Below are 144179 nucleotides of genomic sequence, written 5' to 3' on the forward strand. Positions count from 1 at the left end.
ACAATTCTTACAATAATGGCGGACATCCCCTCGCAAATTCGGCTATCAACACAGATTCTTCAGCGGTTCCATAGTTCTATCTGCTCCTTGATGCCCACAAATGTCATGGTGACAATACATCATCTGGCACCACAAATCTACCATTATTAAGCACAATCCCTTTCCGTGCCTGTATCCCTCGATACTCCATATACTGTTCAGAATCCTCTCCTCTTTGTACCTTTGCAAACTGCTGATCCTGTTGCTGTGTCATGATTAACTCTATGTATATATACAGTTCGGTGGTTTCTCTGCCATCCCTACCTCTACATGTGGATTCCAGTTCATCACCCAAATTGTTTCTAGTTTGGCGAACTCACCAGCCTTCCTGCTCCCTTCCGGGGATGTCTGTAACTGAGCCTCACCTGTTTCATCCATCAGTGTTTCCTTTTGCCTTCTCAAATATTTACTTCAACAAGGGAGCTGATGGTAAAGGTTTGTTGTCTATTGAGATGTAACCTCGAGATTCCCATAACGGGAAATATTCAGTCAAATCACATGCGTATGCAGTGAATGAAGGGAAATGGGTCACGTACATTCATCAGAGTTGAGTCTCATTCCGCATCTTGTTCAGCGCAGGAGTCGTGAGTCAAAGGGCTTGTTCCTGTTCTCTGCTGTCCGTTGATCCCAACGTGTCCTTCTGATGTGTTCACATTGTAATGTCAATCTATTCATCATCCTCTGTCCATTCACCTACATTCATCTCTTTCTTCCGCGCTGATGAGTGCAATATAGAACTTGAGCTTCCCTCGCTTTCCTACTTACAAACTCTCTCCGTGCTGCCAGGGACAAGGCAGTCACAATTTCATCAATGAAGAATACATGGCATATTGCAGACCAGACTGAAGCTGTCATAAGAAAATCGAAATGATTATGATATTATTATGAGCGGTACATAACCTGGATAAACTCACGCTCTAGTGCACATGTAAGAATATGTGGGGTTCATTAGTCCGCTACTATCATTTGGTTTGAGTCAATTAATATGGTTTTCTTCCAATGTTTTTCTTAAGTGGGTTTGAATTGACAGATTGATATCTTTTTCGATGGAAGCTTGTATGCTGTATAGCTCCAGGGTTGTGCTCCCAATGTTTTTTGTTTGTCTGTTTGTTTTCAGTTAGTAGGGTTGTTTTTTAGTTAGCAGGGGTCTTATTTTCCTTATTTTTCTTCCAAAAAATATACTTAACACATTATTTTCTCTTATTATTATTGACATACTGCTTATCTTTGTTAATCAGTTACTTGCTAATTTAAGTCTTCATTGTATATAATGACATATTGACTTAATGCATCTTTTTGTTAATCAATAATAATTATTTAAAAGATTTTAAAATTAAAAAATGAAAATATGTTACAGAATCGGCAAACATAAGACTGCAGAGATATACGGTGAAGGTAGCAATTCAGAATTGCTGAGAGAAATGTATTCCTATAAATGCTTCTAGAACTGAAAAGCACTGCCCCGATGGGATTTATTCCGACCAATTATCAATTTAATTAAGTATTTATTTACATTAATTAGAATGATTGTTTTGTTTATTCTCATTTAACTTTTCAGAAGTTGATTTGCCAAGCCACAGGTAGTTGCAGATCAGGGGCTGTTCGATTGGCTCTATGTGGTGGGTAAGGTGTAGCGGGCAGGATGACGCCGGGCTGAATGGGCTGTTAGTCAAATGACTCTATGACGCTGAAAGTACCGCTCAATAAAAATGTCATCATTTATCAGTACATTGTCTCTCTCACAACATTAACGTAAACTGACTGCAGTAGACTCTTGTTCTAAAAATAGCTCAGGGAATACAGAACGTATATTAAGAGTGTTTACTGAAAGAAGATATAGTAAGAGACTTGAAAGTGGGAGGGGAGGGGGAAGATCCGGAATGATAGGAGAAGACAGGAGGGGGAGGGATGAAGCTAAGAGCTGGAAAGTTGATTGGCAAAAGTGATACTCAACTGGAGAGGGAGTTGATCATGGGACGGGAGGCCTAGGGAGAAAGAAACGGGGAGTGGAACACTAGAGTGAGATGGAGAACAGGCATCTAACCCTTTCCATAACCCTAACCCTAATTCTCGTGAATCTGCTTTGAATCCTCTCCGATGTCAGTATATCCTTTACAAGCTAAGGAGCCCAAAACTGCAGAAAATACTCCTAATATGGTTTAACGAGGGCTTTATAGAGCCTCAACATCGCATTCCTGCTCTTATATTCTATACTTGTAGAAATGAATGCCAACATTGCATTCGCCTTCTTCACAACCGACTCAACCTGGAGGTTATCCTTTAGGGTATCCTGCACAAAGGCTCCGAAATCGCATTGCGTCTCTGTATTTCGAATTCTCTACCCATTTAAATAATAGTGTTCCCAATTATTTCTTCCACCGAAGTGCCTGACCATGCATTTTTCGAACATTGTATTTCATTTGCCACTTCCTTTCCCATTCCCCTAAACTATCTAAGTCTGTCTGCAGAATCTCTGTTTTTGCAACACTACCCGCTCCTCCACCGATCTTTGTATTGTCTATTTTACCCTGAAATTCATTAATTCCATCGTCCAAATCATTGACATACATCGTAAAAAGCAGGGGTCCCAACACCGACCCCCGTGGAACTCCACTTGCATCCAGCCAGCCAGAGTAGGATCCCTTTATTCCCATACTTTGTTTTCTGCCGATCAGCCAATGTTCCGCCCACGCTAGTAACTTCCCTGTAATTCCAAGGGCCGTTATCTCCTTTGTCCATCCTGCTTGTAATTTACTCAAATAATTGCAGGTTTGTCAGGCAGGACTTCCGTTCCCGGAAAACATGCAGGCTTTGGCCTACCTTGTCAGGTACCTCCAGGTACTCTGTAAACTCATACATAACAATCGATTCCAACAACTTCGCAAGCATTGATGTCAGCCTAATTGGTCTATAGTTTCCTTTCTGCTGCCTTCCACCCTTGTTAAATAGCGGGGTAACATTGGCAATTTTCCAGACCTCCGTTCATGCCAGAATGTATCAAATCCTGAAAGATCGTTGTTAATGCCTCCGCAATTTTTCCAGTTATCTCCTCCAGAACCCGAGGGTGCATTCCATCAGGACCAGGAGCTTCCACTGTGAAAACTGATGCAAAATACGCATTCAGTTCCTCTGCTTTCTCTGTATATCTCATTACAGTATCCCCAGCATCATTCAGTATTGTTCCTATATCGACCCTCAACTCTCGTTTACACTTTATATACTTAAAAAAAAACTTATAGTATCTTATTTGATATTTGTCTCCCGCTGCCCTTCACAATTCATCTCTTCCTTCCTGATGACCTTCTTAGTTTCCTGCTGCAAGTTTATAAAAGCTTCCCATTCCTCTATTTTCCCACTAGCTTTGGCTTCCTTGTATGTCATCTCTTTTGCTTTTACTTTGGTTCTGGTCTCACTTGTCAGACGCAGTAGTATCCTTCATCCCTTTGAAAGCTTCTACTTATTTGGCATATACCTGTCTTGCTCTTCCCTCATTTTTCGTGGAAACTCCAGCAATTGCTGCTCTGCTGTCCTTCCTGCTAGTGTCCCTGTTCAGTCAACTTTGGGAAGTTCCTCTCTCATGTCATCATAATTTCCTTTATTCCACTTAAATTCCGACACGTTGTAATTTATTTTTCTCCATCTGCACACAACTGCACACAATACACTTAGTTCTCACAAACTCCTTATACACAATGTACCAAAGGCCTTCTACACGGCCCTATCTACCTGTGCCGGCACTTTCGATGGATTCTGGCGCTGTATTTCCAGATCCCCTCGTTATACCACACTCCTCAGTGCGCTAAAGCTGACTGTCTAAGACCTACCCTGGTTGGTCCTCCCAAAGTTCAACAGCTCACACTTGTCTGCATTAAATTTCATCTGCCATTTTGCAGCCCATTTTCCAGCTGACTCAGATCCCACAGTTCCCAACCCTAGATCTGAGATCCTAGGTTCATCTCGGGGAGGACAGCCCCAGCCCCCGCCAGACTTAAGAAATAATGTTTGGCTGGATGCTGCGTGATGTTTCTCCCTGTTACAAATCAGTAGCAGGAAAAAGCAAACAATACACAATATGCAATTAAACGATTGAGCTTTATAATTCTTAATTTGACTGCATGGTTCGGAAAGAAACTAAAAAGGAAAAGGACCCATTCTCAAGAAACAGTCGAATGTGAAAGGTTGGAGCCCATGGTTCCGTCCATTCGTTCCCTGCCGTCCCGCGGACCCTGGCTGTAAGTCCACTCCATACGGAGGTCAACCAACTCTCTCCATTCGCGTCTTCTTTCTTAATCCCTCGCCAAAAAACGTGAATCCTTCTCTCAGCCCCACAAGAAAGAAAAAACATGCCTCTCATTGGATAGCACACATTTCAAAGCCCCCCTTATCTCTAGCTATAACCCAAACCATGCTGCTACAGAGAAACATTAGCAATAAATCTTACATTAGCATTAGTCCGTTACATTAGCAGTGAGACCATGCAGCGCGTTCCATACGCAATCTTACAGAATTGCTCCAGGTGTTTCCAAGAAAGCCGATGAAGACCTGTCAGTGGATCTCGTCGACTTGGACATTAACAGGGCTTTTGAAAAAGCCCACGTGGGAGGTATGCCCAGAAGGTTCAGAACCTTCCATTCAGTGGAAAGCAGCAGACCGCATTCAACATGACTCTGCGGTAGAAGCCAGAGAGTGAAGTTATATGGTCGCCACTCTGAATGGAGGCCTGAAAATAGTGGAGTGCCGCAGTGATCACAGCTGGCTCTGTTGTTAATGCGGACGTGTGGGATGTTGCACACTGGGAGGACTGACCAGCGTGGGACGTACACATGGAATAGTACGGCACTGAGTAGTGCAGTGAACAAAGGGGTCTGTGAATACAGATCCATTACTCATTGATAGTGGCGTCTGAGGGAGATCGGGTCGTAAAGCGGGTTTTGGGCTCATTGGCATTGTAAATCAAACTCTTCACTTCAGAAGTTGGTCCGAATTTGCATTAAACTTTGGTGAGGCTCAATTTGGAGTATTGTGTGGAGCTCCGATCAACTACCTGCACAAAAGCATTGCTGAGATTGACGGAGTACACAGCAAATTTACAACGACATGGTCAAGACTTGAAGATCTGATTCACAGGGAATGTTTGAAGAGGTTAAGACGTTGTTTTTTCTTACCTCGAGCGCTGCAGAATTTGTGGAGATTTCGTAGAGGCGTACTAAATTATGAGGAGCAAATGGAAACAGGCATTTGTCATTCCTTGGGTGACAGTAGAACTATCTGTCATATGTTAGGGGTGAAAAATGAAATATTTAAGAGAAACCCGATGAGGGGCTTTATTCAGGGGATGGGATGAGGGTGCAACTGGCTGCCAGCGAATGGGTTGGACGTAGTTTTAATGTAACATTTAAGACAAATCTGGGTAAGTACATGACTGGAGGGGTATGGAAGTCCAGGCAGAAGTAGACACGAACTGGATGGGTCCTGCTTTCTGTGCTGTACTTCACAATTTCTCTGACCCTCTAAAATACATTTAATAAACATCGAATGAATTGTATGTGATGCCCCGCGAAGAGTTAAGTGTGTGACGCAATGTCACAATGAGTAAAAATAGACCGAAGCAAACACGGATTGTTTGTTCGCTTCCAGTAGCTAATGCAACTAAAGAGGAGGGGGACATTAATTGTCTTAAGGGACATTCCTCCTGGTGTATAAGGGCTTGTTGAACGAGTACATCTAGACAGTTGGCACTTTCCGTACAACTGATCGCCGCTTCTGACAGAAAATGGGATACTCAGCAATTTATTATCTTCTCCGCATTTACTATCCTGTACTGGCCGCCGTTGCTCTTCCAGGTAAGGTCGCTGAAATTTGGAGATGTGAGACATACTGTAGTCCTTAAATTGTGCGTTATAATTCAGGGAGGTCGTGGTTTCCAATCGAAGTCTTTTACATCAATTCACTAAGGAAATATTGAAAATAGAAGCACGTTTCATTGTGATTTAAAAAAAAAAATAATATACGTGAAGAAGCATGTATTTCTGGTATTTTGTTTGTTTTAATGTACTTTATCATAATCTGACAAAATTGTGTTCCGGGTGTAATGAACTCCACGACATTTGGCGCTGGTATTAAATCTGATTTTGGTTCAGAATCTAAAGCTAAGTGAATGTGTTTGATTCATGATGTCCTCTGACAGGAAGAGTTATGGTGGCTCTACTGTGCATTCCGCTTAATGTTGTGTTCTGTCATTGGTGTTGGGACCGAACCTTTTCACGTTATGTGTCAATGATTTGGTTGAAGGAATAGATGGTTTTATGGACATGTTTGCGGAAGTTACGAGGAAAGGTGGTGGGGCAGATAGTGCTGAGGGAGCGGGGTGTATGCAGAAGGAATTTGACTGATTGGGTCAATGGACAGCGAAGTGCCCGGTGAAAGTTAGTGCAGCGAAATGCATAGAAGGAATAAAGGAGCAGATAATGGGGATATGGGGAGGGCATTCAAAACTCAGAGGTCAAAGTGGACCTGGGAGACCTAGTTTAGGATATCCTTTAGGCCAAACTTCAGGATGAGTCGCTATCCAAGAATGTACATGCAACGTTAGCATTCATTCCCTGAGAACAAGAACGCAAGCGCAAGGATGTAACACTGACACATTATAAGGCATTCATCAGAATGCATGGAGTATTATGCGAAGCTTTGAGTCCCTAATCGAAGAGAAGATGCGCCGGTATTGGGGAAAGTCCAGAGGGTGTTTAGGAGAATGTTCCCAGGTATAAAAGGGCTAACATATAAGGAATGCCCGGTAGATCTGGGACTGTACACATTGGGTTTACAAAAATTAGATTGATGTCATTAAAGTATATCGAATATTGAAAGTTCAACAGTGTGTGGATGTGGAGAGGATGTTTCCGATAGTGGGGGAGTCTCAATTGCAGAAGTCACAACTGCAGCATAGAGGACATCCAATTTAAACAAAGATTAGAGGAAAGAAATTCGCCAGTGCCTGGGGAATCTCTAGAGTACCTTGGCACGGGTGACTGTGCAGTCCAAGACTTTGGTTATATTTAGTCTGGAGGATGACAAGTTATTGAGTAATCAGGGCGTCAAAGGTTACCGGGAGAAGGCATAAAAAAGGTGTTGAGGAATAATAGAGACAGTCATGATGGAATGGCGGAGCAGACTCCTGGGTCCGAATGGCCTAATCCTCCTCCTATGGTTTATGCTCTTACATTCTTCTTTTCTGTAATGGGCATACAACCGCAAAGGTGCATTGCTATCTCTTCTTGGAATACATTCAATTCACCTTGCCCCAGTCATTGCCCTTCTGTTGCCTTGCTTGTCTGCTGAAGGTAATCCGACTGAGTTCTGCATCACCTTCCTGCTTCTTTTGCCTCCCTTGTGCTGCTGAACCCATCCACCAGTCAGATTAATCGTAGCATAGCAAACCTCGGGTTATTGCCCCTCTACCGTACAGGTGCAAACTCCCTTTTTGTGCAGATCACTTCCAGAGTAAAGAGATGCCAATGTTGAAAAAAAAAACTGTCTTTGCACTTTCCACATTTTTTAGCCACATATTCATCTGACAACCTTCAATTCTGAACCTCTGGCAAAAGACACTCCTGATAATCCAGACGAATTGAATGATTCCATTACCACTTACGCAGCCTGATATTAATTTCTTTCCTAGCTCATTATTTTCATTCCTAAGTACTTTTTCCCTTTCTCTACCTGAGCCTTTTGTCCAATCGTGTACAACCAGTCCCCACTAAACGTGGAGAAAGAACACGAGAACATTATAACTCAACACCAGAGAGAAGGACAGGGAGCTAGGAGAGTTAATGAAGGATGTTAATGAAATAATGAAATGAGTTCATGAAATATACCCTGTTGTCTGTTCTCTACTTGATGAAACCATCGGTGGTCGAGCCGCTTTCTTTCTTGCCCATTGTAATCACTGCGTGAAACTGGCGAGAGCTCGGTTGCTTGTTGTTGAAGGCGTGTCAGGGTAATCGATCACTAAAACACAGCTCAGTCAGCGCAGGCGCACTCGCACACTGCCGGCCAGTTTGGACAGTGGCGCGATCTGGAGTACCAGCCTTAGCATGCATACAAAGTCACGCTGAGCACTCGACACAAATTAAGCAATGAATCTTTTTCTTTTGTCTCAGTTAATTTAGTTGCGATTGTGATCCTGTCTCGCAGAAATTGTGGGCTCTCCAAATGTATCACTCGCTACCTCGTGGCCATGGCGGCAGCAGATCTGATGGTCGTTCTCTTTGGTGTTGTATTGTATAAAATCAATACTCTCTATTTGTATGCTGTCTTCATGATGAAATCTCGGCTGCGAGCTCTGGGACCTATACTGGGGACTGCAACATTGGATTGTTCCGTTTGGCTGACTGTCGCTTTCACTTTCGATCGTTACGTCGCGATCTGCCTTCCGAAGTTGCGGACCCGCTATTGTACGGAAAGAACAGCGACCGTGGTGATCGTTGCGTTGGTGATAGGTAGCTGTGTTCAGCAATTTACCTTTTACTTTGCAGGAGAGTCAGAGAAACACAAACTCGAGTACTATACATCACCCCTGTGGAGATTTTACGGGATATTTGACACCATCATGACCCCATTATTACCAATTGGTTTAATTCTGCTGTTCAATGTTTTAACCACCAGATCTATTATAGCAGCGAATATGGTTCGCCGTGGACTTCGGAGCAATACCGACAACAAAAGTGATCCAGAAGTTAAGAACCGGAGAAAGTCAATGGTTTTGTTGTTCTCTCTGTCCGCCAATTTCATGTTATTGTGGATAACCAACATTGTACAGTCCATGACCTGGGCAGAAGTAAACGTTTTGTTCACAGACAAATATTACAACACGCCTACATTTATCCTACAAGAGTTTGGGTATATGTTAATATCTCTTAGTTCCTGCACCAACACGTGTATCTATGGACTGACACAGAGGAAATTCAGGGAGGAGCTGAAAAATGGGGCAAAATACCTGTTTACACTAAATGGGAAACTTTGTAAATAAAAAAAAAGTAAATCTAATTATCCCTAATTGTGTTTTGCCTTAAATATGTAGAATATTTACTTTTGTATCGTGTTTCAGTGGAATACTGATGTCACCTTTCAATCTATACTCACTGTGTTTTGCATGGAAAGGTGACCGGAAGGAGACTGCGCCTGTCTGTGAATGGAGTAACAGCAGTTTCTGTGCTGCCTCTAGTTTTGTTTCTTTCCCCCCAGTTTAAACTTCGAATTTAAAAATTTTAGTTGCTGATTCTTGAAGGGGAACAATATGTCTTTGAGGAGTGGGAAGAACTTGTCTGAACCTCATGATAAAGACAACGGAAAAGGAAAGATGCAAAAGGAAATATCTGATTAAATGCCGTCGTGGCCCGAAGATGTGGCTGGGACATTGAATTCAATTAAAGCCCAACTGGAAAAGAACAGAAATGAAATGATGTCATTTCTGATAAAGATCTAGAAACTCAAGTCATTACACATGAAGAGGAATTGAAGATAACTAGGCAAAAATTGCTTGAAACTAGAACTTGTTTGGAAAGATATCGAAATAAGATAATAGACATTGAAACTAGGTCTCGCTGAAGGAATATACGAATTGTTTGGCTGCAGGAAGGGATCAAAAATGGAGACTTAACGGTTTACTTTGGCAAGCTTTTTTATACCTTAATTTCTACTATACTATCCCAGCCGCCTACTATAGAAAGATAAACTATGTTCTGTTTTGGTTTGTTTTCATCACTTTAAGATTAAGGATCAAATAATGCGACAGGCAAGAAAGCAGAGAGTTTTCAGATTTGAGTAATCTGAGCTCCATTTCTATGAAGATTATCCAAAGGAGGTAATAGAGCATAGATCAAAATTTGCTCTGGTAATGAAACGGGCATATGAAAAGCAACAGTTTCCTTCCTTGCGTCACCCAACAAGCATTAATGATTTTCCTCCTGGTTCTCCTCCTTGTACATTTTTTTATCCTAAAGTTGCACTGGCGTTTGTTCAAACGATACCTGCTGTAACTGCCGATTGAATTGCCCGGAAGATTGTTTAGTTATCTACATTAGCATGTCCGAAAGAAGATTTAAGAAGGCTGATTTATGAACATTAGGAGACTTGTTCATTATTACATATCTTCGGTTTGCTTTGGAAAGAAGATTCATAGTTCAAGTATGACTGTTTAAATGGTTATTCGGACATTCGACTGAGAAAAAGAAGATAAGATAACTTATTCCTTTAACCAAATATCTGGTTTGATTTTTTTTTGTTTCTTTCTCAATTAACTAACTGGTACTTTTTCCTACTAATGGGGCTATTTCATATATACACACACATACATACTTAGCGGAGGTTTCAATTATTTATAAAATATTATTAGTTGGTATTTTTGAAAATTTAGTAATGTTAAATATAATATTAAATTTCTTCCTGTCCTTTTTTAGCCTCTTTTTAAAAAGTTGTGCTGATTTGTTATTAAATACTATGCTTGGTTTCTCTAGGTAATATATTTTAGATCTTAATAACTGCTTATTATTTAAATTTCTTTTCAATATATCAGTATGTTTTTATGTAATAGAATACTATAGCGTATTACAACTGAATTTAAAGCGATTTTAGGGGATCAAATGTTAAATTATAGATGGTGCTGTTTTTTCGTTTTAAGAGATAATAATGTTTTGGTTTTCTCTTTGTTTAAAAAGATTACACATAAACATGGGATAGTTTGTAGATGCTGGAATGTAAACACTTATCTCTGTTGAAACGTTGTCGTTTCTCTTACAAGGTCAGTGGATTTCATTTTTTTCAACTAGGGGTCGTGGTAGAGAATTTCTTTAATTTTTTTTGGACGGATAGAGCAGTAATTGGATTCGTTTCATATCAGAGGGTGCCTGCTTTTTGCTGAGCTGTGGAGGGGAGGAGTGGGGTTAGAGTTAGGGGTTTTTCCTCATTTGTCGTTCTGGCCCATGCGTGTTTTCTCTGTGGTTGTATTCTTCAGCTCCACCATTTTTGATCATTTCGTATTGGTATTTGCTCTGCGCATGTGTAAAGTAGAATAAAATTATAGTATGGTATTTAAACGGATTAATGTAATAAATTGGAATGTACGTGGTTGGAATCATCCTATCAAACGAAACAAGACTTTTAAAATCATTAATCGATTCCAGCCTGATTGAATTTTTTTTACCAAGAGACGCATATCAGTGCTGGAGATCAAGATAGATTTTTTTGGATCGTGGAATGGTTTACAATTTCACTCTACTTCTCAAAGTAAAACTAAAGGGGTGTCTATTTTTATAAAATCTAATATTCTGTTCCTTCAAGAGGATAATAAGTCAGGTTTTATTGGCAGATTTTTAATTTTAAAAGGAGTAATTTATAATATAAAAATTATTTTGGTCAATTTGTATGGTCCTAACTTAGATGATCCTTCTTTTTAAATAGTATTTGCTTTACTGCCTGATTTAAATGAATATATGTTGATAATGGGCAGTGATTTTAACTGTTGTTTAAATCCCTTGATTGACAAGAGCTCAACCAATCAGCCACTTCCAAATCACTCTACGTCGCTTATTAATTTATTTTTGACCGATTTTGGATTGATTGAACTATGGAGATATTTACAACCTGATGTCAGAGAATATTCTTTTTTTCACATGTTTATGGAAAATATTTGAGGATCGATTATATTGTAGTCGACCCTCGCCTCTTGCCTAGTGTTAAGAATTCTGAATAGGACGCTGTTGTTATATCTGATCATGCGCCTTTGAGTTTGTCTTTTGAATTCGATGATGTCATCCCTGCCCGCCCACCTTGGAGCCTATCTCAAACATTATTGCAAAATTCTGACTTTGTTAGTTTTATTGAAACCCAGATTTTTTTTTTAAAAATATCTTTTTAGCGATATAGGGGGTATGGCTAAATTAATCATACAGGATGCATTTAAAGCATTTTTACGTGGTCAGATCATTTCTTACTCAGCTAGGCTTTAAAAAAAATAGAGCGAAGTAGATTTCAAAAGAAATTAAAGATTTGGATAATATTTATGCGATTTCCCCTAATATTGATTTATTTAAACAACGGGTGGAACTTCAATGACGATATGATTTATTATTATCTCAACCAATTGAAGGCTACTTGCTTATGCTAAAAAGTCAATTTTATGTATATGGAGATAAAAATAACAAACGACTTGCATCTCAATTAAAAACGGCCAAAGCCAAAAGGCAAATTTTGAAAATCCGTAGGAAAGATGGCACCCTGGCTAGGGAATATGAAGAAATTAATAATTTTTTCAACATTTTTATGCTGAACTTTACAAATCTCAATTTCCAGTGGATTCTTCTTAAATGAAAGGGTTTTTTTTAACGAACGATTGCTTTTCCTCAAATTTCTGTTGAGAATCAAAAAACTCTTGATGTACAAATTATGAAGCCGAAATTCATAAAGCTATTATCTGGTAAGGTCCCTGGACTTGATGTCTAGAACAAAGTCCCAAAATTCCTTATGTATTTATCACTTCTGAATTCTCTTCAGTTAGAAACTTTTCGGCACATTAACCTTTCGTTCCGAAGTGCATCCCTCATACCTCCATACACTGAATTCCACTGCAAGTTGCTCACTCTGTCAAACTCACTGCATGTCGGCGCTACTCCTTCTCTCTGCAGGTAAATCCTGCCCATCCGAACCCTATCCATTAGCCGACTCTCGACTGTTGAAAAGCTGTTCAACCAGTAGTTCCTTGACTCGTATCTTGCTTCCCTTATATAAGGACACAGCATTAGCTGTTTCCCGCACTTTCAATGCATTAGGCTCTGATAAGGATTGGACAAGGATCTCTGCCAAAGACACAACAGTCTCTGCTCCGGTTTCCTATAATATCCCGGGATAAACTTGTCCATGATTTGAGTACAGTCATGAAGAACTGAACACTTCATCCATTTTACTGTTGATGTGCTTCAGATAGCTCGGTCCCCTCCACTGGAAAAAATGCTACGTACGTCTAACGAGTAAATGCAGATGTATTCATTTAATACTTCCATAATTTTCTGTGGCTCAACACATAGATTACCCATGACGCTAATGATGTCTACTCCATACCAAGCTGGAGATAGCTATTTCCACCAAATATACCCTATACATATAGTCAGTGCTGTGCAAAGGTCATAAGCCCATACATGTACCTAGGGTGCCTGAGACCTTCCTACAGTGCTGTATTGTCAATGTAGAGAGGAGAACGAGTTTGCAAATCTTCGCTTCTAGCCGTTCCCTGGGCCTTTCCAGTCCAGGTGAAGGGTTTCTGTCTGAAACGTTCACTGTTTTCTCCCATCAAAAGAAGCTGCCTGACCTGCTCTGCTCACCCAGCTCATTGTGGGTATCATCTTAGATTTCCACCGTCTGCAGTGTGCCTTGTATCCTTGTAGATCTCTCCGGATCAAAGATGTTGGGAATTGGGAGGATGGACCTCCACGGGAGGATTGTGGGATAGGTGGCAGGAATGTAAATCCCTGAAATTCCCGGCAAGGAGAATTGATTCCAAACAATTTCTTTATTGTTTATTACACAATATCTGTCTGGTGCTTCTCGCTCCTTCCCCTCTCCCATCCCCTTTTCCCAATCAGGAATCTGCTCTCACCCTGCCCCCTCCCCACTCCCAGTCTACGATAGAAATCAATGTATGAAACAGGTTTATCATCACACACATATGTCTTTTTAAATCTTTTTATTGATTTTTAGAACATAACATAAGTAAAATATAGTACAAAAAAACATTTGAGAGTACACAATAGATTCATTAATAATCAATTATATATTATCAATGTAAAAAGTCTCCCAAACTTATAATATTAATATGAAGAATTTAAGACAAAAAGCACAAAAAAAAACCCCCAAAAAGAAGAAGAAAAAAAAACAATATATAAAAAAAAAAAACTAACATGGGCAATTGTATAATGTTAAGTACACACAGCAGTGCCAATGACTCCGAACCTCCATTTATACAATTCAGGATGGTAGCAATAAGGTTCAGGATCAGACCATTTAACTCACATGAAAATGTTGAATAAATGGTCTCCAAGTTTCCTCAAATTTAACTGAGGAGTTAAAGACCACACTTCTAATTTTTTCTAAACTCAAACAGGAAATGGTTTGAGAGAGCCACTGAAATACAGTTGGAGGATTAATTTCTTTCCAGTTCAATAAAATAGATCTTCTAGCCAATAGTGTAGCAAATGCAATCATTCGCTGAGAAGAAGCAGATAAACACATATTATCTATCATAGGTAGACCAAAAATTGCAGTAAAAGGATGTGGTTGAAGATTAATATTTAAAACTCTTGAAATGATATTAAAAATATCCTTCCAATAGCTTTGTAAACAAGGACAAGACCAAAACATATGAGTCAATGTAGCAATATCAGAATGACATCTATCACAGGTTGGATTAACATAAGAATAAAATCGAGCAATTTTATTTTTAGACATATGGGCTCTATGTACAACCTTGAATTGTATTAGAGCATGTTTAGCACAAATAGAGGATGAGTTTACCAATAATAAAAATTTTTCCCATTGCTCAGTAGATATAGGGCAATGCAATTCTTCCTGCCATTCCTTCTTAATTTTTTCTGATATATCCGGCTGTATCTTCATAATCATATTGTAAATGATAGCTACTAAACCCTTTTGATAAGGATTAAGAGTTAGAATTCTCTCTGTAATGTCCAGTGGACATTCTTTCGAAAAAGACTTTAATTCATTATATAAAAAATTTCTAATTTGTAAGTATCTAAAAAAATGGGTTTTAGGTAAATTGTATTTGTTAGATAGCTGTTCAAAGGACATAATGTTATCATCCAAATACAGGTCACGAAAACATTTTATACCTTTTGTTTTCCATAGGAAAAAAGCCTGATCTATAAATGATGGCCGAAAGAAATAATTAGATGTTATAGGACTTGACAGTATAAACTTATTCAAGCCAAAAGATTTACGAAATTGAAACCAGATTCGTAATGTATACTTAACTATGGGATTAGTTATCTGTTTATTAATTTTGAGTAACGAAAAAGGAAGTGAAGATCCTAAGATTGAGATCAATGAGAAATCTTGCACAGATTTACATTCCAAATTTACCCATTGTGGGCCAGCTACTGTAGTCAATTCTTGTGTCCAAAATATCAAATACCGTATATTAACTGCCCAGTAGTAAAATCTTAGGTTTGGTAAAGCCAAGCCGCCCTCTTTCTTTGACTTCTGTAAATATTTTTTACCTAATCTAGGATTTTTGTTCTGCCACAAATAGGAAGATATTTTAGAGTCAACCATATCAAAAAAAGATTTAGGAATAAAAATTGGTAATGCTTGAAATAAATATAGAAATTTAGGTAATATCATCATCTTAATGGCGTTAATTCTGCCTACCAAAGACAAAGAAAGTGGGGACCATCTATTAGCAAGTTGCTTAATTTGGTCTATTAAGGGGAAAAAATTAGTTTTAAACAAATCTTTATGTTTTTTAGTAATTTTAATACCTAAATAGGTAAAATAATCTGTAACGATTCTATATGGTACATGATTATAAATTGGAATATACATATTTAATGGAAAAAGTTCACTCTTATTAAAATTCAATTTATAACCAGAAAAATTACTAAATTGAGCAAGTAAAGAAGAAATAGCAGGAATAGATTTTTCAGGATCAGATATATATAATAATAAATCGTCCGCATATAATGATACCTTATACATCGCCTCTCCACGGGTAATGCCTAAAATATTGGGTGATTCACGAATAGCTATAGCCAAAGGTTCTAAAGCAATATCAAATAATAAAGGGCTCAAAGGACAACCTTGTCTTGTACCGCGAAATAATTGAAAGAAAGGGGATTTTTGATTATTGGTAAAAACCGAAGCTAAAGGTTTATGATATATTAACTTAATCCATGATATAAATTTTGATCCAAAATTGAAATGTTGCAATGTATTGAATAAATATGACCATTCGACTCTATCAAATGCTTTTTCGGCATCCAAAGAGATAATACATTCAGGAATTTTAGATGTAGAGGTATAAGCAATATTAATTAATTTTCTAATGTTAAAAGATGAATAGCGATTTTTAATAAATCCGGTCTGATCCTCAGAAATAATCCGAGGTAATATATTTTCTAATCTAATAGCTAAAATTTTACTAAAAATCTTAAAATCCGTATTCAGCAAAGATATAGGACGATAGGATGCACATTCAGTCGGGTCTTTGTCTTTTTTAAGAATTAAAGAAATAGAAGCTTCATAAAAAGATTGTGGTAATTTACCTATACTTAATGCATCTTTAAAAATTTTACAAAGCCAAGGAGAAAGTATAGAAGAAAAGGATTTAAAAAATTCTGCGGAAAAACCATCTGGACCTGAAGCTTTACCCGAGTTCATTGAAAAAATAGCCTTTTCTATTTCAGACTCGGTAATAGGTGTATCCAAAAATACGTTATCTTCAACAGTTACTTTTGGAATATTCAATTTCCCTAAAAATTCATTCATAATAGAAGAGTCCTTAGTACATTCTGATTGATATAAAGAATTATAAAAATCTTGAAAGGCTTTATTTATCTCTTTATGGTCAATCGTCAAAGTACCATCTTGTTTACGAATCCTAGTAATTTGTCGCTTATCTGAAGCAATTTTCAATTGATTAGCTAGTAGTTTACCTGACTTATCTCCATATGTATAAAATTGAGCCTTCGATTTAATTAACTGACTTTCAATCGAGGAGGTTAATAGTAAACTATGTTCCATTTGGAGTTCCACTCTTTCTTTATAAAGTTCTTTACTAGGAGTTGATGAGTAGATCTTATCAATTGCCTTAATTTTATCAACTAATGTTGATATTTTGGAATTAGTTCGTTTCCTAACTCCAGCAGAATATGAAATAATCTGTCCACGAATATATGCCTTAAAAGTATCCCATAAAATTCCACTAGAGATCTCTGCTGTAGAATTTATTGAGAAAAACAAATCAATTTGCTGTTTAATAAAGCTAATAAAGTCAGAGTCCTGCAAAAGAACAGGATTAAGCCTCCAACTTTTCGTACTAATATATGAATCCGTCACCTTAATAGATAACTTCAAAGGTGCATGATCAGATATGGTAATTGAGTCATATTTACAATCCATGACATCTGTAAGTAAATGCTGATCAATGAAAAAGTAATCAATTCTTGAATAACTATGATAAACATGGGAAAAATATGAAAACTCTTTGTCATTAGGGTGTAAAAAACGCCAAATCTCACAAATAGCTGAATCAACCATAAAGGAATTAATAAGAGAAGCCGATTTGTTCGGCAAAATTTGAATGGGCTTGGACCTATCCATCACAGGGTTTAAACAACAATTAAAATCTCCGCCCATTATCAATCTATATTGATTCAAATTGGGAAAGGATGTAAATAAACATTTAAAAAATTCAGGACAATCAGTATTTGGAGCATAAACATTAACTAGAAGAACTTTTTGATTACAAAGTAAACCAGTAATAAGCAAAAATCTACCGTGCGGATCTGAAATTGTTTCATGATGTATAAAAGCAGTAGATGAGTCTATAAAAATAGACACACCTCTCACTTTAGCTTGCACATTTGAGTGGTATTGTTGGCCCTTCCAGAACCTAAACAAGCGCTGACTATCCATCTTCCTTACATGAGTCTCTTGTATAAAGATAACATTAGCATTCATTCTATGGAATACATTGAATACTTTTTTCCGTTTGATCGGATGATTTAAACCATTAGTATTCCAAGAAACGAAATTAATAGTCTTAACCATCATGACAGTATATATTATAGTTAATACATAAGTTCGAAAGAAAAGTGAACTCATGAACCCGGAAGAAGGAAGTAAGTTCAAAAGGAAACCGGAAGTCATAGCACTGCAGCCATTTTTGTAGTTTCATATGCGCCCAAAAAATAAAACTAAGCAAAAAGCAAGCAAAAAACAAAAAAAGAAAGAAAAATCCCCCTCCCACCACCCTTGAAACCCCAAGAAAAAAGCCAAAAAAGGCAAGCGAGCAAGCTAATACTAAAACTACCCCCATGTCTCAAGACGGCAACTCAAACGTAATAGAGTTAAGAAAATACACACAACCCACATTATAAAAAGGGTAATACTACAAAAGTTAAAATATAAAATTTGTGTTATAAATGTATATAAACAAAAAAGTTAAAAGAAAAGAATTAAAACAATAAATAAAAGTTTCAAACTTTCAAATACATCAAAACAGTTATGACGCTCCAAACACTGGAGTCAGTCGGGAAGAAGAAACGCCATTTTTTTTTCTCTCTCTCTCAGTTTTAATATTCAGATGTTAAAAGTATAAAGGAAAGCGTATATCGTTTTTTATTTAAAAAAAAAGAAAAACAAAAGAGAAACCCTAATCGGTCATTTTCAACGCAAATAGATTAATAATATGAAAAACTATAAAATCGGCATAAACCTAGCAGAGAAAAAAAGCTTTAATCGTATATAAAAAGTATATGCAAGCCATATAAAAAAAAAGGACCCATATATCAAACCATAATAGATCCAAATTTATAGGCTAAATTACACTGATCAGCCCAATAGAATGTCATTGATCCAGGAAACCTTGAGCATCCGCAGGCGATTTAAACAGCCGAACAGTTCCATCATCCAGGGCGACTCTCAGATGTGCTGGGAATAACAGCGCTTGCTTGTAGCCTTTCTGGTGGAAATTCGACATAACCGATCTGAAAGCCAGCCTAGCCCGTAATACTTCTGGGCTATAGTCTTCCAAGATACGAAACTTGAAATTTTGATGGATAATCATACCTTTTTTACGAGCCAGACGGATCAAGCGATCTTTGATATGAGGATAGTGAATCCTCAAAATTATGTGCCGCGGTTTCGAAGTTGAACTTGCATAAAATCTTGTTACCCGATGTGCTCGATCGATTATTGGGGAGGGATCCAGGACCTCTTTGCCCAGGACATCCACTAGAAATTTAGAGAAGAAAACGGTAAGATCACCGCTTTCAAATCCTTCCGGGATCCCAATTAACCGGAGATTTTGCCTTCGAGAGCGATTTTCCAAATCCGTAATTTTAACTTTATAACGATCCATCTGTTGAGAAGTCGAGGTTTGCTCTTCTTGTATCTTTTCAATCATACGATCTTTCTTACGAGCGGCTTCTTCAAGAGCCAAAATGCTTGCCTGTTGTTTTTGTGATTCCAGTGAAAGTTCCAAAAACTTTTCTTCGAGTGATTTCAAACGATCGTCATACTTCGAAAGCCTTAGGAATAATTTTTCCTGCATCTCTTCAAATTTAGTTTCCACAATCTTCGCAACTGCTTCTAAAGGTACCAAGTCTTTCGACTGTTTCGATTCTTTTGCTTTAGACATTTCAGCAAGTTGAGAATAATTCAAATAGTTTAGAAAGAAGAATTCAGTATATTTAACCCCTTTAGAATAAGTTTAAGGGGTGTTTATAGGCTAAAAAAACGTAAAAGTTTTGGAGCAAAGCCTAAGTGCGGTTTACTCCATGAGCGCCATCTTGAGAATCCCACACACATATGTCATGATTTATTTTCGGCAGCAGTACAGTGCAATGCATAAAATTGCTACAGTACGGTCCAAAAGTCGGTGGCACCCTACATATCTACTACGTACATATGCTCAAGAATTTCGTACAGTATTTTAAAGGCAGTATTTCACGTTTCTCTTCTATATTTAAAAAAAAAAGGATATTCATGTATCTACTAAAGTGCTGCCATGACCCTTTTACGTCACAAGGACCTGTTTTGATCCAAGCTGCCTGTATCTGGACATACCTGTTTATTTCTTCCTGGCCACACCGTCCATGACCATTGCCAAAAGAACTGCCCTAACTTTGTCTGCACTGCCCTTGATTCGAACACGAACATTCTTCCACTGTTTTCTTAAATGCTTCACACATTTCCGGCGTCATTTGCGATTTCCTTCCCTATGCCACATAAATTACGGTTCGCGCAATTAAGGTCTCAGACTTCAATCTCCGAATATCAGTTCTATCTTTTCTGTCTAAACACCTGTAAACCAGTAGAGTGATAGCCATCGCTCCCAAACAACTTCCATGCTAACACATCAGCCAATTGAACAAACCCATTCTTTAAAAAGTGGTGGAATTCAACCATTTGACTTTTAGTATCATTATTATTTTACATTAGAAAGCACTCCTGGGAGCACTGAACGCACTTCAGCCAATCTAACTTGTTTGCTCTTAGGCAGTCCCAAGAGCAAAATTTGGGAGGATAAATTCACCAAGTGTTTTTCATGTATCTCCCCTTGACTTCCCTATAAATATCCATCTCGACTTCCTGCTATTAGAACATAGAACATAGAATAGTACAGCACATTACAGGCCCTTCGGCCCACAATGCTTTGCAGGCCATCAAACCCTGCCTCCCATATAACCCCCCACCTTAAATTCCTCCATATTTATATTCATTTTATTACTTATATTCCTCCAGAAGTCTCTTAAACTTCACTAGAGTATCTGCCTCTACCACTGACTCAGGCAGTGCATTCCACGCACCAACCACTCTCTAATGATTGGGCGTCCTGTTGCGTTTTTTTTTACCTTAGGACATTACATGTAAAGAAACAGTATGCTCGTTATGTTGAGAATCATAACAATATTCACGAGGAGACGGTTCTCGGGATCCAATTTCACACCGCACTGAAAACAGCTACACATGTTAGTAGGGTAGCAGAGAAGACCTGTGGGTTGATTGCCTTAATCAGTCCATGAATTAACTATTAGGGAATCGACAATTTCAGGCGATTCTTGATTAAAGTATCATTAGACTGCATGTGGAATATTGCATTGAGGTCTGACCTCTGTATTTCAGTCGGGATGTGGAAAGTCTGATAACGGCGCAGGCGATGCTTTCCAGATGATGCCTGCATTACAAAACATGTGCTTTCGAAGATTTTGGACAAAATCGGGTTTCGTTTTCTTTTTTGTATAACCGAGTGGATTTATAGATTTATGACATTCAGAGTCAGGGTTAGACCAGAGGGTCAGTATCAGTCTGACAGGTTTGAAATGACTATCACCAGCGTACATGCTGGAGGAAATTTCACAGATAATTTTTGTCGCTCATTCCTCGGTACCCTCGTCTGTTTTTCGTGGATGTCTACGAAGTGAGAATTTCAGATTGTATGCTGTATACATTCTCTGATATTTAACTGGAACCACTTGAACCATTTTGTTAAATATTCTGGATTGTGTTCTGCATTTACTTATTTATCCTTCCCCGATTGGGATTCTCGTTTCCCAGGACTAGTTCAGAGAACAGCGCCATTAAACTATTGATGCGGAACACTGCGCCAGATATGCTGAAGGGAATGGGAAAAGGAAGCCAATGCAAAACAAGGCTGGAGAACAGTGTGATTCATTAGTGCTGGCACTGTCCTGAGAGGAAAAAAAGAGACCAAACCTTATGACTGAGTGACTAGATGGGCGATGTGGACTCATGATATATAGAGGCAAGGGTACAGTAGCAGTTCGGATGACGGTAGTACAATTCGGGACGTCGTTCAATTCCAGCGTCCTCTGTGAGAAAGATTATATATTCTTTCCTAATCGGCATGGCATCCTCGGGAGTCTCTGATTTCCTCTCACATTAAAAAGACTTACCTCTTATTCGGTTCATTAATAATTCTAAATGGACAAGTGGTTAGGCCAAGGTTGATAGGTTGGTTAATAGGTTGGCCAGGGTTAATAGGTCGGTTGCTGGTGTTACGTACCCTGTAACTGGGTGTCTTACCAGCAAAGATAGAAGTGTCCGTTGGAGTCTGGTACTATTTTCAAAACAGTGTTTATTAGGAAAAATATACAAATCAATATCAACAATGCAAATATACAGATAATACACGTTTGCAATACTAAACCTAAAAGTGTGGGTATAATAATAATCAATAATAAACAAGCTCTATAGATGTCTAGGGGATAATGAATTGTCATATGTGAATATAAAGTTCAGTTCTGTTCATACAGGCTGAGGTAGTTGTTGGTCGATGTGTTGTAATTGTTGGAGAGAGAGAGCGAGAGACAGATCAAACAGTGACAGCCAGTCAAACCTTCCTTTACGTTCTTGATCCGTCGATGTGTTGTTGTGGCCATTCAGGTATAACCCCTCTGTCCTTTAGCTAGACCGTTCTTCTACCGTGGACTCGTCACCCAGGCAAGGGGTGGACACACACACAAGCTCCCACCGGTCTCGCTACAAAACACTGTGAGTTAAAATTTACCGACCCTTCTTTCGGTCTCCGATGTCCCACCCTGTCTCGTGGGTTCCAACACTTAAGCAGTGTTCACTAGTGTGTCTCTTGGTGCGTCTCCTGGTGTGTCTGAGGGGTGTCCTCCCAGACCTCACTGTTATCCCTACTCACCGGGTCTCAGATGTAAATCAGTTTTGAATGGCTTAGCCCATCAAACCAGCCCACTCCGGCTGTCCACTGAGTAATTTTAATGAACAGAATAGTACCAGGTAAACAGCCCTCTCCGGAGCCGTGAGTCTTACAGGAGTCATAATATGGTCGCTCTCCCCCGGTGTTATCTCGCCCTTGTCTGAAGCAAATGTTCCAGTCCCTGTATGTTTTGTTCCATCTCTTTCTCTCTCATTAACAGCCTGGCAACAGTAACGGTTTGTAATTCTCCCAGGAGAGGGGGACATGGGCAACATTGCACCCTTCTGTCCATCAGAGCTGTTCATCCTTCGTAACACCCCCATCCTTCTAGGAATTTTCACCATAGGGCAAAATTAACTAGTACAGAGTTTTACAGGATTACAGACTTTAACAAAAATACAGAAGTGTTCTTTACTATAAAGCAATACAGGTATACCTTCAACTTAGCATCTAGATAACCACTTAGCGATTACATTGTCACTTCCTATAATATGTTGTTTCTGAATATCAAACTCTTGTAGCAGCAGACTCCAATTAAATAACCACCTATTTTATTCATTTTCGTCAACAAAAAAAAAACTAAAGGGTTGTGATCTTAGCTTAAGTGTATAGTACAAAATGTGAACCAATATATGTGTAATTACATTGTAGTACATTACCAAAATTTGTGCAAATACTAATCTCAATTTTACTTTTAAACTTAACATTCAATCTTCCATGGTGTTGTCTTTATTATTTACATGCTTTGTCAAATCCCTCAAAACCAGATCTTATTATTCAGAGTGGCATTTTTCAACCTTTGCCCCTTTTCCATTTAACTCTCACATGGTTAGCTTGCTCACCAGTGTGGAATAGGCTTTCACATACTCCTTTCATAGGAGTTATCTTACCACCAATGTTTTCCAAACTTAGCCCATTTTCTGAACTTCCACACAATTCTTTATTTTTGAGCAAGTCATTAATTTTATCTTCAGGAGCCTTCATTCTATTAGTTTTCAGTTTAACATCTGCAAGTGATCCCTCTTTGTGAAAACAAAACTTTTGATTCTGTCCCTCCAAATCACATCCTTGAATAACATCAGCAGGTTGTTTACCTTTACATTCCAAAAAAAAACTGTAATTGATTCACAGGCACCTTATTAACAAGCCATTGTCCCTTCAACCTGGTTACTACTTCTAAAACCAATTCAGACTTTAAATTTTCTTTATTCAATTTAGGAACAACACTTTTCCCTTCTCCTTCAATAATATTCACATCAGCAGCTTTCATCTCCTCACTAACTTTTAACACACCTTCTAACACAAACAACTGAGAACTCTCACTTTCCACTGGTACCAAGGTTAACCCTTTTTTCACTGAACCAAGTCCATCTGACCCAAAAGGACTGCATTCCTTTTCAACTAAATCAGATACTTCAAACTTTTCCTGAGTTTCAGTACCAGGTTCAGTATCCTGTGCATCCACATCTTGAACACACTCAAACGGGACATCTACCTCTTCCAGGCTTTCCATACCAGTACCTTTTCCAACTTCTAAGTTCCCCTGATCCTTCCAGTTACTCTCTGGGCAACTCCCATCCGGAGTAAACTCAACCCTGCGGGTTAAAACAACTTCATCTGCTAACCCAGCAGACCCCTTCAAGGTAATGACATCCTTTTCATCTAGGACTGCCCTTATATCATTATTGGGACCACATTTAAAAATTTCAACTTCTTCAAACTGCTCTGTCAAGCCAGACAGATCATCCATGTCCAGCCCTGGACCTTCTAACTGCCTTATCTATTTCTCATCTTTACTCTGTGCCTCTATAAATTCCTTCTTGGCTAAGGGTAGGTCTACCTCCTCTCCTTTACTCTCTTCTACCTCCCTATTCTCCGTTTTACCATCCCCTAATCCCTCTTGGTACAGGGTCGGTAAAAACGTCTCAGCCAAATCAACACTGGACTCATTTAAACTGTCCTCATTCTCAGCCGCCTTTCTCGACATGCTCCGAGTGATTGCGCATGCGGGATAGATCTTAGAGTCTATGGGTGGGTCCTCAGCCCTCACAGGCTTGCTTTTCAGTTTCACTGCTGAACACACGTCACCACCTGCTAAATCATTACCAAGAAGGACGTCCACGCCGTCTCTCGGTAATTCTGACCGCACCCCTACTTCGACTGTCCAGATACCAGGTCACATTTTAAAATGATCCCATGCAAAGGCACAGCTTCTGTCCCTTTTCCTATACCTCTTAAAACTACCTCTCCAGTCTCAGGACCAAAATCTAGCACCTTACTTAGGATCAATGACTGATCAGCCCCAGTATCTCTCCAGAGTCTCACTGGAACTGGGGTCTCTCCTTCTTTCACAGCCACCGTCCCTTCTGAAATAAATTTCTCACACCCCTCTCGTACTCTATCTACCTTTGCCTTCCTCGTCGATTTGCTGATCGACTCAATACACCCTGTAGGGACTGCCGCTTTCCCTTTTCCTGTCTCCTTCTTCGGAGCAAAGCACTTAGATGCAATATAACCAACCTTTCCACAATTATAACAGGTCAAGCCAGGAACCTTCCTGCCAGCCTGCATTTCCTCCTGCTCACCTTAACCACGAGCTCCTGGCTTATTCTCTACCTTAGCCGGTGGACTTTCTTTACCGTTCCTACTGCCTTTCTGGTAACTCTTATTTGAGGAAAACTTTGACTTGTGGGTTAGGGCATATTCATCTACGAACCTGGCAAATTCCGATATAGACTTATTCGGCTTCTCGTTCAGATACATCCTGATATTATGCGAAACACAACCTTTAAATTCCTCAATCAGAATTAACTCTCTGAAACGATGGAAATCCTCCTCCACATTTTCTGCAGCGCACCAGCGATCCAAGAGCACACCCTTTTCATAGGCAAACTCTGCATATGTCTGATTCCACAGTTTCTTTAATTCTCTGAACTTTTGTCTATATGCCTCAGGTACCAACTCATAGGCCCGAAGGATAGCCTCTTTTACTTCCTCATAATCCTCAGACTCGTCCAGGGACAATGCCGCATATGCCCGTTGAGCCTTGCTTTTTAATGCACTTTGTAACAACGCCACCCACTGATCTCTGGGCCATTTCTGATTCACTGCCACCTTTTCAAAATGCAAGAAGTAACTATCAACATCTGTCTCCTCGAACGGAGGTACTAACCTAAACTCTCTACTAACATTAAACTTCTCCTCTCTTGAGCCTTCCCCTCGGTCTTTCCCTTGTTGCTTTACCCTCTCTATTTCCAGCTCACGTTGCCTCTCTTTCTCCCTTTCCTTCATCTGGCTTTCAGCTTTCCTTTCTTCCTCCTCTGCTTCCAGCTGTTTTAACCTAAGTCCATGCTCCCTCTGTTTCTCTTTCTCCTTTAGCTGGAGCTCATACTCCCTTTTCTTCTGCTCCGCGTCCAACCTTAATTTTTCCAACTCTAACTGAACCACCCCAACAACTGATTTCTTTTCAGGGATAAGTTCCAATACCCCCGGCGTGAACACATCCTCGGATATATAATACTGGGCTATGGCCCTCTGTATCTCCCAATTTTTCATTGACGACTTCACCTCTGTGAGATTTAAACCTTTCGCAATATTCACCAAGTCCGTCTTTTTGGCATTCTCTAGCGCCTTCAAAGTCGAGTTTTCTATAAATACATCTATATCCATCTTTGCTGGTTTCCCATCTGGTTACCCACGCAACCAGAACAAATAATGGACTTATAGCCCGGTTCACTGGCCCCCCAATTTGGTATCAAATCTCGAGACGAGGCCCCAATTTGTTACGTACCCGTAACTGGGTGTCTTACCAGCAAAGATAGAAGTATCCGTTGGAGTCTGGTACTATTATCAAAACAGTGTTTATTAGTAAAATATACAAATCAATATCAACAATGCAAATATACAGATAATACACGTTAGCAATACTAAACCTAAAAGTGTGGGTATAATAATAATCAATAATAAACAAGCTCTATCGATGTCCGGGGATAATGAATTGTCATATGTGAATATAAAGTTCAGTTCAGTTCATTCGTACTGAGGTAGTTGTTGGTCGATGTGTTGTAATTGTTGGAGAGAGAGAGAGAGAGAGAGAGCGAGCAAGCAGTAACAGCCAGTCAAACCTTTCTTTACAATCTTGATCAGTCGATGTGTTGTTGTGGCCATTCAGGTATGACTCCTCTGTCCTTTAGCTAGACCGTTCTTCTATGGTGGATTCGTCACCCAGGCAAGGGTGGACACACACACAAGGCCCCACCGGCCTCGCTATAAACACTATGAGTTAAAATTGACTGATCCTTCATTCAGTCTCCAATGCCCCACACTTTCTCGTGGGTTCCAACACTTAAGCAGTGCTCACTAGTGTGTCTCTTGGTGCGTCTGAGGGGTGTCTCCCCAGACCTCTCATTTATCCCTACTCACTGGGTCTCAGGTGTCAATCAGTTTTGAATGGCTTAGCCCATCAAACCAGCCCACTCCGGCTGTCCACTGAGGAATTTTAATGAACAGAATAGTACCAAGTAAACAGCCCTCTCCGGAGCCATAAGTTTTACAGGAGTCATAATATGGTGGAACAACAAGTCTCTTCCTCCCTGGGTTATCTCTCCCTTATCTGAAGCAAATATTCCAGTCCAAGTATGTTTTAGTTCCATCTCTTTCTCTCTCATTAGCAGCCTGGCAAGAGTAACGGTTTGTAATTCTCCCAAGGGAGGGGGACATGGGCAACCCTGCACCCTTCTGCCCATCAGAGCTGTTCATCCTTCGTAACAATAGTAACTTAAACAAGATAAACAGAAGTTAACAGTATTATGTGTATATATGTGTGTAAATAAAACTCCCAAACTATTGAGCTCGGGGGAATCAAGGCTTGGAGTCTTGAGATGGTAAAGTATGAAAGTTCAGTTCAACCATGGAATAGGTGATGAGAGAGATATTTGTAATCCAGGGTAAATGTCAAGAGAAGGCAATTATGTCGAATTCCACAGGTTCCATGGTCGTAAAACAAGAGAACAGTCACTGTAGATTTTATCTGTCATCTTTCCAAATTCACATACTAATTATCACCCAAAGTGACTTGTCACAAGGGGTATCGTCTTCAAATGAATTACCACACCACACCCAGGCAAGGGTTGACACATCAGTGGTCTTCACAGGATACCCCAAATCAGATCCACTCCTATAGCTCAAACAAGGTAACAACCACACATTTGATGTATGCTGAATTGATAATTAACCCACCCTTCTAGGCATAGGAGAATTCCAAACAGTGACCCTTGGCCACTAGTTCCCTGGTTTCGATCCTTCCATTTTTCCTCCTTCGTCTACGTCTGACTCTGAGTGTCTGTGTCCTCAGTTAAAACTAAACAAACTGCGAGCGATGTAAACAAGCTGCAAGTCAGACTGATTCACCTTCTTAATCTCTCTCTCTCCCTCTCTCTCGAAATAACAGTCCACAGCAAACAAAACCTAGGGATTCATAACAACGGCCACTCCCCATTGTGAAATGACTGGTATGCCAGTAGTTGAGATGACAGAGTGAATCCTTACCCACATTCTAAGCAGGTGAACAGCTTCTCCCCAGTGTGAACTCGCTGATGTCTCTGTAGTGTGGAAGAGCGAATGTATCTCTTCCCACATTCTGAGCAGAGGAACGGCTTCTTCCCAGTGTGAATTTGTTGATGACTCCGTAGGTCAGATGACCGAGTGTATCCCTTCCCTCATTCTGAGCAGGTGAATGGCCTCTCCCCAGTGTGAACTCGCTGATGACTCTGTAGGTTGGATGGATCAGTGAATCCCTTCCCACAGACTGAGCAGGTGAATGGCTTCTCCCCAGTGTGAACTCGCTGATGACTCTGCAGGTTGGATGGATCAGTGAATCTCTTCCCACAGACTAAGCAGGTGAATGGCTTCTCCCCAGTGTGAACTCGCTGATGACTCTGCAGGTTGGATGGATCAGTGAATCTCTTCCCACATTCTGAACAGGTGAACAGCCTCTCTCCAGTGTGAACTCGCTGATGACTCTGTAGGTCGGATGAATCAGTGAATCTCTTCCCACAGACTGAGCAGGTGAACGGCCTCTCCCCAGTGTGAGCTCGCTGATGACTCTGGAGTTGGGATGACTGAGTGAATCCCTTCCCACATTCTGAGCAGATGAATGGCTTCTCCCCAGTGTGAACTCGCTGATCACTGTAGTTGGGATGACTGAGTGAATCCCTTCTCACATTGTGAGCAGATGAACGGCTACTCCCCAGTGTGAACTCGCTGGTGTCTCTGTAGGGTGGATGAATGAGTGAATCTCTTCCCACAGACTGAGCAGGTGAACGGCATCTCCCCAGTGTGAACTCGCTGATGACTCTGAAGGTTGGATGAGTGAGTGAATCCCTTCCCACAGACTGAGCAGGTGAATAGCTTCTCCCCAGTGTGAACTCGCTGATGTCTCTGTAGGTTGCATGACAGAGTGAATCTCTTCCCACAGACTGAGCAGGTGAATGGCCTCTCCCCAGTGTGAACTCGCTGATGTCTCTGTAGTTGGGATGACTGAGTAAATCTTTTCCCACATTCTGAACAGGTGAACGGCTTCTCCCCAGTGTGAACTCGCTGATGACTCTGTAGGTTGGATGGATCAGTGAATCCCTTCCCACAGACTGAGCAGGTGAATGGCTTCTCCCCAGTGTGAACTCGCTGATGACTTTGTAGTTGGGATGACTGAGTGAATCCCTTCCCACATTCTGAGCAGATGAACGGCTTCTCCCCAGTGTGAACTCGCTGATGTCTCTGTAGGCTGGATAACTGAGTGAATCTGCTCCCACAGTCTGAGCAGGTGAATGGCCTCTCCCCACTGTGAACTCGCAGATGACTCTGTACTTGGGATAACTCAGAGAATCTCTTCCCACAGACTGAGCAGGTGAACGGCTTTTGCCCAGTGTGAACTCGCTGGTGTCTCTGTAGGGTGGATGAATGAGTGAATCTCTTCCCACAGACTGAGCAGGTGAACGGCTTCTCCCCAGTGTGAACTCGCTGATGACTCTGTAGTTGGGATGACTGAGTAAATCTCTTCCCACATTCTGAACAGATGAACGGCTTCTCCCCAGTGTGAACTCGCTGATGACCCTGTAGGTTGGATGGATCAGTGAATCCCTTCCCACAGACTGAGCAGGTGAATGGCTTCTCCCCAGTGTGAACTCGCTGATGACTGTGTAGTTGGGATGACTGAATAAATTCCTTCCCACATTCTGAGCAGATGAACGGCTTCTCCCCAGTGTGAACTCGCTGGTGTCTCTGTAGGGTGGATGAATGAGTGAATCTCTTCCCACAGACTGAGCAGGTGAACGGCCTCTCCCCAGTGTGAACTCGCTGATGACTCTGTAGTTGAGATGACTGAGTAAATCTCTTCCCACATTCTGAACAGGTGAACAGCTTCTCCCCAGTGTGAACTCGCTGATGACTCTGCAGGTTGGATGGATCAGTGAATCCCTTTCCACAGACTGAGCAGGTGAATGGCTTCTCCCCAGTGTGAACTCGCTGATGACTCTGTAGCTGGGATGACTGAGTGAATCCCTTCCCGCATTCTGAGCAGATGAACGGCTTCTCCCCAGTGTGAACTCGCTTATGTCTCTGTAGGCTGGATAACTGAGTGAATCTCTTCCCACAGACCAAGCAGATGAACGGCTGCTCCTTTGTGCGAACTCGCTGGTGATGCATTAGGTCAGATGACTGAGTGAATCCTTTCCCAGAAATTCAACAGATGATCAGCCTCTGCCCAGTGTGGTGTGAACTGACTGGTGTGTCCACAGGTGGGAAGACCAACTGAATCTTTTCTCACACACAGAACAGGTGAATGGCCTTGCCCAGTGTGAACTTGCTGATGTACCTTCAGTTGAGATGACCGAGTGAATTATTTCCCACTGTCTGAGCAGGTGAAAGGCCTTCTTCCTGTGTAAAATGATGGGTTGCCAGTTGGTCAAATGACCGAGTGAATCCCTCCCCACAGTCTGAGCAGGAAGGATGGTCGATAGGATCCCTTGTTCCACTTCTTAAATATCTAGACAGAGACAACAAAACTGGTGTGCCGTGTTTGTGCTTCCTGGAGACAAATTCCTTCTCGTTTTTAACCTGTAAAAAGATTTACAAAATCTATCAATGGGTTTAGGACAACATTTCAGATGAGATTACATGAGTTGCCAAGGTTTTATCTGGTATCACACTGATACAGTGAGGTTCAACACAAGTTGGAAGAGAAATCATCTCCTGACTAGGCAGAGTGCTGGTATCTGGAATGACCATCAATTCCCTGATGCTCTTCCTGTCTCTATCAGAATGGAGCATTTCTGCCATCTCCAATTTGAGCCTTAGTTTGACTCTCTCCATTGGTATTATTCCCTGTTCCTGCTGAGCAGCATGGGTGCCTGGCCCCACATTAACTGAAACAGTCTCACGCAAATAGTCTTTCTTGATGTGCATCTGGGATTTTCTTTTATGTATTATTAATTTAAAGTGCCACAGTTTTAACGCCATATAAAAAACTTCCTGCTGAGATGAATGGTTGGTCCGCACAGCTGTTAAAAGAACTTAGAGTGAATTTTTGTATTATTGTCACAGTCATAGAAAATTACAACACAGAAACAGGCACTTTGGGCCATCTAGTCTGTGCTGAACTATTTAATCTGCCCACTCCCATACCCCTACCATCCAGGTACCTACACAAAATGTTGAAATCGAGCTCGCATGCACCGCTTGTGCTGGCTGCTCATTCCACACCCTGATGACTGTCTGTGTGAAGAAGTTGCCCCTCATGTTACCCTTAACATTTTACCTTTCACCCTTAACCCATGGCCTCTGGTTGTAGTTCCACCCAATCTCAGTGGAGAAAGCCAACTTGCATTTACACTATCTATGCCCCTCTATCACAATCAAATCTCCCCTCAATCTTCTACATTCCAAGGAATAAAGTTCATACCAAAGTGCAACAACTCACACGTGTCTGCATTAAATTCCATTTTCCATTTCCCAAACCATTTTGCCAGCTGGTCCAGATCACACTGCAAGTTTAAATGCTTTTTTGGCATTGACTAGATGGGCCAAAGAGCCTGTTTCTTTACTGAACTTCTCCGTGTTTCTATGGCAGAGAAGCTGGCCAAACTTGTTTGGAACGGAAAGGGTAGGAGTGACAATTGAGCAGCAGTGGCTGGAGTTTCTGGAGCAATTCGGGGCCTGAGTGATTCCACAGAAGTGGAAGCATTAGAAAGACAGGAGGACACAACTGTGGGTAAAATGAGAAGCCAAAGTCAACATAAATGTCAAAGAGAGGGCAAACAAAAGAACAAAAACTATTCTGAAGCTTTGAGAAACCAAAAGAAGACAACAAAAAAAGTCAGATGAGCTCAGTGCATGGAATCATGACTTGTAGTCATTAATGGGTCTCAGTAGCACCCAACAGTCTGAGGCATTTAGATGAACAAAATATACGAGGCTTCAATTTCTCTTCAAAAGCAAGGTTCCCTGGACCAGTTACCTTTCAACTTTCATTTTGGCAGGCACATACAAACTCTGCATCCTCAAAAATTCACATCTGAAGGCCTCCCACTTACAGGTACTCCTTTGCCAGGAATCAACCTGTCCCAAACCACAATGTCAGATCCTTTCTGATACCTTCAAAATTGACCTTTCTCCAATTTAGAATCTGAACCCGTGGTCCAGACCTCTCTTTTTCCATATTTACTTTGAATCTCATGGCATTATGATCACTAATTTCTGTCACCAGCCCTGATCATTTCCTAACAGCTTATTGCTCACTTCTACGTTGGGAAATCTACGTACTGATTAAGGGCACATTTGACAAACTTTACCCCATCTAGTCCTTTTACAGTGTAGGAGTCCCAGTCAATATATGGAAAGTTAAAATCACTTACTGAATCAACCTTTGTTTATTGACATGGTCTACAATCTATCTACAACTTTGTTCCTCTAAATCCCTCAGACTGTTGGGTGTAAACAAGTCCCAATAATGGCTACAATATCATAATTCCCTGTCCTGAGCTCATCTGGCTTTCCTATGATGCTTCGTGCATTGTGATATACACAGCTCAGCACATTCATCGCACCATGCTCAACCATTTGATTGCTGACTCTGTCTGCGGTCTAAACAACATTTGACTGGTGTAAAGAAAACAAACTCTCCCACATTGTCATAAAAACAAAGGAGCTGATTGTGTACTACAAGAGGAATGGAGACACTCTAACCCCTGTTGACATCAAAGGATCTGGGGCTGAGAGGGTGAACAGCTTTAAGATCCTCGGCATAAACATCACCAAGCATCTCACATGGTCTGTACATACCGGCTGTGTTGTGAAAAGAGCACAGCAGCACCTCTTTCACCTCAAATAGTTGAAGAAGTTGGGAATGGGGCCCGAAATCCTGGTGACTTTCTACAGGGGCACAATTGAGAGCATCCTGACTGGCTGCATCACTGCCTGGTACGGGAACTGTACTTCCCTCAATCGCAGGACTCTGCAGAGAGTGGTGCGGACAGCCCAGCACATCTGTAGATGTGAACTTCCCACTATTCAGAACATTTACAGAGACAGGTGTGGAAAAAGGGCCCAAAAGATATTGGGGACCCAATTCACCACAACCACAAACTGCTCCTGCTGCTACCATCCAGGAAACGGTACCACAGCAAAAGGACCAACAGGCTCCAGGACATCATCTTCTACCAGGTCATCAGACTGATTAATTCATGCAGATACAATTGCATATCTATGTTATACTGACTGTTCTATGCACAAACTATTTATTATAAATTACTATAAATTACACATTGCACATTTAGATGGAGATGTAACGTAAAGACTTCTACTCCTCATGTATATGTATGTAAGAAAGTCAATTCAATTCAAATCACCCTCTCCACTATCTGTCCTGTCATTCTGGCTCCCATTCCCCCTACAAATCATTTTAACCACATCAGCACCCCCCCTCCACCACCTTACCACTAGGATATTAGTCCCCTTCCTGTTCTGTTCCCCTAACTAATGAATCCCCTATCACTCCTTTGACTTTCCTCTGCCAGGTAATCCCCCCCAATAATTTCTAAAGTGTTCCACCTGTAGCTGCCGGGGATGGCCACAAGAGTGCTCTGCGATGGGAATGTAACCTCATTCCCCTTCCTGACTCTCACCCAGTTTCCTGTGTCCTGCACCTTTGGTGTAACTCACCTCTCTTCATGTCATATCTATCACCTCCTCCAACTGCTGGATGATCCGGAATTCATCCATTTCCAGTTCCAACTCCTTAAAATGCAGCTGGATACACATCTTGTAGGTGAGGGCATCAACAACACTGGAGGTCTCCCCACCTTCCCACCAATGTCCCCTCTAATTTGTAATGACAAGTGTGCACATAAATCATGTACCATGTATTTTTTTTTTACCCAGTGACAACGTGTGCACAGTGAATTTTATATAGAGAGGTATTCATTTTCACAGCTAGCAAATCACTGTCGATAAAAACTTTGATCTCCTCTGGCTTGTATCGAGTTCATCTGCACTCTCACACAGCCTATGTAGCAGGCCTATAGCGGGTTATGAAGGATTTTCTCGCCAGAGCTTTTGCACACTGTCCATATGTGACTTGTTTGCTAAATGACGCTTTAAAAAGTCAGATTTCCAAATTTCACTCCACTTCTTCCCATTTGCAAATTCTCCAGCAACTTTTGCATCACCACAATACAGACAGGTAACAGCAGTTTCTGTGTTGTACATAAATATTTCCCTTGAACCCTCTCCAGATGACTGACGGTGATGAACTCGATTATGGCAATGCCAATGAATGTGAAGGGAAGGGTAGAAGTCTGTCCCATTGGAGTCTGGCACATTTGTGATGTGAAAGTTACTTGTTGCCAAGGGCAAAGGTTTTTGATATTACCATGTACCCAGAGAGAATGGGACAAAACATGTTCTCACCTGTAGAAAAGTTCAGAACAGGAGGAGGTAGAACAAGCAACACACACACACAAAATACTGGAGGAACTCAGCAGGCCAGGCAGCATCTATGGAAAAGAGTACTAATGCTGAGTTCCGCCGGCATTTTGTGTGTGTTGCTTGGATTTCCAGCATCTGCAGATTTTCTCTTGTTACTGATTGGAGGTAGAACAAAGGTAATTTTCTCTGCTGCTGATGCAAAAGATTTTGTTCCCTTTCTCCGAGTTCCTAATCCTTGCATTTAGACAGCTGGAGCTCAGCTCTGTCTGAGAGATCCATCGGTTCCCATTCCCTCATCAGCCGGAAGCTCCCCGGGGCCCGTGTACGGATCGTGGGTCTGAGAGAGAGGGAAGAGAGCAGGACTGTTCCGGGATTGCTGGCCACGGTGACCGGATTTCACAGGAATCGTCCTGAAGTCGGTGTTTAATATAAAATCGGAGAGAATCGATCTTACCTGCGCCCGACATTTTCAAGGCCTGCAGGGTACTGCGCGCATGCGTGATACTCGGGGACGTTATCAGCCTGACGCCTGCGCATTTCATCGGTGCTTTCGGGCCGGCGAAATTTTTAACGCACCGCATTATGGGTAATTAGGGTGCCATTAAACATTTCTGCAAGCACCGGTTCATTGTCCATACCTCATTTTTTTTCGTGTGTATAGAAAAATCAGCAGCTGTTTTAACGCAAAAAGCGGCTCCCATAAACAATATACTCAATACCAACGTGTATCTAATGCCAAAGTAAAATGCAGTTAAAAAACACAGGAGATTCTGCAGTTGTTGGAAATACAGAGACGCACACACACAAAATGCTGGAGGAACTCTGCAGTTCAGGCAGCAACTAAGCAGAGGAGTACACAGTCGAGACATGCTGAAGGGGCTCGGCCTAAACATTTCCTATTTATTCCTCTTCACATTTTCTGCCTCATCTGTTGATTTCCACTGGTATTTTGCAGAAATTAACCACCTTTTTTTCCGGTCAACCAGTTTCCAAATGTTTCTGATGTTTCTTTTGTAGTCATATCCTGCTGGTCTGATTCCTCCTCCTCCTCGTAAACTCTAGACCCCATCTCTCTCTGGAGCCCCTGACTCAGCTGGCAACTCTTCGGTTTCTGACTCTGCACCATCGAAGATTCACTCGCTAGTCTGCTGTCAGACTTTAGAGGCGCAACGTGTTACGAGACCGCAGGTTCTTTTACTGTGAGTGTCGCTTTAAGTGGCTGAGTGAGGCGGGGCTGTGACGTCAGACACAAGCTGCGGCAGCCTGAGGGAGCGGGAGAGGGAGAGGGAGACAAGCTGTTGGAACTTCAGCGTGTGACTGCTATAGGCTGCAACTCTTCCATGCCCAAAAGGTTGGGTTGATCTGATCATCGGCACGCAGTGCACAACGGATGTGTGACTGTCACTTCGTATCATCCATATGTGTGGATTTGCTGGAGTATCCCGCGGTATCACTTTTGTTGGCCCTTACCTGGAATCGGGGTGTTCTGTGGTAACCAGTTGAAGACGATATTCCTGTGACTGTCACCTGGTGATATTTCTAAGAGGATTTCGGAACTAATCGACGGATAAGATCTTCAGCGACTGTTGTTTCGTTTACCCAGCGCGGAATGTGTGTGGAATTCTTCGTAATTGCCTTCTCTCTACATGTTCGTGTGGATTTACAAATCTCTCCTCTCACTCACTTTTTCCGTGGATTACTGAACTTTTCTATTTTACCATCTTAAGACTTTAAGCATTGTTTCCCAAGCTTGATAGTTTGGGAGCTATATATACGCATTACACTGTTAAATTCTGTTTATTTCGTTTAATCTTTTATATTTGGAGCAGATACTAATGAAGATAGTGGTTTCAACATCGAAACCAGACTCCGTTAGTGATCTATTGCTGCTGTTACGTAACAAATCCAACAACCCAGCTGTCTGAGGCACAGTCCTTTAAAATTGGTGAAAATGACCCAACACGTTGAAAAGAGCAGGGAAGAAGGAGTTTAACCAACTTCGTCCAGAGCCCTGAAGAACGTCACAACCACAGTGAGCTCATCGTCTTATTCAGCCCGGAGAAAATCATGCAGGGAATTCATGCAGGTGTATAAGATGATGAGAGGCATTGGTCGTGTGGATAGCCAGAGGCTTTTCCCAGGGCAGAAACGGCTAACACGAGGGGGAATAGGTTTAAGCTGCTTGGAAGTAGGTACAGAGGAGATATCAGAGCTAAGATTTTTTAGAGCAAAGAGTGGTATTTGTGTGGAATGCACCGCCAGCGACGGTGGTAGAGGCGGATACAATAGGGTCTTTTAAGAGACTCTTAGATAGGTACATGGAGCTTAGGAAAATAGGTGGCTATGCAGTAGGCATTTTCTAAGCATTTTCTAGAGTAGGTTACATGGTGGGCAACCTGTCATCTCAGGGAGAGTGAGAGGGGAACGGCAAGGGTAGATTTTGATATTCTGATATGGGACAGAAATATGGGTAGGGACCAGATGGGCCGAGTGGCCTCCCTAGTTTGCTTCGTGAGTGTGGTAGAGACAATAAGTACCTGAGACACGGGACTTGATACAGAGCTGATTTATCTTTCACAGATCCACAATATTAAACACCAGTCTAGTTTAAGGCTAACATCAGCAGAACAGACTCCTCCAATGCTCAGTGACCAGGGTTCAGTCCTGGGTGCGATGAGCAGCCGCAAGAACTGCAGAATCTGACAGTAACAGTCCCTCATGAACCTGCAGCTGCCTTCAGTCACCGTGATGGTTAAACATTTAACACAGGACTCCGCCTCCCGCTCACGGACATGTAAAACACAGTCGATTTCTGTCTGCCATTAATCTCTCCCTTTTCAGACTTAAACTTTGAAATTTCAACTTTATTCAGTGGGATCTGTAGAGCAACAGTTATAATTATTACCCCGAGAGAAACAGAGGATTCAGGCGCTGTGTTATTTCCATTGGTTCGAAGCGATGTCAATTACTCGTTACACCCAATAGTACAGGCAAAACAGCCCAGAGATCGTCTCCCCCGCTTCCTCGGCGGGATAAACCTCAAAGTAAATGTCCCGCTTTTTGATTTCTTTCCATTTCCCTCCGAGCGAAGTTGGGGGCGCTTCTGAAGCGTCCCCTGCGGCCGGAGTCTGAAGTATCGCCGAGAGGTGGGAGGAGAACACTTGGCGGATCGGCTTGTTGCCGACTCCCCGGGGACGGAGGGAATGAACCCAGCAGGGGAAGGAAAGGGGGTGCATTTTATTGGAAAGATGGAGTGCTGGCGAGCAGAGGGATTCACCACATTGGGGGTCAAACCGGCAGTCTGTTGACCTACAAGTGGGGCCAATGGTCCGAGCAAAGTGGGGGGTGAATGGACCAGGCCAAGGACATTGAATGACAGGACGGTTTGGAGGGGCCGAGTGGCCTTCGTCTGTTCCGTTAGTCGGTCTGTTTAAAGACCCTTCCTGGGCCTGTAAGATGTCCCAGTGGGTGTTGTAGGGACCAATGCTTGGAACCCAGTTGTTCCCAAACTGTGTCCACTATTTGGCTAAGAGACCAAATACAACATTTCCAAATCAGTTATTGACACAAAATGCATCTTCATAGAAACCGTACAGCACAATTCAGGCACTTCAGCCCACAATGCTGTGCCGAACAGGTCCTTAACTTAGAAATTACCTAGGGTTACCCATAGCCCTCTAGTTTTCTAAGCTCCATGTACCTGTCCAGGAGTCACTTAAAACACCCTATCGGTTCAGCCTCCAACACCGCCCCCGGCAGCTCATTCCACACACTCACCACTCTCTGTGTAAAAAAAACTTTCCCTCTCATGTTAGCCATTTCACCCCTGGGAAAAGCCTCTGACTATCCACACGATCAATTCCTCTCATCACCTTATACACCTCTATCAGGTCACCTCTCGTCCTCCATCGCTCCAAAGAGAAAAGGCCGAATTCACTCAACCTATTCTAATAACGCACACTCCCCAATCCAGGCAACATTCTTGTAAATCTCCTCTGCACCCTTTCAATGGTTTCCACATTCTTCCTGTATTGAGGCGACCAGAACTGAGCACAGTACTCCAAGTGGACTCTGACCAGGGTCCTATATAGCTGCAACATTACCTCTTGGCTCTTAAACTCAATCGCACGGTTGATGAAAGCCAATGCACCTTATGCCTTTTTAACTACACAGTCAACCTGCGTAACAGCTTTGAGTGTCCTATGGTCTCGGTCCCCAAGATCCCTCTGATCCTCCACACTGCCAAGAGTCTTACCATTAATACTATATTCTGCCATCATATTTGACCTAACAAAATGAATCACCTCACACTTATCAGTGTTGAACTCCATTTGCCACTTCTCAGTCCAGCTGTAATCCCTGACAGCCCTCCACACTATCAACAACACCCCCCCCCCCAAACTTTGTGTCATCAGCAAACTTACTATCCCATCTCTCCACTTCCTTATCCAGGTCACTTATAAAAATCAGGAGGAGTAGAGGTCCCAGAACAGATCCCTGAGGCACACCAGACATACAGACAGATATCCTTTATTGATCCCGAGGGAAATTGGGTTTTGTCACACCAACCAATAATAGTGTAGAAATATAGCAATATAAAACCATAATTAAATAATAATAAGTAAATTATTCCAAGTGGAATAACAGTCCGAGGGAGGAGTTGTAAAGTTTGATGGCCACAGGCAGGAATGACTTCCTTTGACGCTCAGTGTTGCATCTCGGTGCAATGAGTCTCTGACTGAATGTACTTCTGTGCCTAACCAGTACTTTATGGAGTGGATGGGAGTCATCCACTAGTCCACTAGTAATAGACCACTAGTCACCGACCTCCATGCAGAATATGACCCGACTGCAGCTACTCTTTGTCCTCTGTGGCAAGCCAATTCTGGACCCACAAAGCAATGTCCTCTTGGATCCATTGTCTCCTTACTTTCACAATCGGCCTTGCATGGGGTACCTTGTTAAAGCTCATCTGAAAATCCAAGCAAGCAACATCCACTGCCTCTGCTTTATCTATCTTGCCTGTTATTTCCTCAAATTATTGCAAGTGATTTGTCACACACGATTCCCTGCGAAGGAATTCTGCTGACTTTGTCCTACTTCATCATGCCTCCCCAATTACAGTACCCAAAAAACTCACCCTTAATACACCCGAACATATTCCTGACCACTGAGGTCAGACTAACTGTCCTATAATTTCACTGGACAACAATTTTTTTTTCAATTGTTGCTTCCTCAGAATTGTTTTGTTTACGATAAATTGCTTGAAGATGAACACGAATATAATTTAAGACTACTTGTATCACGCAGGAATTTGGAAAAACGACAAATTAACTTTTATTGAACATATTGTCTTTAATTGCATAATGGTGCTGCTGCTTTGCAATAGTGCAACCAAGTAAAACATATTTGGTTAATGATTTTCATTCCCTGGTATCTTTTCTCCGTGACCGCAATGTCCTGGTGAAAACTTTCACCATGCTCGTCACTAACAGCACCAAGATTTGCAGGGAAGAACTCAAAATGTGAATGCAGAAAATGAATCTTTAGTGACACGTTGCATTTCATGGTTTTATATGCTTGAAGCATAGTTTCAACCGGCTGCATGAAGCTTGGTGCTCTGTTGATGCCGAGAAAATTTTCAACAACTTCCTTGAATGCCTTCCATGTCGTTTTCTCCAGTCCCACTAGAAATTCTTCAAATTGCCTGTCATTGATGACCTGTTTGATTTGTAGACCAATAACAATGCTTTCCTTAACCTTGGCATCAGTTATTCTGGGAAAAATCCTTCATAGATTTTTTTTCCTCTGCCTGGTAATAGCAAATTCCATCCTTACAGTCCTGAACCCAATAATTATTACTGAAACCTGTCCTGCCATGCAGCAGCCGCGCCGGCTAAGTATGCCCAAGCATGCCTGAACAAGATAGGAAACTTTCCAGCTTACATTGCAGGCAACATTTTAATTGACCTGAATTATGAATTGAAATAATAAACATAAGTGATTTCAAAAAATGGTGCGTGATAAGGAAATTCCATGGTGATTTTCATGATCAGTAGCCCAAAGTTCATAAGATACACCTAAAGGTTTTCAGGAAGCAAAATCTTTGTTGTCCATTGTTTTTTTTCTTCTGCCTCCTTCTCTTCTTAAAGAGTGGAGTGACATTGGCAAGTTTCTAGTCCGCCAGAACCATTCCAACATCTAGTGATTTGTGATAGATCATTACTCATCACTTGAAGAGAAAACTAAGGGGGAACTTATTCGTTCAGAGGCGGGGAGAGTCCGCACCGAGCTGCCAGAGCAAGTGGCGGGGACGATTTCAATCTTTAAGAGAAGTTTGCTTAGGTCCATGGATGAGAAGGATATGGAGGGCTATGGTCCAGTTGGAAGTTGTTGGAACTCGGCAGATTAATGTTTTGGCACGGACTAGTTTGGCTGAAAGGGGTTTGCCTGGGTTGTATTGTTCTTTGACTCTAATGCCTTCACAGTCTCTTCAGCTACCTCTTTCTGAACCCTGGGGTGTACACCTTCTGGTCCAGGAATCTTATCTACCTTCAGGCCTTTCAGCTTCAAAAACACCTTCTCTCCTTGGTAAAAACATGCATCCTCACTTCTGTCCCAGATACTGCTGAATGTTTGGCATTTATGCAATAAATTTAATGACACAATTGTAGTGGGTGACTTCAATCTGCAGGAGAATGGGGAAAGTCAGATTTGTGTCTGATCGCAAGAGATGGAATGTGTACAAAATGGCTTTTTAGAGCAGCTGATGGTTGAGAATATGCGGGGAACTGCTATCTTAGTTTTTGTGTTTTTTAATAACCCAGATCTTGTTAGGGAGGATAATGTAAAGGAACCATTAGAAGGCAGTGATCTTAATTTGATTGAATTCCGACTGCAACTTGTGAGGGAGAAGCATAGGTCACATGCGGAGTATGGCAATGGAATAAAGTGTATTACAGAGGCATAAGAGAGGTGATTCCCCAGGTGGCTGACGTCTCTGAAAATAGTTCATAACGTACAGGATAGATATGTCCGGCAGAAGTAGTTCTCAAACAGCGGGGCTAGACTACCACGGCTGACAAAGGATGTTAAGGACTGTATAAAAGCCAAGGAAAGTGCATATAATCTAGCAAAAGTGAGTAGGAAGTTGGATAATTGGGTATCTTTTAAAATCCAGCAACAGGCAACTGAAAAAAAAGCAGATTATAGTCCAGTTAGCCGAACCTCAGTGGCTGGGAAAGCGTTTGAGTCTAATATAACAGTTGAGGTTTTGAGGTACGAGGAGACTAATGATAAAATAAGTCAAAGCCAGCATAGGTTCTGTACAGGGAAACCTTGCCTGACAAGTCTGTTACAGATCTTCGAGGAAGTCATAAGGAGGATGGACAAACGAGAGGCAGTGGATATCATTTAATTGGATTTTCAGAAGGCATCTGATAAGGTGTCACACATGAGACTGCTTAACAGGATAAAAATCAGAGGAAATACTAGCATGGACAGAGGAATGGCGTACAGCCAAGAGGCAGCGAGTGGGAATGAAAGGGGCCCATTCTGGTTGGCTAGCAGTGACTAGTGGTCTACAGGGGTCAGTATCCGGACTGCTACTTTTCAAATAGTTTGTCAATGATTTGGATAATGGAACTGATGGCTTTGTGGCAAGGTTTGCGGATGATACAAAGATTGGTGGAGGCGTTGGTAGTGCTGAGGAAGTAATCCCATTGCAGCAGGACATGGAAAAATTTCAAGAACTGGCAAAAAAGTGGCAGATGGAATACAATACTGGGAAATGTACGATAATGCATTTTGGCAAAAGGAACAATAGTGAACTATTATCTGATTGGGGAAAAGGTTCAAACAACAGAAGTACTGAAGGAAATATGAATCCTCGGGCAAGACTCCCAGAAGGTTAATTTACAGGTTGAGCCTATGGTAAAGAAGGCAAATGCAATGCTGGCATTTATTTAAAGTGAAGTAGAATCTATGAGCAAGGAGATGATGCTAATACTTTATAAGATACTACTTAGGCCGCACTGAGAGTATTTGGGATGCATATCTCAGAAAAGGTGTGTTGTTGTTGGAGAGAGTCCAGAGGGTGTTCAAGAAGATGATTCCGGTAATAAAGGGGTTAAGATATGAGAAGCGTTTTCCAGCTTTGGGCCTGTACTCCTGCACTGACCTATGTTTAATAAATGTGGGCCGGGGGTGTAAAATCTCACTGAATCCTACCGAATGTGGAAAGGTCCAGATAGTGTGGATGAGGAGAGGACTTTTCGTATGGTGGGGGTAGCCATAACGGAGGGCACAGCCTCCAAACTGAGGAGTGACCTTTCAGAGTAGTTAAGCAGGATTTTATTTAGTCAGAGAACGGTGAATCTGTGGAATTCTCTGACACAGACGGCGGTGGGGGACAAGTCTGTGGGTATATTTTGGGCAGAAGCTAATAGTTTGCTGATCAGTCAGGGCACTACAGGATATGCCGAGGAGGCAGGTGAGTGAGAACCAGGATCAGCCATGATAGAACGGCGGAGCAGACTTGATGGGGCTGAATGGCCTAATTCTGCTCCTATGTCTGATAGTCTTATACTGCGAGTGTCTGACACAGTGAAGATTGACACAAAATACTTATTACATTCGGCCGCGATTTCTTTGCTCTGTTACTAACTCGTCAGCATCATCTTCCAGCGGTACAATATCAACTCTTGCCTCTCCTTTACTCTTTATGTATGTGAACAACTTTTGATACTTGATATTATTGGCTCACTTACCTTAATTTTTCATCTTTTCTCTCCAGTGTTTTTTTTTTAGTTGTCTCCTGTTGGTTATGTAAATACTTTCCAATCCTCTCACTTCCCACTGTTTTCTTGCTATATTATATGACCCGGCTTTTGCTCTTATCAAAAACAGGAGAGAATCTGTGGATGCTGGAAGTCCAAGCAACACATACACAAAATGCTGGAGGAACCTAGAAGGCCATTAATAATATTACAGGATAAACAAGCAGAAACAACTCCCTGAATAGATAAAACCATTCCCAACACACACGTTCCTCGACCAGTGGCGCACCTCACCACAGGTATTGTTGTGTCATCAGTCAGACGAACAAAAGATTTTCTCCATCAATCAGCTTCCAAATGTTGCTACTCTGTCATTCATTGCCACGCCCCGCTGCTGTACCAGAGACAGAGTTTAAAATAGAACTGATTTATTTGTCTCAGATCCAGAATATTAAACTCCAGTTCCATTAAAGGTGAATGTGCAGCAGATGAAACTCCTCCCATGCCCAGTGACCAGGGTGCAGAACTGGGTGTGGTGAGCAGCAGCAATAATTGCAGAGTTCAGCACCGACAGTCACTCTCGAAATTGCATTCAGCAACGGTGATGGACAAATATCCAGCATGCAGCTCATTGAGACTTCCTCCCCAGTGTGAACCCGGTAGTGTGTCAGAAGGTTTGATTACTGAGTGAATCCTTCCCCACATTCACAGCAGGTGAACAGTCACTCCCCGTGTGAACTCAATGACAGACATTTGGTGGAGATCGCTGAGAGAATCTCTTCTCAAAGTCTGAGCAAGTGAATGGCCTCTACCCAGTGTGAACTCGCTGGTGTCTCTGTAGATGAGATAACTGTGTGAATCCCTTCCCACATTCACCGCAGGTGAACGGCCTCTCCCCAGTGTGAACTGACTGATGTGCCAGTAGTTTGGATGACTGAGTGAATCCTTTCCCACATTCACTGCAGGTGAACGGCCTCTCCCCAGTGTGAAGTGACTGGTGTGCCAATAGGGTGGATGACCGTGTGAATCCCTTTCCACAGACTGAGCAGGTGAATGGCCTCTCCCCAGTGTGAACTGACTGGTGTCTCTGTAGGGTGGATGACTGACTGAATCTCTTCCCACAGTTTGAGCAAGTGAACGGCCTCTCCCCAGTGTGAAATCGCTGGTGTGCCAGCATATCAGATGACTGAGTGAATCCCTTCCCACAGATTGAGCAGGTGAACGGCCTCTCCCCAGTGTGAACTCTCTGGTGTCTTTGTAGTGTGGCTGACTGACTGAAACCCTTCCCACAGTCTGAGCAGATGAACGGCTTCTCCCCAGTGTGAACTCGTTGGTGACTCTGTAGGTTGGATAACTGAGTGAATCCCTTCCCACAGACTGAGCAGGTGAACAGCCTCTCCCCACTGTGAACTCGCTGGTGTTTTTGAAGATCAGATGACCAAGAGAATCCCTTCCCACAGTCTGAGCAGGTGAATGGCTTCTCCCCGGTGTGAACTCGCTGGTGTGCCAGTAGGTGAGATGACCGAGTGAATCCCTTCCCACATTCACGGCAGGTAAACGGCCTCTCCCCAGTGTGAACAGACTGGTGTGCCAGTAGTTCGGATGACTGAGTGAACCCTTTCCCACATTCTGAGCAGGTGAACAGTCGCTCCCCGGTGTGAACTGACTGGTGTCTCATTAGGTGAGATGACAACATGAATCCCTTCCCACAGTCTGAGCACGTGAACGGCCTCTCCCCAGTGTGAACTCGCTGATGTACCTTCAGTTGGGATGACTGAGTGAATCCCTTCCCACAGTCTGAGCAGGTGAACGGCCCGCTCCCCGGTGTGAACTCGCTGGTGAGCCATTAGGTCAGATGACCGAGTGAATCCTTCTCCACAAATTCAGCAGATGACCTGCCAGAGTGATCTGACTGGTGTGTCCACAGGTGGGATGACCGACTGAATCCCTTCTCACACACAGAACAGGTGAATGGCCTTGCCCAGTGTGATCTTGCTGATGTACCTTCAGTTGAGATGACCGAGTGAATCCATTCCCACTGTCTGAGCAGGTGAACGGCCTCTCCCCTGTGAAAAATGACGGACGTGCCAGTTGGTCAGATGACCGAGTGAATCCCTCCCTACAGTCCGAGCAGGAAGGATGGTTGATTGAATCCCTTGCTCCTTAAATATCTAGACAGAGACAGCACAACTGGTGTGGTGTGTTTGAATTCCCATAGACAAATTCCTTGTCGTTTTCAACCTGTAAAAAGATTTAAAAATCCATCAGTGGGTGTAGGACACCATTTCAGATGAGATCACTGAGTTGTCAAGCTGTGAACTGACATCACACTGTCACAGTGAACTTCAACACAAGTTGGAGAGAGAAATCACCTTCTAACTGGGCACAGTGCTGGTATCTGGAATGATACGTTGGTTCATGAAGGCCAATATGTCAAAATCTTTCTTTCTGTCCCTATCGAACTGTGACACCACTTTCAGTGAATTATTGACCTGTATTCCCAGATTCCTTTCTTCTACAGCACTCCTCAGTGCCCGACCAGTCACTGTTTAAGACCTAGTTCCTACCAAAATGCAACACCCCACACTTGTCTGCATTAAATTCCATTTTGCATTTCTTAACCCATTTTTCCAGGTGATCCAGATCGCACTGCAAGCCATGACAGTTCTCCTCGCTGTTCATTACACCCCAATTTTGGTGTCATCCAAAAATTTGCTGATCCAGCTAACCATGATATCATCCAGATTACTGATATAGATGACAAACAACAACAGATCCAGCACTGATCCCTGTGGCAACCACTAGACACAGGCCTCCAGTCAGAGAGGCAACCATCTGCTACCACACTCTGGTTTCTCCAAAGACAGTGTCTCATCTGATTTACTGTCTAATCTTGAATGCTGAATGACTTAACCAAACTCCCATATGAGACTTTGTCAACTGCCTTGATAACGTCCATGTAGACAACACCTGCTGCCTTGCCTTCATCAACTTTCCTGATAACTTCCTCGAGAGACTCTATAAGATTGGTTAGACATGACCTACCATGCACAAAGCCATGCTGTCTATACTTAATCAGTCCACATCGATCCAAATCCTTATATATCCGGTTCCTGCTCATACGTTCCAATAACTTTCCCACTACTGATGTCAAGCTCACCAACATATAATTTCCTAGTTTATTTTTTGAGCCTTTCTTACACAGCGGAACAACACTGGCTGTCCTCCAGTCCGTCACCTGTCACTAAGGGTGATTTCAATATCTGTGCTTGGGCCCCGAAAATTTCTGCACCTGTCCTCCGCAGGGTCCAAACCCGTCAGGCCCTGGGGATTTATCCACGCTAATTTGCCTTAAGACAGCAAACACCTCCACCTCTGTAATCTCACATTCTATAGGGGCTGTATTGAGAGCATCGGGAGCAGCTGTATAACTGCCTGGTTCGGAAATTGCACCATGTCGGATCGCAAGACCCTGCAGCGGATAGTGGGGTCAGATGAGAAGATCATCAGGGTCTCTCTTCCCGCCATCACGGATATTTACTCTACACGCTGCATCCGAAAAGGAAACAGCATTATGAAGGACCCCATGCACCCGTCATAAAATCTCTTCTCCCTCCTGCCATCTGGGAAAAGGCTCCGAAGCATTCGGGCTCTCATGACCAGACAATGTAACTGTTTCTTCCCCCAAGCTATCCGACTCCTCAATACCCAGAGCCTGGACTGACACCTTGCCCTGCAGTCCTGTTTATTACTTATTGTAATGCCGGTACAGTTTTGTGCATTTTGTGCAGTCCAGTGTAAGTCTGTAGTCTAGTGTAGCTTTCTCTGTGTTTTTTATATTACGTAGTTCAGTCTAGTTTTATGTACTGTGTTCTGAAAAACGTTGTCTCATTTTTACTGTGCACTGTACCCAGCAGTTATGGTCAAAATGACAATAAAAGTTGACTTGACTTGACTTTAATAATAATAATAATAAAAATAATCTCCCCATCTATTTTGTCTCCTCATATGGATTACCATTCTGATCTTGCAGAGGATTAATTTTTTCCCATGTAATCTTTTTGCTCTTAACATATCTGCAGAATCCCTGAGGATTCTCCTTCCACCTTGTCTGCTGGGGCAACCTCATGCCTTCTTTCATCAGTGTTCACTTGAATTTCCTGTATCTCATAAGTACCCCATTTGTTCCTATCTGCCTGTACCTGGTATGCACCTCCTTTTTATTGATCTGGGAGAGGAAAGCCAAAGGGGTGATAGATCTGCATGGTGGGAGGTGGGGGTAGAGGGGTTAATCGAAAGTTGCAGGGGGAATGGGAGCCTGAATAACAGAATAGATAGTGGAGGGATTGTGGAGACAGATGTTGTTCAGGCCTCAGACAAAGTCAGGAATGAAAAAGTTGAACATGGTGCAGTGAATATGCTGAGCCCTGTATATTTCAATACAAGGAGCAGCGTAGGAAAGGTGGATGTGTTCAGGGCATGGATCAACACCTGGAATCAACACTAGGATCTGGCAACTGTGGATTGGGACAGGCTGCTTTATGGCAAAGGTGTGCTTGGTAAATGGGAGGCCTTCAAAGCAAAATTTTGAAAGTACAAAGTGGGTATGTGTGTGTCAGAATAAAAGGTAAAGACAGAAACTGTAGGGAACCTTGGATTTCTAGAGATAGTTTAAGAGCGAAATGATTGCAAGGCACAAAGTTGGTCCTCTGGAAGACCGGAATGGCAATCCACGTGTGGAGCGAAAGCAGATGGTGGATATCTTAAATATTTTTCCATCTCTATTTACTCAGGAGATGGACAAAGGGTCTATGGGAGTGTGGAAAAGTGGCATTTAAATCGTGGACCCTGTACAGATTAAAGAGGAGAAGTTACTTCACTGTTCAAAATAGAAGATAGAAATCTACAGCATATTCCAGGCCATTCAGACTAAAATGTTGTGCCAACCATGTAACCTACTCTAGTAACAGCCTAGAATTTCCCTAGCACACACCCTCTGTTTTTCTAAGCTCCATGTACCTATCTAAGAGGCTGTTAAAAGACCCCATTGTATCTGTTGGACCACCACAGCTGGCAGTGCATTCCACGCACGCACCACTCTCTGTGTAAAAATCTTACCCCTGACATCCCTCAGTATCTATTTCCAAGCACCTTAAAACTATGCCCACTTCGTGTTAACCATTTCAACCCTGGGAAAAAACCGCTGGCCACCCACACGCTCAATACCCCTCATCATTTTATACACCTAAAAATGTCTCTAAATATAAACAAGGAAATTATACATTGCACGATTCAGTACATTTACACAGACAGGTGTGTAAAAAGGGCCCAAAGAATATCGGGGACAAATAGGCCCAATTCACCAGAACCACAAACTGTTCCTGCTGCTACCATCCAGGAAAGGGTACCACAGCAAAAGGAGCAACAGACTCCAGGACATCATCTTCTACCAGGCCATCAGACTGATTAATTCATGCTGATACAATTGCATTTCAATGTTATATTGACTGTCCTATGTGCAAACTATCTATATAAATTACACATTGCACATTCAGATGGAGATGTAACGTAAATATTTCTACTCCTCATGTTTATGAAGTATGTATCTAATAAAGTCAATTCAATTCACCCTTTCCACTATCTGTTCTGTCATTCTGGCTCCCATTCCCCCTACAAATTATTTTAACCACATCACCCCCTCCCCTGTTCACAACCACTAGCAAGCCTTACCACTAAGATATTCGTCCCCTCTTGTTCTGTTCCTCTAACTAACGAATCCCCTATCAGCCTTTTGACTTTCCTCTGCCAGGTAATTCCCCCCAACAGCTTCTAAAGTGGTCCACCTGTTGTTGTGGGGGATGGCCACTAGAGTACTCTGCAATGCCTACTTAACCTCATTCCCGTTCCTGATTCTCACCCAGTTTCATGTGTCCTGCACCTTGGGAGTAACTCACCTCTCTTCATGTCATATCTATCACCCCCTCCAACTGCTGGATGATCTGGAATTCACCCATTTCAAGCAGCTCATTGAAGTGCAGGGTTACAAGCTGCAGGTAGATGCACATCTTGTAGGTGAGGGCATCAGGGATACTGGAGGTCTCCCCTCCTTCCCTCCAATACCTCTCTAATTTGTAATAATCTCCCCTCTAATTTATCATAATCAGTGTGAAGATAAATCTTGTACTGTGTATTTTTTACCCAGTGACAAGATGTGCACAGTGAATTTTATATAGAGAGGTATTCATTTTCACAGCTAGCAAATCACTGTCAATAGGAACTTTGATCTCCTCTGGGTTTGATCGAGTTCATCTGCACACTCACACAACCTATGTAGCAGGCCTGTAACAGGAAATGGAGGATTTTCTCACCAAAGCTTTTGCACATTGTCCATATGTGGTTTCCTTGCTAAATTACACTTTAAAAAGTCAGATTTCCAAATATCACTCCACTTCTTCCCACTTGCAAATTCTCCAGCAACTCTTGCATCACCAAAATGCAAACAGGCATCCCCAGTTTCTGTACTCTACATAAATATTTCCTCTGAACCCTCCCCCAATGACTGACGGTGGTGAACTCAGTGAATGAAATCCTAATGAATATGAAGGGAAGTGCAGTAGTCTGTCTCACTGGAGTCTGGCACATTTGTGATGTGAAAGCTGCTTGTTGTCCAGGGCAAAGGAGTTTGATATCATTACGTACCCAGAGAGAATGGGTCAAAACATGTTCTCACCGGTAGAAAAGTCCAGAGCAAGAGGAGGTAGAGGAAGCAACACACACAAAATACTGGAGGAGCTTAGCAGGCTAGGCAGCATCTACGGAAAAGAGTACTAATGCCGATTTTCTCAACTGCTGATGTAAAAGATTTTGTTCCCTTTCTCCGAGTTCCTAATCCTTGCATTTAGATAGCTGGAGCTCAGCTCTGTCTGAGAGATCCATCGGTTCCCATTCCCTCATCAGCCGGAAGCTCCCCGGGGCCCGTGCACGGATCGTGGGGCTGAGAGAGAGGGAAGAGAGCAGGACTGTCCCGGGTTTGCTGGCCACGGTGACCGGAGTCGGTGTTTAAGATAAAAACACAGAGAAACGCTCTTACCAGCAGCCGACATTTTCAAGGCCTTCAGTGTACTGCGCGCATGCGTGAAACTCAGGGACGTCCTCAGACTGACGCCTGCGCATTTCATCGGCGCTTCAGCGACGGCGAAATTCATAACGCATGGCCCTATGGGTAATCACGGTGCCATTAAACATTTCTGCAAGCACCGGTTCAATGTCCATACCTCATTTTTTTAATCGTGTGTTTAGAAAAATCTGCAGCTGTTTTAACGCAGAAAGCGGCTCCCATAAGAAATATACTCAATATCAACGTGTATCTAATGCCAAAGTAAAATGCAGAGCTAAAACACAGGAGATTCTGCAGTTGCTGGAAATACAGAGACGCACACACACAAAACGCTGGAGGAACTCTGCAATTTAGAGAGCAACTAAGCAGCGGAGTACACAGGCTAAGCATGCTGAAGGCGTTCTGCCTAAACGTTTTCTATTTATTCCTCTCCAAAATTTCTGCCTGATCTGTTTATTTCCACCTGTGTTTTGCAGAAAGTAACCACCTTTTTTTTGGATCAACCAGTTTCCAAATGCTTCTAATCTTTCACTTTTGACCACATCCTGCTGGTCTTATTCGTCCTCCTCCTCTGGACCCCATCTCTCTCTGGAGCCCCTGACTCAGGCTGGCAAATCTTCGGTTTCTGACTCTGCACCATCGAAGATTCACTCGCTAGTCTGCTGTCAGACTTTAGAGGTGCATTGTGTTACGAGACCGCAGATTCGTTCAATGTGAGTGTCGCTTTAAGTGCCTGAGTGAGGCGGCGCTGTGACGTCAGACACAAGCTGCGGCAGCCTGAGGGAGCGGGAGCGGGATCGGGAGAGGGAGACAAGCTGTTGGAACTTCAGCGTGTGACTGCTATAGGCTGCAACTCTTCCATGCCCAAAAGGTTGGGTTGATCTGATCATCGGCACGCAGTGCACAACGGATGTGTGACTATCACTTCGTATCATCCATATGTGTGGATTTGCTGGAGTATGCTGTGGTATCACTTTTGTTGGCCCTTACGTGGAATCGGGGTGTTCTGTGGTAACCACTTGAAGACGATATTCCTGTGACTGTCACCTGGTGATATTTCTAAGTGGATTTCGGAACTAATCGACGGATAAGATCTTCGGCGACTGTTATTTCGTTTACCCAGCGTGGAATGTGAGTGGAATTCTTCGTAATTGCCTTCTCTCTACACTTTCGTGTGGATTTACAAATCTCTCTTCTCACTCACTTATTCCGTGGATTACTGAACTTTTCCACTTTACCATCTGAAGACTTTAAGCATTGTTTTCCCAAGCCAGATAGTTTGGGAGCTGTATATACGCAGTACACTGTTAACTTCTGTTTATTTCCTTTAACCTTTTATATTTGGAGTAGATACTGTTACGTACCCCGTGACGGGTCAAAGAACCAGCAGAAATAGAAAACACCGTGGGGTCTGGTATTGCTATAAACTAATGCTATTTATTAGTCACTACGCGATACAGCAATATAAATGCAGATATATCAAACAGGTTAGCAATGATCGTGTGTGGTGTGTGTGTGTGTTGTGTGTGTGTGTGTGTGTGTGTGTGTGTGTGTGTGTGTGTGTGTGTGTGTGTGTGTGTGTCTGTGTCTGTGTAGAAATAGGAAAGCCAAGCTTCTTCACGCCTCGGGGTGAATGGATACCGTCTTACGGTGATGAGTGAAGTTCAGTTCAGTTCGTGGGATTGAGTCGAGTAGTGATGGAGAGAGAGAGAGGGAGAGTTTTGAGTCTTCAGGTAAGCTGACACCGTCGATAGTCCCATCGTCCTCCGAAATCCTTTGGAAGTCACCGACTGTGACACTACAAACGGGACCGTTCTTCTGTGGTGGAGTTATTAACCCAGGCGAGGGATGGGCACACGAATAAATCCCCACCGGTCACAGCCTTTTCACACTGCGAGAGCCACTGATCGATGCTCCTGATCGATCTTCCAAAACCCATCTTTTTCTGTGGACACAACAAAGCTCATTCAGTGTCCAAAACCATGTGTCTGGAGGTCTATCAGCGGACCTCCTACTTATCTCACCGCGCTGAGCCCCAGCTGTCCATCAAACAGTTCCTCCCTTCTCTCTCTGTAAGAACACAGAAGCTGACAGTGTCCTTGTAAAAGTGTAAACAAGCTTGCAGAGAAACCATAACTCTCTCTCTCTCTCTCTCATCTCTCTCTCTCTCTCTCTCTCTCTCTCTCTCTCTCTCTCTCTCTCTCTCTCTCTCTCTCTCTCTCTCTCTCTCTCTCTCTCTCTCTCTCTCTCTCTCTCTCTCTCTCTCTCTCTCTCTCTCTCTCCCTCCCTCCCTCCCTCCCCCTCCCTCTCTCCAACAAGGTGTTCGGTGTTGAACAACAACTCCCTCTCTCTTTTCAAAAACACAGTTCATAGGGGTAATTCAGGACCCCGTTACAATACTAATGAAGAGAGTGGTTTTAACTTCGAAACCAGACTCCGTTAGTGATCTATTGCTGCTGGTACGTAACAATTGCAACAACCCAGCTGTCTGAGGCACAGTCCTTTAAAATTGGTGAAAATGACCCAAAACGTTGAAAAGAGCAGGGAAGAAGGAGTTTAACCAACTTCATCCAGAGCCCTGAAGAACGTCACAACCACAGTGACCTCATCGTCTTATTCAGTCTGGAGAAAATCATGCAGGAAATTCATGCAGGTGTATAAGATGATGAGAGGCATTGGTCGTGTGGATAGCCAGAGGCTTTTTCCCAGGGCTGAAATGGCTAACACGAGGGGGAATAGGTTTAAGCTGCTTGGAAGTAAGCACAGAGGAGATGTCAGAGCTAAGATTTTATAAGCAAAAGAGTGGTGTGTGTGTGGAATGCACCGCCAGCGACGGTGGTAGAGGCGGATACAATAGGGTCTTTTTAAGAGACTCTTAGATAGGTACATGGAGCTTAGGAAAATAGGTGGGTATGCGGTAGGGTAATTCTAAGCAGTTTCTAGAGTAAGTTACATGGTCGATACAACATTGTGGGCCAAAGCATCGGTAATATGTTGTAGATTTCTGTGATTCTATGAAATTCAAGAGAAATCTCCTATCCGACGGAGTGCTGACTAGTTGCAACCTGTCATCTCAGGGAGGGGGAGAGGGGAACGGCAGGGGTAGATTTTCATATACTGATATGGAACAGAAACATGGGCAGGGACCAATGGGCCGAGTGGCCTCTCAAGCGAGACACGGGATTTGATACAAACTGATTTACCTTTCACAGATCCACAATATTAAACGCCAGTCTAGTTTAAGGCTATCATCAGCAGAACAGACTCCTCCAATGCTCAGTGACCAGGGTTCAGTCCTGGGTGCGATGAGCAGCCGCAAGAACTGCAGAATCTGACAGTAACAGTCCCTCATGAACCTGCAGCTGCCTTCAGTCACCGTGATGGTGAAACATTTAACACGGAGCTGATTTGAACTTCCTCCCTGATGTGAAGTTGCTGGTGTTGCAGCAGCTGGGATGATTGAGTAAAACTCTTTGCTCACTCCGGACAGAAATGTGGCCTCTATTTATTGTGAACTCACCGGGGCATCACAAGGTGGGTTAACTGAATGAGTCTCTTCGCGCACACGGAGCAGGTGAACGGCCGCTTCCCAGAGCGAAGCTGTTGGTGTATCTGCGATGGCTGACTGAATCCCTTCCAAAATGAGAGCCAGTGAATGACATCACACTGCTATAACGTCATGGTGATGTATCCAATCAGGTCACGGACATGGACACGTGTTCGGGCTCTCCTTGTAGCAAGAGGGAGCGTTGTCTTCTCCAGCATCTCCGCCTCCACGTTTGAGGATCGGCGGCATTCAAGCGCTGGTGAACTGACAGATACAGCGGAACTAACGTGTTGTTGTGTTTGTGATTCCCATACACAAATCCTTTGAATTTTCTACACTGTTGAAAGTTTACAAAACACTTCAGTGGGTAAAGGACAATAGGTCAGCTGAGATAATTTTAATCTTCATGGTGCCTTCTGATAAAAACACAGTCACAACTCAAAACAACTTAGAGGAACAAGATTTCATCTTCTAACTGGCCACAGTTCCGGAATCAGGCACAATATCAAACTCTCTGCTTCCCTCTCTGTATCAAAATGGATCATTCCTCCCTTCATCAGTCTGTAACTTGGCTCAGTTTGTCTGTCTCCTTCGCAATCTGAGCATGCGCCACACACCTACTGAGATCACATTGTATTTACACGGCTGTGACTAGAGACTTTCTGATTATTATGTTCCTCCTGGCATTTGACGGTGGTAAACTCAGAGTCAGCAATGGTATTGAACATCGGGAGTAGGTGACTAGGCTTTTTCGTTGGAGATCGATAAACTGCCGGTAGTGTGTGGCTGGATGAGTGGGTCGTTTTCAGACTGGAAGGAGGTAGCGTTTGGAGTACCCCAGAGATCAGTCCCTGACCACAGTTGTTCACAGTTTAATGTCCTGGCGGAGGCAGCGAGATGTGAGATGTCCCAGTCTGCTGGTGACGCAGAAAGAGTGGAGTTGGGAGGGGAGGCTATTCACATGCAATTTCGTAGCTTTGCAATCAGTACATAGTGCACTGTGGGGCTGCAGTGGCGGGTTCCAATCTGCTAATTAAGTTTGCTGACTACACTACATTGATCGGCCGAATCCCAAATAATAACGAGGCAGCCGACAGAGAAGTCATCACCCGACACAGCGGTGTCAAGAAAACAACCTCTCCCTCATTCCGTCAAAAACAAAGGAGCTGGTTGTGGATTACAGGAGGAATGGAGACAGGGACCAAATTCAACATTTCCAAGACTGTTATTGACACAAAATGCACATTTTAATATTGATCATGACACAATGTATTTTTCATACCGTTAATGACATAAAACATATTTACAGATTGTGACTGACAGAGAATCGTATAATTTGTGTTCCGTGTGCTATCTGAATGTACTTGCCTGTGATGCTGCCACAAGTCAGTGTTTCTCTGTACCTGTACCTTCCCGTACTTGTGCACTTGGCAATAAATTCAACAGGCCCTGAGAAATCTCAGTGAGATTTGATTAGTGATGATTATCTTGGCAACTCGGTAGGTCGAATGCACGAGACAGTACACTGTTAAATGCAAAACCCTGAACAGTGTTGATGATCAGAGGGATCGGAGACTCCAAGTTCATCGCTCCCTGAAAGAGACTGCACAGATTGATCGGGTGCAATGGCAAATGGCATGGTTGTCTTTATTAGTTGAAGCATTGAGTTCAAAAGTCGGGAAGTTGTGTTGCAGCTGTTACGAGCCTGCGGTCGTACTGTGACTGTTTCTCTAAGAGCGCCGGCGTGAGGAGGCGGGACTATGACGTCAGTCACAGGCTGACAGCGCTGACTGTGGACTGAACCATAAGAGAGAGAGAGAGAGAGCGATCTGCAGACAGGCAGTCGGCCAATCTAAAGAGAGAGAGAGAGACTGGAAAAGCTGATAGCTTCAGTTAGTCACAGCTGAGGCTTGGAACTCTCCTCTGCCCACAAGAGTGGGTTGATCATCGGTACACGGAACCACAACGAATGTGTGTGGCTGTCACTTCGTATAATCCATAGGAGTGGATTTTGGAATATCTTGTGTTAACCCTTGCCTGGGTATGTTGTGTGATAACCCCTGGAAGACGGTATTCCTGTGACAGGTCACTTTCGCTGATAACTCGTATGTGGACGGATTCAACGGATAAGAACTTCGTCGACGGTTATTTTGAAGTAACGGCCTTTTCTCTACGTTTCACCCTGGATTACAAATATCTCTTTCCCATCATTTATTCCGTGGACTACTGAACTTTCCTACTTTACCATCTCAAGACTCTGAGCTTTGTTCCCTCACGTTCGACAGTCTGGGAATTATATTTACACATATATACACTTAACACTGGTAACTTTCCTTTATTTCGTTGTTACTATATTATAAGTCGATACTACTAAAGAGAATGGCTTTAACATCAAAACCAGACTCCAGTGTGAACTCTATTGCTGCTGGTTCGTTTCTAAAACGTCACACTTCGTAACAACAATTTTATAAAACTAGTTAGACCACATCTGGAGTGTTTCATACTGTTCTGGTCGCCCCCATCCTCGGAAGGATATCAGGATATCGGAGAGGGCGCAGAAGAGGTTTACCAGGACACTGCCTGGATTAGAGGGCATGAGCTATAACGAGAGGCTGGACAAACTTGTGTTGTTTTCTCCAGAGCGGCGCAGGCTGGGGTGAGACTGGATGGACGTTTGTAAGATAACGAGAGGAATAGATAGAGTGGACAGACGATATATTTTTCCTGGGGGTTGAAATGACTAATACATTTAAGGTGAGAGGATATGTGAGCGGCAAGTTTACGGTCAATTATGGAAAACTCTGAACAACCTCTACATAGCACCATCCAGAGACAGAGAAGCAGTTTCAGCGAAAGGTTACTATCGATGCAATGCTCCTCAGACAGGATGAAGAGGTCAATACTCCCCGATGCCATTAGGCTTTACAATTCAACCGCCAGGACTTAAGGACTCTTTAAAAGCTATTATTAATGCTTTTTGAGATAGTGATTTAGATGCATATCATATTTTTTTACTGAGTTAAGTATTGTATGTAATTAGTTTTGCTACAACAAGTGTATGGGACATTGGAAAAAAAGTTGAATTTCCCCATTGGGATGAATAAAGTATCTATCTATCTATCTATCTACTTCTTTCCACAGAGTAGTGGATAGCTGGTTCTCAGTCTGGGGGGTGGGAGACCAAAGCCGTCACGTGATTCCTTTGCCCCTCCCATTTAACCGTAGATGGGCAGCATCTGTGCATCTGTTTCCGAGGCCCCGCCCTCCGGACACTGAAACGATCGCTTCGCGCATGCCCAGCTTCTCCGGGTGTACGGTGTTTTCCTCTCTGCTCATTGCTGAAGTGGGTCGGCTGTGTGAACGGGGAAGGCTTTTCGTCTCCACGGTCAGCATCCCTGTCTGCTGACCGAAGATATCACTTTCCTATCGGTGAGTATTGAGACCGATCCCGAGCGGGAAGATCCGATGTTGGCCGTGAGCCCCGAACTGAGGGCCAGTTACTCATTTATTTTCCAGTTATCTGGGCTCGTCAGAAATGTGTCCCCTTCACATAATCTGCATTGAACGATCCAAACCAGGAGTACAGGGTGTCTATTTCCTCAGAATTGAAATGGAAGTCCCGCCAACAGGTCACGTGAGGCTGTGTGCCGCAGATTCGCCCCGCCCTCCGCTTTGTGACGCAAGATCACGTGGTGTGATTTTGGCCGCTGAGTCTCATTAACTTCCCCGAACTCGCCTCGTTTCCTGAGGCTCCTCACATTTGTCCTGGAGCTTTATGGCTGTTGTGTCTTCTCCCGGACTGGGGTGGGTGAGAAAGGAGAATGTCCCAGGTTGTGGGGATCTTTGATTTCACTGCCTGCTTTACCGAGGGACTGGGAAGTCTAGTGGGGAGGATGGTTTCTGTGATGTGCTGATCTGGATCCAAAGGTCTCTGCCGTTCCTCACAGTCACGGGCGGAGCAGTTACCATGCAAAGCGTGAAGTGTCCGGATGGGAAACTTTCTATGGGGTGTTGATAAAAATTTGGTGAGGGTCAAAGTATATATGGCAAAGTTCTTGTTGTTTCTTCTAACTCTGTCATTTTCGAATCTTTTATACAGTAGTATGTATCATTAATTCAGTAGCTGTGGTGTGTTCTGACATCTCCGGACCGGCTTTTCCATGTTTACAACAGTAGGACTAGACCCGTGAGTCTGGCGTTCAAACTGTGTTTGGAAATTCCCCCACCCCTCACTGTCACCAGTCTGTCATTCGGTGGAAATCAGGCAGAATCTCAAGTTGCTGGAGATCTGCACTAAAAACTAAATGTTTGCAGTCATTCTGACGAAACGTCATTAACCTGAATTGTAAAGTTTGTTCCCCTCCCCGCAGCTGTTCCTTACCTGCTGAGCAGTTCTGGTAATTCCACCTTCTTTTTATTACATTTAACCTGGAAATTGAAATGATTCGATCTGTGATAGTAGAACAGTAAAGAAAGCACAACTTTTCCCTGTCAATTATCCTGGAACCAGCTTGTCTGTTATTGCTGGAAATATTTTCAGTACAGTTGTTGCTAACGAGGTACACATGAATAATCTCAGGAGTGATCGGCTTTATGTGTGAGGAGCATTTGATGGGTCTGGGCCTGTGCTCAATGGAGTTCAGAGGGGTGGTGGGGGGATGTATGGTTAAGTAAACCTACCGAATGCTGAAAAGCCTGGATACAGTGGACATGGAGAGGATGTTTCCATTAGACAGAGAGCCTGTGATCTGACAGCACGGTCTCAGAATAAAGATGCTTCCCGTTAAAATTCAGTTGAGATTTTTTTTTTTGCATTAGGTGTCCGAAGTGTGGAATTTGTTGCCACAGAGGTTGGTTGAGGCTGCGATTTAGGTATATTTATGACAGAGATTAATATATTCAAGATTGCTAAATAGCTTCAGGGTTACAGGAGGAAGGCAGGAATATGGTGTTGGAATAAAAACCAGCCATGTTTAAATGGTGGAGCAGATCAGATGGATCAAATCACCTAATTCTGTTCCTTATGTCTTACCATGACTGAATGATGGCTCCTTCTTATCCCATATTCTTTTGTGTCATGTGAGGGACAATAAAAGATTGTTCACTGAGATCATTATATCTGCCTTCAACGTTTAAATTTCAGTGAGTTTTGTTCTTACTAACATTAAGCAGAAATGTTTGGTTCTGCTTTTTATTGTTAATGTGCTTCATTATCTTTCATGTTAACGTTAGACCTGCAGTGAGAGATTTATTGGAAGAAAAACCACAACTGAAGATGAGGGAACAGCAACAAGTGAACCAGCCCGAGGACTGAGAGCATCAACTGGAGAGAACCCATCTGAATCGGAGATTCCAGTGATTAAGTCAGGAGAAAGTTTGGTGAGTCTCATTTACTCAAACACTGGTCCTTTAGACATTACATACCTGTACAAAGGAAGGTAGGAAATAGTTGGAGTGAGACTGAATGTGCCCTGAAGAACCAGTTATGCCTCTGTCAGACCCAGTTGCAATCACTCCAGGTCTGGTAATGTGCTTCCAGCAGCCCAGCCCTTTAAAACCACTCCCATTCTGTGGAAATCGAATCCGGAGAGAGTCACTCATAGACTGTATAAGTACAAACTCTTTATTCCAAGTATCTGGGGCTTACTCAGTTAGTCGCTCAAACAGGAACAGTCAATGACTGTTCCCGCCCAATCCACTGACTAACAATTCCCCTTCACCACAGATATATCCGTCCAGATACTCCCCACACAAGACATGCTGGAGCCAAAGTTATTTACTACATGACAGGCTGGAGCCCCTAAAGACAAATTACAAAACAGTCATAATGGCTTACACACACAGAACAGACTAAAGCTGCCCTATCTCTGCGCATGAACACACAAGGCGATGAGCATCCTGAAACCCTAGATAGCCTGAAACCCTAGATAGCTACCCTCAAGAAGAAATATGGCTCAGCATGGCTTAGTACATCTACTGATCATCAGCAGTTTCTTTCAGAAAAACAGGCTGCTATTTTTTAACGAAGTGTTAAACCATATTTCATCATTCCCTGCTTTTTGATCGTTACATGAGCAATAAAACAGTAATTTTTTTACAGAGAAAGCAACCGAGTACAGCTTTGACTTCTCAGTGGGTAAAAATGGCATACAACAGTAACTATAACAATGATATGTACAACTATTAGGACATAATGCAATATCATGCCCCACATATTACCAAACAGGCCTTCGAAGATCACCATTTTTACCCTTCAGTGAACCCGTGTAAATCCTGCCCTACTTTCTTGATGCTGTCAATCTCCTAGGCAGTGTGCTCGGAGAGGGATGTAATGTTATTAGACTCATCAGGGATATAGGTGCAGCATTCTGTGTCAATAATAGCACAGGTTCCCCCTTCTCAGCTAGGATAAAATCTGAAGCCGTACGATTCTATATGACTGTTTGCCGCATTGCAATCATTTCAGTGGATATTTCTGTTACTTGGGCCTGTGTTTCTGTCAGGGCCCCTGCAGTATTGTGGCCAGCTCCTCAAGTGCTTGTAGCCAAACTGATTATCTCTCGTGAATTCCTGGCTACTCCATAGGAGAGAAAAGCGATCATCAAAGATCGCTCAGTCTCAGTTATTCCTCTCCGTTGCTGGGCGCCTGCAAGTATGGCTACGATGCATGTTTCCCAGCGTAGGAATTTCCGTTTGGTGGGGGCCTGAGATACATCTGTCGAAACACTGTGTCTGTCAAGGCCCCTAGTTCTACCCATTTGGCATAAGTGTGACAGAGACAGAAAGATCGTAACTGGATGCTGGGGTGAGCCCTCTCAAAGACATAAACACAAACGCCACTGTTACGCACTCGTAACGGTTTAAATGAACCAGCAGCAATAGACCACACCTGGAGTCTGGTTTTGATGTTAAAAGCACTGTCTTTATTAGTATCTACTTGTATAACAACTTAAGCAAAATAATCTAAAGTTAAAGGTGTTAGGAGTACACATATGTGTAAATATAACTCCCAAACCACTGAGCGCAGGGAATACCAAGCTTAAAGTCTTGAGATGGCAATCTGTGAAATTCAGTTCATCCACGGAATCAATGACGAGAGAGAGATATTTGTAATCCAAGGTGAATGTCGAGAGAAGGCAATTACGTTGAATTCTGCAAATTCCACAGTGGTAAAACAGGATAACAGTCGCTGCAGGTCTTATCCGTCGTTGTTCTAAATCCACATACAAATTATCACCAGAAGCAGCTTATCAGAGGAGTACTGTCTTCAGAAGGATCTACCACCCAAGCAAGGGTTAACACACAGGTAGATTCCGCAAGGTACTCCCAATCCAGATCCAACACACAAAGTATTACCGACAGTGATTTCCACAGAATATCCACTCTCACAAGTGGTTACCACATAACACACCCGAATCCAGCTAAGGGTTAACAAAAGTGGTAGCCATGAGATACTCCAACAAAATCCCCAGATGGATTATACGAATTATCACCAACAGTGATTGGTCACAGGGGTACCTCTTCAAGTGAATTACCACCCCTAGGCAAGGGTTAGCACAAGTGGTCCTCACAGGATACTCCCAAACTAAAAGATTCACTCCAGTGGATCAAACAAAGTGACAATCACACATTCAGTATACAATGGATCAATAATTAACCCACCCTTGTGGGCATAGGAGAATCCAAACAGTGACTTTTGGCCACTAGGTCCTTTGTTTCGAACCTTACATCTTCTTTCTTTCTCTCTGGCTGACTGTGTGTCCTTGCTTAAACAAAACAAACTTTGAGCTATGTAAACACAAGCTGCCAGCAAGTGTAAACACGCTGCATGGTCAAATAGTTCCAGCCCTCTCTCTCTCTCTTTGTAAGATTCAAACAGGAGCCGAGAAAGCTGGCGGCTGACGTCACTCAGGCACTATCTCTCAAAATGACAGTCCAAGGCAAGAAACCGAGAGGTTCATCACTCTCTACTATCAACCAATACAATTTCCTTTATACCGAGAGAGTCCTTCTACTCAGTAACACGTTTGTAGTCTGTTCGATGTATCCACCGAGATTGCCCCTTCAGTTTCACAGCTGTCGGAGTGGTCAGTAACACTTGATATGGTCCTCTCCACTGAGGTCTGAGTTTCCCTCAATCCCAGTTCCTGATCAGGATAAATTCCCAGGTTCTATGGTGGGATAGTCACTCCTCTCTGCAGGGTAGTTCTCTTCCTTGTAAGCCTGTCATACCTATGAATGTAACGCTTGGAAAATTTTGGTTAGTTGGCATATTTATTTCCCCATCTCTTCCAATATCTAATTTTGCTGGTAGGCTTTCTGGGAGCAATGGTGCACAAGGTCTTGGTCCCCAGGATATTCTCATGGGCCATGCATAAATGTTTTAAACTGGTGACAACCCCGCTTTCCCCTATGGGGTAACCCTCGTGGAATAGGGCTAACGGTAGGACCTTCAACCAAGTGAGTCCAGTCTCCGCTGCTGGTCTGGCCAGTTTACTCTTCAGAGTGCCATTGGCTCTTTCCACTCTGCCAGTGGCCTGTGGGTGGTGTACACAGTGGAATTGTTGCTGGATAGCTAGTTCGTTACATACCCCTTCGTTTACTTTCACCACAAAGTGTGGGCCATTGTCAGAGCTCAGCATCTCTGGCAGGCCGTACCTGGGAATTATATCCCATAACAATACCTTCACAACAGTCATAGCGGTATTAATGGTAGTTGGAATAGCTTCAATCCATCTACTAAACACATCTATAATAACTAAGCAGTATCTATAGCAATGTACTCTAGGCAATTCAAAAAAATCAACTTGTAGACACAGAAAAGGATCCACCTGTCAAGGGAGTCGCACCTGGTGTGCAGGGTACAGGTTATCAACCATTCCCTCCTTTCCCAGGTGTGTACAATTATGTATATAATTAACCAATATTGGTAAAAACTGTGTAGGAACACAAACCTGTCCCACTGGGGTGATCCAAAAACCTAGATCGGGGTCTTTCTGGCACCCCATCGGGGACCACAGTTTGTGCTCCTCCTCAGTTTGTGCGTCCCCCTGAAAATTACGTACCTCCCACATGTCCGGCAAACCCGTTCTGCTTTAGTCATGGAGGGTTGCTTGACGGGAACCCGAGGAGGCTACAACTACTGAGGATTGTGCTGCACTTTTCACTGTCTGATCTGCTAGAGCATTGTGTTTAGTGACACAGTCGGACATGCGTGTGTGGGCTGCACATTCAATAACAGCCAAAACTCGAGGTAGCTGTAGAGCGGTGAGTAAGTTGTTTACAAAGGTGGCATTACTAATGGGGTGGCCAGAGGAAGTCAGGAATCCCCATGTTCCCAGAGAGCTCCGTAGTCATGTACAATTCCAAATGCATAACGGGAGTCTGTGTAAACGTTCCCACTTTAGTCTGTTGCTGGGATACAGGCACGAGTCAGAGCAAACAGCTCAGCCTTCTGGGCGGAGACAGCTGCTTCAAAAGAGGCCTGCTCAATTACTTCACTGTCCGTCACTATCGCATCGTTTCCCTGCTGGATCCACAAAAGAGCTTCCATCCTCATAAAATTGCTTCGGGCTAGAGGGGGATATTGCAGAATGGATGGGAGAGTCTGTCCTTCCTTCACGGTGATCCGGACAGGGGGATAGTTGGTGCGACCGACTTCATGGCCTGAATTTGCTCAGAGATGGGGTACAGCGTCTTGGGATCGGTCAATATTAAAAGTGTGTCTCACCAAATGTCCCGCCTTCACCTCAGACTCCTTCCAGTATCGGAGTTGGACCGCAGCCAAGTCTTGCCAGTCTCCCTCGGTGCTGGAGGCTTGTTTCAGCAAGGTGTAGGCAATGAACTCTGGGCTCTTTGGCTTGAACCCAGGGCAAACACTAACAGTGGATTGGGGATCTCTCCAATCATCATGACTGGGAACTTCTGTCCCTCGAGGGGTGCATAATATTGACTTTCCTTAGCTGAGCACCCCGTAATGTCACAGCACAGAGTCACATGGGGGTCGACCACTGGCAGAAGGGGTTCAGACGCAGTGGAGTCCAGATTAAATGCCCACCACTGGGAGGTCGGAAATTGGGGAAGCTATCAGTTGTTCACCTGTCACAGGGTGACACCATTGCCTGTGCAGAGAATCTCGACTTCCAACAGACAGAGCAAGTCTCTCCCTGCTGGATTACACCCCCGACTGTTATGTGAATACGTACGTTCCGTGCCTTCAAACCCAGACAGAGTGAATGTTGCGTCTGATAACTGCAATCCCTTTTCCGATACTATTTCCCGATTTAGAGTGGTTGTAGTTGTCCCCATATCAATCATAAACGGAACTGGAATAGCAGCAACTGTCAATATTACATTGGGCTCTTCCTGAGGGCTGGTACTCATGGTAGGAAGCATCTTTGCTTGTCAATTTCTAAACGGGTTGCTGTCCCCACCTGTCCCTTGGTAGGTTGTTGTTCCCATTTCTGATCCGCAGATATAGCCCGCTCGCATCCTCCTTCCCACTGAACATATTCACCTTTAATATTCTTTTCATATCTTTTTATTATTATTATTATTCAAAAATAGCACAAGTGCATCGAAGTGACAACACTTACAATGCCTCATAAAAGAGGAAATTATCTTGAGGATTGAAAATTTTGTGAATTAAACTAAAAAGAAAAGTGAGGGGAAAAAAGAAGAAACCCATTGGAGGAACAACCCCAGAGCCAAGCGTCATACAAAAAGCTTCTAAAAATAAACATCAAACCACCAAAAAGAAAGAAAAGATATATCAAAAAAATTTACATTTAGATCGTGGAGGAAATCTATCAGTTAACTGAAATGATAATAATGAGCAGATGATCCCCATCTTTTCTCAAAATCAAATAAAGGTACAAAGGTTCGACTTCTAATTTTCTCCAAGACACAGCATCACCTGAGAGAGCCATTGTGACAAAGTAGGAGCTGATATATCCTTCCATTTCAACAAGGTGGCCCTCCTAGCTATCAATGTAACAAACATGTTGGTCAGACACAGAAATACCATGGATATTTTGAGGAATTATTCCAAAAAGCATAGTCAATTTATTAGGTTGTAAATTGATTCTGTGTGCTTTAGAAATTGTCGAAAAGACTGACTTTCAAAACTGTTTTAATATAGACATGACCAGAACATATGTGTCAGTGTGGCTATCTCATTTTTACATCTATCACAATACTTGTCAACATTGGGAAATATTTTTGGAAGTCTCTCCTTCGTCAAATGGTAATAATGTACAATTTTAAATTGAATCAGTGAATGACTAGCACAGATCGAAGAAGAGTTAACCAGCTTCAGAATCCATGTCCAATCCTCCCATATAAAAGGGAAATTGAGTTCCTTCTCCCAATCCTGTTTAATCTTAAGTAAAGGACGCTTATCCCTTTGTAATAATAAATGATAAATTCTTCCAATAGAACCTTTCAACAAGGGGTTCATATTCATAATAGTATCTGACAAATCAGCCTCCAATATGTAAGGAAAATTACTTAAATATTTTTGTAAAAAATGTCTAACTTGAAGATATTGTAAAAAATTTGAATATAAGAGAGAATACTTATCGACAAATTGTTCAAAAGACATCAATCTTCCTTCTTTAAATAAATCCAAAAAAGAATTAATACCTTTATTTTCCCAAAGTAAAAAAAATTGGAGCACTCCAAGAAGGTTTAAAAAGTAATTATGGTAAATTATACTACAAAGTTTAACTTTTTTACGATTAAAAAAAATTGCGGAACTGGTTCCAAATTTGTAAAGAGTGCTTAACCACAGGATATAGGTTTAAATTAGCAACTTTAGCTAATTGTATAGGTAGAGTAACTCCTAATAACGAAGTTAAATAAAACTGTTTCACAGCTCTCAGTTCCTGGTCTACCCAGATTGGCTGTTCATTCCTATCAACCCAATATAACCAGAAGGACATACCAGAAGTTAACAGCCCAATAATACATTCATAGATTAGGCAAAGTGAGACCACCATCCTTTTTCAACTTTTGCAAATGACATTTACCAATTCTTGGTCTTTTATTATCCCAAATAAAAGATAGAATAATAGAATCAATCCAATCAAATAACTTCTTAGTAAACAAAAACAGGAATATTCTGAAATAAATATAAAAGTTTGGTTGGGCGGAAGCAGACACTTTGCTTGCTTCCTCTGGAATAATCCCAAAAATTGCTGTAAGTGGATTAGGTTGAACATCCACATCTATAACTTTAGATAATATTCCAAACACATCCCTCCAAAAATTGTTTAAACTTACACATGACCAGAACATATGAGTTAGAGTAGCCACTTCTGCATTACATCTGTCACAAATAGGGCTAATATTAGAAAAAATATGCACCAATTTATCTTTGGACATATGGGCCCTGTGTACTATCTTAATCTGAATTTAGATATGGCGTGTGCAGATAGGTGAATTATTGACTAAATAATAAATTTTACTCCACTGATTATCTGAAAGTGAATGTTGAAGTTGTACTTCCCAGGTGCGTTGAACCCTATCATTAGGCGACATGCGAGCATTCATTAACTGTTTATAAAGGATTGCTATGAATTGTTTTTGAAAAGGTTTAAACTGAAAAATAGCATAAGCCAAATTTAAAGAGCAGGCTGAGGGGTAAATTGGTAAAAAATCACGTAAAAAATTCCCAACCTGTAAATATTTGAAAAATGTGTATTAGAGATATCATATTTGTCCATTAACTGTGAAAAAGACATTAAACACTCTTGTAAAAACAAATCTTAAAAAGTCCACTAAAGGAGGAAAATTGGCTTTATAAAGATCCTGATATTTTTTAGTAATTATAACACCTAAATATCTAAAAGAATCCATAACTTTAAAAGGAATATTATCATATATAGAGACAGATTCATTTAAAGGAAGTAATTCACTTTTACTAAAATTTATTTTATATCCTGAAAGGTCTCCAAATTTGTCATATAATTTTAGCAAAGCAGGAATAGATTATTCAGGCTTGGATATATATATCAATAAATCATCAGTGTAAAGAGAGATCTTGTGCATGGTCTCATTCACAAAAATCCCATGAATATTTTCGGCTTCACAAAGAGCAATAGCAAGGGGCTCTAATCTTAAGTTACATAACAAAGGACTTAATGGGCAACCTTGGCTTGTCCCCGTGATAGCTGAAAAAAGGAGACCTACAGTTATTAGTGACAACAGTAGCAATAGGAGCTTTATATATCATTTTAATCCAATTATTAAAATTAATACAAAAACAAAATTTTTCTAAAGTATTAAATAAATATTTCCATTCGATTCAATCAAATGCTTTTTCAGCATCCAAAGATATAAGGCATTGTGGAGTTTTAGAAGAAGGTGAATGTATAATGTTAAATAATCTCCGAACATTTGAGAAAGAAAAATGACCCTTTATAAAGCCTGTTTGATCTTTAAAAATGACTTTACCCAAAATACTCTCCAATGGATTGGCCATCATCTTTAAGTGAATCTTAGCTTCAACATTCAATAATGAAATAGGTCTGTATGAGGCAAAATCAAAAGGATCTTTATCCTTTTTGAGAATTAAAGAAATAGAAGCTTCATAAAAAGTAGAGGGTAAATCACTTTTCACAAAAGATTCTTTAAACATCTCCAACATATATGGAGAAAGCAATTTTCCAATTTTTTTGTAAAATTCTACAGGATAACCAGCAAGTCCTGGGGCCTTACCAGATTGCATTGAGAAAATAGCTTTATGAATTTTGGATTCAGTAATTTAGGCATCCAGAATTTTTTGATCCTCAACAGAAATTTTAGGAAAAGCAATCGTTCGTAAAAAAAACAACAACAACAACAACAACAACAACAACAGTCATTTGAGAAGAGTCCACTGGACATTGAGATTTATAAAGTTCAGTATAAAAGTCTTGAAAAATCTTATTAATTTCTTCATAATCCCGAGCCAGGGTGCCATCTTTTCTACGAATTTTCAAAATTTGCATCTTGGCTCCAGCTGATTTTAATTGAGATGCAAGTAGTTTATTATTTTTATCTCCAAACATATAAAATTGGGTCTTTATCTTAAGTAGATAACCTTCAATTGAATGAGTTAATAATAGGTTATATTATGATTGAAGTTCCACCCTTTTTTAAAATGTCAATATTAGGGGAAGTCACATAGATATTATCTAAATCTTTAATTTGTTTTGAAATTTTATCTAATTTTGCTTTAGTCTGTTTTTTAAGTTTAGTTGAATAAGAAATAATCTGACCACATAAAAATGCTTTGAATGTATCCAATATAATTAATTTAGACATACCTCCTATATCATTAAAAAGTAAAAAATTATTTTATCTGGCTTTCGATAAAACTAATAAAGTCAGAGCTTTGCAATAAAGTCTGAGACATGTGCCATGGTGGACGGCCAAAAATGTCATCGTCAAATTCAAAGGACAAACTCAAAGGCGCATGATCAGGTATAGCAATAGCGTCATATTCACAGTTTTTAACAATAGGCAAAAGACGGGGATCAACTATAATATAATCAATCCTTGAATATATTTTATAAACATGGAAAAAAAAAGAATATTCTCTGTTATCAGGGTGTAAATGCCTCCATAATTCGATCAACCCAAAATTGGTCAAAAAAGAGTTAATAGATAGATACTTTATTCATCCCCATGGGGAAATTCAACTTTTTTTCCAATGTCCCATACACTTGTTGTAGCAAAACTAATAACATACAATACTTAACTCAGTAAAAAAAAATATGATATGCATCTAAATCACTATCTCAAAAAGCATTAATAATAGCTTTTAAAAAGTTCTTAAGTCCTGGCGGTTGAATTGTAAAGCCTAATGGCATTGGGGAGTATTGACCTCTTCATCCTGTCTGAGGAGCATTGCATCGATAGTAACCTGTCGCTGAAACTGCTTCTCTGTCTCTGGATGGTGCTATGTAGAGGATGTTCAGAGTTTTCCATAATTGACCGTAGCCTACTCAGTGCCCTTCGCTCAGCTACCGATGTTAAACTCTCCAGTACTTTGCCCACAACAGAGCCCGCCTTCCTTACCAGCTTATTAAGACGTGAGGCGTCCCTCTTCTTAATGCTTCCTCCCCAACACGCCACCACAAAGAAGAGGGCGCTCTCCACAACTGACCTATAGAACATCTTCAGCATCTCACTACAGACATTGAATGACGCCAACCTTCTAAGGAAGTACAGTCGACTCTGTGCCTTCCTGCACAAGGCATCTGTGTTGGCAGTCCAGTCTAGCTTCTCGTCTAACTGTACTCCCAGATACTTGTAGGTCTTAACCTGCTCCACACATTCTCCATTAATGATCACTGGCTCCATATGAGGCCATATAACTGACGCAAAATGATTTGGAAGTCGTTGATTAGTTGAGCTCTTATCAATCATAGGATTTAAGCAACAGTTAAAATCCCCACCCATTAACAACATATACTCTTTTAAATCTGGCAGTAAAGCAAATTTTTTTTTTAAAAAAAGCAGGATCATCGAAATTAGGACCATACAAATTAACCAGAACAACCTTTCTATTACAAATCACTCCTTTAACAATTAAAAATCTACCATTAGAATCTGACTCAATATCCTCTTGAGTAAATATATTAGATTTAATAAAGATAGACTCACCCTTAGTTTTGCTCTGAGAAGTAGCATGGAGTTGTTTTCCATTCCGCCAGCGAAAAAAATCTATTTTGATCTCCTGTCTTGATATGCGTCTCCTGAGCAAAAATTATATCAAATTGGAATCGATTAATAATTTTAAGTCTTTTTTGTTTCATAGGATAATTCCAACCACGTATATTCCAAATTATTACATTAATCCATTTAACTGCCATACTATAATTTTATTCTTATTTACTTTATACATCCGCAGAACACATACCAATACGGAATTATCAAAGATGGCAGTGATGAAGAATAAAGCCATATAGAAAACACACATGCTCCAGAACCACCCAATGGGAAAAAACTCCTAACTCTAAACCCACCCACCCTCCCAAAAGCCTAAAAAAAAGGCAAGTGACCTAAGATAGATGCGAAGACATGGGCCAGTCTGCCTCTCGTCTCTACCTCCCCCGAGCCAGAACATAAAATAAATAAAATGACCTTGCAAGAAAGACAGTAAAGTCTCAACAAAGGAGTGTTTACGTTCTATCATGTGTTAAACAGAAAAAGAACCAAAATAATATATTCTCTTAGAGAGAAAAACCAGCCCCATCTTAAGTTTAGCTTTAAATCCCTAAGAAAACTTTAAATTCAGTTACAGGGCACTATAATAAAACAGAATAAAAAAAGTTAATAGTATACTTAACTGAACTAAATTGATGGAAATATTAATTAGTAAAATCATAGTAACTTAACCCTCTCAGATAAATATATAAAAAGAAACCCTGTTGGTAGAAAAAAAAACTACCAGTTAGTAATTTAAGAAACAACAAAAAAAATCAAACCAAATATTAGATAAAAGGAACAAATCCTTTTATCCTCTTTTCTCAGTCAAATATGTAATTATCCATTTAAATAGTCAAACTTGATCCGTAAATCTTCTTTCCAAAAAAAAATCCAATAGGATGTAATGATGAGCAGGTTTTCTTTTCTTCTTTTATTAATTTGTCAATGAAATATCCAAATAGCCTTCATATATCTTCTTTTCGTAGTGTGAGTAATATACAGATAATCAAACAGCTTTTCAGTTAGTTCATTCAGTAGTAACATCAGTGGCAGTGACAGGTATAGCCTGGACAAAATCCAGCTCAACTTTTGGGTCAAAGAAAGTACATGGGGAAGAATTAGGAGGAAAAACTTTCATTCTTGTCGGGTAACTCAAAGAGGGAAATTGTTTCTTATCATATGCTTGTTTCATTACCAAAGCAAATCTTGCTCTTTGTTCCATTTCTTCTTTTGGATAATCTTCACAAAAACGGAGCTCAGACTCATTGAATCTGAAAACTCTGTTTTTTTGCCTGTCGCATTATTTGATCTTTAATTTTAAAGTGATGAAAACAAGCCAAAATAAATCTTGGTCTGGCTGAGTCTTTAAATTTCGAAGTAGACAGCCTGTGTGCTGTTTCAATAGCAGGTAGATTCATGCAGATTCTTCCCACTTCTCATAGACATAGACATATCACTCTCCTTCAAGAATCAGCAATTAAAAATTTAAAATTCAACATTTAAGCTGTGGGCGGGAGAGAAAACTAAGAGCAGCACAGAATTAGTGCTACTCCATCGACAGACAGAGGGAGTCTCCATTCACCTGTACTATTAGTTCCCTTCGGGGTTGATTGGCATTCGAAAGCCCTGTTCCAATGATATGTCAAAGCTCGTTGCATTCGATTTTGGTCATTGTCAGGCCAATCCATATTATTTGTTAATGATGTTGGCTAACTTAGTTGGTAAGCATTGGAGCAGTAAGACAATAAATTGGGGGGACAGATTCCCATCATTAAAGGCTTGGTCTCCTGCGAAAGTGCTGTAGCAGGCCACAAAACTCATACAGGGTCGATATGCCAGACACGGGTTTGGGATCCCATGTTTCCCTATCAGTTCTAACTTTAGACACACATTCCTGCCCTTCTCTCCTATGTAGACCGGCCTTGGTTTGCTTACGTTGTTTTTCCTGCTGTCGTTTTCGGCGCCCATCCATCCATTCATGCTCTGTTTTTAACGTCTCCCAACCTTTGGTGTTCCTTCTGCAGTACTTACCTCTATCCTAGTGGTCGCCAACCTGTCGATTGCGATCGACTAGTCTATCTTTGAGACTTTTCCAGTAGATCCCAAAAACTAAGAAAAATAAATACACAAATACTGTTGAAAGATTGTTTCTGGATTGTGGGGTTTTAGTTCCATTCTTTCTACATGCGTGTAACTACACAGTGTCCCCAACCACTGGGCCACGAGGAAACAACATGAGTCAGCTGCACCTTTCCTCATTCCCTGTCAGCCCACTGTTGAACTTGAGTGCACGCGAGGTCATCAGTCGCCTAACCGCAGTGACACCCTCATGCCAGAGATCGCCAGTTGGCCTCGGGCGGCCGGTGGGAAGTGCCGTCACTACTGGCCTGGAGTGCTGCCTCTAAACCTGTTTAGCACACTGAATGTTTGTGGGGAATCCGGTGCTAAAATATTCGCAGACGACCTAATTCGGGCTCAGTGTTTCATAGGTATCAGAGCAGCTACCGTGCTATGATCTACTGAAACAAACTTTTGTCGGCTGATAGGTCCTACAAGGGGGGGCGGGCTCGTGCCCTGTCACACTCCTTGCTCGGTCGGTCACTCTCTCCGGACTGTGACTGCCGCGGCCCCGGCACAGGGACCTCCGGCCCTGACGTTGTCCTCTCACCCGACCCACGACCAACCAAACCAAGCCAAGGCATCTAGCGGTGGGCAGGCAGGAGGCTGTCCAGTGAGGCAATGAAGCCCTCAAAACTGCTTCGGTACCCCTAGTCCAAGCACCCTGCACTCAAATGCAAATGTGTTGAGTTTTTTCAGCGGAGAAAACATGAGCAGCGCGGGACAGAAGCTAAGTGCCGAGAGCCACATAAACTAAATTACAGAATAGACTGGACATAAGGAACCTGCTTCCCGTATCACTGTATTCCTATCGTGTTTAACAACCCCACCCACCCCATCCCCTGTCGGCCGGTCCGCAAGAATATTGTCAATATTAAACTGGTCTGCGGTGCAAAAAAGGGGCGGGTGCCCCAGTGTTTATACATTATTTCTACTTCCAGGTTGTGGGGTTTTACTTCCGGTCTTTTCTGCCCTGGTGCGCATGCATGTAACTAATTGATCTGGGTCGATCTTGCATTTTACAAAGGCCAAGGTAGGGGAAACTTGTGCTTAAAATGGTTGGTGACCGCTACTCTATCCCTTTATCACATGCATTATTCCTCCAACTTGCTGATAATATACTGATCCACTTTAAAGGTAGGTCACATCCAGAATTTTTTCCAGTTAGCCGTGGATTTCCTTCCACGCTGCTGTGTGGTGTTGGGAAATCATGTACAAGGCAAGTTACAGCAGTAGTTTGCCATTGCCTTCTGCTGGTTTTGTTCACCAGCTCTAACCCAGCACAGATGAAAGTGTGCAAGGGAGTCGGCTGGATTCGAACTCGGGACCTCTCACCTCGAAGTCCAACGCTGAAGCCACTATGCCACCAGTGGCATAGCCAGCAAAGTTCCGCTTTACATCTGCCTTTCCCTTCCATTCCCTTTTCAACAATTTCCACTTCTTTCCTCAGTTCTTTTTCCAAATCAAATTTACTGCTTGTTCTCATGAGGTAATAACCCAGGCTCCTGCACCCTCTCCCATCCGTGGCCACATTTTGTTCCCCAATTTCTTATTCAGCACTGCACTCAACATTCACAAATATTTTTCCTTGTCTGGAGAACTCTCACACAAATTGTGTCGGGCTGCTGCTGGCCCACTTGTATCAATCGACTGCAATTGACCGATGGTCTCTAAGTAATTTATTGGGCTCAAAGCCTCCTGCTCAATTAACAATGAGATAAATTTACCCGGCTGGCACCTCCTGCTTAAATGATGAATTTACCTGGCATGTCTGCCTCCTGGCCACTTAGTAAAATTTTGCCTACCTTATACAAATCTCCCAACAATTTCTTTCCCAATCCTGTCAAGGTATGTGATCAGCCTTGGGTGAGGCACCGTATGTCCAAAGGAACTAACGGTGAGTGACAAATTTAAAATACCCATTGGGCTTCCGTTCGGTCTCCGCAGTCCCCAGAGTGGTCCAGCTGCTTACTCAGCCCGTCTGCTTGGCACTCCCTATATTGGGACCCTGTTCGTGATGCCAAATGTTAAAGTTGAATCTGAATAAAACTCAGGAGACCAGCTTCTTATCGACACCATGGTTTATTGTGCATTCAAATGCCTGCAGGAGTTTGAGTCCCAGTTGTCAAAGGGAAGGCACGTAAGCACTGCCACCTTCTGACAAGTCGAATGACTTGGGTTACAGCCGTATATTTATACATAGTACATCCCATACATTAATATTGCAAGTTGTTATTTGAACTGGCACGCCCACTAAGTGTGTTGGTGCAAAACTTAATTACTTAGATAACAGAGTTTGCTAAATGGTTTTAATTATAGATGGATGTACTGTCCAGTCCTTATCAGTTATTCCCTTTGCAAGGCCCTGACTTAATTACAAACAGATGTTTATTCCTGTCCTTATCAGTGAGTCCTCCTCCCTTTACTCAAACGAGGATACAATGTATAATATTATCAGCTCTCAATGTGTCTCTCTGCAAGCCACAGAGAACTGGTAATGAGTCTGTCTTAGCTAAACGCTGAAGTCTGAGTTCACTTCAGTTCAAAATTCCTATTCACTCCCAATTATTCTTTTAGCCAGAGGTTACACAGGTTCAAAATGAATTTTTTTATATACCCTCAATTCGTCAGGAGGGTTCAGGGGAAATATTTATGCCCAATATAGAACCTGGTGTTACCTGTGTGTATTCTGGCAATGCAAGAGGTGCTGGAGAATTTGTAAGTGGGAAGAAGTGGAGTAATATTTGCAAATCTGACTTTTTAAAGCATAGTTTAGCAAGCAAACCACATATGGACAATATGCAAAAGCTTTGGTGAGAAAATCCTTCATTATCCGTTACAGGCCCGCTACATAGGTTGTGTGAGAGTGCAGATGAACTCGATCAAACCCAGGGGAGATCAAAGTACTTATCAACAGTGATTTGCTAGCCGTGAAAACGATTACCTCTCTGTATAAAATTCACTGTGCACATGTCACTGAGTTAAAAAAAAATGCACAGTACATGATTTATGTGCACACTGGTCATTACAAATTACAGGGAACATTGGTGGGAAGATGGTAAGACCTCCAGTGTCCCTGATGCCCTCACCTACAAGATGTGCACCCTGCACGTTAAGGAGTTGGAACCTGAAATGGATGAATTCCAGATCATCCGGGAGTTGGAGGGGGTGATAGATATGACATGAAGAGAGGTGAGTTACACCCAAGGTGCCGTACACAGGAAACCGGGAGAGAGTCAGGAAGGGGAATGAGGTTAAATAGCCATTGCAGAGTACTCTTGTGCCCATCAAACACAACAAAAGGTAGACCACTTTAGAAACTGGTGGTGAAGGGGATTACCTGACAGAGAAAAGTCAAAGGGGTGATAGGGGATTCATTAGTTAGGGGAACAGAACAAGAGGGGACTGATATCCAAGTGGTAAGGCATGCTAGTGCTAGTAGGGGTGGAGCGGGTGATGTGGTTAAAATAAGCTGTAAGGGGAATGGGAGCCAGAATGACCAAACAGATAATGGAGAGGGTGAATTGAATTGAATTGACTTTATTAGATACCTACTTCATAAACATGAGGAGTAGAAAACTTTGTTATCTCTCCATCTAAATGTGCAATGTGTAATTTATGGTAATTTATAACAGATCGTTTGTACATAGGACAGTCAATATAACATCGAAATGCAATTGTATCAGCATGAATTAATCAGTCTGATGGCCTGGTGGAAGATGATGTCCCAGAGCCTGTTGCTCCTTTTGCTGTGGTACCATTTCCTGGATGGTAGCAGCAGGAACAGTTTGTGGTTGTGGTGAATTTGGTCCCTGATATCCTTTGGGCCCTTTTTATACACCTGTCTGTGTAAATGTACTGAATAGTGGAAAGTTCACCACTACGGATGTGCTGGGCTGTCCGCAACACTCTCTGCAGTTTCCTGCAATTAAGGGAAGTACAATTCCCATACCAGGCAGTGATGCAGCCTGTCAGCATGCTCTCAAATGTGTCCCTGTAGAAAGTCCTCAGGATTTTGGTCCCCATCCCCAACTTTTTCAACTGTCTGAAGTGACAGAGGTGCTGTTGTGCTCTTTTCACAACACAGCCGGTATGTACAGACAATGTAAGGTGCTTGGTGATGTTTATGCCGAGGAACTTAAAGCTGTTCACCTTCTTAACCCCAGATCCAGTGATGTCAATAGGGGTTATCCTGTCTCCATTCCTCCTGTCGTCCACAATCAGCTCCTTTGTTTTTGTGAAAATGATGGAGGGTTTGTTTCCTTGACACCAGTCAGATGTTCAGATCATAGATAGATTCAGCAGTTAGATGGTTGAGCCTGGTGCAATGAATGTGCTGAGCTGTGTATATCACAATGCAAGAAGTATCGTAGGAAAGCCTGATGAGCTCAGGACAGGCCAATATTGGGACTTGTTTACACCCAACAGTCTGAAGGATTTAGAGGAACAAATTTGTAGAGAGATTGAAGACCATGCCAATAAACAAAAAGGTTGATTCAGTAAGTGATTTTAACTTTCCATATATTGACGAAGACTCCCATACTATAAAAGGACTAGTTAGGGTAGAGTTTGTCAAATGTGCCCTTAATCAATAAGTAGAATTCCCAATGTAGAAGTGTGCAATAAGCTGTTAGGAAATGATCAGGGCTGGTGACAGAAATTAGTGATCATAATGCCATGAGATTCAAAGTAAATATGGAAAAAGAGAGGTCTGGACCACGGGTTGAGATTCTAAATTAGAGAAAGGTCATTTTTGATGGTATCAGAAAGGATTTGACAAGTGTGGTTTGGGACAGGTTGTCTCCTGGCAAAGGAGTACCTGTAAGTGGGAGGCGTTCAGATGTGAATTTTTGAGGATGCAGAGTTTGTATTTGCCTGCCAAAATGAAAGTTGGAAGGTAACTGATCCAGGGAACCTTGCTTTTGAAAAGAAATTGAAGCCTCGTATATTTTGTTCCTCTAAATGCCTCAGACTGTTGGGTGCTACCAAGACCCATTAATGACTACAAATCATGATTCCACGCACTGAGTTCATCTGAATTTTTTTGTTGTCTTCTTTTGGTTTCTCAAAGCTTCCGAATAGTTTTTGTTCTTTTGTTTGCCCTCTCTTTGACATTTACGTTGGCTTTGGCTTCTCATTTTAGCCACAGTTGTGTCCTCCTGTCTTTCTAATGCTTCCACTTCTGTGGAATCACTCAGCTCCCGAATTGCTCCAGAAACTCCAGCCACTGCTGCTCAATTGTCACTCCTACCCTTTCCCTTCCAAACAAGTTTGGCCAGCTTCTCTGCCATAGAAACATGGAGAAGCTCAGTAAAGAAACAGGCTCTTTGGCCCATCTAGTCAATGTCAAAAAAGCATTTCAACTTGCAGTGCGACCTGGACCAGCTGGCAAAATGGTTTGAGAAAAGGAAAAAGGAATTTAATGCAGACAAGTGTGAGTTGTTGCACTTTGGTCTGACCTACCAAGGGAGGTCTTTCACAGTGACTGGTTGGGCACGGAGGAGTGTTGTAGAAGAAAGGGACCTGTTGTAGAAGAAAGTCCTTAATTCACTGAAAGTGGTATCACAGTTAGATAGAGACAGAAGGGAAGATTTTAGCCCAATGGCCTTCATGAACAAAGGTACTGACAACAATAGATGGATGTTATGTTGACTTGTAGAAGACATTGGTGAGGCCTAATTTGGAGTACTGGGTGCAGTTTTGGTCACCAACCTACAGGAAAGCTGTAAGGACTTTGAAGGAGTTCAGAGAAAATTCACAAGTATGTTGCCAGGTCTGGAGTACTTGGGTTATAAGGAAAGATTGAACAGGTCAAGACTTTATTCCTTGGACTGTAGGAGTTTGAGGGGAGATTTGATTGTGATAGAGGGGCATAGATAGTGTAAATGCAAGCTGGCTTTTACCACTGAGATGGGGTGGGAGTACAACCAGAGGCCATGGGTTAAGGGTGAAAGGTGAAATGTTAAGGGGAACATGAAGGGAAACTCATTCACACAGACAGTCATCCGGGTGTGGAATGAGCAGCCAGCTCAAGTGGTGCATGCAAGCTCGATTTCAACATTTCAGAGGTTCATGTAGGTACCTGCATGGTAGGGGTATGGGAGTGGGAAGATTAAATAGTTCAGCACAGACTAGATGGCCCAAAGGGCATGTTTCTGTGTTGTAATTTTCTACAAGAATGTGAAATATTACAAAAATTCACTCTGTCTTTTTAACAGCTGTGTGGACCAACCATTCACCTCAACAGGAATTTTTTATATGGCATTAAAACTGTGGCACTTTAAGTTAGTAATACATAAAAGAAAATCCCAGATGCACATCAAGAAAGACTAATTGCGTGAGACTGTTTCAGTTACTGTGGGGCCAGGCACCCATGCAGCTCAGCAGGAACAGGGAATAATACCAATGGAGAGATTCCAACTCAGCCAAGGTAGAAATTGGAGATGGCAGAAATGCCCCATTCTTATAGAAACAGGAACAGCATCAGGGAATTGATGGTCGTTCCAGATACCAGCACTCTGCCCAGTCAGGAGATGATTTCTGTGTCCAACTTGGGTAGAATCTCACTGTAACAGTGTGATACCAGATCAAACCTTGGTAACTCAAGTAATCTCATCTGAAATGTTGTCCTACACCCATTGATGGATTTTGTAAATCTTTTTACAGGTTAAAAACAAGAAGGAGTTTGTCTCCAGGAAGTTCAAACACGGCACACCAGTTTGGTTGTCTCTGTCCAGATATTTAAGAAGTGGAGCAAGGGGTTCAATCGACCATCCTTGCTGCTCAAACTGTGGGGAGGGATTCACTCGGTCATTTGACCAACTGGCAACCCGTCATTTCACACAGGAGAAAGGCCATTCACCTGCTCAGACAGTGGGAATGGATTCACTCGGTCCTCTCAACTGAAGGTACATCAGCAAGTTCACACTGGGCAAGGCCATTCACCTGTTCTGTGTGCGAGAAAGGATTCAGTCAGTCTTCCCACCTGCGGACACACCTGTCAGTTCACTGTGGGCAAAGGCTGGTGATCTGCTGAATTTCTGGGAAAGGATTCACTCAGTCATCTGACCTAATGGCACACCAGCGTGTTCACACTGGGGAGAGGCCGTTCAGCTGCTCAGTCTGTGGGAAGAGATTCACTCAGTCATCCCACCTGCAAAGTCATCAGCGAGTTCACACTGGGGAGAAGCCGTTCATCTGCTCAGTCTGTGGGAAGAGATTCACTCGGTCATCCACCCTACTGGTACATCAGCGAGTTCACACTGGGGAGAAACCGTTCACCTGTTCAGAATGTGGGAAGAGATTCACTGATTCTTCCACCCTACAGAAGCATCAGCGAGTTCACACTGGGGAGAAGCCGTTCACCTGCTCAGAATGTGGGAAGGGATTCACTCAGTCATCCCACCTACTGGAACACCAGTCAGTTCACACTGGGGAGAAGCCATTCACCTGCACAGAATGTGGGAAGAGATTCAATCAGTCATCCAATCTACAGAGACATCATCGAATTCACACTGGAGAGCGGCCATTCACCTGCTCAGTCTGTGGGAAGAGATTCACTAATCCATCCACCCTTCTGAGTCATCAGCGAGTTCACACTGGAGAGAAGCCATTCACCTGCTCAGAGTGTGGGATGGGATTCACTGACTCTTCCACCCTACAGAGACATCAGCGAGTTCACACTGGGGAGAAGCTGTTCATCTGCTCAGAGTGTGGGAAGGGATTCACTCAGTCATCCAATCTACAGAGACATCATCGAGTTCACACTGGTGAGAGGCCATTCACCTGCTCAGAGTGTGGGAAAGGATTCACTGACTCTTCCACCCTACAGAGTCACCAGCGAGTTCACACTGGGGAGAAGCTTTTCATCTGCTCAGTCTGTGGGAAGGGATTCACTCGGTCATCCACCCTACTGGTACATCAGCGAGTTCACACTGGAGAGAAACCGTTCACCTGCTCAGAATGTGGGAAGAGATTCACTGATTCATCCACCCTACAGAAGCATCAGCGAGTTCACACTGGGGAGAAGCCATTCACCTGCTCAGAATGTGGGAAGGGATTCACTCAGTCATCCCACCTACTGGAACACCAGTCAGTTCACACTGGGGAGAAGCCGTTCACCTGCTCAGAATGTGGGAAGAGATTCGCTCACTCATCCAACCTACATAGTCATCAGCGAATTCACACTGGAGAGAGGCCATTCACCTGCTCAGAGTGTGGGAAGGGATTCACTCGGTCATCTCAACTACTGGCACACCAGCAAGTTCACACTGGGAAGTGGCCTTTCACCTGCTCAGAATGTGGGAAAGGATTCACTGAGTCATCCACCTTACTGGTACATCAGCGAGTTCACACTGGGGAGAAGCCGTTCACCTGCTCCGTCTGTGGGAAGAGATTCACTCGGTCAGCCAACCTACAGAGACATCAGCAAGTTCACACTAGGGAGAAGCCGTTCACCTGCTCAGTCGGTGGGAAAGGATTCACTCAGTCATCCCAAATACTGGAACACAAGTCAGTTCATAGTGGGGAGTGACCATTGTTATGAATCCCTAGGTTTTGTTTGATATGGACTGTCAGTCTGACTTGCAGCTTGTTTACATTGCTCGCAGCTTGTTTAGTTTTAACTGAGGACACAGACACTCAGAGTCAGGTGGAGACGGATGAAAAATGGAAGAATCGAAACCAGGGAACTAGTGGCCAAGGGTCACTGTTTGGAACTTTCCTTTGCCCACAAGGGTGGGCTAATTATCGATTCACCATACATCGAATGTGTGGCTGTCACCTCATTTAACACATAGGAGTGGATCTGATTTGGGATATCCTATGGAGACCACTTATGTGTTAACCCTTGCCTGGGTGTGATGTGGTCATTCATTTGAAGATGATACCCCTCATGACAAGTCACTTTCGGTGAAAATTCGTATGTAGATTTGTAAAGATGACGGATAAAATCTACAGCAACTGTTCTCTCATTTTAACACTGTGGAACCTGTAGAACAGACAGACGGACAGACGTACTTTATTTATCCTGAGGGAAATTGAGTTTCGTTACAGCCGCACCAACCAAAAATAGTGTAGAAATATAGCAATATAAAACCATCAATAATTAAATAATAATAAGTTTATCTTTGCAAGTGTAAATAAGTCCAGGACCAGCCTATTGGCTCAGGGTGTCTGACACTCCGAGGGAAGATTAGAAGAGTTTGATGGCCACAGGCAGGAATGACTTCCTGTGATGCTCAGTGTTACATCTCGGTGAAATGAGTCTCTGGCTGAATGTACTCCTGTGCCTAACCAGTACATTATGGAGCGGATGGGAGTCATTGTCCAAGATGGCATGCAACTTGGACAGCATCCTCTTTTCAGACACCACCGCCAGAGAGTGCAGTTACACCCCCAGAACATCACTGGCATAACAAATGAGTTTGTTGATTCTGTTGGTGTCTGCTACCCTCAGCCTGCTGCCCCAGCACACAACAGCAAACATGATAGCACTAGTCACCACAGCCTCGTAGAACATCCTCAGCATCGTCTGGTAGATGTCAAAGGACCTCAGTATCCTCAGGAAATAGAGACGGCTCTGACCCTTCTTGTAAACAGCCTGAGTGTTCTTTGACCAGTCCAGTTTATTGTCAATTTGTATGCCCAGGTATTTGTAATCTTCCACCATGTCCACACTGACCCCTTGGATGGAAACAGGGGTCACCGGTGCCTTAGCCTTCCTCAGGTCCACCACCAGCTCCTTAGTCTTTTTCACATTAAGCTGCAGATGATTCTGCTCGTACCATGTGACAAAGATTTCCACCATAGCTCTGTACTCGGCCTTATCTCCCTTGCTGTTTGACATAACAGTCTTCTCTCGACATTTACCCTGAATTACAAATATCTCTCTCATCACCTATTTTGTGGATGAACTGAACTTTCATACTTTACCATCTGAAGACTCCAAGTCTTGTTTCCCCCGAGCTCAATAGTTTGGGAGTTATATTTACACACATACATACACATAACACTGTTAATTGTTGTTTAACTTGCCTAAGTTACTATATTATAAGTGGATATAATTAGCATTGTGGTTTTCACATCAAAAACAGACTCCAGTAGTAGTCTATTGCTGCTGGTTCGTTTCTGAAGCATTACGGTTCATAACAAAATGGGGCCTGCATCTGGGATATGATCAAATTTGAGGATTGATTAATTATCGATTTCATTGGGGAAATCTCTTTTGATTTATTTCTGTGCAGAAAATTTGTTGATCGATGTCAGGAAGCGCCAACCTCTGAGGTATTAGAGGACGCCAGAAGGGTTGAGTTGTTGAGTATTGCTGAAAGGTTACATCTTGCTAAGGTGAAATTGACAATGAGGAGGGCACAGATGCAGAGGATAATAGCTGTACATTATGTTTCTGAGAGTGTGTTTAAAGTGGAGGAGTTGGAGGTGTTTCCTGAAAGTAAACAAGTGAGCTTGAGCTCCAGTACAAGTGAGAAAAATTAAAGATGGAGGCTGCGGAAAGGCAGAGGCAGTTTGAGGCTAGAGAGGCAGAAAAACAGACAGAAAATTGTCTCATAAAGTATAACAAAGGGGAAGGCTCAGCAAGCCTATTCTGCTTTGACAGTTGATGAAGCAGCTGATTATTTATACTGCACCAATCAGCACCACTGGGCTATAAACGTGCAGGAGCAGTGTGTGGTTCACTGCTTTGCTCAAAGACACTCACGCTGCCTTGGCTGAGGCTCGAAATCATGACCTTCAGATCGCTAGTTCAACACCTTAACCAGCTGGTCATGCACCACACATTATGACCTAGTGAAACAGGCTGTGCTCAGAGCTTATGAGTTGGTCCCAGAAGCATACAGGCAAAAGTTTAGACATTTGTAGAAATCTGTGAACCAGACGTATATGGAATTTGCTTATGAGAAATTTGTGTGTATTTCCTGCTGGTGCACATATAAAAATGTAAATGATGATTTTAACAGCTTGAAAGAGTTGGTTTTAATTGAAGAATTCAAAAAGTGCGTGCCTGATGACATAAAGATGTATTTAGATGGAAATGATGCTGCCACTATGCAGGAGTCTGCTAGATTAGCAGAACAGTTTGCTTTAACTCATAAGGTTATGTTTACCCTGAATAAGAGTTTCGAAAAGAGTAGCAGGGATAACCAGGGTAAACCAGAAATTAATGCTGGGATTTGTCAAACTTGTCAAGTTGTGGCTAAACCTAATCAGGTCATCCCAGTGGCCCCACTGCTAACTATTATGTGTACTGCATTCAGATTCCCAGAGGCAATGCCTCTCAGAAATATTAAAGCTAAAAATGTGTCGAAGGCTCTTACCGAGTTTTTTTTAACTTTATTCGATTTGCCTCAAGAAATCCAGTCTGATCGAGGAAGTAATTTTACATCTGGGTTATTCCAGCAGGTAGTTTATGAACTGGGAGCAAAACAAATTACATCATCTACATACCATCCGGAATCACAAGGGGCTTTAGAAAAATTTCACTCTACGCTCAAGACATGAAATGATCAAGACATACTGTGTTGAAAATGGAAACGACTAGGATGAAGGAATACATTTGCTTTTGTTCGCAGTAAGAGAGTCGGTTCAGGAATCATTGGGCTTTACTCCATTTGAACTCGTATTTGGTCGCAGAGTGAGGTGACCTTTGACCTTGTAAAAGGAGCGGTGGATTGCTGGGGATGTACATGTTAACTTGTTAGACTATGTTTTAAAGTTCAAAAATAAACTACACCAATTCTGTAGTCTAGCGAAACAAAACTTAAAGACTTCTCAAAACAAAATGAAGTGTTGATTTGATAAGCAAGGTTGCGAAAGAAAATACCAGGTGGGGGGATAAGGTGCTTGCCTTATGTTGACGAATCCACTTCAGGTGAAATTCAATAGACCGTATGAAATAGTCTCTCAATTTAATGATGTGAATTATGTTATTACAACACACGACCGACATAAACTAACACAGCTGGTACACATAAATATGATAAAGCCTTATTTTGACAATCAGGCACCATCTGTGAGTGTTGTTGTCAAAATATATGAATCTGGCAACCCTGAGAATGAAACAATTGACTCGTCTGAGACTTTTCACAAGCCAAACATGGTCCCAGTTAGACTAATGAACTCCGATGTTCCAGAAAACATTGATAACAAGTTGTCTCATCTGCAGCCAAAGCAACAACAACAGCTGAAGGAATTAATTCTGAAGTTTAAAGATTTATTTCCCGATGTTCCCAGGCTAATCACGGTCTCAGTACATGATGCAGATATTGGTCAAGCCAAACCGATTAAACAACACCCATATCGCATGAACGTAGAAAATGTAAATTGGCTGAGCAATTGTTGTAAGTGTGGAAACAGATTCAGTAGGTCTCAGAGGCACTGATTATGGGAAGGTAAATGCAGTAACAAAAACAGATGCCTATCCTATCCCTAGGGCGGATGATTGCATCGATAAGGTTGGAATAGCTAATTTCTTACAAAGATTGATCTGTTGACAGGGTATTGGTGTGTTCCATTGACGGACAGAGGTAGAGAAAGTTCTGCATTTGTGACACCATCTGGGTTGTATGAATACAATGTTTTGCCTTTTGGAAAGAAAAATGCTCCAGGAACATTCCAGATAATGATTGATTTTGAAATTCGAGGGTTGGAACACACAGATGCCGATATTGATGACTTAGTCACAGGGAGTGACACTTGGGAAGAGCATATCTCTGCAGTAGAAAAGCTGTTTGACAGGCTTCGCAGGCCAGCCTTACAGTTAACTTGGCTAAGAGTGAATATGGCCATGCCTCTGTGACCTGTCTTGGCTATGTTGTAGGTCAAGGCAAGTTGGCTCCTGTTCAGGCAAAAGTCCAGGCAATTTCTCAAGTTCCTATTCTGACTGCTACGAAGGCTCTTAGAAGATTTCTGGGAATGGATGGATATTATCGTAAGTTCTGTAAGAACTTTGCTGCTATTGCTCTTCCTCTGATTAATCTCCTGAAGAAGGGTGAAAAGTTTGTTTGGACTGAACCTTGTCAGGAGGCATTTGATCGATTGTTATCAGTATTTGAGATTAGGCCAATCAATGTAGTATTCTGAGCAAATTTAATTAGCAGATTGGAGCTGTGGGTGGCGACATAAGTCATGGGTGCACAGAAAGTAAATGACAGGGCAAAAGAGACAACCCTGTGGGTTATGTGTCCTGAGGGTCAGCGAGACAGAGGAGATGGAGCCCACTCTTACCACCTGCCGGCGATCTGACAGGAAGTCCAGGATCCAGCTACACAAGGCAGGGTGAAGGCCGAGGTCTCTGAGCTCCTTGTCGATACTTCATGCCTTTGTATGGCTACTGCTCTGCCCATGACTGCAAGGAACTGCAGAGAACTTTGGAGAGCAGAGAACATCAGAGAAACAAGCCTCCACTCCATGGACTCTCCCTACACTTCCCCTCCCTCGGAAAAGCAGGCTATGTACTCAAAGATCCTCACAACCTGGACATTCTTGCTGCAAACCCGCTGCCACATTGGCAGAGAGATACAAAAGCCTTAAAGGTGTACCTGGTGTACAACCAGGCTGAAGGATGGCTTCCTGTCTGCAGTTATAAGCCAAATGAAAGATAAAATAGACTCGGCCTCACAATGCAACGCGACGTGACCCTGCACCATATGTCTATCTGCACTGCACTTTCTCTGCAGCCATAATGCTTTGTTACAGTTATTTTTTTGTTGTATATGAGCTCAATAAACTGTGTAATGTATCGATCTGTGTGGATGGTACATCAGGCAAGATTTTCACTGTAGCTCAGTACGTTATGAGAATAAACAAATTCCCCACTTTAATTGTGTGGAAATATTAGACAGACAGAGCTTCTGCTCCGGAACCACAGAAGGAAACTGACCTGTTGTCATTTCTGTGGAAAGCAAATATATGGAAGATGCTTCAATCTCACATTACGATCTGCAGTAAATGGAATCAGGTGACCGGTGGTGGGTCTCCCATATTAATATCAGAATCAAGTTTAATAGCACCGGAATATGCCATGAAATTCGTTGTCTCTGCGGTAGCAGTAGAACCTAATTCTTAACAAAAGATTTTAACAATTGTGATTTAAAATAAGTATATATATATAGTACAAAAATAGAAAAAAAATGTAATAAACTATTCTAATTGTGTGGAACTATTTGATCCGGATCTCACTGCGTTGTCTGAAGGGGACAAAGGTGAAGCTACACGGACACGTAGAGCAGTGACCCGCAAATGCTGCAGATCTGCAGAAAAACGTGAACAGGAAACGGGATCAGGTGACGGGTGGAGGGACTCCGACCTGAACCGATGACTCTGCTCCTCTCCCCTCACACACTGCCCGACCCATCCGCCGCATTCCCCACATTATTCCATATTTACACCAGATACATGTCTACTTTTCCACACCATATCTACCCCGATCCCTTTCCCTCCACCCCCAGGTCACAGAGTCACGGGCTCGATTCCCATTCCCTTTTTCAGAGACTGGGATCCCTGATTCAACCGGTAAAGATGCTTTGCATTTCGATGTGTTCACCTCTCAGTCCTCGACTCTCTAAATGACATTTAGAGTTATCACATTTGATCTTTCTTCAGGTTATGACCCCACCGCTCCAGGGATCAGTCAGGTGAATCTTCATTGCACTCTCTATAACAAATACTCTCTAACCTCTTTGTTCATCCTCTATGGAATTAATTTCCATCTTCTGCAGCCCCGTGTTGCCCCCACCACTCACCTCCCACCCTTGTCACTATTTTCACCTTCCACCTCCCCCCTCACCTGGATCCACCTCTCACTCCCAAGCTCTTGCCCCATCCCCACCCCTCACCTCTTTTCTCTGACTATTTCCCGTCCACTCTCAGTCCAGAGGGAGGGTCTCGGCGCGAAATGTTGACGGTCCATTTCCCTCCACAGATGCTGTCCGACCCACTGAGTTCCTCCGGCAGTTTGTTCTTTGGTCTGTATAACCCGTGTTAATATGGGGAGCGGGATTTTACACCATATTGCAGGGCTAGGGTTAATGGACTTTTCGGTGAGACAAAAACATTAATCACGGAATCCAGTGTTGTGAGATGTAAAGTCCCCTGTTATGTGTCCGGCTGTGCCGTGTTAGTGGAATGGGCAGCGTGGTGTTTGTCTCGATTCGGGTCACAACACCAGAATTGCCAGCGGGGTCCACACACATTGTATTAGTCAACAGAAAACCTCTCGTCCCTGCAGTCTTTGTCTCCTGGTAAACTCAACACCCTGACAGTATGGACCATAGATACCCCTTCCTCTCAGAGTCAGGGAATCACTCAGACAGCTGATCGCTGAGAGGAATTATATTTATTGGTCATTAAAGTTCGCCCAGATTCGTTTGGACGGATTTGATGTGGAGTTCGGGGTGTCACAGTGAAAGGGCCGGACGGCCGAACTCTCTCCGTTGTCCAAACATCCTTCCAGGTGAGGCGACACTTCACCTGTGAATCTTCCGGGGTCGCCCATTGTGTCCGCTGCTCCCGATGCGGTCGCCTCTACACTGGTGACACCGGCTCCTCCGCAGTTGTGTCGGGTAGGAATGTTTTATAACGGGTGTCGATATTTTTCTACCCTTTTGTGCGGGATTGGTGGGTTTTGGGGGTTGATGATCGGGATGCCGTCCTTTTTGATGCGGGGGGTGTGGAGGGAGTTTCATTTTTTTTCTCTCTGAACGACTTTCATGCTTTCTTTGTTTCGTGCTTCTCTGGAGAAGAAAAAAACTCAGCGTTATTTATGAATACCTGCTTTGGTAATAAATTAACCTTTGAACTATCCACTCCGAGCGGGACTTCCCGATGTCCAAACATTTCAATTCCGATTCCCATTCCCGTTCTGACGTGTCATCCCATCCCTTGCCAAGTTGAGGCCACCCTCAGGGTGCAGGATCAGCAACTTATATTCCGTCTGGGTGCCCCCATCAACCTGATGGCATGAATATCGATTTCCCCCTCCGGTGAACAAATTTACCTCACACCCCTCCCTCCCACTCCCTCTCATCCTCTCTGTCTTTGTACGTCCTCTCACCTGCTTATCACTTCATTCTGGGTCCACTGCTCCATCCCTTTCTCAATATATTGAAGTGTACCTGTGAGTGTCGATACTCAAAATATCCTCACACGTCAGGTGTTACATGGTTCGAACTTTGTACATCCTGTTCAGTGTTTAAATATATAAAAAGTTAAAGAAGCTTGAATCTTTACATAAATTATTATCGCAATATACGAATAGAAAATATTGTATTGTGGAAGTGGCAAATGTTAATGGGAGGAGGTCAACCATTTGGGAGGTTTGGAAATGCATTTCATCTCGTTCATTGCCTCACTAAATTACTCTTTTTCCTGTCAACACAAAGAGAAAAAGAGCCTCTTTTCAATCAACTACAGTTGGTGGAGCGAGGCCAAGGAGTTAATCAGCTACTAATGATATGAAATGACGTAAAACTAGCTTGTAGCCTAGAATTTTTTTTTTTCCATTTGGCTTCCAAAACAAAACTAAATTTATCCAGGTGTAGAAGAGGATTTTGGATGATTACCTTGAATATTTCATCAAAATCAGGCCGAAGATGAGCGAGCAGTGAATTTTTGTTTCATTATTTTCGACTCTTAAACATAGGTTTCGATGCTCATTCCGTGCTTAATATAGCTCCTTCCTGGTATCCAATGGTACAAATTGGAAAGAGCGGAAAAATGCTCGCATTTGTGTACAGGTATTCCCCAGCTTCCTTGGATAACGGGTCGAGTGAGAAGGAATTTCACAAGTACCTAAATTAAAAACAGTCACAGCTCCAGGATTTCACCAAAAACGATCAAATATCCTAATGTTATTAGTGGTATTTTTCCCCACCAGCCAACAACCCCGCTTCCGTAAAATTCCCTCTATTTAATATCCGGGGTTGTTAAATTCCGTGCTTGTTTATTTTGACTTTTTTACAGAGGTGTCGGCGCGGCGCTCCGGTGAGCTTTGCTAGCACTGCACCCCTGAATGTATGAGACAGTACAGTGTTAAATGCAAAATCCTGAACAGTGTCGATGATCAGAGGGATCTTAGACTCCAAGTTCATCGCTCCCTGAAAGAGACTGCACAGATTGATCGGGTGGTTAAGAAGACAAATGGCACAGTTGTCTTTATTAGTTGAAGCACTGAGTTCAAAAGTCATGAAGTTGTGTTGCAGCTTTGTAAAACTAGATAGACCACATCTGGAGTGTTTCATACAGTTCTGGTCGCTCCCATTCTCGGAAGGATGTCGGGGCTTTGGAGAGGGCGCAGAAGAGGTTTACCAGGACACTGCCTGGATTAGAGAGCATGAGCTATAACGGGAGGCTGGACAAACTTGTGTTGTTTTCTCCAGAGCGGCGCAGGCTGGGGTGAGACTTGGTGGACGTTTATAAGATTACGAGAGGAATAGATAGAGTGGACAGAGGGTATGTTTTTTCCTGGGGGTTTGAAATGTCTGACACATTTAAGGTGAGAGGAGATGTGAGGCGCATCTGTTTATTTCCACAGAATGCTGGGAAGCTGGAGTCTATGCCTGGGGTGTTATACCCCACCGGTCACGTGATCCCATTTGCCCCTCCCATTTAACCGCAGATGTAACAATCTCTTTGTGCATGTTCACAATCTCCAGGTGGGTGGTCACGCATCCTCCATGTTGTGTTGGGAAATCTGATGTTGGCCACTGAGTCCCGTTAACTTCCCCCGAACTCGCCTCGCTTCCTGAGGCTCCTCATATTTGTCCTGGAGCTTTATGGCGGTTGTGTCTTCTCCCGGACTGGGGTGGGTGAGAAAGGAGAACGTCCCAGATTGTGGGGATCTTTGATTTCACTGACTGCTTTACCGAGGGACTGGGAAGTCTCGGGGGGAAGATGGTTTCTGTGATGTGCTGATCTGGATCCAAAGGTCTTACCAGTTCCTCGCAGTCACGGGCAGAGTAGTTACCATGCAAAGCATGAAGTGTCCGGATGCGAAACTTTCTACGGTGTGTTGATAAAAATTTTGGTGAGGGTCAAAGTATATCTGGCAAAGTTCTTGTTATTTTTGCTAATTCTGTCATTTTAGAATCTTTTATACAATAGTATGTACTATTCATTCAGTACCTATGTGTTGCTGGAGGACCATCAGTGATTGTCCTTGATCCCTTCTCCCACCTGGTTCCATCTGCTCATCTTGTTCAACCTCTGTCCAGTCTCCTCACACCACCCAACCCCGCTTCAGTGATATACATCAACCATCTGGGTCATCCTCAGTCCACCTTGTATCCCACCTCCTCAATGTTATATATCAGCAAACTTTCTTCCAACCCTTGTCTTCATTGTGAAGTGTTCTTTTGTACCTTTGGCCTCGCTGAGTCATTTCCAGAATCGGTTATTGTTAGCTGGAATGCCAGAGGGTCATCAGGTCCCAGTTGTGTTGTGCATTGGTGTGGAGGTGCTAGTTTATGAACAGTGACGGGCTGACACACTGCAGCATTTTACTGGCAGCAAAGAGTACTGGGAGAGTTGGTGCTTGGGCTCTAATCCTGTGATTGGCATTCCAGGCAAATGAAACTGCTGGTGTTTTGGCTTTGACTTTGGTTTGAGCTTCTACAGAAGGGGCTGGGTGCTCGTCCTGCAATGAAGCAGAAATTTCGAGCAGCTGGACATTGTTTGTGGTGAAATCCTAGATTGCACTACCCAGTGTAAGATGTGGGGACGATGTGTCAGACTCTCGGGGTCGGTGAGTGGCAGGTTCAGCTGTGTGAGTCTGTGAGGTTGGGTCCTGGGAGATCACGGTTTTTGATCCAGGTAAAGTGGACCCGGGATTGAGCTGCTTGGGCTTGTGAGGTGTTGATCGAGTATTTCTGGTCTGGGATCAGATGTTTGTTTCTGGAGTTCCTTTGGAAGCAATGACTCCCTATCTGAGGAGAGCATGAGTTCCCATTCCATCCCTCACAGGGAGAGGCTGTGAGTAAATGGGCTGTTCCGTGTTTACAACAGTAGAAATAGACCCTGAGTTTGGTGTTCAAACTGTGTTTGGAAATCCCCCCCCCCCCCTCACTGTCACACAGTGGAAATCAGGCAGCTGTGCTAAAGATCTGCACTAAAAACTGAAAATATTTGAAGTCATTCTGATGAAATGTTATTAATTGAATTGTATTGTAAGCTGTTCCTTACTTGCTGAGTGTTTCTGGTAATTCCAGTTTCTTTTTATTTCTTGGTTTATATTTCATGAAATGGACCTGTCTTAACCTGGAAATGAAATTGGCTGTGATAGTTTGTAGGCCTCCGTTAGAGTCTCTGCAAGGCTCCCCTCTCCACGCCACCGATGTTGTCCAAGGGAATGCCATTAGGACCCATACAGCTTGGCACCGGTGTCGTCACTCAAGGACACACAGGCAACCTCTGCCAAGGCTCGAACTAGCAACCTTCAGATCTCTAGACAAAAGCCTTAACCACTTGGCCACGTGCCAACACATGTGATAGTAGAACAGTAAAGAAAGCACAACGTTTCCCTTTAAATTATCCTGGTACCAATTTGTCCGTTATTCCTGGAAATGTGTTCAGTAGAGTTGTTGCTAACAAGCTTTACATAAATAATCTCAGGAATGATCGGTGTTATGCATGAGGAGCATTTGATGGTTCTGGACCTGTGCTCGATGGAGTTCAGAGGGACGGTGGGGGTGGTGGAGGATGTATGGTTAAGTAAACCTACCAAATGCAGAAAAGCCTGGATACAGTCGACATGGAGAGGATGTTTCCATTAGACTGAGAGTCTGTGATCTGACAGAGTCTCAGAATAAAGATGCTTCCCCTTAAAACTCAGATGAAAAAAAAAATTTGGCCAAAAGATGTCTGATCTGTGGAATTTGTTGCCACAGAGGTTGGCTGAGGCTGCGATTTGGGTATATTTATGACAGAGATTAATATATTCATGATTGCTAAGTAGCTTCAGGGTTACAGGAGGAAGACAGGAATATGGTGTTGGAATAAAAATCAGCCGTGGTTGAGTGGTGGGTTGAGTAGATCGAATCATCTAATTCTGTTCCTGTGTCTTATGTCTTACCGTGACTGAATGATGGCTCCTTCTTATCCCATATCATTCTGTGACATGTGAGGGACAATAAAAGATTGTTCACTGAGATCATTAAATCTGCCTTCAACGTTTAAATTTCAGTGAGTTTTGTTCTTAGTAACATTAAGCAGAAATGTTTAGTTCTCCTTTTCATTATTAATGTGCTTCATTGTCTCTCTGGTTAAAGTTAGACCTGTGGTGAGAGATTTATTTGAAGAAATACCCCAACTGGAGGCAAACCACGACTGAAGACGAGGGAACAGCAACAAGTGAACCAGCACGAGGACTGAGAGCTTCAACTGGAGAGAACCCATCTGACTCAGAGATTCCAGTGATTCAGTCGGGAGAAAGTTTGGTGAGTCTCATTTACTCAAACACTGGTCCTTTAGACATTACATACCTGTACAAAGGAAGGTAGGAAATAGTTGGAGTGAGACCGAATGTGCCCAGAAGTACCAGTTATGCCTCTGTCAGACCCAGTTGCAATCACTCCAGGTCTGGTAATGTGCTTCCAGCAGCCCAGCCCTTTGAAACCACTCCCATTCCCTCACAGTGGTTACTCAGTTCAAGATCTTGCATCCTCTGATGTAGCTTTTGGTCAGTTCTGAGTGGGGAGAGGGAAAGAGAGGGGAGTATTTATGCTGACTGTCTTTCAAAAACAGTATTTGTTTGAACTTGCTGCAAACTCTCTACCCATACCCTGTACTTTCTCAAGTACATAGATGACAAGTAGCAATGGGCGTAACCCCAGAAAACGTCATTAAGCACGGGACTTGAGTCCAAGAAACAGCCTCTCACCATCACCCTGTGCCTCCTACCACCCAGCCATTCCCAGACTCTGGGACTCTGTAACAAACTCAATGTTAACAGGAAGATTAGTCAGTGATTAAGATGAAGAGAGACTTGTGGCCTCCTGAAAGGACACGTGAGCTGAACTGTCTGATCCTGTGGACCACATCCACCCTCTTTGACAACGTAATTTACCCCTTGCCCATCCACCCAGGTCATGTTGCATCTGATAACCCACAGTACCCCAACCACCCTCCGTCCTGCCAGTGCCCACACACCCTTCTAACCATTCACCCTACACCAACACATAGAAGGCTCCCTTCACCCATGTCCACCCTCCCAGCTTGGGGAACCAGAGCAAACTGATCACGCGATCCTGACTCAGTGCAAAACTAAAACCAGGGATGAAAGACTGGAGAGCCCAGAGCCTCCAGCTGTCCGGCTCGGTCCCGGCCCTTTCCCACTGTAACCGGCCCTTGATTTACACAAACCCGAGATCAACACCCTCCTCACCGCCATCTGAACAGGAGAAACACCCGTATCAGCTGGGGTGACCTGCAGTTTGTCCCCGTATGTGTAAAAACTCCCCGCTGTCAGATATGGAGACCAGAATCGTATGCGGTAAAACCATATAACAATTACAGCATGGAAACGGGCCATCTTGGCCCTTCTAGCCGGTGCTGAACGCTTACTCTCACCTAATCCCACTTACCTGCACTCTGCCCATAACCCTCCATTCCTTTCCTGTACATATACCTATCCAATTTTTTTTAAATGACAAAATCGAACCTGTCTCTACCACTTCCACTGGAAGCTCGTTCCACACAGTTACCACTCTCTGAGTAAAGAAGTTACCCCTCGTGTTACCCCCTAAACTTTTGCCCCTTAACTCTCAACACATGTCCTCTTGTTTGAATCTCCCCTACTCTCAATGGAAAAAGCCTATCCATGTCAACTCTGTCTATCCCGTCATAATTTTAAATACCTCTATCAAGTCCTCCCTGAACCTTCTACAGTCCAAATAATGAAGACCTAACTTGTTCAACCTTTCTCTGTAACTTGGGTGCTGAAACCCAGGTAACATTCTGGTAAATCTCCTCTGTACTCTATTGACATCTTTCCTATAATTCAGTAACCAGAACTGTATACAATACTCCAAATCTGGCCTCGCTAATGTCTTCTACAATTTTAACATCACATCCCAACTCCAATACTCAATGCTCTGATTTATAAAGGCCAGCATACCAAAAGCTTTCTTCACCACATGAGATTCCACCTTCAGGGAAATATGCACCATTATTCCTAGATTTCCTCACACTGTCTACAAGCTTTCTCTATTTGTGAACTAACCTCTTCTCTCCTAGTCTCTTCAATTTGATTCCCACCCCCACAACCATTCTAGTTTAAAGTCTCCCCAGTAGCCTTCACAGATCTCCCCATCAGGATATTGGTCCCCTTGGGTTTCAAGTGCAACCCGTCCTTTTTGTACAGGTCACTCCTGCCCCAAAAGAGGTCCCAATGATCCAGAAACTTGAATCCCTGCCCCTGCTCCAATCCCTCAGCCACACACTTATCCTCCACCTCATTCCATTACTACTGTCACTGCCGCGTGGCACAGGCAGTAATCCCCAGATTACTACCTTTGCGGACCTTCTTCTCAACTCCCTTCCGAACTCCCCATATTCTCCTTTCAGGACCTCTTCCCTTTTCCTACCTATGTCATTGGTACCTATATGTACCACGACCTCTAGCTCCTCAGCCTCCCACTTCAGGATATCATGGACGTGATCAGAAACATCCATGGCACCAGGGAGGCAAACTACCATCCGGGTCTCCTGACTGCGTACACAGAATCGCCTATCTGACTCCTTAACTATTGAGACCCCTATTGCTACTGCCTTCTTCTTCCTTTCCCTACCCTTCTGAGCCACAGGGCCGGACTCTGTGCCGGAGGCACGGCCGCTGTTGTTTCCCCCAGGTAGGCTGTCTCCCCCCCCAACAGTACTCAAACAGGAGTACTTATTGTCAAGGGGTACAGCCACTGGGGTACTCTCTAGTACCTGACTCTTCCCCTTCCCCCTCCTAACCATGACCCATCTGTCTGCCTCCCATGGCCCTGGTGTGACCACCTGCCTGTAACTCCTCTCCATCAACTCCTCGCTCTCCCTGACCAGACGAAGGTCATCGAGCTGCATCTCCAGTTCCCTGGCTCAGTCCCTCAGGAGCTGCAGCTCGGCGCACCTGGTGCAGATGTGAACATCCGGGAGGCTAGGAGACTCCGGGACCTCCCACATCCGACACCGAGAACAGCAAGCTGCCCTCACACTCATAATTCCCAGCATGGAACCGTAAACCCACGGTGGATTTGTCCGATGACTTGTGAACATATGTGATTAATGACCCTGCAACTGGGGACTGAATAATTAGTTCATCTAACAATTCAAATCATATACACCAATCTCCTTGCCTTTCTCACTCACCCCTAGCTACTTACCCCATTTCCCTCACCACACCCTCCTCACAGTTCCTCTTCCTCATAGGGCCTTCTACTTCAGCCCTCCCTTCTTGCTCCCTCTCAATCATCCTTGCTTCGTCCCCACCTCTCCCCTCCCCCTTCCCTCTTCTCTATCCACCTGTTACACTGCTACTCAACCAGTCTCCCACTCTCTTTCACCCCTTTCCTCACGCTCTGCTTCTCTATCACCACTCTCTCTACTCTATTAACAAATCGTACTCCCCTCTCGTCTCTCTTCATCTCTTCACTCTCTCATGCCTCTCTTCATTTCTCTCACACTCTCTCCCGTTCTCCCCTTCTATCCCCTCTGTTTCTCTTACTCTTCCATTCTCTCTTCCATCCCTCAATCGCTGTCCCTACCCCTATCACCCACCATCTCACTCGCCATCTCAGTCACCCTCTACCTTCCCATCTCGTCCTCTCTCACGCACCTTCTCACCTCACTCAATCTCATCTCTCTCAATCACTCACCTCCACCACTCTGCAACCTCCTCCATTTCCAGCTCTCTCCCTCTCTATCTATCTCTCTCCCTACATCCCACAAATCCTCTCTCAAACACTCTCCCTGCTGGCTCCCGTATCCCACATTGTCTTCCCCTCTTTTCTCTCCCCCTAAATCTACCACTCACCCCTCGCGTTCTCCCTCTTCGCTCCCTGTCAGTCCCACTCCTCCTCCCTGTCACACCCTGCGCTCTCCACCCCATCCCATACAGTGGTATGCAAATGGCTGGGCACCACTGGTCAAACTTCCTGTTACTGTGAATAGTTAAGTGAGTAGAAGGTGAACTGGTCTCCAAAAGTCATAAAATTAAAGACAAAACATTCTTTTCAACATTTTAAGCAAGATTAGTGTATTATTAAAAACACAAAATGCTGGCAGAACACAGATGCCAGACAGCATCTATGGGAGGAGGTAGTGACAATGTTTCGGGCTGAAACCCTTCATCAGGAGTTTAGTGTATTATTTCTGTTTTGTACAATTTTAGAGTGGGGAAAAAAAGGAAAGGAGCACCAAGGAAAAGTCTGGGCACCCCAAGAGATTTGAGCTCTCAGTTAAATTTTACCAAGGTCTCAGACCTGAATTAGCTTGTTAGGACAATGGCTTGTTCACAGTCATCGTTAGGACAGGCCAGGTTATGCAAATCGCAAAGCTTTATAAATACCCTGACTCCACAAACCTTGTCCCAACAATCAGCAGCCATGGGCTACTCTAAGCGGCTGCCTAGCACTCTGAAAGTTAAAGTAATGGATGCCCACAAAGCAGGAGAAGGCTATAAGAAGATAGCAAAGCGTTTTCAGATAGCCGGTTCCTCAGTTCGTAATGTAATTAAGAAATGGCAGTTAACTGGAACGGTGGAGGTCAAGTTGATGTCTGGAAGGCCAAGAAAACTTTCCAAGAGAACTGATCGTAGGATTGCTAGAAAGGCAAACCAAAACCCCCATTTGACTGTAAAAAGACCTTCAGGAAGATTTAGCAGCCTCTGGAGTGGTGGTGCACTGTTCTACTGTGCAGCAACACCTGCACAAACATGACCTTCATGTAAGAGTCATCAGAAGAAAACCTTTCCTGCGTCCTCACCACAAAATTCAGCATCAGAGGTTTTTCTGACATTGAGGGAGAGGTTGTTTTCTTGACACCAGACAGATGTTGTTCAGAGCTCAGACAGAGTCAGCACCAAATGCTTGAGCATGGTGCGATGAATGTGTTGAGCTGTGGAAATCACGATGCAAGAAGCATCATAGGAAAGCCAGATGAGCCCAGGGCATGGAATTGTGATATCGTAGGCATTACTGGGAATTGGTTGCACCCAACAGTCTGAGGGATGTAGAGGAACAAATTTGTAGAGAGTTCACAGACTACACCAAGAACCAATAGTTGATATAGTAAGTGATTTTAACTTTCCATATATTGACTGGGACTCTCATACTGTAAAAGGACTAGATGAGGTCGAGTTTGTCAAATGAGCCTTAATCAGTACGTAAAACATCCGGCGTAGAAGTGTGCAATAAGCTGTTGGGAAACGATCCAGGGCTGGTGACAGAAATTAGTGTATGGGAACACTTTGTGTCTAGTGATCATAATGCCATGAGATTCCAAGAAAATATGGAAAAACAGAGGCCTGGACCTCTCTTGAGATTTTAAATTGGAGAAATATCAATTTTATGGTATTTGCAAGGATTTGACAGGTGTGGACTGGGACAGGCTGTTTTCTGGCAAAGGAGTACTTGGTGAGTGGGAGTTCTTCAGAAGTGAAATTTTGAGGGTGTAGAGTTTGTATGTGCCTACCAAAATAAAAGGTGAAAGGTAACTGGTGCAGGGAACCTTTGTTTTCAAGAGATATCGAGGCCCTGGATATTTTGTTCCTCTAAATTCTTCAGGCTGTTGGGTGCTACCAAGACACATTAATGACTACAATATTATATTTCCACACCCTGAGCTCATCTGACTTTCTTTAGTTGTCCTCTCCTGGTTTCTAAAAGCTTATTTGTCCTCTCTTTGGCTTTTTTGTTGGTTTTGGGTTCTCATTTCAGCCACGGTTGAGTCCTCCTGCCTTTCCAATGCTTCCACTTCGTTGGGATGTAGTGATCACTCAGGTCCCGAGTTGCTCCCAGAAACTCCATCCATTGCTGCTCCATCGTCACTCCTACCAGATTCCCCTTCCAGTCAGGTTTGGCCAGCTTCTCTGTCACAGAAATGTGGAGAAGGTCAGAACAGAAACATGCCCACTCTGGACAAACAGAATGGTGACCTATACGGGACTCAAAATAGATGGGGGAGGTTTTAAATAGTTGTTTTGCATCCGTATTTGCTCAGGAGATGGACACAGAGTCGATAGAAGTGAGACAAATCAGCATCAACTTCATGGACCCTGTACAGATTACAGAGGTGGAGGTGTTTGCTGTCTTAAGGCAAATTATCATGGATCAATCCCCAGGGCCTGACAAGTTGTTCCCCAGGACCCTGCGGAAGACAAGTGCAGAAATTGTGGGGGCCCAAGCACAGATATTTAAATCATCCTTAGTGACAGGTGAGATACTGGAGGATTGGAGGACAGCCAAGGTTGTTCTGCTGTTCAAGAAAGGCTCTAAGGATAAATGAGAAAACTTTATGTTAGTGAGCTTGACATCAGTAGTGGGAAAGTTATTAGAACATATGTGCAGGAACCGGATATGTAAATATTTGGATAGATGTGGACAGATTAAGGATAGACAGCATGGTTTTGTGCATGGTAGGTCATGTCTAGCCAATCTTATAGAGTCTCTGGAGAAAGCTATCAGGAAAGTGGATGAAGGCAAGGCAGCTGATGTTTTCTACATGGGCCCACACTTGACAAAGTCACATATGGGAGGTTGGTTCAGTCACTCAGCATTCAAGATGAGACAGTCAATTGGATGAGGCAATGGTTTTGGGAAAGGTACACTGCAACCGGAGTTTCTCCGGTTAGCGGACGATTTCCCTCCGTGCCTCTCTGGCGTCGTGGGGGTACGCTGCAACCGGAGTTTCTCCGGTTAGCGGACGATTTCCCTCCGTGCCTCTCTGGCGTCGTGGGGGTACGCTGCAACCGGAGTTTCTCCGGTTAGCGGACGATTTCCCTCCGTGCCTCTCTGGCGTCGTGGGGGTACGCTGCAACCGGAGTTTCTCCGGTTAGCGGACGATTTCCCTCCGTGCCTCTCTGGCGTCGTGGGGGTACGCTGCAACCGGAGTTTCTCCGGTTAGCGGACGATTTCCCTCCGTGCCTCTCTGGCGTCGTGGGGGTACGCTGCAACCGGAGTTTCTCCGGTTAGCGGACGATTTCCCTCCGTGCCTCTCTGGCGTCGTGGGGGTACGCTGCAACCGGAGTTTCTCCGGTTAGCGGACGATTTCCCTCCGTGCCTCTCTGGCGTCGTGGGGGTACGCTGCAACCGGAGTTTCTCCGGTTAGCGGACGATTTCCCTCCGTGCCTCTCTGGCGTCGTGGGGGTACGCTGCAACCGGAGTTTCTCCGGTTAGCGGACGATTTCCCTCCGTGCCTCTCTGGCGTCGTGGGGGTACGCTGCAACCGGAGTTTCTCCGGTTAGCGGACGATTTCCCTCCGTGCCTCTCTGGCGTCGTGGGGGTACGCTGCAACCGGAGTTTCTCCGGTTAGCGGACGATTTCCCTCCGTGCCTCTCTGGCGTCGTGGGGGTACGCTGCAACCGGAGTTTCTCCGGTTAGCGGACGATTTCCCTCCAAGCCTCTCTGGCGTCGTGGGCAACCGCGTACGAGGCAAGTTACAGCAGAGGTTCCAAAGAAATCAGCAGCCCGTAACCCGGCATGGATGGAAAGTGTGCAGGGGAGCCGGCTGGATTCAAATTCAGGTTCATCCTGAAGTCCGGCACTGTTACAACCAGCCAGATCCGGAGATTTTTTTCCAATATTTTTATTGATTGTGTGTATATATATAAACTATCAAAAATGATAAAATGGTACCAAATACCGTATATTAGAAACACACTTATAATCATGAATACCCTATATTCATGTAAATTGACTTAAATCATAATATTGAAATCTTCTAATTTTATCATTATACAAAAAAAATCTAATCCGCTACCAACAAAAAGCTGCTTGGTAAAAAAAAGAAAAAAAAAGAAAAACGTCCTTATCATTATAAAGAAATAGATGATAATATGAGCCAACAGCCGTACGTAACAACAAATCAAATGCTTTGAAAATAATTCAAAAATGGTCCCCATTATGTTTGAAAGTCTTTGATTCAGAAATTGAACACCAAATCTTTTCGAAATTTAAGCATGACGTAACATCACGTAGCCACTGATCAGGTATGTCCAAAATCATATCTTGCCCTCCAACAATACCAAATAAGGCAGTCAAAGGATTAGGCTTAAAATTAACTTTAAAAAGTGCAGAAAAGCTTTGAAATACTTCCTTTCAGTACTTTTGAAGACTCGGCCATATCCGAAACATAAGAATCAATGAAGCTAATCCATAGTTGCATCTGTCACAATAGGGAGACATATCCAAATAAAAATGAGAGAGCTTATCCTTAGTCATATGGGCCCTATGGACTACTTTAAATTGTGGGAGGGAATGGCAGGCATATAACGATGAAGTATTAACCAATTTATAAATTTCATTCCAGGTTCCTCAGAGATTGAAGTCTGCAAATCTTGTTCCCAGAGATTTTTAATTTTGTCTAAAGGAACATTTCTCATTCTCAACAGCATGCCATAAATATTGGATATTGAACCATTCTGAAAAGGTTTCAGATTAAAAATTACATCTAATAAATTCTTATCTGGACTTTTTGGAAATGTATGCAATTGAGACTGCAGAAATTCCCTAATTTGCAGTTAAAAAAAAAAGTTTTTTGGTAAGCTATATTTAGCTGACAATTGCTCAAGCGAAAAGATTTCCTCCAACTAACAAATCCTGGAAGCATTTAATACCCAGTCTATCCCATTCTTTAAAAACTACATCGATCAAAAAGGTTTAAAAAATAGCTAGAAAAAATAGGACTTGATAGAGAATGTCTCATTAAAACAAAATATTTTCTAAATTGTATCCAAATCCTCAAAGTATGTTTAACTACCAAACTGTCAGTTAGTTTACTTAAAGATAAAGGAAGTGAAGATCCAAGAAGAGAAATAATAGAGAATTTATGAACAGAATTAGCTATAGAAACCCAAGCAGGACAGTCCTCATGATTAATATAGTATGACCAAAATGTGAGGTTTCCATATATTGCCTGCCCAGTAATAAAACATAAAATTTGGTAAAGCTAAACCTCCATTCTTTCTTGCTTTTTGAAAATGAAATTTATTTAGTCGAGAAAGTTTATGTTTCCATATATAGGAAGATAGGGTAGAGTCAAGAGAATCAAATAAGGATTGAGGAATAAAGACGGGTAAGGCCTGAAAAAGGTATATAAATTTAGGTAAGATTCATTTTAATAGAATTGATTTGGCCAATCAACGATAATGAAAGAGGCAATCATTTTGAAAGTGTCCGTTTAATGTAACCCGATAGAGTGAAAAAACTTCCTTTAAATAGTAGCTTATAAATCTTAGTAATTATTACACCAAAATAGGTTAATTGATTTCTTACAGTTTTAAAAGGAAGGTTAGTATGAATGGGTACCAAATTATTCAAAGGAAGAAGTTCAGTCTTATGTAAATTTAGATTATATCCTAAAAATTGGCTGAAACAAGAAAGTAAAGAAAGCACAGAGGTTTCGACCTTAGAAATATAAAGTAGTAGGTCATCGGCATAGAACAAAACTTTGTGAATAATACCTCTCCTTAATATCCCAGCGATACAGTGAGATTCTCTAAAGGCAATAGCTAAGTGTTCTAAGGCCAGATCAAAGATCAAAGGACTCAAAGGACAACCTCAAAGGACCAGACTGGATTTATTAAAGATCAATATTCTCATTTCACTATTTGTTGTTTATTAAATGTCATTTATTCTCCTTCTAAAGAGACATTGGAATGTGTGACATCCTTAGGTGCTGAGAAGGCCTTTGATTGGGTTGAATGGAATTATCTATTTAAAACATCAGAAAATTTAATTTTGGGCCTGATTTTATTCAATGGTTTAAATTCCTTTATTTATATCCTTCTGCTCGGGTTTTAACTAATCTCAGAATTACAAACCATTTATCTCCAATGTGGAACTAAACAAGGTTAGGAGATATTTACATGGCATTAAGTCTATGGCACTTTAAATTAATAGTACTTAAAAGAAAATCCCAGCTGTATGTCAACAAAAAAGCTACTTGCGTGAGAGTGTTTCAGTTACTGTGGGGCTAGGCACCCATGCCGCTCAGGGGGAACGGGGAATATTACCAATGGAGAGAGTCAAACTGAGCCAAGTAACAGACTGGAGATGGCAGAAATGCCCCATACTTATAGCGCATCAGAGAGTTTGATGGTCATTCCAGATACCAACACTTTGCCCAGTTAGAAGGTGATTTCTCTCTCCAACTTGGGTTGAACCACACTGTAACAGTGTGATATCAGATCACTCGTTGGCAACTCAAGTGAGCTCATCTGAAATGTTGTCCTTCACCCACTGATGAATTTTTAAATCTTTTCAGGTTAAAAATGACAAGGAATTTGTCAATGGAAATTCAAACACAGCACACCAGTTTTGCTGTCTCGCTCTAGATATTTAAGAAGTGGAGCGAGGGATTCACTCGATCATCCTTCCTGCTCAGACTGTGGAGAGGGATTCACTCGGTCATCTGACCAACTGGCACGCCCATCATTTTACACAAGGGAGAGGCCATTCACCTGCTCAGACAGTGGGAGTGCATTCACTCGGTCATCTCATCTGAAGGTATATCAGCAAGTTCACACTGGGCAAGGCCATTCACCTGTTCTGTGAGTGAGAAGGGGTTCAGTCGGTCTTCCCACCTGTGGACACACCAGTCAGATCACACTGGGCAAAGGTTGCTCATCTGCTGAATTTGTGGGAAAGTATTCACTCGGTCATCTGATCTAATGGCTCACCTGCGAGTTCACACTGGGGAGAAGCCGTTCACCTGCTCGGACTGTGGGAAGAGATTCACTCGGTCATCCCATCTGAAGGTACATCAGTTAGTTCACACTGGGGAGAGGCCATTCACCTGCTCAGACTGTGGGAAAGGATTCACTCGGTCATCTGATCTAATGGCTCACCAGCGAGTTCACACTGGGGAGAGGCCATTCACCTGCTCAGACTGTGGGAAAGGATTCACTCGGTCATCTGATCTAATGGCTCACCAGCGAGTTCACACTGGAGAGAGGCCATTCACCTGCTCAGACTGTGGGAAGGGATTCACTCGGTCATCCCATCTGAAGGTACATCAGTTAGTTCACACTGGGGAGAGGCCATTCACCTGCTCAGACTGTGGGAAAGGATTCACTCGGTCATCCCAACTGAAGGTACATCAGTTAGTTCACACTGGGGAGAAGCCATTCACCTGCTCAGTCTGTGGGAAGGGATTCACTGATCCATCCAAACTACAGAGACATCAGCGAGTTCACACTGGGGAGAAGCCGTTCACCTGCTCAGACTGTGGGAAGGGATTCACTCGGTCATGTAAACTGAAGTTACATCAGCGAGTTCACGCTGGGGAGAGGCCATTCAGCTGCTCAGTCTGTGGGAAGGGATTCACTCAGTCATCTGACCTACTGGTACATCAGCGAGTTCACACTGGAGAGAGGCCATTCACCTGCTACGAATGTGGGAAGGGATTCACTCGGTCATTTGAACTGAAGGTACATCAGAGAGTTCACACTGGAGAGAGGCCATTCACCTGCTCAGACTGTGGGAAGAGATTCACTCTGTCATCTACCCTACTGGTACACCAGCGAGTTCACACTGGGGAGAAGCCATTCACCTGCTCAGAATGTGGGAAGGGATTCACTCGGTCGTTTGAACTGAAGGTACATCAGAGAGTTCACACTGGAGAGAGGCCATTCACCTGCTCAGACTGTGGGAAGGGATTCACTCGGTCATCCCATCTGAAGGTACATCAGTTAGTTCACACTGGGCAGAAGCCATTCACCTGCTCAGACTGTGGGAAGGGATTCACTCGGTCATGTAAACTGAAGTTACATCAGCGAGTTCACGCTGGGGAGAGGCCATTCAGCTGCTCAGAATGTGGGAAGGGATTCACTCGGTCATTTGAACTGAAGGTACATCAGAGAGTTCACACTGGAGAGAGGCCATTCACCTGCTCAGAATGTGGGAAGGGATTCACTCGGTCATTTGAACTGAAGGTACATCAGAGAGTTCACACTGGAGAGAGGCCATTCACCTGCTCAGAATGTGGGAAGGGATTCACTCGGTCATCTGACCTACTGGTACATCAGCGAGTTCACACTGGGGAGAGGCCATTCACCTGCTCAGAATGTGGGAAGGGATTCACTCGGTCATCTGACCTACTGGTACATCAGCGAGTTCACACTGGGGAGAGGCCATTCACCTGCTCAGAATGTGGGAAAGGATTCACTCTGTCATCTACCCTACTGGTACATCAGCGAGTTCACACAAGGGAGTGGCCATTCACCTGCTCAGAATGTGGGAAGGGATTCATTCGGTCATCTGACCTACTGGGACACCAGTCAGTTCACACTGGGTAGAGGCTGATCACCTACTTAGACTCTGGGAGGAGATTCTCTCAGTCATCTCAACTTTATGTGCATCATTGAGTTCACACTGGGGAGGGGCCGTTCACCTGCTGTGAATGTGGGGAAGGATTCACTCAGTAATCTAACCTTGTGACACAGTACTGGATTCACACTGGGGAGAAACTTTAAATAAGCTGCATGCTGGATATTTGTCCATCACCATTGCTGAATGCAATTTCAAGAGTGACTCATAAATTATTGCTGCTGATCACCACACCCAGTTCTGCACCCTGGTCACTGGGCATGGGAGGAGTTTCTTCTGCTGCACATTCACATTTAATGGGACTGGAGTTTAATATTCTGGATCTGAGAGAAGTAAGTCAGTTCTATTTTAAACTCTGTCTCCAGTACTTGGTGAATTTATAACACACCTAGCGTACAGTAGAGTGTCAACTCAGGCCGGCTGGATCCTGCCAGTGGTTCTGTTCCAGGACAGTCCTTTTCATTTTTTCAATTTTATTATTGATTTCCAGTAAAAAAATACAAATCAGTGGAGAGGTTTAGCAAACAGATAATACAAAAGACATAAACAGCAATAAAGAAAAGTATATATTGTCAAAGTCAGATAGGTTTAATGTTATGCTGTTATATATACAGTGTAATCAAAAAAACACAACTCTTAACAAATCGTTAAAAAAATTGGAAAATGTTATTTATATGCAGAAAAAAAACAGTAAACTAAATAAGAAAAGAGATTGGGCAGTCCAATTGAGGATAGAATTAGAAGAAAAACAAACTGTAAAGGCACCCTTCCAGTCACCTCCAAACCTTCACAGATGAGGATTTTCCCTAAAGAGAATAAAGAAAAAATAAATTAAATGATATGAAAATATTGAATAAAGGGTCACCAGACTTGCTCAAAATTAAAAGATGTATCAAACGTCCAGCTTCTAATTTTCTCCAAGCTTAGATATGACATAATGGAGGTGAGCCAATAGAAAACAGTAGAGGATTAGATTCTTTCCAATATAACAAGATAGTACTCCTAGTCAGTAAAGTTGAAAAGGCAGAATTTGCCTTTTCATGTTGAGCAGAAGCAGATACTCTCCCTATTTCCTCTGGAATAATCCCAAAAATTGCCGTAAGAGAAATTGGGTTGAACATCCACATCTATAACTTTAGATAATATTCTAAACACATCTCTTAGAGCAGCTACTTCTACGTTATATCTGTCACAAATAGTGCTTATATTAGGAAATATATGCGCCAATTTATCTTTAGACATATTGGCCCTAAGTACTATCTTAAACTGAATAGAGAGTCAACTCAGGCCTGCTGGACCCTGCCAGTGATTCTGTCCCACGACAGTCCTTTTAAATCCTCCCCTGTTGTTCACCTCTTGTTCCCCCTGTGGGACGGGTTCCAAACAGTCACCACTCTGTGGGTGAAAAGGTTCCCCTTGAATTTTCTCCAGACTGAAGAAGTTGTGCTGACTGCAGTTCTGTCTGAGATGTTCTTTGCCCCTGAAATCTCTGAGCTGAGGAAGAATGACATTTGGATTTACTCTCCTTATTCATGGCTCATTTCCACATTATGGGTCATTTTCCCTGCTTCTAAAGGGTTGTTAGAAAACACCACTGTCCTCTAAAGACTGAAAGCAGAATGCGAAAACATTGGTTGGATGTTCAAAGGAGCAGGGTCAGAAACCAGAGGTGAGTCTGCACAGGGCAGAGTTTGGGGCTCTGGACGATGGTCGAGGTAAGAACGTATGATGAGGAGAAGGAAATCAGCAGCGGGGTGTGGCAATGAATGACAGAGTAGCAACATTTGGAAGCTGATTTACAGAGAAAATCATTTGTTTGTCTGACTAATGACACAAACAATACCTGTGGTGAGGTGCTCCACTGGTCAGGGAACGTGTGTGTTCAGAATTGTTATATCTATCGAGGGATTTGCTTGTTTATCCTGTAATATTATATCCGGATGGTTATTATGGATTGTCCTATCTGTAATAATGTATCAATTATCATATAAATTGTGAGATTTTGACTAAGTGGATCAGGCTGGAATTTATTGTACCTTAATTAGGTTAACATGGTCATTCATCCGTTTGTATTTTAAAGCAAGATTTTGGTGAATGATATTTGCCACTTGATTGCAGCTGTATAATTAATCAGATTGAGTTCAACTGTCGCAGGATCCTGGAATGTGTTGGATTGTGTCTGGTATCTCTTAGCATTTTCTGCATTGATTGCCTTGTTTGTATTGTATGTATTTGTGATTTTCTTCCCCTTTTGCTAACCACCTTGTCCTGTATTTCTGCAAGGAACCCCTCTGTTTCTGGGAAGAGGTCTCCAACTCTCAGTCCAGGTGCTCGGTGCTTCCTTGTCAACATCTATTCTGCTCAGATCATTGGGATGTCTCCCATGGAAGGTCATTCTCATTCCACTGGTTAATGTTTTCTTCCACAGTGATGATTTGTTTTTCTGAGGTAGCATCTCATTTAAGTTTTCTGGTCTGTATTTCTTTTCACAATTGCATGTACACATATGGAGTGCTGAATCGTGTTCAAATTCAACTGTAATCCAAGATGGCGGCGCGACGGAGCTTGCAGCGGCCATTCCGGAGCTGATTATCTGTTATTTGTGAAGCGGGGTGCCGTGCGCAATCAGAATCGGATGAAAAACGGACGTGGGAGCACGGAGGAACATCTGGAAATCTCCAGGAAGACCTTCTTCGTTACTGCTGCTGCTGTGAGATCCGGGACTCAGCTGGGAAGAACAGGCCCCCATTCCTCTGGGTCGCGTTGGCGGGGCCGTCTTAATACGCTCGGCAGAGGATGGTGCTCGGAGAAGCTGTGCCGGAGGGGATGGTCGGAGGCGCGGAGGTTCGCCGGACATGGAGTCCGCTGCGGTCAGGTCGCTTTCACTGTGTGTTGTGTCTGCGAGGCTGAGTCGGGCGGCGCCGTGGAAGTCCATAGCGGGAGTATTCCCTTCTGCTGCCTGCGTGGGATGACGAGTCTATCGGGACCCTGAGAACTTGTGGAAACTGTGTGGTGGTTTCTTTTGAACTTATAGTCTTTTAACATCTTTGGACTATTTTTACTGTGCCCATGGTCTGTTTTTTTTTAATGAATTATGCTATTGTTTGCACTGCTGTAACTACGTGGTTTCGTGCAGGTTTTGTAGCTTTAGTTTTTGGTCTTGTTTTGTCTGGTAGGTTTGGAGCTCCTTTCGGGGTAACGTGCTAAGACAGTAGTGCAATATTAATACGCAGCATTCTCTCCGGACCCTGGATTGGGGATTGCCAAACGTTATGTGGATTTTCTGGTGTAGTCTGTTTTGTCATGTGCTTTTGTGATATCATTCTGGAGGAACGTTGTCTCATTTTTTTTAACTGCATTGCATTTGTGGTTTCTAAATGACAAATAAACTGAATCTGAATATAATAACGTGTTTTGATTTACTTTGTTTATCTGTGCGTGGCTCATCGGAGGATGCTGTCCTTTCTTTCATAAGTAGTTGTGTGTTCTGTGTGTTGTTTGTGCTGCTGTTCTTTACAACCCGGCTCGGAGAAACCTTGTCTAGTTTGTCGGTGTGCATGTGTGTTATTAAATGACAGTAAACTCGACTGGAGGTAGCTAGGCCACACCAACCTCCGAGAAAAACATAGACTGACTGTCCAAACCATGTCCAAACAAAAGAAAGGTGAGGAATCTCAGAGTCTATATCCTCACCTAGACAGCCTGTGCCCAGGCAGGAATCGGGTCTGGACAAAGTTTTCCCGTCTTTGTGACTCCTTTCCTTGACGCCACTCCTTCTAACAGGCATTCACGCTCTCCCTCCCTCCGAACATTATTCACCACCATCACCCTCGCTCTGTCTCTCTGACATCCAACCGCCATCCCTGTGGATGAAATTTCTGAATATAAGGTTTACAGGGCTGTATGTTGCTTAAGCTTTGTGAGATTGTGGACTTCTGCGTTTTCCACGAAATAATATCGTGCCTGTCACTGCTGTTCCTCAGAACCATAATACAGCTGCGCAAATGACATGAGTTTAACAATAAATCATGAAAATAAACATTGTGAACTAACTCCATTGTTCTGCTAAGATTTCACACACCTCTCTGCTACTAGATATAAAGAGAAGCATTATACTTGTACCTTAGAGTTCCACGCATGTGGACTCTCCGTGATAGCATGTTAAATAAAAGATTTGCCAACTGAACTTGATTCTTTAACATCTCTGACAATTTGCCTTAGTTAAGCAGGATGCCAACAAAATGGTTTCAAGCGATGGAGTAACTGTGGGTGGGAATGGCAACTTCGAGTTAGCTACCCGTTGGGTGATCCGCTTTGAGCCTCCTGGCCCATGACCGGGTAGAAAGGACGGCATCGGCAAGATCAAGTAGGAAAGACCGCAGTATTATGTGAAGTATTGTTGGAAGTAAGGACGTGAGGATCCGGATCCTAGTCCCACCCAAGATGTTTTCCGATTAGTAAACAATAAATAAGTCTGCAAGAGGCGAACGGAACGAAATGTCGTTCACGCTTGTGCTTGTGACTGATTGTCTTTCCCTTGCGGGACCAGGTAAGTAGATTGAAGGCGGATGGGAAGCAGTGACAGTAAAGTTGATCAGGAATGCGGGGGAGAGAGTTTCCTGTAAAGATAATGATGAAAACCAGGTAAGTAGATTGAAGGAAGATGGTAAGTAATGATAGTAAAGATTGCTGACAGAAATGCGAGGTGAGTTTTCTCTGTAAAGGTAAAGAAAAAAAATGAGAAAGTTGCGCCGGCAGATTGAACGAGTAGCGAAATCCCGGGGAGAGCCGCTGGTGCCGCCAATCTCCACTGCTGATGATGGCTAGTTGGAAAGTGGATATACTAGACATGTGATTTCTTTTACCAGTGACTTGTGTGGTTGGACACAAGGACGGAGGCTCTATGGGAGTCTTTTGAGATAAAGAAAATTAAATATTTTAAACAAGATACTGTTAGAGGAGACGGAGACTCTACGCGGGATTTAATAAAGTGTTTTGATTTATGCAATTGACTTTGTTATTTTGAGCCTGGTCAACGGAGGATGTTGTCTTTGTTTTTCTAAGTATCTGTGGGTTGTGAGTGCCCTGGGTCGGGGAAACGAAACGTTGTTTCGCTAAATGACAATAACCTTGACTTGACTTGAGAAAAGGCTGGAGGTAGCTCAGCGACATCAGTCTCCGAAACCAATAAATAGACCGACTCTGCAGAAGACGTCCGAACAGAAGAACCGGGAGGTGTCTCAAGGCTTATATCCTCACCTAGAGAGTCTGAGAGAGCCCGAGCCCGCCCCGGATTCAGATCTGATCGAAGTTTCAATGTTCGCAGAAGCTGTACGACAGAATCAAACACCCCGACCCGCCTTATAACGCCCAGGCAACCGAAGCCGACGAGCAGAAGGGGGATAAACTGCAAGACAAAGAACTATCCAAGGATAGATGAGCCCATTTTCAGGGTCGCTTGTCCACTGGCGGAAAGGACTAAAAATCAAACTAGACACGAATATAATTTGCGTATTTAACCAGGAAACGGGAAGCGAATCAGAATAGATCCTGTTTCACACTATCCAAAACAAAATGATTGCCCCGTCACGGTAATCCGGCCGCTGGCCCTGTCCGAGATTCAGGCTATGGGACAAATTGTAAGATTTATAACTCCTTGCCTGGAAATGGTCAGATGTTATTGAAAGTGGTGCGTGGGACCGACTTGGACTGCAGTGCAAGGACATTTTGAAGTCGGCAGAGGAATAAAGTGAGAAACAATAATGATGGAGATAACGTTACTAATGGAAAGTGGTTACAGGGCACCGTGTAAGGTTGCCATTATGGGGAAGCCATAGTGATTTTGAAGAGGTTGTCAGGTGCAGACAAAAAACAGGAGAAAATATGACTGACTGTGCTTCTCGTTTCCTTGACACATGGGAATCATCTGCTGGAATAGACTTGCAGGACAACTCTGCGCTACCGTGCAGATAGTCCAGACATTCTTAAACTGCCGAACGACGCTTATTATCTACGGCAGTGTATTCCGACATGCCGACCTCTGATTCATTTCCATCGCACCGTCCGATACACTGAAACATCTCAGCCGAGCGATCACCAGAAGCTCCTTTCCGTGACTAACAGAGCAGAAACTCTTTCTTTAACAGGACGCAACTATTATGGTCCAGAAGACACAGTGGCAGAACTGTTTATGAGTGAAGAACAGAATGAGCGGTTTAAATTGCCAAACGTAACCCCTCATGTCACCACAGCCATCAAACTCTCTGCAACTCCTGAACTACTCGGACCCGCGCTTCAGACTTTACAGGGTTAAACCTCACACAGTCTACATCACTGCCTAATTCTAACGCTACTCTACAACTTCATTCGGGATATTTAATCTTCGCCCTTTTCAGCGTGAAAACAAAGTTTTACCTGCTTGCTCCCCCTCCTTCGCCCGAGCGTGTCGTACACCTTTTGCTTTCGCAGTCTCCTCCCTCCCTGTGGTCGATACACAAGAACCATGTGGGATTGTACATTCCGCCCCACCACAGGAAGACCAATGCTGTTCCACCCTCTATACAGAAATATAATTTGTCACCGGAGGGGTCACTTCCCTCCCTGTGGTCGATACACAAGGACCATGTGGGATTGTACATTCCGCCCCACCACAGGAAGACCAATGCTGTTCCACCCTCTATACGGAAATATAATTTGTCACCGGAGGGGTCACCTCCCTCCCTGTGGTCGGTACACAAGGACCATGTGGGATTGTACATTCCGCCCCACCACAGGAAGACCAATGCTGTTCCACCCTCTATACGGAAATATAATTTGTCACCGGAGGGGTCACCTCCCTCCCTGTGGTCGATACACAAGAGCCATGTGGGATTGTACATTCCGCCCCACCACAGGAAGACCAATGCTGTTCCACCCTCTATACGGAAATATAATTTGTCACCGGAGGGGTCACCTCCCTCCCTGTGGTCGATACACAAGAACCATGTGGGATTGTACATTCCGCCCCACCACAGGAAGACCAATGCTGTTCCACCCTCTATCCGGAAATATAATTTGTCACCGGAGGGGTCACCTCCCTCCCTGTGGTCGATACACAAGGACCATGTGGGATTGTACATTCCGCCCCACCACAGGAAGACCAATGCTGTTCCACCCTCTATACGGAAATATAATTTGTCACCGGAGGGGTCACCTCCCTCCCTGTGGTCGATACACAAGAACCATGTGGGATTGTACATTCCGCCCCACCACAGGAAGACCAATGCTGTTCCACCCTCTATCCGGAAATATAATTTGTCACCGGAGGGGTCACCTCCCACCCTGTGGTCGGTACACAAGAACCATGTGGGATTGTACATTCCGCCCCACCACAGGAAGAACAATGCTGTTCCACCCTCTATCCGGAAATATAATTTGTCACCGGAGGGGTCACCTCCCACCCTGTGGTCGGTACACAAGAACCATGTGGGATTGTACATTCCGCCCCACCACAGGAAGAACAATGCTGTTCCACCCTCTATCCGGAAATATAATTTGTCACCGGAGGGGTCACCTCCCACCCTGTGGTCGGTACACAAGAACCATGTGGGATTGTACATTCCGCCCCACCACAGGAAGAACAATGCTGTTCCACCCTCTATCCGGAAATATAATTTGTCACCGGAGGGGTCACCTCCCACCCTGTGGTCGGTACACAAGAACCATGTGGGATTGTACATTCCGCCCCACCACAGGAAGAACAATGCTGTTCCACCCTCTATCCGGAAATATAATTTGTCACCGGAGGGGTCACTTCCCTCCCTGTGGTCAATACACAAGAACCATATGGGATTGTACATTCCGCCCCACCACAGGAAGACCAATGCTGTTCCACCCTCGATACGGAAATATAATTTGTCACCGGAGGGGTCACCTCCCTCTCTGTGGTCGATACACAAGAACCATGTGCGATTGTACATTCCGCCCCACCACAGGAAGACCAATGCTGTTCCACCCTCTATACGGAAATATAATTTGTCACCGGAGGGGTCACCTCCCTCCCTGGGGTCGATACACAAGAACCATGTGGGATTGTACATACCGCCCCACCACCGGAAGACCAATGCTGTTCCACCCTCTATACAGAAATATAATTTGTCACCGGAGGGGTCACCTCCCTCCCTGGGGTCGATACACAAGAACCATGTGGGATTGTACATACCGCCCCACCACCGGAAGACCAATGCTGTTCCACCCTCTATACGGAAATATAATTTGTCACCGGAGGGGTCACCTCCCTCCCTGTGGTCGATACACAAGAACCATGTGGGATTGTACATTCCGCCCCACCACAGGAAGACCAATGCTGTTCCACCCTCTATACGGAAATATAATTTGTCACCGGAGGCAGTGAAAGGTATGAAGCCTGGCATAGAAGCGCTGTTGGATCAGGAAGTGCTGCTCCCAACCTGTAGTCCCTGTAATTCCCCTGTTTCACCAATTCCAAACGCAAGTCGTGATAATGAGTGATTTTTTTTTACCAGACTTAAGGGAAATTAACAAGATAGTTGTACCTCTTGGTCACGTCGTGCCCGATGCTAACGTCATTCTCTCCATATTCCTACCGCATCTGTTGTTTTTCTGTTATAGACTCTGTTCTGCCTTTTTCTCCACCCCATTACACAAGGACAGTCAGTATTTGTTTGCTTTCACTTACAGTGCTGGACAGTGAACTCGGACCAGGGTGCATCATGGGTAAACTGGGAGCCCCTCGGTTTATGCCGCAGCAGTCACACGGGATTTAAGCGCCCAGCGGTTGCCAGGGGAAAGTAGAAATTTACAATCTGCCGATTATCACTCTCGGCCGAGCTAATTGCGAAAAAATGACATTGCGGTTTTATTGACAACCCTGGCTGAAAAGAGACAAAAGGTTTCCCTCAATAAACATCCCTCAATAAATGTCAGCCCACTCTACAGGATTTGGGAGACATGGTTTCTCAAGGAACGGAGCAAATTGCAAAGAACGAATTGCAGCTTTTATTAATGCGCCACCTCCCCGCACCCGAACTCAAATGCTTCCCGTTTTGTGAATGGTCAACTACTGTAGGCATTGGATTCCTGAATATCGAATGACGGAGACTCCTGGTCGACATTACCGAGCATGTCTGCCGAAATACAGTGGACTCAGGAAATGAACACAGCCTTTAATGCTCTTAACACCGTTTTGTCAACCGTCCCTGCTTTGGGCATATCTGACTATCCAGCTCCTTTCCAATTATTTGCAAATAAACACCAAGGGTTTGGTAGTGGCAATTTAGCACAACGACATCGGGGTCTATTATTCATTACAATTACCTCTATTTGTAAGAGGCATGCCTGTTTGTCTAAAATCTGTCGCCGACCCTGCAGTTGTGGTAGAAATGTCTAATCCTATTGTATTGGATCACCCTGATGAAGGGTCTGGGCCCGAAACGTCACTGTTTGCTCTTTTACACAGAGGCTGCCTGACCTGCTGAGTTCCTCCAGGATTTTTTGTCCATTACTTTGATTTCCAGCATCTGCAGATTTTCTCTTGTTTGTGATTGGACTCAGGCAACAGTCAACAACAGAAGGACATGTAGTGCATTGACACAACAAAGTTAACCCCGGGTCATTACCATCTCCGGATGCAATGGTCTTGTCATTTAATCTTGCCAGGCAGTTGTGTTGTAGTCAGTAAACCTCTCAAACTGATTGGGAGTTAAATTGACCAAGACTAGAATGCAGTCCCTTCCGATTCAAACTGTGATTGTGTTCACGGGGTGGGCGGAGATGGGACATAATCGTTACGTATCACTGGAACAGTCATGTATAATAAAGTGTTGAGTTACTAATGACTGGCGCGAGGCGCATAAATCTATTCTGCGCTCGAAAAGTTACCTGTCGGGTCAACTCTCACTTCCGTCAAACCCCGCAAGTGTAGAATCACCGAAGTTGTACAACGCTGATCGGTTGCAGGATAGACATCAGTGCGACGGAACTGGAAAAGCAACAGAGTGTTTACTGTTCGATCAGAGAGCGGCACTACATCGTTTAAAGTAATTCTGCGATAGTTCTCTGTGTGGCTTTCCGCATCAGATAACCACTGTAAAAGATACAGAGTCCGAATCCACAGACACGAGGTATTTGACATTTTTAACATGGTGATGAACGATAAGCACAGATGACTGAAATTGTAATGAACATTTAACCGACCGTACCTCACAAGCTGAGCGTTTCCATTAATTTGTGTCTGAATTCGGATTTCCAGTATCATTCTTTATTTTTCCCAAAAATCGATTACACTTGCAGATGGAGATCAGTTCGTTCAGAAAGAGAAAGAGAGAGAAAAAAGGGAGTTGATCCCTCCTGACTGAACAAACCCGGGGAAACACACGGAGGGCATCACCAGAACGAAGAATGAGATGTCACAGAGAGAATGAAAATAAAACGGGCGGGACCTGACTGGACCGTCCCGGACAGTTCCCGAGTTCTACAGAGCGGCCACCGGGTGAATTACCGCTGAGGCGCGTCTCACATATTTGGCAGGAATCCAATGAAGGACAATTTTCATATTTACGGGGTAGACAGCGAGTGAAATGTATCACCATTAAACGCATGCGTATTTCAGAGCGCTCAGTTGTTAGCCGTGGTTCTACATATCGGCAAGTGGACAGCTTATGGAGGAAAATGGCGATTGATTTAATTCTACTGCAGAAACCAGCTGGTCGCTCTACAATTTAACGAATTCAGTTAACAGTTTCAGCGGGTATTTCACCGCGTTCTTCAGCTCCTCTCTGAACTTGCTCTGAGTCACGGCGTAAATACATGTGTTGGTGCAGGAGCTGAGGATCTGCAGCATAGTCGCCGTGGAGTCTGCGATATAAATCGGAACCGCGACCGCGTAACGAGGGATGTTTGCAATCCGTATGTAAATATCAAATACTACCCGTGTTAACCACAGAAATATGAAACTACCGGTTATACTGAATAGTAAAACGACCGATTTCCTTCGGTTCTCCATCTCCGGGTCCTTGTCATTCTTTCCGTTGCTGCGGCCCCGGAGCCCCATCCGGACTTTATTAGCGGACAAAATTCGTCTGACCGTCAGAATATTGAACAATAAAATCAGAACAAACGGGAGACAAGGCATGAAAATGCGATGTATCATCTCAAGTGCGGCCCACGAGGGGGACGTAGAGAAACTCTCTTTGGTCACACTGCCATAGAAAACTCCATTAATTATCATCAAAGGCTCCAATGTAAAGTAGAAAGGGACACTTTCTAAACAGCCCAGAACACTCACTGTCCCGATAACCACAGCCGCCGTTCTTTCGGTGCAATATTTTGCTTTCAGCTTTTCACAACAAATGGCCACAAATCTGTCACAGGTGAACGCGACTGTCAGCCAGACAGAGACCCCGGTATTTGCTATGAGCAGGCAACGAACAACCCTGCAAACGGGAGTCCAATAGAGGAAGGAAGACCTAAAGTATATGAAAACAGTCCAGTTCAACAGAGGGTCCGAGATAACGACCAGGAGATCGGCCGCTGCCATTCCCAGCAGGTAGCGAGTGATGCATTTGGAGAGACCGCACTTTCCTCGGGACAGGATAACAATCGCCACCAGGTTAACTGCAAGAGAGAGGGAAGGAGGCAGAGACATTACTGACTACTCAGGAAAATCGAGCAGCAGTGTGACAGAATCAGATTAGTTCTTGTGTTTTGTTATCTGCCTCAGAGGGTAGAAACCGGACCAAGGACATATGGAGCGACTGAGAGTGTGCATTATCGGGGTGACAGAGACTTCCTGCGAGTTCTGTTAAATCTGGGTGAATTACCAAAACTGACGAGAGATGAGCTGCTTAAATGCCACCTCGGCCGCAGTAAGGGATGGGCATTAATTACCGGCATCACTGCCTCTGAGCCGCACAGGAATGAAATGAAATCCATATCGGCCGTTTCCGCTGCTCACATTTCTAAAATAAATGAACCACTTGCGTCGTTCAGTCACCCAGTCAGGCGATTCATAGGGACCTAAAAGAAGGACGGCTGTTTCCCACGGATGCAGTGTAGCCCTGTGTCCTCGTTTTCAGACATTTCAATTCATGATTATTCATCCACATCAAGGCAGCGAGAGGATCTCAGTCAAAGGCAGCATTTCGGATCCAATATGGAGTGCTGTCCGCTACGAAACCAATGGGATTAATATTGTCAGCGCCTTCCGCCCATGACTGAAATGCGGGGTCTGGACAGGTGGCTGTGGAAACAAGTAGCGAGAAAAACACTTCGGAACATAGGAGTTAACTATCAGTTTCTGCCGTTTGCAGGAGTAACAGCGGCTTACCGGGAATTCTAACGGCTGAAATAACCGGGTAGTAAATGTCTTCTATCCGCAAGGTTACTGGATATCCCATTTGAGTGACGCAGTGACCGCTATTGCTCTGAATTCCACAGCTCGGCAAGGCACTCTGGGCTGACGTACTGCAACAGGCTCTGATTTATACAAGTGATCGATCTCCAGTGACAAGGTCCCACCTCTGACTATTGTTATTGAACAAACAAATTACATCACCGGCAGTGTCTCAGGTGCAAATGTTGTGGGCATGTAACACAAACGCAATAATACCATTGGCATTCCCTCAATCAGATCCCTCTGCGATCTCTCTGCAATCTGACTGAGGTAATGCCAATAGTATTAATGGTTACATTATGTTACATGCAATTCGACCAAAATGTGTAATGAGACCAGTAAGTGAGCAATAATCGGCTCTGTTTACAAGTTTCCACAATAGTGTTGGCAGCGGTCCCGGCTGATCCTATTTTCCTACATGAAACTTTCACTTCGGTTCTCTTTCCACGAGCAATCGGGAATCGGTGTGTCCGGCATTTTTGACATTTTTCACTGTCACACCTACTGTTTCATCTACAAATAGACCTGTTTTCCTCTCAGTGTGCTGTGGATCCAGGGACACTCTCAGTCTCCCTCTGCAGACTTTCAGTTAATGTCATTCACTTTGTTTTTTTTTATTCAGCAGCTCCACTTCGGCCACTCAGGCAACAAACCCACCCCACCCCATCCACTTATGTGCTCCCGGATATAACACATCCCCGTTGTGTACACAGACACTCTGTCCAGTTCTCCAGCAGCCCTGGGCGATATCGATGTTTACATCATTTTGATCAGCCACCCCCGTGTAATGTTTATCTCCGACACCTTCTCTAAGTCTAGAGGTGTCGACGGTTCAGTCCATCTGTTAACTTATATTTTCCACATATGTAGTTCCTGTGTGTGTGTGTGTGTGTGTGTGTGTGTGTGTGTGTGTGTGTGTGTGTGTGTGTGTGTGTGTGTGTGTGTGTGTGTGGTGTGTGTGTGTGAGTGTGTGTGTGTGTGTGTATGTTTGTGTGTGTGTGTGTGGTACTGTGTGTGTGGTACTGTCTGTGTGTGTGCGTGTGTGTATGCTGTAATACCTCTTATACATCTTATAATGTATGTGAATAAAATTACCTGCTCGTGCTGTGCTGTTGAATCCATATTCCACAGTTGTGTTGGCAGCGGTCACGGCTGATCCTATTTTCCGACATAAAACTTTCACTTCGGTTCTCTTTCGACGAGCAATCGGGAATCGGTGTGTCCGGCATTTTTGGCAATCTTCACTGTCACTCCTATTGTTTCATTTACAAATAGACTTGTTTTCCTCTCAGTGTGCTCTGGATCCAGGGACACTCTCAGTCTCCTTCTGCAGAATTTCAGTTAATGTCATTCACTTTGTACTTTTTTTATTCAGCAGCTCCACTTCGGCCACTCAGGCAACAAACCCACCCCACCCCATCCACTTATGTGCTCCCGGATATAACACATCCCCGTTGTGTACACAGACACTCTGTCCAGTTCTCCATCAGCCCTGGGCGATATCGATGTTTACATCATTTTGATCAGCCACCCCCGTGTAATGTTTACCTCCGACACCTTCTCTAAGTCTAGACGTGTCGACGGTTCAGTCCATCTGGTAAACTATGTTTTCCACATACGTAGTTTCTCTGTGTGTGTGTGTGTGTGTGTGTGTGTGTGTGTGTGTGTGTGTGTGTGTGTGTGTGTGTGTGTGTGTGTGTGTGTGTGTGTGTGTGTGTGTGTGTGTGTGTTTCATTCTGTATCTGTCAGTCACTGCAACAGTGTGAGAGTGTGAGTTTCATTCTGTATCTGTCAGTCTCTGTTACAGTGTGAGAGTGTGGGTTTCATTCTGTATCTCTCAGTCTCTGCTACAGTGTGAGAGTGTGGGTTTCAATCTGTATCTGTCAGTCACTGCAAAGGTGTGAGAGTTTGAGTTTCATTCTGTATCTGTCAGTCTCTGTTACAGTGTGAGAGCGTGGGTTTCATTCTGTATCTGACAGTCTCTGTTACAGTGTGAGAGTGTGGGTTTCATTCTGTATCTGGCAGTCTCTGTTACAGAGTGAGAGTGTGGGTTTCATTCTGTATCTGTCAGTCTCTGTTACAGTGTGGGAGTGTGGGTTTCATTCTGTATATGTCAGTCTGTGTTACAGTGTGAGAGCGTGGGTTTCATTCTGTATCTGTCAGTCTCTGTTACAATGTGAGAGTGTGGGTTTCATTCTGCATCTGTCAGTCTCTGCTACAGTGTGAGAGTACGGGTTTCATTCTGTATCTCTCAGTCTCTGTTACAGTGTGAGAGTGTGGGTTTCATTCTGTATCTGGCAGTCTCTGTTACAGTGTGAGAGCGTGGGTTTCATTCTGTATCTGACAGTCTCTGCTACAGTGTCAGAGTGTGGGTTTCATTCTGTATCTGTCAGTCGCTGTTACAGTGTGAGAGTGTGGGTTTCATTCTGTATCTGACAGTCTCTGTTACAGTGTGAGAGTGTGGGTTTCATTCTGTATCTGGCAGTCTCTGTTACAGAGTGAGAGTGTGGGTTTCATTCTGTATCTGTCAGTCTCTGTTACAGTGTGGGAGTGTGGGTTTCATTCTGTATATGTCAGTCTCTGTTACAGTGTGGGAGTGTGGGTTTCATTCTGTATATGTCAGTCTCTGTTACAATGTGAGTGTGTGGGTTTCATTCTGCATCTGTCAGTCTCTGCTACAGTGTGAGAGTACGGGTTTCATTCTGTATCTCTCAGTCTCTGTTACAGTGTGAGAGTGTGGGTTTCATTCTGTATCTGGCAGTCTCTGTTACAGTGTGAGAGCGTGGGTTTCATTCTGTATCTGACAGTCTCTGCTACAGTGTCAGAGTGTGGGTTTCATTCTGTATCTGTCAGTCGCTGTTACAGTGTGAGAGTGTGGGTTTCATTCTGTATCTGTCAGTCTCTGTTACAGTGTGAGAGTGTGGGTTTCATTCTGTATCTGACAGTCTCTGCTACAGTGTCAGAGTGTGGGTTTCATTCTATATCAGTCAATCTCTGCTCCAGTGTGAGAGTGTGTGTTTCATTCTGTATCTGTCAGTCTCTGCTACAGTGTGAGAGTGTGGGTTTCATTCTGCATCTGTCAGTCTCTGCTACAGTGTCAGAGTGTGGGTTTCATTCTGTATCTGTCAGTCTCTGTTACAGTGTAAGAGTGTGGGTTTCATTCTGTATCTCTCAGTCTGTGTTACAGTGTGAGAGTGTGGGTTTCATTCTGTATCTGTCAGTCTCTTTTACAGTGTAAGAGTGTGGGTTTCATTCTGTATCTCTCTGTCTGTGTTACTGTGTGAGAGTGTGGGTTTCATTCTGTATCTGTCAGTCACTGCAACAGTGTGAGTGTGTGGGTTTCATTCTGTATCTGTCAGTATCAGTTACAGTGTGGGAGTGTGGGTTTCATTCTGTATATGTCAGTCTGTGTTACAGTGTGAGAGTGTGGGTTTTATTCTGTATCTGTCAGTCTCTGTTACAGTGTGAGAGTGTAGGTTTCATTCTGTATCTGTCGGTCTCTGCTACAGTGTCAGAGTGTGGGTTTCATTCTGTATCTGTCAGTCTCTGCTACAGTGTGAGAGTGTGGGTTTCATTCTCTATCTGTCAGTCTCTGCTACAGTGTGAGAGTGTGGATTTCATTCTGTATCTGTCAGTCACTGTTACAGTGTGAGAGTGTGGGTTTCATTCTCTATCTGCCAGTCTCTGCTCGAGCGTTAAGTGTGTCCTCTCAGTCCTGTACCCGGAAGCCACTGATTCAGTGTGTATTTCTTCTCTTGCTTTCTCAAATCTAGTAACTACACTTAAAATAGTCGCTGTCTTCCCTGACCTATATTTGGAACAAGAGTCTACTACAGTTGTTTTTTTTTTATAATTGTGAGATAGAGCGATCATCATTGAATAGTGTCTGTTGCTCGAATCAGTGCATTCCGGATAATAGAGTCATGGGGCAAACAGACCATACGTCACGGCATCATTCTGCATGCTAGTTCTTTACTCAACCAGAACAGCACCTGGTCTGTAATTTTCTATGGCTTGGCAAAACAACTACTTCAATGTTGAATGAAAATAAACACTTTAGATAAGTGCATAATTTAGGTATATAACTTTTATCCGTTCCTCAATGTGCACATCAGTGTGAGTTTATTCCAGTGATGTCCCACTCGAAGATGATTCAGTTTGATTTTTTATGTGAGCTTCAGACTGGTGTGTATCATCCATCAATGTTTTATTGATAATCTAGTGACAGCCTTGTTCTGTGTGGCTCTGTGAGAGTTTGAGAGTAGGAATGTGAGGGGAGGTCAGGTTTCACATTTGGAATAATCCAATGTTGCACATTGCAGCATGCGGCTGACTGATGAACGACTGAGAACTGGCGTCTCCGCTCAGGCAACAAACCCACCCCACCCCGCCCCACTATGTGCCACCAGATATTATACATACCCGCTTTTGTACGAGACACTCTGTCCAGTTCCCCATCAGCCCTGGACGGCATCAATGTTTACCACCCTCATTTTGACCAGCCTCTCCTGTATAATATTTATTTGCGATACCTTGAAGTCCAGAGTTGTCCACAGTTCCCTTTATCTCTTAAACTATCTTCTGCATATCTGTAGTATCTGTGTGTATATATTTGTGCGTGGTTATGTGTATTTGTGTGTGTGTGTGTGTGTGTGTGTGTGTGTGTGCGTGTGTGTGTGTGTGTGTGTGTGTGTGTGTGTGTGTGTGTATATGTTGTGTGTGTGTGTGCGTGTGTGTGTGTGTGAGTGTGTGTGTGTGTGTGTGTGTGTGTGTGTGTGTGTTGTGTGTGTGTGTGCGTGTTGTGTGTGTGTGTGCGTGGTTGTGTGTAAGTGTGTGTGTGTGTGTGTTTATTTGTTTGTTCGAGTGTGCATGTGTGTGTATGTGGGAATGTGTATGTATATATGCGCGCGTGTATGCTGAAATACCTCTTGTACCTCTTGTAATTTATATGAATAAAATTCCCTGCCCGTGCTGTGGATTTTGAAACGTTAAGGTAAACATTGAAACCGCTGTTGAATCCACCTGAGGAGCAGTTAGATACTGAAATACTGTGGCGTTCAATTAGCTGTAGGAATGTAATGGGCTGATAAGACCATTCACTGTCCTGTGGGTTACGAGCACAAGCATCAATACATTTGTCTCTGGTGTAAATAACGCAATGATATTTTCTGTCATTTATAGATTCAACTCCGTAAACAGTTGTCTTCATCTCCTGCTTTAACGTAAAATACCCGTGTATTTGGGAATACCTCCGCAGTGCCCTGGTAGAAATAAACGCAGGATCGCCAAATAAGGTCACACATTAAGAAAATTCAGTTTAGAAACCATTATCACTACCTTGTATAACTGCACCATTACCTCTCGCTCTTAAACTCAGTCTCACGATTGATGAAGGCCAATGCACCTTATGCCCTCTTAACCACAGAGACAACCTGCGTAGCAGCTGTGAGTGTCCTATGGATTCGGACCCCAAGATCCCTCTGATCCTCCACACTGCCAAGAGTCTTACCATTAATACTATATTCTGCTATCTTATTCGAAAATGCATCCTATCAGTGTCCCGTTGTAAACGCTGTCAGCCCACCACACTATCCACAACATCCTCAAACACGGGGCAACAGCAAATTTACTAACCCATCCCTCCATATCCTTATCCAGGTCATTTATAAAAAAACCCTCAAAGAATAGGGGTCCCAGAACAGATCCCTGAGGCGCACCACTGGTCACCGACCTCCATGCAGAATATGACCCGTCTACAACCACTCTTTGCCTTCTGTGGCAAGCCAGTTCTGGATCCACAAAGCAACGTCCCCTTGGATCCCATGCCTGTTTATTTTCTCAATAAGCCTTGCATGGGTTAGCTTATTAAATGTCTTGCTGAAATCCATATACACTACATCTACTGTCCTTCCTTCATCAGTGTTTTCAGTCACATCCTCAAGAAATTCAATGAGGCTCGTAATGCACGACCTGCCCTTGATAAAGCCATGTTGACTATTCCTAATCATATTATGGCTCTACAAATGTTCATAAATTCTGCCTCTCAGGAGCTTCTCCATTAACTTACCAACCACTGAAGTAAGACTCACGGGCCTATTTTTTCCTAGGCTATCCCTACTCCCTTTCTTGAATAAGAGAACACCATCCGTAACCCTCCAATCCTCCAGAACCTCTCCCGTCCTCATTGATGATGCAAAGATCATTGCCAGAGGCTCAGCAATCTCCTCCCTCTCTTCCCACAGTAGCCTGGGGTACATCTCATTTCATCCCGGAGACTTATCCAACTTGATGCTTTCTAAAAGCTCCAGCACATCCTCTTTCTTAATATCCACATTCTCAAGCTTTTCAGTCCACTGCAAGTCATCCCTACGATCGCCAAGATCCTTTTCCGAAGTGAACACTGAAGTAAAGTATTCTTTGAGAATCTCGGCTATTTCCTCGGGTTCCATATACACTTTTCCATTCTCATACTTGATTGGTCCTATTCTCTCAGATCTTATCCTCTTGCTCTTCACATACATGTAGAATGCCTTGGAGTTTTCCTTAATCCTGAATTCTCTGTGTTCTTGCTTTATTTAAGCGGCTACCTGCAACAAGACGAAACTCAAGGCTGTCTACTGTATACATACTTTGATGGTAAATGTGCTCTGAACTGTGAACAAGTCGGGAGCAATGTTAGGAAGGCGCGCTGGCCTTCATTTGACTGGAATCGAGCTCAAACATGGTGAGAAAATTTTGCAGATCTGTAACGCACAGGGTAGACCACACTTGAAATGTTGAGCTTAGGGAGACGGTGGAAACGTTAAAGGCGGTGAAGAGCAGATCTACCAGGATACCACCTGGGCTACACACGCGGTGTTGTACAAAAAATAAGTGGTTGTGATTGGAAGGCACTGCATGCTCCTGTGGTAGAGATGGGGTCACCAGGTGTCTTCAAAGGTAACTGCACACACAGATGACGGGCGATTCATGTGTACATATCGAAACGATACAGGAAGCAAAGTTAACGAGAAGGCTCATATAATAATCAGCGCAAAGCAGATAAGGCCATAAGGACATTAAGAATAGGAGCAGAATTAGTCAAGTTGGGCTATCGAGTCTGCTCCGCCATTTAATCATGGCTGATCCAATTTTTCTTTCAGTCCCAATGACTTGTTTTATTTTTTTCTTTCCATGACCTGCAGAATGAAGATTCTATCACTTTCCGTCTTAAATATACATAAAGACTTGGACTCTGCAGTTGCCCGTGGCAAGGAATTACAGGATGCAGCCCTCTCTGGCTGACGAAATTAGTTCTGTTCGCCGTTCTACAAGGACGCTCCTCTATTCTGAGGCAGCGTCCTCTGGTCCTAGACTCTCTCACCATAAAACATTATCCATCCCACATCTATTCTGTCAAGATCTTTCACCATTCGATATTTCCAATGACGTCACACCTCATTTATCTGTTTTCCGGTGAATTCCGGGCCAGAGCCAACAAACCCTCTTCATACGACAAGTCCTTAAATGCGGAAATCATTTTCGTAAACCAGGACTGAGCACTCTCTAGTTTCAGAACATCCTTCCTAATCGGAGAGTCTCAAATCTGCTCACAACACTCAAAGTGCAGCCCTAACAGTGATTTATAAAGTCTCAACGGTATATTGGATCGGGCAAGTGACAACCTTCTATAGCGCTCTCTGGGTTATTTCCGTGGTGGTCAGGGATACTGATTTTCCAAAGAATGTCCCCTCCCTCTTTCTCTCCTTTCCCCATTTGGTATCAGATGATTCTCGCCCTTATCGCTCTGCTAAACCTGACTTGTGCTGATGCAATCAACGTTGACTTTTCCTGCCGAGGGGAAACTGCAGAATGACGTGCGAAGCATCACGGGTTCAAAATGCCGAAAGGCATCCTCCCGAGGATTCACAGATACAGGATCCCGAGGGAGCAGTGTGCGGTCAGTTAGATGACAAACAGTGGGTCAGGATGCCGAAAAGCATCCTCCCGAGGATTCACAGATACTGGATCCCGAGGGAGCAGTGTGCGGTCAGTTAGATGATGAGTATAGGTCCAAATGCCAAAAGCCATCCTCCCGAGGATTCACAGATACTGGATCCCGAGGGAGCAGTGTGCGGTCAGTTAGATGATTGGGGGTGCGTGTGTACTCCGGGTTGCTGTTCGTGTGGATGTTTTTGGTGGGTGGTGGGGTTCTGTGGTGGTTGAGCAATGGGCGTCTGCTGAGCGTGAGGAGTCAGATGGTTGCTGTGGGAGTGGCTGATGTGCAGTTATGGGCCCATAGAATCAATATTAGATACACGGATCTTGTTTTGCTGGTCAAGCCGGTGCGGGAGCGGAGATTTAGTCGCGGTGCTTGTGGGGGAGGTGGTGTATGAGGACGGCTTCAGGGTCTGACAGCTGAGATATGGGCTGGGTGTGTGTTCAAAAGAGGACTGTGGTCAGTGTCAAATGCCTGTGAGCCGTGGAGTCTGCTGGGGAGGAATAGTCGTAGTGTGAGTTGATGGGGAGGAGTGGAGTCAGCGAGAATATGGGCAGTATGTGGCCATTGGAAAATGAGGAGGTAGGACTCAGTGGAAACCTATGTAGTGACGGCTATGACCATTGGGGCCGTGAAGCGATGTGAGGTCAGTGGGAACTGCTGGACGGGTCAGCTGTTCTTTGGAGCGTGGAGAAAGTATGCTGTCAGAGATAATCTACCGGGAGGGGTGTAACCAGTCGAGGTTGTTGGAGCGGTGTGAAGTCATTGGGAACTTCGGGAATGAGTGGGGTCAGTGGGTAATCGCAGGTAGGAACAGAGACTGTGTTCTGGTGCGGAGGTAATGGGCTCAAAGGAGCTGTTGCTAATGCGCTCGGTCAGAGGAAGCTGGTGCGGAGGTGAGGGCTATGGAGGCTGGCTGAGAGTTAGAGACCGTGGAGGCTGGTGTTGTGGTGGAGGCCGTGGTGACTGGTGGGGAGGTGGAGTCCGTGAATGCTGCTGAAAGCCTTGAAGGCCGTGGAAGCTGGTGTAGGGTTCGAGTCAGTGAGGATGGTTGGACCGCGTGAGGATTAAAGGGAAATCGATCGGAATGTGTGTGCGCGGTTAGTGGAGACGTTGCTCGAGAGTTGCTCAACGTAGGGACTGTTGAGAGATTGCGGAGTCAGAGATTAATATGGCGGCGTGGCCACAGGGGTGCATCTTGTTGGGATCTGATGAGACCACTGGGAAAAGCTGATGGGAAGGATCAAAGTCATTGCCATGTGTCGATCGTGAAAGGGTGGGTTCAGAAGGAGGGCTCAGTGAGGCGGTGTCTGGTCTTGCAATGTGTGTGAAACGTGTTGGGGTCCCCGTGATTTCAATGTGACGGGCCTGTGCTGATGGAGTTGACTCAGTGGGTTTTCGTGTGGGAGGTTTGGACTCAGGAGGAGTGGTTGTTGAGACGTGTGGTCATTGGGAACTAGTGGAAAAAGGATGTGGAAAAAGCATGGTGAGGGAATGGTCAGTGGTGGAGAGATGGGGGGTCAATAGATACGGAAGGCGCTGGGTGACAGGAAGGGGCTAAAGGCGGCGTTGTGGTGTCTGTGGAAACAAAGAGTTGCCGAAACTCAGTCCCAGTAGGTACTGGGAGACACGTGGAGTAAGTGCAAGAATGTTGTGCACGAGGCGTGTTTTATTATTGGGAGTCACAATCTTCAGTATTTAATTTAATCTGACATATTTTCCGATATTCCTTTAGCCTTCCTGTATATAACGGTTATGATCCCCTAAAGTTCTTCCGCTCCTCGTTCATGTTTATGAAAAACAAAATGCTCTTGCTACTGACATCTGAGGAAGTTCAGTGTAAATCTTTCACCAGTTGGGAGAAGCAGCGACATCTTGTGGTTTGACTTTGTTTCTGTGGAGCCGCAGTTCCTGTGAATGCACGGCATCAACTCGTTATGGCAATCTAATTATCGACAGGGAGACATCGAGCTTTGAAAAATAAATGATGAAGTTCACGTCACACAGAATCACACAGGAATGATTAATTAGCTTGTTAACGGAATCTTGGTTAAAAAGTGGAGAATTATTAATTATGCATTCAGTCCCGCAGAAAAATCAGGTATAAATCACCTGTTTTGATTTTGGATTTACAGTTTAAACTCTAAGAACAGGTGTGGAGGACTTAACAAACATGTGGTATGTCGTTGAAACAGAACAGACCATTCAAACCCTCGAATAAGAATTAAGCCATTCCGTCAATCCATTCTGCTCCGCTATTCCATTTTGAGTGATTTGTTATCCTTTTCAAACCTATTCTCCTGCCATATTCCGATAACTTTTGACGCCCTGATTAACCAAGAAGCTACAAATCTCCGGCTTAAATGAACCTAATGACATGACCTGGAGAGCAGGCTGTGCCAATGAATTCCGCCCCCTGGCGAAATGAAAAATTAAATCCTCATCTGTGTTCCAAATGAAGGTCCCTCAATCTGAAGCCGTGCTGACCGTTCGCAGGCTCCCCACTGTTTAAAAACTCCTCTCCATATCTACTGTGTCAGGGCATTGCAGCATTCCAAAGGTTTCACCCAAATCCCCGCTCGTTCTGCTGAACTCCAGCGGGTACAGACCCAGAGATATCAATTCCCAGTGATTGCTTACAACCCGGCACCTTGCCACACCGGACGCAGCAAACAGCTCACAGTTCAGTTCCATCACCGCACAGCATTCTGCGAAAATGAATGAACAACCGGAATGTACGAAACAGGAAGTCACTGGCGCTGTGAAGCATTTTGCAAACTGCTGCATTATCATGCCGTGACACCAGCAACATGGAGATTACATGGAGTGACCACCATAATAATGGCTCGAACTCAGTTTAGGAATGGTGAAGATATATGTGGAATGTATAAAACGTAAAGTCCTTTAACTCGCTTCTAATATTCTGATGTTGGACATCATTACTGTGAAGGGCCAGAGTTGCAAACCTGCTGAAGCACGGTCAACTTGTATTTATTGTATGAAAATACCGTCAGGCCGATACGAAATGTGTACCGACGTGGTGTCAAATTATAGACAAGTAGGGCCGAGGCAAAATCATATCTGATCCGTGCACTGGGGCTTCGACGTTTGCTGAAACTAGATACCTTCAGCCAGACAGAAAAAAAGAGAGACAGTAAGTCTCACCTGTAACGTGCTGATATAATCGGCAAAGAAGGAGTTTAACGAAGGAAAATCTCCAAACACGAGAGAAAGAGAATGGATGTAGGGACTGGCAGACTCGGCCATGTCGCTCCAAAAGTTTAGATAATGGGCACTTTTGAGTATTTGCAATACCGGATATTAGGGTGATTTAATGTGCAAGTTAAAATACATTTAACAGAAGAGCTATCTAATAACCCGAGCTATCTAATCTATAATAGAAATATAAATGGGTTTCTTCTGAAATAACGGACAGACAAAACTGCTGTGAGAAGTAACGTTTTCAGGGAGTTCAATTCATTAATATGCTTGTAGAGCAGGTCTGTTTATTTTTCGTAATTGATAAATTATTTGACTCTTTCATCTGAGCGGTACAGGCTTCTGAAACATTTCAAAACTAAGGTAGCGGGGGAGAGCAGAAGAGCTTTCACCTGCTCTCTGAATCTGGTCTGGGTCACACCGTAGATAAATGTATTCGTGCAGCTGCTGAAATTCTGAATCACAGAACCCCAAAACTGTGCCTGAAAAAGCCGAATGGACATTTCCAGGTCGGTGTAGAGGCATCGCATGAGAATGAAGACCAGAGTGGTTGTCGCCCAACAGAGAAGGAAACTCGCCGACAGGCTGAAGAGCAGAATGATTGATTGTCTCCGACTCTCCATCTCCGGATCTCGCTGTTTCCCGCAATTTCCCCGTCCCTTCAGCCCCCTGCGGACTCTGCTCGCCGCCAGTATCTGTCTGACGGTCAGAGCATTGAGGGTCAAAATGAGGAAGAAAGGAAGTAGCGGATTCAACAGACGGTCCACCCAATAAAACCCCTCAAACGATGGCGAGAAAGGCACTGCAGGTCTAGTGAAACAAATCCAATTACCCCTCACCAACAACGCTATTCTTTCCATATACATGAAATAAAATGGTATGTTTTTAAAAAAAAGAAACCGAGCGATAGTGCGCCCATCACCATACCCGCAATTCTGGGGGTGCAGTATTTTGCTTTAAAAGTAGGCGAGCAAATGACCACAAAGCGATCGAAAGTGAAAGCGACAGTAAACCACACGGAACAGTCGACGGCCACGTGACACAGGACGTAGTGGACAAGGCAGAACGGAGCGTTGTCCAGGATTCCGTAATGAAATCCGTATGCTCGACGCATCTGGTAGAACAGGACTTCGATAATCACCACCATTAGATCCGCCGCAGCCATCGCCACCAGGTACCGCGTGACGCATTTGGAGAGACCGCAGTTTCCTCGGCAGAGAATGATGATCGCCACAAGGTTAACTGCAGTGAGACAAAAAAGACCAAAAATAAGAATTTAACAAAACCAAACACATTTTGCGTGGAGATACAGCCATGATCTGTTCGCTTGAAGTAAAATCCGTTGTTCATCTCTGCTGGACATTATCAGTGGAAGTAAAGAATACCTGTGTTTTTGCGGTTTGTTTGAAAGCCTGACCGCAGCACAAAGCGCTTTACAGGAGCACCTGCTGCTTTGTCTCCTCACGTTCACCGATGCAGCAGCGATGAGTAGAGTCCAAGAATGAGAGATCACAGAAACGGTTCCTTCGGCCCATATCTCCATGCCGACCGCAAGGCCATCTGAGCTGCTCGCGTTCGTTCGCTTTTGGATCACATCTCTCTAAGGCTTTCACATTTGTCAAACTGCCCAGGTGTATTTGAAATATTGTTAATGTTTCTCTATCGTCCATTTCCTTTGTTAAGCTGTTCAACACACAGAGCAACTTCTGTGGTAGAAAAAGTCGCTCGGAATCCAGATACTTTTCTGCCCTCTGATCTTAAGTCTACCCCCGCTTGTTCACGATTACCCAACCACACGGAGATGAATGACTGTATCAATACATTATCGTGGCTTTATGCACCTCTATTAAGCCATCCGCGAAATGCCTGCCTCAAGGAATAAAATGCCACTCGGCCGAACCTCTCCCTGTAACTCAAGCCCTGAAGTTCCGGCAGCATCTTTGTAAATACTGTCTGCACTCCTTTCAGCGTACATCTGCCTTTCTTATAACAGGGCGACCAAAACTGTTCACAGAACTACAAGCGCGGTATCTCCAAGGAGAGGGGTAGTGTAATTGACGTGCGCATCTACGCTTCTTTCTAGAGGCTTTAGTTATTATTCGATTGCAAGTTCAGATTCTGAAACCAAGATCTCGCACCCCAGCAACCTTTGTTTTCTTTTACTGATTCAGGGACAAACCATTTCTCTGAGCAGAACACGGTTTGAAATGTGCTCGGCACTTGAAATGATTTTTTTATATGTAATATCCATGTCAAACAATGATAAAACACAACACAACACAGGTAAATGCTGTCAGGCAGTCACCTGTGACAGGGAATATGCCAAAGTGAAATGTTCTGACTGAACGGCGTTGGTGGTTTCTGTCTTTATTGTGATCATTTTTGACAGTGTTGCAACCTGAAATAATGACAACGCAAATAGGTTGAAGCTCTAAAATGTTTCAATGTACGTTTAGTATTTAGCACATTTATGGATTATATTCAGTAATACAGTTAATTTCACGGTATTTCGTAATTATATTAACAATTATTTCAAAAAAATATTTACAGAGTGAACCATTTCAGTTCTGGCGCAGCTGCGAGGAAACAGTGCTGACACCGAGGAACATTCATCAGAATTTGAGACTGGAAAAACTTGGGAACTGTCAAAGAGTAGAAAATGGAGCGTCCTTTAATTGAACAGCGCTGGGAGGGGAAAATAGAAGGGGAAAATAAGTTTACCTTTCAGAAAGATGGAAGAGAAATTCTTGGTGAAAATTGGTAAATTTGCAACTGGGCGCTCAGCCGCTGGAAGATGCGTGCGGGAGTGTTTGAGGAGCGACAAGAGTCTCTGGATCACAGCCGTGGCGGCGCATCGTTTATGGTGAAATGGAATCCTACCGCACGGCCGCGCCGTTGGAATTCCTGTCTTTAGACGAGTCTCTTTCACCCTTCCCTAACAAGCCGGCCTCGGTGACGAAGCACACGACACTACTGAGTTGCTGTCAAACCTCATTTGTTTCACAAATGTCCTTTAGGGATGGAGAATATTCGCCTTTATCTGGATCTTATGTGACTGTAGACCCAAGATTGCGGTGGATTGTTACGTTAATCATCCGATCGGGAAAATTAGAGAGACGGTAATAATATCAGAATTGCCAGTGATGCTCACTTCCCGTGAACCTGAACCAGAAAAGGGAACAGAATTTCACAAGTTGAAATCAAAGATATTTCCTGCCAGTTTAAACTTTAATCTACTGCTCACGTGACAGGGTTGGAAGGAATGAGGTCCGCTAATGACGGGAGGTTTTGCTGGACATGGGTTGTTTGTGCTGTGTGTGTACAATTCGAGGTCTCACGACACAACTGAGAAGACTACAGGCAGTTCCAGTGACAAGTCTGCATGAACCAGGTTAAAATATTAACAGGACAGGAGATTGAGAGGAACGAGACGGCATTTTAGGGATTTTTAATAAACACCGATTAAAATCACATCAGCAGTAGCAGAGAGCGGCTGGAGGTCTCTGCTTCCGTATGAGTAATCGAAAGGCACTTACCCGGGATGCCGGCAATTGTAATCACTGTGTAACAAATAGCCCTGTCTTCAGGCATTGTTAATCCAAGGCTGTTAGTATTTGCAATTGTTTTCGGAATATTCCCAATTTCTAAATATTCATAAAAGTTGTAAATAGCCACTAAGTAAACTCAAACAGTTATAACAAAGCCCAAAGAGCAAATTTCTTTTACGCCTGCAAAGTAAAACCCTTCACCGATCACACGTTGTTGAGAGTCCACCGCGTCTGGATGTTTCCGTCCTCAATGTAGCTGAAGCACAGAATGACATTCTTTCTTAGAATAATCGGTTACTAATGATGAAAACAACTTGTACATTACTACTATTTACTACTAATATTTACTACTAATTAGCAATTATTTCTCTGTTTTAGCGAACCATAATGCCAATGGGGAAATAACACGCCTTATTTCATTGAACTGAAAACAACACCAGTCTTGAAGCCTGAAGGGACGGCTAACGCTGGGACTACATCACCTTTGCCCAGTAACTCGTTTTATTGCACATGTTAAATACAGCAAAATAATACAGAAAGACATGGCAAAAGTAAAGGCAAACAAAATGAGGTAACAGCAAATTTCACTTTTGCCCAGTAACAAGTCTTATTGCATTTCGTTGTAGCTGTCGTCCCTTTCATCGGTGAATACACAGTGGATGTAGGAACTGTTTCCTCTCTGTGGGAGTGGGGAAGATGTTGTGCAGTGGTGCATTGGGGCCACCCGGTGGTCTGTGTGTCCGTGTGTGTTGCTATTGTAGTGGCTGTGAAGCTGGTATTGTGGCGGTGAAGCTGGTATTGTGGCTGTGAAGCTGGTATTGTGGCGGTGAAAAGTACTCGGGGTGAGCCATCATATTACTCATCACTGCAAATCCCTCTGCAACAGAGTCAGTCAGTTTTTCAATGTTCGTCATCAGTCGGGTCATACTATCCGTGAGCTCCCTGTCGGTTGCCTCCATACGCTCCGGTGTTTGCTTTTTTTAAGTCCTCCTGCGCGAGAGCCAACAGCTGTCCGTCGTTTGGCAATTTCCTTTTAAGTTTTTCTAGTCGCACCAACGCGCACCAAATCCTTCACGGCGAGGTTCGTCACCAAACATGTCGCTTGATTTCGGTAAATGTGGCCTTCTCATGCCCAGTAGGAGAAGATTCGCCCAAATAACCATTTTAATGTGGACGGAGGTACTTTCAAAAACGCCTCGTGTGGATGCCTATCGTTTTTACGCGAAACCGGCGTTTTCAATATTATCCGGTATAATGTGGACGTAGCTTATGATTCACTTACATTGCTCTGGTGACTTTTTCCTGGATATGATACATTGACATTAATGTTTTGTACTTTTTGGCGCAAACCCTCACTGTTTGCACTGTCACCGAGTCAGTCACAAACACAGATGTTGGCAAGTATGTGGCGCGAAATGCAAACCAATGACCCCAGCATTACAGACATTGTCCGCTGCTGTACCCGACAGAGAGAAAAAATAGAAAGCATTGTATCAACATCGGTGTAAATGCAAATAAGTACCAGTGAAGATATTACAGAGTCACCAGGTTGGATTTCAGAAAGAAATTGATTCGGGGAAAAAGTGCGTATAAAGCTGCTAAAGTTACGTATGTAAGTGTGTACCTCTAATATACATTATAACGTGTCTGTATAAAATTTCCTACTCGTTCTGTGGATTTTGAAACGGTGAAGTAACGGACAAAGCCGATGATGAATCCACTCGAGGAACAGTGAGATGCCGAACTTCTGAGGCGCGTAATTCGCTGTAGGAATACAATGGGCTGATAAGACTGCCATTCACTGCCCTGTGGGGTACGAGAACGACCATCCACACGTTTCTCCCTGGTGGGAATACCGGCATAATTTAACAAAATACTTCCGGCCATCTATAGATTCCAAACGGATTCTTCTCATGGTTGAACGTAAAAATGCCCGTGTTCTTGGCATTACCTTCGCAGTGCCCAGCAGAAATAAATGCAGGACCGACAAGTAGGGCCACACCATCACATAAAACCATATTAAAAGACATTATTAGCAGACAGACAGACAGACACACACACACACACACACACACACACACACACACACACACACACACACACACACACAACACACACACACATACACACACACACACAGCACACTCACACACACACACAAAACACACACACACACACACACACACGCACATACAGCGCACACACACACACACACACACACACACACACACATACACACACACACACAGCACACTCACACACACACACAAAACACACACACACACACACACACACACACACACGCACATACAGCGCACACACACACACACACACACACACACACACACACACACACATACACACACACACACAGCACACTCACACACACACACAAAACACACACACACACACACACACACACACACACACACGCACATACAGCGCACACACACACACACACACACACACACGCGCGCGCGCGCGCGCGCACAGGCAAATGAGTATCAGCACGTGCATTAAATTCTTTGTCGATCTCCCAGTTCATGACTTTCTCCTCCCAGTCGGAACGCGTTGAACACGATATTTCACGGTGGAGTCAGAATATCGATTAAAGGATTGAAGAAACAAAAGCGACATTGAAACAGCTGCAAGGCCATGTTGTAGAAACAAGGATTATTCACAGCAGAATTAAAGAAAAAAAACAATAAAGTGTGTAACACTTACCCAACAGGCTGGTATATGTCTAGGGGAAAAAGGAGATCCAGCCACACACCAACCCACCTCCCGTACACGCAGGTGCTGTGAGAATCGCGCTTATGCCTCGCACCTGCCAACAGTATCAAACCCACAACAAATACCGTTATGAAATACACTTTAAAGAGTTTACTAAAATTAAAAGAGTATTAGCCAATACAATATATATATATACAAGAAAAAAACAAAAGGCGCCAACTTATAAAAGTTCAGTCAGTTTAGTGCACATCGGTGGAGCTCATCCAGCGAACCACTCGACCCCTCGGTGGTTGTCCTCCCGAAACTCCCACATCGGACTCCCCGGTGGTCGTCCGAGCGCAAGTTCTCCGTCCTCGGCGTCTCCCTCCGGACTCTCCTCACACCCCAAGCCCAAGTTCCCAGCCTCACAAAACACAATAACATTCCCCATTGATTAACAAATGAATACAATTTCCATATCAGCCATTCCAAAGCGAAACAACGGCAAGAGAAACTTTTAACAGACAAAGAAGCATTCCTACTCGTAACAAACTAAAGAAGCCCTTTTTAGTAACATACACAGGACATTGTACAAGTGGGAGAACAGAGTAATAGGATCGAGCATGCAGTTGATTACAAGGTAAAAATGAAGAGAGGGTTACAGTGCTATAGTGTGAGAGTGTGGGTTTCATTCTGTATCTGTCACTTTCTGCTACAGTGTGAGAGAGTGGGTTTCATTCTGTATCTGTCGGTCTCTGTTACAGTGTGAGAGTGTGGGTTTCATTCTGTGTCTGTCAGTCTCTGTTACAGTGTGAGAGTGTAGGTTTCATTCTGTATCTGTCGGACTCTGCTACAGTGTGAGAGTGTGGGTTTCATTCTGTATCTGTCAGTCTCTGTTACAGTGTGAGAGTGTAGGTTTCATTCTGTATCTGTCGGACTCTGCTACAGTGTGAGAGTGTGGGTTTCATTCTGTATCTGTCGGACTCTGCTACAGTGTGAGAGTGTGGGTTTTATTCTGTATCTGTCGGACTGCTACAGTGTGAGAGTGTGGGTTTTATTCTGTATCTGTCGGACTCTGCTACAGTGTGAGAGTGTGGGTTTCATTCTGTATCTGTCAGTCTCTGCTACAGTGTGAGAGAGTGGGTTTCATTCGGTGTCTGTCAGTCTCCGTTACAGTGTGAGAGTGTGGGTTTCATTCTGTATCTGTCGGACTCTGCTACAGTGTGAGAGTGTGGGTTTCATTCTGTATCTGTCAATTTCTGCTACAGTGTGAGAGAGTGGGTTTCATTCTGTGTCTGTCAGTCTCTGTTACAGTGTGAGAGTGTGGGTTTCATTCTGTATCTGTCAGCCTCTGCTACAGTGTGAGAGTGTGGGTTTCATTCTGTATCTGTCAGTCTCTGCTACAGTGTGAGAGTGTGGGTTTCATTCTGTATCTGTCAGTCTCTACTACAGTGTGAGAGTGTGGGTTTCATTCTGTATCTGTCAGTCTCTGCTACAGTGTGAGAGTGTGGGTTTCATTCTGTATCTGTCATTCTCTACTACAGTGTTGAAGCATGGGTTTCATTCTGTATCTGTCAGTCTCTGCTACAGTGTGAAAGTGTGGGTTTCATTCTGTATCTGTCTGTCTCTGTTACAGTGTGAGAGTGTGGGTTTCATTCTGTATCTGTCTGTCTCTGTTACAGTGTGAGAGTGTGGGTTTCATTCTGAATCTGTCAGCCTTGTTACAGTGTGAGAGTGTGGGTTTCATTCTGTATCTGTCAGTCTCTGCTACAGTGTGAGAGTGTGGGTTTCAGTTTTTATTTGTTTGCCTCAGCTTCACCGTGATATTGGTAACTGATATTGTCCTTCCCAACTCAGACTGGTTCAAGCCAAACACTCGGCGCAGACCAACAGGTCACAGGCTGTTCCTTCTCATTTGAAAATGGTTTGCTTTCGATCATCAAAAACAAAACAACTCATTGTGTCCACCTGTAGTTGCTTTGATGAAGCCATTCCTGAGAACGGACCTCCATTCCTGCAATCACATGGCAAGAACAAAAGCATCTTCTTTGTGTATTTCCATTGCCGTTGCCTCGGTTCTGCTCACTGATTTGCAGATTATAGTTTTCTGGACAACATATATGTTCGTCTGTCGATATGCGTGTCTGCACATCTACCTATCTATCCATCTATCTCTCTAACTATCTGGTCGTCTGCCGGTGTGCCTGTCCTCTGCCTGCCTGTTTCTCTGTCTGTCTGTCTGTCTGCGTAACTATATATCGTTCATCTACTTCTTCCCAGATATTGTGACTTTGATCAAGCGCACATCGCAAGAGTGCGGACAATGAGAAGCCATTTTGAATATTTAAATACTTCTTTTCTCAGTCTTACCGGATTGATATCCACAAGGTAGATACGCTGTGACATGGGAGTGATGTCAGTTCACCATTCAATTGTCACTTCAAGGGTATTTACAAAGGCCGACTGAATTCCATGATCCAGTGGACAGCGAGTCGGCAGAGTGCAATCCCTCACTTGCTGTCCCAGTTTTAACTGTATTGATGATATATGGTTTGTTCGACATGGAGTACAACAATGAAGTGAAGGTTCACGTGAACTGGATGAGAAAATGAAGCACAGTGAGTGGAAAATCAGATCGAATGAAAATACAAGTTCTCAGCCCTAATGTGGTCTCTGGACATGCAAAGTAATAATGTAAAAGAATGAATCCGTTCTCCCTTATCAGACTGCCTATTATTGCTGTCATGTTTATTCATGGAAAGTCCCTGCATGAAGTCCTCGTACTGAGCGCTCAGGGCTCAATCGGAAGAGTTGCATTTTCCGTATTACTGTTTGAGATTTCGCCAATGGATTGTGTTTGTATCGTTTTGTTAATTTTGAGTCTGAGTCTGAGCTAAATCTAGACTTTACTCTGCTTTTGAGTTCATCCTGATCCAAAGCTCTCTCGGTACGTTCACAAGATCATACGGCTCCTGTGTCATCCAATCTCAAGATCGCTGTGTGTTAATCCCACAACCGATATAAAATTTGACAGGGAAGTGGAGGACTTTTAAGTGGAACCTAATCAACAAACTACTAGTGGCCGCGGACGAAGCAACATTGAATGGCTCCCCGAAAGTCTTTTGAATTTTGGAGGAAAATAAAATGCCCGTGAGAAACACAGACTACTGCAAGTCGAATACGTGGCACAGTAAAATTCTGAGGTCAAGATCTAATGTGATAGCTGAAACTATATGGTCGTAATTTTGCACGTTGCGACATCCCGTCTCCACTAGCAACGAATATCCTTGTTAATACACAAACACACACACACACACACACACACACACACACACACACACACACACGCTGTAGTAGATATTTAATGCATTTTTAGCTTTTTAATTGTTGGACTTGAATTATTTTTACACATTCACCAACAATAATATGCTAATCTTGCCATCAAATGCACGTTTTTGTTTAATCGCGTCCATAATCGTTAAGACTTAACGCACAGACACGCTGCTAAGATTCAGTTTTAATCGGTGAAGATATACAAATTCTGTTGTTCTTCCCCGATGCAGCTTCATGAGGAGTAAATAAATATCCCCGAGTCTAAAAATACGTCAGTCACCTTGTCAAACTGAAATGCAGCATTTACATTATTAGCAACAGCTTTCAATTATAAATTTATTTTTTAATGACGACGTGCTTTATGGTGCAGTCTACTGGAAGACAAAGCGATGTTTTGCAATTGTCTTCCCTAAATATTATTTAGGGATATTTATAATCTATTATATTTATATTATATTTATATTTATTTTGATATTTATTATAATATTATAATATCATATAATTATAGTAATTATAGACCTTTATCGGATTTATTTAAATTAGTAACGCTATTTTCTTCATCCCTGAGACTAGTGAATCCAGTAAAATCTGCAGGTGGTTGTGAATGACAGTATTATGTACACATGGTTATGGAAATGTGTTTGACGTATGAGTACGATTGGCATCTCAGGCTGGCCGGGCCCAAATGCGCTGCTAAAGAGGAAATTAAGTGAGGACGAGAGTTGTACCACCGACTGCGGCGAACATGACAGTAGTTGACAGGGAGGATTTCACTTTGAAGGCGACGAAAAGCTGGTCCTCTCGGATCAACTTAAACAGGGATGACCATATTCAGAGTTCAAAGTAAATTTATTGCGAAAGTAGCCACATGTCACCATATGGGTGGAAACGACTAGCCGCATTTTTGCGGGCATACTCAAATAAACCCAGTAACCTTAACCGAATCAATGAATGTCCGCACCAACAACGCTAAGCGAACGAGTGCAAAATACAACAAAATGTGCAAATACAAACATAGTAAATAATAAGAATAATATAGGCCCTCCTTGAGAGCATTGCAATTCTGATAAGAAGAGTACGCTACTAAACGTAAGTGAGAGCACATCCTAAAAAAGTCAAAAGTTTCAAAGTTGACAAATCCAAAAGAAGAGACCTCGGGGACGCGGATCTCAGTCTAATTTCACAAACAGGCGAGTTTTAAAAGTCTCCGAATAACCAGCCTTACACGTGTTATATGTTCCTCACACCGGTGAGAAAAGATCAAACTATCATCGAGATACCCTCACTATATAGCATGTCATGGCACCGATGGAGCAGTAGTGTGGTTGCCATCTATTTACAAAACACCTCAAGGAAGTCGGGACACTGGGGGGTGGGGACATATTTGACATCATCAGACGTCACAGACTTGGTAAATTAATGGAAAGTACTCTTAGATAGACAGGGTCTGATTAGGAACAGTCAACACAGATTTGTGCGTGGAAGGTCATGTTCGACAAATCTTATTGAATTTTTGCCACATTTCTTCATAGACTTTCTACATATTGTGTCAAGAATCCTTCCTGAACACACCTAACGTGGAAGCATTGGAAAGGGTACAGAAGAGATTTACCAGGATGCTGCCTGGTTTAAAGAGTATGGATTATGATCAGAGATTAAGGGAGCTAGGGCTTTACGGTTTGGTGAGAAGGAGGATGAGAGGAGACATGATAGAGCTGTACAAGATATTAAGAGGAATAGACAGAGTGAAGAGCCAGCGCCTCTTGCCCAGGGCACCACTGCTCAGTACAAGAGGACATGGTTTTAAGGTAATGGGAGGGAAGTTTAAGGGGGATATTAGAGGAAGGTTTTTCACTCAGAGAGTGGTTGGTGCGTGGTATGCACTGCCTGAGTCAGTGGTGGAGGCAGATACACTAGTGAAGATTAAGAGACTACTAAACAGGTATATGGAGGAATTTAAGGTGGGGAGCTATATGGGAGGCAGGGTTTGAGGGTCGGCCCAAAATTGTGGGCCGAAGTGCCTGTAATGTTCTGTACTATTCTATGTTCTATGTTCTAACAAACTCCACTCCATCTAAACCCCTAGCTCTAAGGAGATGCCAATCGATATTTGGGACATTAAGAACTCCCATCACAATAACTCTGTTCTTCTTAGATCTTTCCAGGATCGGTTTCCCTATCTGCTCCTCGATATCCCTGTTACTATTTGGCCGCCTATAAAAAACACCCGGTAAAGTTTTTGACCCGGTTCAGTATCTACAGAATGGAGTGACTAGCGGCGTCACGGGGAATGACGAGCTTCATGAAGATTTTGCACATTTCCTTGCACACACAATCTGGACTGAGTCTGTCACTTTAACGTTTATACAGCCTGACGGTGTTGGCACGTTACGTTGTCAGATATTACTGATACCCGTCTCAGAGTCGGCGTATAATTAATGAACACATCCGTAGCCTTCAAATAGAACACAACCCAGAGGTGTTGCTGTTTATATTGGATGGTTTTGATGAATTCAATGACAACATTGATTTCGCTGACAGCCGGAGAGACAGAGAACCCCAATACACATGCACAGATCCTGAATTCCGGTGCAAGATGTCTGACATTGTGTACAGTTTAATCCAGGGCATGCTGCTCCCAGCGTGTTCAGTGCTGGTGACCACCCGTCCCACTGAGTTATTGACGACGCTGAACCTGAGTGAAATAAACTGGGAGATTCAGGATTGAAACTGGTGTGTGCGTCTCTGAGGAACCCGGAGTGTAAAATACAGACCCTGGTGTTAAGTACCTGACTTTGGGAGATAGCGTACAGAGTCACTGGGTGTTTGACACTGAATATTAATGTGATCAGTAATTGTGTTACTGATAAACACTGGGAATTTGTACCGTCTCCTGTCTCTCTGTGTCCTTCACCCTCACTCTCTCTCATCTCCAGGCTACCCAGTATCTGCTTCACAGATTCTGGTGCCGAAGATCTCGTCTCTGCTCTTAGTACAAACCCATCACTGACGGTGCTGGATCTGCTATCAAGTTGACTGACAGACTGATCTGTCCCCGCTCTCCACAGCCTCATACTGACCCTTCCGATCGGATGAGTGTTTGTGTTACCAATGTGATAAAATTTCAGCCGATCCGTGGGTTTTCTGGCAATATTTGTCAATGAGTGTTATTGAACCATTAACCCACTGTCCTGTTACTGACACTGTTGTGTAATCTGTTTATTTCATCTATATCCTTCCATCTGTTTTAGTCTGCAGTACAATCAGTTCAGTCAGAAATGGAAGTAGGAACTGAGATCTCTGCAGGAACCCAGACACGGACTGAGAGTGAGATTGTGAACATCCGAATGTGTGAACCGTGGTTTGGGATTGGGACATTTTGGCCGCTTCCCCCGCCGCCCCCTTTAAAGCCATCCTCCCCTTTAACGGCCGCGCTCAGGGTTTCATTCCCAACTGTTCCATCGGACCCCAGCTCCAGCCGAACGCTGTGACATTGATGCAGCCCCGCAGAGAGGCTCATTCCTCATCCTCTTATCACTCCCGGGGTCAGACACACAGTGAAGCTCATTCGGCCTCGTTTCCTCAGACGCTGAGTGAAACTCCCTGCACGTTCAATTAAGCATTCCGGGGATCACAAACACAACGGAACTCGGTCCGGATCATCCTATCAAACCCGCCCGACCCACAGAGTGAAGCTCCCTCCGCACCATCCCATCCCACACTCCTTGTGTCCGAAACAGAGAGTTCTCCATCCGCACCATCCCATCCCACACTCCTTGTGTCCGAAACAGAGTAGCTCCATCTGCATCATCCATCACACATTCCTCGGGTTCCGACGCAGAGTGAAATTCCGTATACACCGTCCAATCACTCACCCCGGGGTCAAACACTAAGTGACGCTTTTTCCGCATCCTAGCTTCAAACAATCCCGGGGTCAGACAGAGGGTGAAGCTCCCTCCACACCGTCCCATCACACACTCCAGGGGTCAGACACAGAGTGAATCTCCCTCCACACCGTCGCATCACACACTCCCGGGGTCAGACACAGACTGAATCTCCCTCCACACCGTCCAATCACACACTTCCGGGGTCAGACAGAGAGTGAAGCTCCCTCCACACCGTCCCATCACATACACCCGTGCTCAGATACAGAGTACAGCTCACTCCACACTGTCCCATCACACTCTCGACATGTCAATAACAGTGAATCTACTTCTACAGCGTCGCCATGGATGAAATGATTAACCAATGGATGAACATGACTTTCTATCGACATCCCCTCAATCGGAGCAGAGTAGATGTCGACAGGAAGCGTCCAACGCCTGTTTCAATGTTGGAGACCTCCTTCCAGAAACGGAGTGGTTGCTTGTGGTAAACGTGTGTCAGGTGGTTAGTACAGAAATATCAAAATTACACAACAAAAGTCCAACAAATTCAAGACGTTAAAAGTAGAAAATGCCGAGGAAAGCACAGAAGCTATCCAACGCATTACAGAGTCCTACAACAGTTTAATTCAGTCTGATTTCTTACACAAGCAGAAAGCAGTGGTAAGAGTCATTCACCAAAACCGTGCTTTACAATACAAACGCCTGATACTGAAAGTACCATACATTAGTATAAATACCGTGATAATGAACTTGCGACTGTACTGGAGTGAATGCAGAGGAGATTCGACATTTATTTTCCTCGGGTGGAAATTTAATCGAAATCGTCAGGTGAGATGACAATCTTTCCCTGGAGCAGAGTGGGCATCTGGGTTTTCCATAGGAATTTATACAATTATAATCAGAATGCATGATTTCTGCGGTGTTAAATATTTCTCCGCAACAGGGTTTTCCAACGCGAAGGACAAATGTAAGGTTTACTGTAAGTTCGTGCGGAATGTTGAATTTCTTTATCGTTTTATTCTTGTGCAAAAGTAACGAATGGCTTCCATATCTGCCGATTTGGTCTTAAATGTCCTCAGATCCTGAACAGACCTATCATTGTCTAAAGAGGTGTGGCTGTAACGGGAGGGGGAGTATGGTGAAGAAAATGCTGGAATGAGTTGAGTAATTGTTAGGAGGTGGAGGTCGCGGGCTGCGGATGCCGAAGAGTCTGTTCCCGTGCTGTGTCTATCTCGGGCTATAAAACAGTTTATTTCTCACCTCTGCCTCGTTCTCCGGTGACTGTCAGTTCCATAGTAACAAGATGAAAACACGGCGACGGCCTCTGTGAAGATCTTAGATATTCTGTTCATTAATTAGTTGAATAATTGACGTGAAGGGATATTTCGCTGCGCTGATGAACTGCTCTCTGAACTTGGACTGAGTTACCCCATAAATAAACGTGTTTGTGCAGGAACTTAATATCAGCAACATGCCTCCCGATTGTTGAAGTATAGATTCCGATTCATTGTAATTATTCTGATCCAGTCCGGCGATGATGTAATAAAGGAATTCGGCAACATACACCGACCACAGGATGATGAAGCTCCCGGAGATGGAGAGAAGTAAGATCACAGACCTCCTCCTGCTCTCCATCTCCGGGTCGCTGCGGTTCTCCGCCTTGTTCTGACCTCTCAGCCCCTTACGGACGCGACTGGTCACTAAAATGTGTCTGACTGTCAGAGCGTTGAACAGCATTATTAACACGAACGGGAGTAATGGCGTTAGAACGGTAGAAAACCAGTCATATCCCACCCACCCGGGATCCGTATAGTAGCCTGGCTTCGTAATACAGTCCCAGGGTATATTGTCAATCACGTTCACAGGATGAAATGTAAAGAAGATGGGCAGATTTTTAACACAGAGCAGAACGCCGGTTGTTGTCAGAACCACAGCCGCAGTTTTCCCGGTGCAATACTTCGCTTTCCGCTTCTGACAACAGATGGCGACAAACCGATCAAATGTAAACATGACGGTGAACCAGACAGAACAGTCAGTGGCTGTCTCTGCCAGTGCAGAGATCACACTGCACACCGGGGTGATGTCCAGGAAAGTCCCGGGGAAGTAATAATAACTGATCCGCCACAATATGACCTGAAAGATGATGGTTAGTAGATCCGCCGTTGCCATGGCCACCAGATAGCGAGTGGTGCAGGTGGAGAGGCCGCACTTTCCCAGGGAGAGGATCGCAATCGCCACTAAATTCACTGGGGGAACAGCAAACAGAATGAGTGAATTACTGTCTCACCGCTCCGTGGTTCTCAGGGCAGAGACAAGCTGGAAATTGAGAACAATCAGACTGTGCAGACAACTCATTTCTGGGGGTTTAAAAGGAGTAATGCGGGAATCTCAGATCCCTCTCACGAATGCATACGGGGTGAACGGAGAAGGTACTCGATACTGGAAAAGGAACAGGGTTTGGGAAGGAGGCGTTATCAACGGATCGCCGAGAGCGCTTGAGAGAAATCAATATAAATCTCCCCCCGTCATGTTTTGGACTGATGTGTAAAACCTGGGTACCTCGGCAACTTTCTCAGCGATGCTGATTACCGCGTTCCGGTCACCTATGTCCCGGCACTCTCACTGTGCAGCGAAGGCCCGCTCCCTCCACCTCTGTCCATCTACAAAGTTCAAAGTAAATTCATTTCCACCGTTCCAATGCTTGCGTCTCCTTCTTGACTCCCCGTTTATCACCCGCACACCCCCCCCCCCCCCCACCTCCGCTTGGATGGCTTCTTTTAAATTCCGCAACTACCCTTGGCCGGGG

The 144179-nt window shown here is 43.5% G+C and overlaps 3 protein-coding genes across 6 annotated transcripts; 2 read left to right on the forward strand and 1 right to left on the reverse strand.

The window, feature by feature from the left end:
- Positions 1-26071: 26071 nt before the first annotated feature.
- On the reverse strand, positions 26072-45081 carry LOC140722584 (uncharacterized). Its single transcript, XM_073037300.1, is given in 3 exon segments — positions 26072-28443; positions 28859-30137; positions 44184-45081. Coding segments are annotated over 3 exon segments (2448 nt in total). The 5' UTR covers positions 44969-45081; the 3' UTR covers positions 26072-28059.
- A 12119-nt stretch (positions 45082-57200) lies between these two features.
- LOC140722586 (uncharacterized) lies at positions 57201-107671 on the forward strand. Of its 4 annotated transcripts, none has more exons than XM_073037301.1 (5): positions 57201-57365; positions 59169-59315; positions 92030-92197; positions 102225-103641; positions 106571-107671. In XM_073037301.1, exons 4-5 carry the CDS (start codon positions 102631-102633, stop codon positions 106826-106828), a joined length of 1269 nt encoding a protein of 422 aa, XP_072893402.1. In that variant the 5' UTR covers positions 57201-57365; positions 59169-59315; positions 92030-92197; positions 102225-102630; the 3' UTR covers positions 106829-107671. The 4 variants fall into 4 exon arrangements, with proteins under 4 accessions (XP_072893402.1, XP_072893405.1, XP_072893403.1 ...); XM_073037304.1 differs by having other exon boundaries at positions 102225-103557; XM_073037302.1 differs by having other exon boundaries at positions 92034-92197.
- Positions 78790-80283, forward strand: LOC140722561 (uncharacterized; the record flags this gene model as incomplete). Its single annotated transcript, XM_073037264.1, has 1 exon — positions 78790-80283. A coding segment is annotated over one exon (1494 nt), but the record flags the coding sequence as incomplete, so codon positions are not given.
- Positions 107672-144179: the final 36508 nt, after the last annotated feature.

Source organism: Hemitrygon akajei, unplaced genomic scaffold (assembly GCF_048418815.1).
Source record: "Hemitrygon akajei unplaced genomic scaffold, sHemAka1.3 Scf000080, whole genome shotgun sequence".
NCBI classification, from domain to species: Eukaryota; Metazoa; Chordata; class Chondrichthyes; order Myliobatiformes; family Dasyatidae; genus Hemitrygon; species Hemitrygon akajei.

Bases quoted from the DNA above. Each gene is read 5' to 3' on its own strand.
- LOC140722586 (XM_073037301.1), top strand. From the start codon at position 102,631: ATGGCTCACCTGCGAGTTCACACTGGGGAGAAGCCGTTCACCTGCTCG. The intron at 103,642-106,570 runs GTACATCAGTTA...TATTTCTGCAAG, and splicing joins CTCGGTCATCCCATCTGAAG to GAACCCCTCTGTTTCTGGGA.